This window comes from Siniperca chuatsi, linkage group LG21 (genome assembly GCF_020085105.1).
Source record: "Siniperca chuatsi isolate FFG_IHB_CAS linkage group LG21, ASM2008510v1, whole genome shotgun sequence".
Taxonomy (NCBI): domain Eukaryota; kingdom Metazoa; phylum Chordata; class Actinopteri; order Centrarchiformes; family Sinipercidae; genus Siniperca; species Siniperca chuatsi.
The window spans coordinates 11173820-11284303 of NC_058062.1; the positions used below are offsets into that span (position 1 = coordinate 11173820).

General features: G+C 38.9%; 11 protein-coding genes across 37 annotated transcripts in view; 6 read left to right on the forward strand and 5 right to left on the reverse strand.

The window, feature by feature from the left end:
* Positions 1 to 5169, forward strand: part of LOC122869198 (immunoglobulin lambda-1 light chain-like) — a 15940-nt gene extending 10771 nt beyond the window's left edge. For 2 of the 6 annotated variants that reach the window (XM_044181945.1, XM_044181946.1), the window contains exons 3-4: positions 3831 to 3864; positions 4635 to 5163. In XM_044181945.1, the coding sequence (XP_044037880.1) occupies positions 3831 to 3864; positions 4635 to 4969 (369 nt within the window). In that variant the 3' untranslated portion in view covers positions 4970 to 5163. Of the gene's footprint in view, positions 1 to 329; positions 336 to 841; positions 1008 to 1085; positions 1414 to 3829; positions 3865 to 4634 lie in introns of those variants that run through there. The other 4 variants (XM_044181942.1, XM_044181944.1, XM_044181941.1 and 1 more) reach the window with 4 other exon arrangements.
* A 6816-nt stretch (positions 5170 to 11985) lies between these two features.
* LOC122869333 (voltage-dependent T-type calcium channel subunit alpha-1H-like) lies at positions 11986 to 39078 on the forward strand. 5 transcript variants are annotated; one of them, XM_044182239.1, is made up of 34 exons: positions 11986 to 12141; positions 14557 to 14776; positions 15149 to 15242; positions 15771 to 15907; positions 16104 to 16192; positions 17806 to 17965; positions 18635 to 18959; positions 19645 to 19737; positions 20834 to 20994; positions 21425 to 21479; positions 21566 to 21691; positions 22086 to 22234; positions 22448 to 22633; positions 22807 to 22915; positions 23027 to 23182; positions 23322 to 23411; positions 23618 to 23734; positions 23972 to 24057; positions 25000 to 25123; positions 25480 to 25548; positions 25781 to 25965; positions 26094 to 26220; positions 26463 to 26588; positions 27636 to 27725; positions 28159 to 28348; positions 28863 to 29014; positions 29138 to 29247; positions 29339 to 29472; positions 29624 to 29682; positions 30259 to 30337; positions 31294 to 31415; positions 32419 to 32577; positions 33359 to 33483; positions 38456 to 39078. In XM_044182239.1, exons 2-34 carry the CDS (start codon positions 14580 to 14582, stop codon positions 38496 to 38498), a joined length of 4224 nt encoding a protein of 1407 aa, XP_044038174.1. In that variant the 5' UTR covers positions 11986 to 12141; positions 14557 to 14579; the 3' UTR covers positions 38499 to 39078. The 5 variants fall into 5 exon arrangements, with proteins under 5 accessions (XP_044038174.1, XP_044038177.1, XP_044038176.1 ...); XM_044182242.1 differs by having other exon boundaries at positions 33389 to 33483; XM_044182241.1 differs by lacking the exon at positions 38456 to 39078 and adding an exon at positions 38190 to 38291.
* Positions 35020 to 39822, reverse strand: si:zfos-1056e6.1 (uncharacterized protein LOC107988029 homolog). 3 transcript variants are annotated; one of them, XM_044182246.1, is made up of 10 exons: positions 39681 to 39814; positions 39491 to 39577; positions 38491 to 38558; positions 38255 to 38302; positions 38000 to 38064; positions 37842 to 37879; positions 36726 to 36805; positions 36238 to 36300; positions 35922 to 35972; positions 35020 to 35264 (listed from the first exon to the last, which is right to left on the reverse strand). In XM_044182246.1, the coding sequence occupies exons 3-10, from the start codon at positions 38500 to 38502 to the stop codon at positions 35211 to 35213; spliced, it is 411 nt and encodes a 136-aa protein (XP_044038181.1). In that variant the 5' UTR covers positions 38503 to 38558; positions 39491 to 39577; positions 39681 to 39814; the 3' UTR covers positions 35020 to 35210. The 3 variants fall into 3 exon arrangements, with proteins under 3 accessions (XP_044038181.1, XP_044038180.1, XP_044038182.1); XM_044182245.1 differs by lacking the exon at positions 39491 to 39577 and having other exon boundaries at positions 39681 to 39822; XM_044182247.1 differs by lacking the exon at positions 39491 to 39577 and having other exon boundaries at positions 39667 to 39804.
* A 1593-nt stretch (positions 39823 to 41415) lies between these two features.
* LOC122869172 (immunoglobulin lambda-1 light chain-like) lies at positions 41416 to 48816 on the reverse strand. 4 transcript variants are annotated; one of them, XM_044181891.1, is made up of 5 exons: positions 47288 to 47440; positions 46877 to 47195; positions 46123 to 46128; positions 42702 to 42736; positions 41416 to 41942 (listed from the first exon to the last, which is right to left on the reverse strand). In XM_044181891.1, exons 1-5 carry the CDS (start codon positions 47325 to 47327, stop codon positions 41608 to 41610), a joined length of 735 nt encoding a protein of 244 aa, XP_044037826.1. In that variant the 5' UTR covers positions 47328 to 47440; the 3' UTR covers positions 41416 to 41607. The 4 variants fall into 4 exon arrangements, with proteins under 4 accessions (XP_044037826.1, XP_044037823.1, XP_044037824.1 ...); XM_044181888.1 differs by lacking the exons at positions 46123 to 46128; positions 46877 to 47195; positions 47288 to 47440 and adding exons at positions 48244 to 48569; positions 48662 to 48816 and having other exon boundaries at positions 42702 to 42735; XM_044181889.1 differs by lacking the exon at positions 46123 to 46128 and having other exon boundaries at positions 42702 to 42733; positions 46868 to 47195.
* LOC122869171 (immunoglobulin lambda-1 light chain-like) lies at positions 41416 to 58016 on the reverse strand. Of its 4 annotated transcripts, none has more exons than XR_006376261.1 (5): positions 53605 to 53659; positions 53201 to 53526; positions 51056 to 51089; positions 49843 to 50242; positions 41416 to 41547 (listed from the first exon to the last, which is right to left on the reverse strand). XR_006376261.1 is itself a non-coding variant. In XM_044181886.1 (5 exons), the coding sequence occupies exons 1-5, from the start codon at positions 57899 to 57901 to the stop codon at positions 49911 to 49913; spliced, it is 732 nt and encodes a 243-aa protein (XP_044037821.1). In that variant the 5' UTR covers positions 57902 to 58016; the 3' UTR covers positions 49711 to 49910. The 4 variants fall into 4 exon arrangements, 3 of the variants coding, with proteins under 3 accessions (XP_044037821.1, XP_044037820.1, XP_044037822.1); XM_044181886.1 differs by lacking the exons at positions 41416 to 41547; positions 53201 to 53526; positions 53605 to 53659 and adding exons at positions 55618 to 55857; positions 57684 to 57769; positions 57862 to 58016 and having other exon boundaries at positions 49711 to 50242; XM_044181885.1 differs by lacking the exons at positions 41416 to 41547; positions 53201 to 53526; positions 53605 to 53659 and adding exons at positions 57444 to 57769; positions 57862 to 58016 and having other exon boundaries at positions 49711 to 50242.
* Positions 58017 to 66033: 8017 nt separating this feature from the next.
* LOC122868880 (tetraspanin-10) lies at positions 66034 to 67390 on the forward strand. The gene is made up of 3 exons (XM_044181292.1): positions 66034 to 66232; positions 66396 to 66976; positions 67079 to 67390. Exons 1-3 carry the CDS (start codon positions 66143 to 66145, stop codon positions 67383 to 67385), a joined length of 978 nt encoding a protein of 325 aa, XP_044037227.1. The 5' UTR covers positions 66034 to 66142; the 3' UTR covers positions 67386 to 67390.
* Positions 67391 to 68491: 1101 nt separating this feature from the next.
* Positions 68492 to 74101, reverse strand: LOC122869154 (retinal cone rhodopsin-sensitive cGMP 3',5'-cyclic phosphodiesterase subunit gamma-like). Of its 6 annotated transcripts, none has more exons than XM_044181853.1 (5): positions 73966 to 74101; positions 70792 to 70861; positions 69221 to 69382; positions 69088 to 69128; positions 68492 to 68984 (listed from the first exon to the last, which is right to left on the reverse strand). In XM_044181853.1, the coding sequence occupies exons 2-5, from the start codon at positions 70815 to 70817 to the stop codon at positions 68908 to 68910; spliced, it is 306 nt and encodes a 101-aa protein (XP_044037788.1). In that variant the 5' UTR covers positions 70818 to 70861; positions 73966 to 74101; the 3' UTR covers positions 68492 to 68907. The 6 variants fall into 6 exon arrangements, with proteins under 6 accessions (XP_044037788.1, XP_044037787.1, XP_044037785.1 ...); XM_044181852.1 differs by having other exon boundaries at positions 70792 to 70880; positions 73966 to 74098; XM_044181850.1 differs by having other exon boundaries at positions 70675 to 70880; positions 73966 to 74025.
* On the forward strand, positions 73185 to 76615 carry ccdc137 (coiled-coil domain containing 137). The gene is made up of 6 exons (XM_044181847.1): positions 73185 to 73399; positions 73636 to 73781; positions 73871 to 74096; positions 74649 to 74731; positions 75761 to 75840; positions 75937 to 76615. Exons 1-6 carry the CDS (start codon positions 73329 to 73331, stop codon positions 76135 to 76137), a joined length of 807 nt encoding a protein of 268 aa, XP_044037782.1. The 5' UTR covers positions 73185 to 73328; the 3' UTR covers positions 76138 to 76615.
* A 1954-nt stretch (positions 76616 to 78569) lies between these two features.
* On the reverse strand, positions 78570 to 84730 carry LOC122869151 (G-protein coupled receptor family C group 5 member C-like). 5 transcript variants are annotated; one of them, XM_044181843.1, is made up of 6 exons: positions 84340 to 84730; positions 83838 to 83920; positions 82717 to 82933; positions 81928 to 82641; positions 80386 to 80489; positions 78570 to 80287 (listed from the first exon to the last, which is right to left on the reverse strand). In XM_044181843.1, exons 1-6 carry the CDS (start codon positions 84401 to 84403, stop codon positions 80189 to 80191), a joined length of 1281 nt encoding a protein of 426 aa, XP_044037778.1. In that variant the 5' UTR covers positions 84404 to 84730; the 3' UTR covers positions 78570 to 80188. The 5 variants fall into 5 exon arrangements, with proteins under 5 accessions (XP_044037778.1, XP_044037777.1, XP_044037776.1 ...); XM_044181842.1 differs by having other exon boundaries at positions 78570 to 80045; positions 80163 to 80287; positions 81928 to 82933; positions 84340 to 84729; XM_044181841.1 differs by having other exon boundaries at positions 81928 to 82933; positions 84340 to 84724.
* Positions 84731 to 88310: 3580 nt separating this feature from the next.
* btbd17b (BTB (POZ) domain containing 17b) lies at positions 88311 to 92590 on the forward strand. The gene is made up of 3 exons (XM_044182343.1): positions 88311 to 88605; positions 90122 to 90407; positions 90775 to 92590. The coding sequence occupies exons 1-3, from the start codon at positions 88512 to 88514 to the stop codon at positions 91847 to 91849; spliced, it is 1455 nt and encodes a 484-aa protein (XP_044038278.1). The 5' UTR covers positions 88311 to 88511; the 3' UTR covers positions 91850 to 92590.
* A 159-nt stretch (positions 92591 to 92749) lies between these two features.
* On the forward strand, positions 92750 to 103928 carry LOC122868911 (dual specificity mitogen-activated protein kinase kinase 6-like). The gene is made up of 12 exons (XM_044181339.1): positions 92750 to 93078; positions 96820 to 96892; positions 97605 to 97653; positions 97749 to 97862; positions 98115 to 98234; positions 98338 to 98454; positions 99166 to 99217; positions 99326 to 99453; positions 100002 to 100079; positions 101129 to 101268; positions 101551 to 101596; positions 101915 to 103928. The coding sequence occupies exons 1-12, from the start codon at positions 92982 to 92984 to the stop codon at positions 101990 to 101992; spliced, it is 1092 nt and encodes a 363-aa protein (XP_044037274.1). The 5' UTR covers positions 92750 to 92981; the 3' UTR covers positions 101993 to 103928.
* Positions 103929 to 110484: the final 6556 nt, after the last annotated feature.

The window sequence follows — 110484 nt, forward strand, 5'->3', positions numbered from 1 at the left end:
GGTAAACATTACAGCTTTTAACTGCACATAATAACATGGTGAGAACTTTGTAACACAATTCTTAAGACCAAAGGCAATATATTTATCCTGGTGTATATGATTATTTAAAGATTTAAAAGGTTAACAGATATCACCCTTGCAGTAGATTATACTCACAGAAAAAACATCAGCAGGCTTCTAAACACAATGGAAAGATACATTTTCATGAACAACAATCAGAGATCAGTTGGAAGTGTATAACAGTGTTTACTGAGTTTAACAATAGAGAAGGACTTTGGCAATTAGAGCCATCGACGTGATGCTTCATCATTAAGCACAGGCCCATGAAGAGAGGAGATAAGTAGAATCCCCCAGAGTGTAGATGCTCGTGGTGGAGTAAAGCCAACAGAAGATGAAGTCTCTCTGTTGAATCACCTGGATCATCCTGAAGAACAAGGTGGAGATGGGGAGGTGGTGGACTGCACAATCTTAGGTCTGACAGACAGATTGGCAGAAACACAGTGATATTTAAAGAACAGCATCCGAGGACTGATTGGCTCGAGGAACATGGGCAGAAAGCTCATTGGCCAGATATGGTGATGTCAGAATTGTGAATGAAAGGTATTTTGAATGCGTGGGAAAGTGGAAATTAAATAGCAGTGAGAAAATTGGAGCGAGAAATTAACAGGAATTACAACAGAAAGAAAAGTGAGAAGGAAAAGATCTTCCTTGTTAAACTTCTGTCCAAACGTCACTTAAAATATATGTATATATAATTATGTCTTTTTTGATGAGGAATTATTCACAGTGAAACCACATGATGTAGTTTATTTATGAATGGAAACGGTGTTGAGTGTTGAAACTCCTCCTCCTCCACTTCTCCTCTCCTCAGCGTCTTTATAAGCTTCAGTCTCTCTTCTCCTCACACTCCAACCCTGCTCACCTCTCAGCTGGACAGTAAGGGACGTTTACACCACACACTGACATCATGCTGGGGACCCTCTGCACTCTCATCACTGCTCTAACATGTAAGATTGTCTTCTCTTTCCTTTTACATGTTCACACAGAAACCTTTCACTCATGTATTTTTCTGTGTATGTTGACAGATGTTGATGCAGTGAAAGTGCTGACCCAGACGCCTGCTGTCCACACAGTTTCTACAGGACAAGAGGTTGTTCTCAGCTGCAACATTGAGAGACCTGAAAATTATTATGTCTGCTGGTTTAAACAGGTTCCTGGTGAAGCTCCTCAGTATGTTCTCAAATTTTACCATGAGCACAGTTCACCCAGCTTTGGAACAGGATTCTCCTCAGACCGATTCAACTCTAAATCCTCATCGAACATAGATTACCAGTTCATCATTAAGCGGTCAGAGGCAGGAGACTCTGCTGTCTATTACTGTCAAGCATGGGACAACTCTGCTAAGGAGTACGCATCACAGTGATTTACACTGTGACAAAAACCTCCTCACTAACTACTTCTGCTTTTTGAGTCTCTGACACATCAACTAATGCTCTCTGTAACATACATGGAACTTTAAAAACGACTACAAACCAGTGTCCTCAGCCTATTTTGAAAGATCAATTTCATATAAGTTTACTCACTAATCTCTATCATGGAGAAGTAATTAAACTAAATGTTTGTTGTTTTCTACTTTGTGTTCTTTTCATTTGCACTGCACTGTGAAAAAACACCAATGAGTGATAAACAAAGATAAACATAAAGATTCATTCCTTACATTGGGGACAAATATGTTAATATATGGAGGTAAATTGTGGTAAATATCCGTAACGATCAGTAAGTGGACCTGGAGTGTAGAATATTATATGAAAAGAGATGAGTCCAAAAACACTCCAGTTAATTTTGTACTTTAAAATCATCAGCGAGTAAATCCACAGAATCACAAAGGTGCTGAAAATTCACTATGCTGTCTTTGTGAGTAGAGAATTTAGAGAACTGTAGGCTAACAAAATGCAACAGAGACAAACATTTGTGTTTCTCACTATCAGACAAACACCTTCTCGGCAGGGCAAATGATACGCTGCCGTCTGCCCTTGTCCTTGGCAGTGGCAGCAGAGTACCAGATGGTGATGGAGGAGGTGAGGATGGACTGGCAGAGTAGAAGTGCGCCATCACTGACTTTGGCAGGTTGAACTTCCTCAGCTGCCGCAGGAAGTACATTCTCTGCTGGGCTTTCTTGGTGAGGGAGCTGATGAGACTGCACTCTTCTGGACAGAGACTTCAGACGTTGTACCTGGAATCTGCTGGAGCCACTCTCCCAGTTTGGGGGTCACGGCCCCCAGTGCTGTGATTACCACTGGCACCACTGTTGCTTTTACTCTCCACATCGTTTCTAGCTCCTCTTTAAGCCCTTGGTGTTTTTCAAGCTTCTCGTGTTCCTTCTTCTTGATGTTGCTGTCGCTGTCGCTTGGGATTGCCACATCTATCACCACTGCCTTCTTCTGCTGTTTGTTGATCAACACACTGTCTGGTTGGTTAGCCATCACCAGTTTGTCAGTCTGGATCTGGAAGTCCCACAGGATCTTAGCTCGGTCATTCTCAACTACCTTAGGAGGTGTCTTCCATTTTGACCTTGGGACTTCTAGCCCATACTCATGGCAGATGTTCCTGTACACTATGCCAGCCACTTGGTTATGGCGTTCCATGTGCGCTGTTCCTGCCTGCATCTTATACCCTGCTGTTACATGCTGAACTGTCTCAGGGGCATCTCTGCACCGTTTGCACCTGGGGTCCTGTCTGGTGTGGTAGACCCAAGCCTCTATTGATCTTGTACTGAGTGCCTGTTAGGGCAAGATTAGATTCGGTGCTGTCCTTTGGTGAAGCCTTTTGTTCTCTGTCGGTGGTACATGCCATGCAGGGGCTTGTCTCTCTATGATGGTTCATCCTCCTCCTCATTCTCGGGTTTCTGCTGCCTGAGGTATTCACTTAGCCGTTCATCACTGGGGGACGTCTTCCTGATGTACTCCTGGATCTTTGTTGTTTCGTCCTGGACAGTGGTTCTGACGCTCACTAGTCCTCGGCCTCCCTTGTTCCGCTTAGTGTACAGTCTCAGGGTGCTGGATTTGGGTTGAAACCCTCCATGCCTTGTGAGGAGCTTCCTTGTGTTGATATCAGTGGCTTCTATCTCCTAGTTTTGGTATCTGATGTCTGGCAGGGCGTGTGTGTTGATGGCTCGGATCTTGTTCTTCCCATTCAGCTGACGTTTCAGGACCTGCCTGACTCTGTGTAGGTATTTGGCTGTGGCTGACGTCCTTGCTGCCTCCTCATGGTTTCCGTTTGCCTGCGGGATCCCAAGGTATATGTGGCTGTCCTGATATTTCCTTTACATATACATACACACACACTATATATATATATATATATATATATATATATATATATATATATATATATATTTATATATATATATATATATATATATATATATATATATATATATATATATATATATATATATATATATATATATTTATATATATATAACAAGTTTAATATAAAATTACTCTTATACAATCCCAGCGGTCCCAAGTTTTCCTGCATTGTCTGACTGATGCTCTTTTGAAGGAGAATATTTTCATCATCAACATTAGACGGAAGTTACTGATGATATCTGGACTTTTAACACCTAAACCATGAAAACAAAAGGAGCAACAGAAGATTCAGAATCAGTCCTTAAGTCCAGCAGTGTTTTGGAATATAAGCAGTCTGATGAAGGGACCGAGATGTTGACAGTGAAAGTTGGTCTCAACAGGATGTTTCAGTTCCACTCCCCTCATCAGTGAGAGTCAGGAGGTTTTTGTACAGCCGTGTGTACAAACTGAATCACTGTGGTATTCGGACAAGGCACCAAGCTGATTGTGACAAGTAAGTACTTTTTAACTGATCATAGAACAAGATAGATTTTCAGTTTCTACTCAAATTGACCAGAAAACCTCAATTTATGTGATACTTCTTCATTGAACTTGTTGAATGTTTAAAACATTATTAAAATAGATGTTTTTGTACATCAGCTTTGATACCAGGCTGTGTCTTTGAAGGGAAGGTCTGCAAATGATGACAATATGTGAAATGTTTTCTGCAAATGCTCCATAGTTATTTGATAGTTGAGGCATTTTTATTAGACAGGCAACATCAACAACATTTTCTTCACAACTGAGTTGTTTTAACTCTGCAAAGCCATTCTAGCTATAGATTCTCTGTCAAGAGGAATTTAAATTACAATATCACTACTGAATTGCTGTGTTTGTGTATTTTAATTTACCAATCTTCTAAAGTTTAAGGATAATTCTGAATTCATCATGATTATATATTGGCTGAATTTTCTTTTCTTTGGTGGTTAGATAGAAATCACAGAGGCAAAGTGACTACTGATCTACTGTAATTTCTCAAAGTGACTGAAATAAATATATTAGATCTCAAATACCATGTTGTAAAACACAGAAGGTGTTTTAATCATCTGAAGTTCGTGACTTCGAGAGGTTTACCCAGATTGTTTTACCAAATGTTTTACTTCAGCGTATTTATTGTATTGTCAAAATAACACATTAACACACTGTCCAACCCCGGTACTGTCATGCTTTGTATTAATGATTTGACTCCTAGTTATTTGATGAATGTCCTCTGTGAATTTTCAGGCTGCAGCCTCCCTCCTCCTGTCCTGACTGTCTTCCCTCCGTCCAGTGCTGAGCTCCAGTCCAACAAAGCCTCTCTGGTCTGTCTGTCCATTTTGCCCAGTGAGTCAAAGGGTTTTGCTGATGTGAGCTGGTTGGCTGGTAGGAGTCCAGTGAGCAGTGGGATCTCTACCAGCACCGCTGTTCAGCAACCAGACCAGACTTTCCAAATCAGCAGCTATCTGGCCATCCAGACGTCAGACTGGAACAGGGATAAGGTCTACACATGTAAAGTGTCTATGGGCTCCCAGACTTCAGAGAAAAACATCAACAAGTCAGACTGTCCCACTGAAGAATAGTAGAGGAGCAGAATGACCATTTCAAATCTGCTTCCTTACTGTTTGTTGTTTGCTCATTACGAGGTTTACGTGTTAGAAAAGATGTGTCTGCATGCTTGTAATAAATGTTGTGACAGTTAGGTGGAGGTGTTGTATCAGCTTTGCAATTGCTGCATTTTTCAAGAATCATTCAATAAAAAATTAAAAACTGTGAATAAAAAGTGTTTGTATTTATTTGTACTCATGAAAGCATCATTTAAAACGATAATGTTCTACACAATTTCGTAACCTTCACTAGATTTTATTTTTCTCCTGATGTTCATCTCACTGTTAATTACAGTTAAGGGCACAGAGATAACAGATATATTTCTGTTGAATTCTTACTTGAATATGTATATTTAAATTGAAAAAGCTACATTGTTATTAGGTGTTAATTTGCAATAAAAGCACAACAGAGAGATTAATATTACTTTGCCTGGTTTCAGTTGCTTGCAGACGTTAAGACGTTAGAAAAATCAGATAAAATGAGCAAATGAAACTGAGTTTTCATCCTCCGTCAGTGAAGCGTCACCTCTCTACTCCTCTCTCTCTTCCTTCCCAGGATGCACCTGCAGGCCTCCTCTCCTTATTTATAGCTCCATGTAAATGAAGAGGTCAAGTGTCAACTCTCTGTACAATCAGAGGGAACTGTCTCTGACTGGAAACACACTGATGGTCCAGTGGACTGATCAGTCTGTGTGTTTCTCTTGACTCCATGTCCTCTTGTTGTTTCCAGGTGTGAGTGGTGTGACGGTGCTGACACAGAAGCCTCCTGTTGTGAAGGTGAGGAAAGGAAAGACAGCCACCATGGACTGTGATGTTTCTACAGATGATGTGTCTCGCTGGTATAAACAGAGCCCTGGAGGAGCTTTTAGGTTCATGCTGAGGAATCATTAAAGTTACTCCTCTCTCCAAACTATGGCGCTGGTTTCTCCTCTCCCAAATTCACTTCTAGTCATCTGTCTGGGACAGAGTATCATTTGATCATCAACAATGTGGAGGGAGACTCAGCAGTCTATCACTGTCAAACATGGGATTTCTCTGACATCTCTAAATGTGCATGTAAAGAATTTATTTAATGATATCTTTTTTTTTGCTCAAGCTCTGCTCAACATATATTATTTCTATATTGTGGAAGTTGTGATTTTGAATTTCGGTTGCAGTAAATGTGTTTGGTTTTTTTTGGTTATTAGTAAAGTTACCCAACAGTATACTAAAATAAATTTAAAAAAAATAAATACATAATATCTCCTACTATTGATAAAAATGGTTTAATTACTGTCATTTGGTCAATCAGAGACAGTTTCCCTCTAATGTGAATTATGTTCATGTGTGCAGAGCCAAAGCTTATATCCTGCAATAGATGTTTCTTGTTAAAATGTGAAAAACTTGTATATCAGATATGAAGATGATTTTTTTTAAACTCCAACTAAAGCAAGCAAATATGACAAGCTAATGTAACAACTGAAAAAATGTACACAATTGGATTAGTGAATCCTATTTATTAGGAAGTGAGCAAAGAAACAAATCTATGACAAAAACTGTAGGAAGTCGTTTTTAAACATGCTAATAAATAACAAATTCAATTTGTTACGTCCATCTGCAACAGAACCTCTCAGACTGAGAGAACAAATCTCTAGACCAATCGCATGCCTTGTTCTCATCATCAAGGAGGTAACAATTAGATCCATCCAGACTCCCCTCATTAATGGTCTCACTGTCACAATTTCCTGCGTCAGATTTCTCTGTGATGATGTGAGTGTGATCCAACAGAGTTATTTTACAACTATCTCCATCTCCCTGCAGTCCTTCCCAAGTACAACCCAAATTATTGGTGCTGTTACCACTCTGTCTTCTCACTCTGAGCTTCACACTCAGTTGTATTTTAGCAGCAGGAGTAGGAAGAACAATTAATAATCACACACAGTCACATCACATTCACTTGAGTCACATTTGTGTTTGATCGTTCCTGTTGACACTGTGTTTAGAGCTCCTCTCTGGATCCTCAGGTGCTGCTGAGCCAGCAGATGGTTTTTATGCTCGTCTGGTTTCCAGAAACTCCTTTTTGGGGTAAATCTGTAGCTGTGTCTGCTAGATGTCATACCCAACACCAGGTTTTCTTTTGTAGACTCTGTGGGACATTAGCTGATTCACTCCTCAGGTACTGTTTGACTAGCTTGACTAGCTTCAACTTTATGGTTCTCCAGGCAGTCACTGTCCTGGGTACTGCAGCCTTCCTCCTGCTCTGCTGATGAAGTAACTTGTCCAAGTGATTGTTGCCATGAGGAGTGGGAGTAAGGGTGCAGTCTTGGTACTGTGATCTAGGATGAAAACAGGAGCATATGTGTTCATCCAGTGCCACCACCTGACAAAGGAGATTTACACTGAAAATCTCTGAAACTCGTACACACTGCTGTAACTCGTTGTTAAGTATAAAGATACAAAGCATGTAAAACTAGCCTTGTTTTTACAATATATAGGGAGGATCAAGGGAAGACTTAAAGAGGGATTCAAAAGAGCGTTATAGAACATAAACATGACGTCAGCACAGGCACATTGGACAGTCCATGGCGAGACAGCCTTGTCTCCTGTTTTAACATCTTTTTGATATAACTCAGAAAATAAAGACCTTCAAGTTCATATTCTTTACAATTTCTGTGCCTTGAAACTTTTCTTACAGTTAATTTGTATTTTCTTCCTCTCTGAAAAAAGCAGTTACAAGCTCACTGGTCAAACTAGTAAGAATTTGTGTTGTTTTTACTTAGATTTTGGATTCAGTCAGACTAATTCCCATTAATTTCTAATTTGTTTCTGGCTCCTGTAGTCTGCTATTGAAATAAAATACTGGGAATTATCAGATAGAAAGCAATAGTTATCAGTCGCTTCTTTGCAATGATTGGGAAAGAAGACCTGAAGTAGAAAGTGTGGCATTATTAAAGCTGCTGGCAGGAGAATGACGAGGAATCAGCAGCAGGGTTATTGCTGGGGATCTGGAGGTTTTGCTGGGATCAGTGGATCCCAGCTCATATTCTGCAGCTTTCTTAAGAAGGACCCGATAATAACTGACCACGGTGCAGCCTCCCAGGCCTGTAGCTTTGGGGAGAATCATCTGACTGGCGATAAACTGGACTGCGTCTTTACTGCTGGAGCCATTTTCAACAGGCCCTCCTAACCAGCTGGACTCAGACAAGGGGTATGAAGGTAAAAAAGTTTATTAATAAAGAGGGAAATGATGGGGGATGAAAGCTGGAGTTTGGAATCTATTGCGCAAATGTGCCAAGAGTGCAGACAGTGGCTAACCTAGTTTAGACTATTAGACCATTGGCAATGTGGAAAACTTTTTGTCTTTCAATTACTCAAAGATCATCTTTAATTTATTCCAAAACCAAAGTATATTTATGTCAGTTAATATGGCACCGACATTGGGAAATATTCTAACAGTTATTACACTGTTCTTGAGCATTACTGTAAGGCACAGCTACACAAATAACATAAACCAGGATTAAGCTAATAGTTACTTCTAGCTGTAATTATAATATTGTTGCAACTTCGAGCTGTTTTTGAAACTACAATAAGTTTGAGATTTCAGTGACAATTAAAGAGGTGGGTCTCCTTCAATTAGACTTCAGTTTGCTTAGAGACTAAAAATGACTAAAAAGAATTAAACCGTCTGACAAATGGTCAAACACATTTTAACCCCTAGTGTTCTTTGTCAAGATTTCTTGATGTTTGTTAACATGTTTTACAAATATCTTGGGAATAATACAAAATTATATTTGGAAAATCCACTATCCAATTCCAGCCTGGTATCAAGCTCAGTATTGCTACATGTCTGGCATAACCCATTCCAATACCCAATCATAATTGCATCTTTATACCAAAGATGAAATGTCTGCCAATTAAACAGTCCTCAACAGCCTTCACCAACAATGTGGATCTGGTTGATGCTCTAACTGGTCCCTCCGAGTTCAACCTGCAAAATTACAGACACAACAGACATCCACACTGCTTTTCAATTAACTGGCAAAAAGAGAAGACACCAATGACGAGATGAGCTTTTTAAATGTGTCACACTCAACACTGGTAAAATTAAGCTAACTTGGTTATTCCCTCTGAACAACACAAGGTTTATCACAGTGTTTTATAGCAGAGTTAGGCCACCTCGCCTGAAACAAAAGCTTCCACTAACATCATAATTAATTAAAGTTAATACACTTTCCTAAAATAAAACATTAATCTTCAGGTAAAAGAGCAGAGGTGCTGTTTCACACAGCAAATGCCAGATATTTAATATGTGACACTGTTGTTTAGGCTACCTAACTGATGATACAAGATCAGGTCAAGATCTGTGTGGCTTACTACCTCTGCTTAACCATTTCCTGGAGGAAACCCTGGAAGATATCCTACTGCTTCCAAACCCAGGAGTAATGCTGCGTGTGGACCAGGTCCATCTCATTCTATGTAGGAAGCAATCCACACCGAGACTCGTACAAAAAATGTCAGATAGTAACTGAAGAGGTTATTGAAACTTGAGTATGTACAGTGTTCAATATGCAGTCTAAATGTGCTGCTTCAGATGCAGAGCAACATGATCTGACTGAACTTGTTTAGTGTGTTTAAGATACCTTTACATTTTCTACAATTAAATAAAGCTGAAAGAATTTTGGCTGTGTGCTATTGATAAATAAAAGTGTAAATTCAATCCAAACAAAAAAAAGATGGAATTTGAGTAATAAATTGCAGAAATTTGGAGTTGCTTGAAAGATAATTTTCCATGCACACCTTTGTAAACCACTTGCAAGAATGCCAAAGAATGGGTTCAAGCAGGTTCCAACTAGTATATACATCTCTCCCAGGCCTCCCTCAGTGAGAGACAATATCTGTGATCAACCTGTTCCCTCAGACAGCTGCACACTTGATCTGCATCTGTGGTGGGTAGACAGGGAAGACAGATGAAGGTGTGTCCTTGTGTAAGTGAGTGGGAGGAGTTATATAGAGTTAATTTGCTTTGTAGGTAAAGGTTTTACATTTTCTGGGTAACATCAAGGGAGGAGTTAAGCTAATTCAAATACAGCCTTGACTTAATAAAGTAATGGTATTCATTTCGGTCGGACAATTTTATAGAGTAATTGGTCACAGTAACGTTTTGAAAATACAATCCATGGACCCACTGTTTCCCCTTGAGAACTAAAACAAATCAGTCTTTTGCATTGGTTGTTTGCGTTTTTACCTCGTCGTGTCCTGCTGTTCAACATATCCTTGAGAGGCAGCCTTTACAGCACGGGTAAAACACACAGGCATCTTGAAGAGACAACACAACACAATCCACCAGAGCCCGTCTGACAGTCTGCCAAGAAATTACTCTGAGGCAGGGACACTTGGCTGCTGCTAAATTAGCAGGCTAACAGAAACTTCTCACTAAACGCACAAGACTCTATTAGGGGTTGACCTCTGTGGGGGCTTTTTTGGGCTTTGGAGTGTCTAACTGTGGTTTTAATGAATTTGTATCTTCAATAAAGCCTATTTTTTTGTACCAGATCATCTGTCTGTGTGGTGAATATCCTCTTGCCTGACGCCGGGCCAGGCCGGGTTAACAAAGGTGGTGGCAGACTTGCACTACCTTAAAATCTTTAACAACTAAAGTTTATTACAATAACTTAATTGAAACAGCAGCAACTTCAATACCAACAATTATTAATAAAGATAAAACCAAATGTGGTTCAACGCTAAAAAAACTAAATACTTCAATTTCTAACATCTCTTTAGGCGTCTGAACCAATTCAATTGGAACCTTATACACAATTTACTTCTTCTATGCAACAAAAAATGTTGTGTCCATATCAGGTACACTACTTTATGTTATAAATACCACAATGAAACATTTTGAAAGATGTAATAATTATAATAATTATAACAATTATAAGACCCTACATGGTGCAAAATGATGATGATTCAGAAGTGTCTGAAATCTAAATTCACTGCTCACTATAAACAACTGTTTAATAGGGAGTAGTGAGTAAGTGAATGAGAGGGTTCAGACCAACACTAACTGTGTCTGTATCTGTATATGTCTGTAGGGACATAGTAAAATAGATATTACTCCACAATGAAATGAAAGAACATCTTCATAAACATGTACTGACATTGATTGACCATTACAATTGTTTCTACGCATATAGTACACTCTCCCATCTTATCACATGTGACAACCTTCCCACCTTTCTTTCATTTTTTGGCCTTTGCATATATGTTGAATTCTGGTACACTTTCTGAAACTGCATTTGGCAGTTATCAAAGTACAGGGCAAGAAAAGCTGCACAAATACTGTATTGTATACCAGGCCCAATACTGGCTCTCTACACAGGTACCAGTCCACAGAAGGACCCACTTTTGTATGTCCTTCAAAGCATCCAGTTCCTGAACTGTGACATGTTAACTATCTCTCTACTGCTTCCTACAGATTCTGGTGAACATTAAAGTGTACAGAGACTTGCAGTCGTCCTTAATTTTTGGCGTCAGGGAGGTGCTAGGAAAACATAATAAAGTGATCACAAATACAGAAACTTATAGGGCCCATCCTCTGAAAAAGATTAACATTACATTCCCTAAATGACAACTGTGATTCTCAAAACACTGCAAAGTTTCTCAATGGATTAACACATTGTTTTTTAACAAACCGTATTAAAAAATATAATTACTTTTCAAGATTTATGGAATAAAAATCTTCATTGAAGGACATTTAAGGTTGATAATTTTTTTTTGCTATCAAAATAGATCCCCATTAGTTGTTACCTTGGCAACGACTAACCTACTCTTACTAAGGTTCATATTACAATACAAGAACATCAACATTGCACTGTAGGCCTACATAATACAGTCACAGCAACAATCAAAACCAACATTTGATATAGATATAAATAAATGACCAAATGGTTACCATAACCTTTGCGGTTATTGTTTAATTTCCCACACGAGTTCTAGAATGTGATGGCTGAAACTGTTTATTGTCAAACATGTATCTGCCTTTCTAAATCACTTGTGTTTAAAGTGCATCAACACTTGAGCTTCGCACATCGTTACCTGTTAGCGTTGGCTATGTTTACAAAAAAACAACAACAATGTGACTGCAACCAAGTTATAGACTTTTTTCTCTGGTAAGTGCTTTTGTCCAGTTTGTGATTCTCATGTGGTTAATCACTGTTTTTTCCTCAGATGAGCCTATTTTAAAGGTTACACTGATGATCATGGGGTGATGTTAGGCTAACTAAGTTCACTTAACAATAACTAACTATAGCTAGCTATGCATAAGACTCTACCTAAACACATTTTGATAGCTATCAAGACACAAAATTTACCCCAAAGATACAGAGAGGGTCGTAAATTGTGATAGCGGTGAGAGCAGAAACTGATGTGTTTGGCTAATCTCAGTCCGACTGTAGAGCACTAATACCTACCTGTCAACCTGTCATCCTGTCATCCTTTGGTCTTTTTCATGTTAACGTTAGTTAACGCTAGCTAATCCTCTAACGTTAGTATCACAGATTCTAACAGGTTAACCTACAGATGAGTCTGAAGCTATCAAAATTTGCAAAATCTATGGACGCCCCATGTTTTGTAACATCTAACGTTATACAATTTAAAGTATGGTAAAAACTGGGGGGGGGTCTTATGGGTCTGAACCATTAACGTTAACTTTCATTAAGGATATCCGGAATGCAAAACGGAAAGGAAATCATTGTTTTAATTAATAGTCTGTACAAGGTTTTACAATTGTATAAACACCTTTCCATGAAGATGTCATATGCTATCCAACGTTCGAAAGCAGTTATGTTTTAAACTGCTAGCTAACACGTAGCCAGCTAATGCTAAAGTTAGCCTATTTCAACATTACCAGTTAGCTAACTGACCGGTCGGTGACATTAACCTGAACAAACTTTCATAAGTGGATACATATTTGGGCTGAGTTTCTGATTTTTTCCCTCTGAAGTCCGTTATTCTTGTGTGTCAGGTGACATAACTATAAAAGGCTAACGTTATCGTGTTGCATCCAACTAGCTAACGTTAGCTTATACAGTAGTAGTAAAATCATTGTACATTGTTTGAGTAGCACTTCAACTAGCATGCCTCTAGTCTAGCCTCTGTCGCTAATAATCGGGACATTTTTTTATTTTTAATTTCTTATCTGTAAAACAACTAACGTTAATGATAATAAGGAAAATGCTGCGAAAAACGGGTAAAAGACGTGACCGCCAGCCAAGGGTAGTGGTGTCGTATACCTTGACTTCTGTGTTTTGCTGTTTTACATCCAGTGGTGGAAAGTAACTAAGTAGCCTACACTTACTCAAGTACTGTACTTAACTACAACTTTGAGGTACTTGTACTTTACTTGAGTATTTCCATTTTATGCTACTTTATACTTCTACTCCACTACAGTTCAGAGGAACATATTGTACTTTTTACTGCATTACATTTATTTGACAGCTTTAGTTAGGCTACTAGTTTGGCCTATTTTGCATATTAAGATTTCCCATAAAACACATATGATAAGCTTATAAAATATAATACATTTACAAAGATTAAACCAGTTAAACTATTTGTGGGCCAAAGAGGTAAAAGTATCCAATATTTCGATTATAGAAAAGTCTGGAAAATAATACAAATTTGTGTATCAGAACTTGTTTTTTTCTTCTTTTCTCTCCCATTAATAATCTCATGACCCTTCAGATTTATCTTGTGACCCTTTGGAGGGGCCTGGCCTTGAGGTTTGGAACCAGTTAACTAAACTGTCTAACTGTATAAAGAAGTTATTAGCTCCACCTCAAGCAGCTACAGCACTTAAATGCTGCTTACATATTGATGTATCAGTATTAACAATTAATAATGACACATATCAGTCACAGGGGACATTTTACTGCAGAATGAGTACTTTTACTTTCAATACTTTAAGTACATTTTATTGTTAATACTTATGTACTGTTACTTAAGTAGGATTTTGGATGCAGAACATTTACTTGTAATGAAGTATTTGTACATTGTGGTCTTGGTACTTTTACCTAAGTAATGCATCTGAGTACTTCTTCCGCTACTGTCTGTATGTAAGTAAACACATGGAGTGTGTTTCTATTTCAATGGGAAATATTGTATTTTTCACATCATTACATTTACACACAAAAAACAACTAGGTACTAGGTACAAATTATGAGTTTGCATATGCAAAACATATGATGAGTTTAGAAAATATTATTGATGCACTATTCTTAGATTACACTACACAACACAAAATAGTTAAAATTAATTGCTGAGGCTTTTAGCCAACATTACGTGATAAAATGGAGGTGTATGGAAATGTGTTTGTGGTGTCCATAGCACTGACAAATTGCATTTTAGAAACAAAACAGCAACATGCTTTTGCAGAAACAATGTCCCAGTTACTTAGGGATAATCCACAACCTGTTTCTGTTGTATGTTGTTTTATTTGTGCCTTTTTTCAAGACTTTTTCTGCTCCATGTCTGTGTCTCTCCCTCCATTTTCCTCTCTTCACCTCTGTCTAACCTATTTCTCCCTCCAGTTTATCCATGCTTGAACATCATAATGACTGATTTTGAGGGACAGAAGGAGGAGCAGCCGGAGGTGGCACTCACTATACCAGAACAAGGAGCTCACAACCCAAACTGCGTCTCCACAGAGGAGGAGCAGCTGCCCTATCCGGATCTGGCCCCTGTGGTTTGGCTCTTCTTAAAACAAACAACAAGACCCCGTAACTGGTGTCTGCAAATGACTTGTAGCTCATATCCTTTCTTACTGCTGGAAGTCTAACCTTGTCTGACACCTGGTAAGACCAAATATGTCTAATAATAATAATAATAATACAAACAGTTTTTAAGCTTGACTAGATATCATACACTATGTATATTTCTGAGTGTATCTAAAGGATTAAAACATTTTTTAAAGATTTGAAGGAGCACGTAGACTTACCCCCATTACTTTCTACACGTGTCTTTTTCTCACCTGTCTGGCTGTCGCATATTAAAACTTTACAACACTGTATAAAGTCAGCCCATTAGGTGCTTCTAGTATGTAATCTTCCTTTGTTGATGAATTTTATGAATGAATAAATATGATCTCATCCTATGTGTTTTGGCCTTAACCTCTTCCTCCACGTGGTTGGATAATATATCCATACTGATGGTCCTACTGAACTGTGTGACTATGGGCATGTACAAGCCCTGTGGAGAGATTAGCTCCAACCTACAGGTTAGTGCGACCCCTGTACTCTTATTAGTGGCCACTGGCAGTGAAATGTACATTTACTGTGTCATTAACACTTTGTTTAAATACAATCAAAAAGTGTTTGTTAAACAATGTTTACCTTAGTTTCTATTTTTGCAGTGTGGCTAGATACCTGTGCTGTGATGTGAATCTTTCATTGGCTAAATGGTGTATAGTGGTGTGGGACGTGGTTGTCCAATTTTAAAACAGATTATATTTTTGACTGGATGAGTTCAAGTTCAGTTTAAATTTCACTCCACTGCCTCAGTTTTAGTTGGCCTGGTTGGGTCACAGACAAGATTTATCCTTTTCTGCTCTCAGAACAGGTTGACTGGGCCACATGTTTGACAAAGAAAGTGGCCACCTCACATCACATTTGAGACCAGCTAAATTATAACATAAAAGGCTAACCATAATCAAAATGTCCTTCTGTATTGATGAGTAAACACAATAGTACTTTTGCGTTGTTGTATGTTTAACCGTACATTTTTTTCTTTTATCGTGTACAACCAGGTGTTGGAGGCTTTTATCATTGCATTCTTTATGGTGGAAATGCTCATCAAGATGGTGGCCCTGGGAATCTTTGGCTGTAAAGGAAGTTACCTGAGCAGCAACTGGAACAAGTTTGACTTCCTTATCAACTTGGGAAAGTTAGTATCCCACAATGCCTTTCGCTCATGCCAACAAAACGCTGTGTTTTCTCTTTCGTCTGCAGATGGACAACAGCAGTAACCTTAGGTTTTTGAACTATCAGCCTCTCATGTTTTCATATTCAGTATTAGAATGTGTGTAAATTTAATTATGTAAATCAAAGAACACAAAATAAGATACTGTTCCTGTCTGCAGGGTTTTGGATTATTATCTGGATTCCCTTGGCATCGACTTTCATATCTCTCAGGTGCTCAGGCCAATACGACTGATCGGCAGAGTACCAAGTAAGTCGACTTTTGAACATTTGCAGGACTTGGTGAGAACATGGACGCCAAAGTTATTCATCCTTGGTGGACCATTCACTCTTTTGCCCCATGCTAACTATTAGCACTCTTCAGTGGTCCTCAAAACTTGTTCCCCAGAGCCCTGATGGTTTTCATTTGCCGTCCAATTAAAAATGAATTTGAACTTAAAGTAAATCAAATAAAAGTGTTATTTGGACAATCATTAGCTGGAGTAGGTCTCCAACTAATGATTGTTTTCATAATTGTCTGTCGATCGATTTAGTGATTGATTGTTTCAGCTCTAGTTTAAACAAAATGTTGAAACACCATGAAAAAGGTGTAACAAAGTTATTTGCTCCCCTGTTGTATCTTTCATCATGTGATTATTGATTATGATCACTTCATCTATTAAATATAGGATTATCATTAAAACATAGCTATATCCAGTTCATGCAATTATTATGAAAATAATTATTTTTAAAAAGATGGAAAATGTGAAAATCCATATTTGTGTTTCTAAACATACCTATAGTAACTGCTATATGTAGTCTTGTTAATCTTGGGGATAATTATATTAGCGAAAGATTTCAAGATTTCACTGTGACTCAACGGATGTCGACCGCTGTGATTAACCTCCCACAGCAGTCTTTTTTCTACTTCACCTTCTGGTCTTTGTTACATTTAACATAATATAAGATGTACCTGTATTGATCCCCCATAGGGGAAATTCAATTTGACACAGCAGCACAAGGGAATGTAGTAAAAAAATAAGATAAGATAAAATAAAATAGGAATAGTATATACAATAAATAGTTATGTGTGTATATACATGTGCAATGTTTTTCAAAAATATGTGCAATATCTGTAGTGGTGACAGTTTGAGATATAACAGTAATTCTAAATAAATCAGGTAACTAACCATATGCAAAATGTACTAACTACAAATTACTACTGTAAGAACTACTGTATACTGTACTACACTGTATTATATGTAACAAGAAAGTACACAACCAAATGCATGTGGATTCAACAGACCTTTGTCCTGCAAGGGCACAGCACAATGAGTGTGAAGATAGGTCGGGCAATAATAAAATTTAAACCTAATATAATAACATGTCTAATAGCTTCATTATATAAATGAACAATCTGGTATTGCCAAGAACAATCTGGATATATACACTGAAATACCAAAAGACAGGAATACCTTTACTATCTAATGTAATTCAATACAACAGCCCTGTAAGAAATATTGATTTTACTAAGCTTGTCAAATTCAGTTTTAGTTGAGAGGGTGTCCGAAGGTTGTGGATTCAACAAGACTGTAGTTTGGTATTTTTATTAAGTAGTCCACCCTGATGTATAATACAATCCAATACAACAACATTACAAACTTCAGAGCTAACCCTATATGCATACATTTCAATGATGAGGCTAAACTCAACCTGACAGTTGAGGATGGATGTTGAACATATGTGGTTAGACAAGACTAGCCACAGGGAGTTCAAATACCATTATCATGTGTGCATATCTACTACAGTATATTCTTGTGTGTGTGTGACAAAGTAGTAGTCAAAATAATTTCTGATGGCATCTTTTTGTGTTCATCGGTGTAGGTATGCGAGACTTGGTGTCAGTACTCTCAGAGACCGTGCCCATGCTTGCAAATGTTCTCATCCTCTACATCTTCGTCATCCACATCTTTGCTGTTGTGGGAGTCCAGCTGTGGGCAGGGCAGCTGCTCAACCGCTGCTTCCTGGGAGAGGACATTCGCACGTAAGGAAATTGCTTGGTCTGCTCTTCCACTGTTTGCATTTTCCACTTCCCTCTGGGCTAGAAATTGCACAAATGGCCTCCAGATATTGCTATCGTTTACAGTCCAAAATGTACAATGTAATATGTAATGTGAGATGTAATATGTCACATTACATGAATACTAAGGGAATGCTTGGCATTTTTTCATGAAACAACATACATTCTGTCGATTAACAAATGGATTAATTGACTAATTGTTTCTGCTCTACTATGATTTATTGAATTTACTTATGCTGTGACTGTGAACTCTACAAGATGTCGGGCAAAGCACTTAAGACAATATCATGATCTTATTAAGAATACTTTTATCTGATATTAATATGTAAAAAATGCAGAGCAAGACAATAACTCACAGCATCAAATAAATGCTTAAAAAGCATAAAAAGCTTAAAAATGTCATTTGTAAATGAGTTTGTAAATGCTACATTTTACAACAAATCCTACATCCTTTTTTTCTCTATTTTTGACTCAGTTGTATATCAATGTATCACTAATATGACACACTGTATGTCTTTTTCTCAACACACAGCACAAAAAGCCCTATCATGTGAAATCTAAAAGCTATGTAATAATATCTATAATATATCACTTCTAATCTGTAAAAGCTGTTATCATTCTTTTTCTATCCAGAAAGTACAATGTGTCCTTAAGTCCGTACTATGTGTCCAAGTATGGTGAAAAATACCCATTTATCTGTTCGCCTGACGGCAAGAACGGGATGGTACGCTGCCATGATGTTCCACCTTACAAGAAGGATAGGAAAACCTGCTCATTGGCTGCTCCCCAACATGCTTCAGCTGCAAATGAGTTAGTCCCTATGGGGGCTGGGGCCACTGCTAACACCTGTGTAAACTGGAACCTGTACTACAATGTCTGTCGTGCCGGAGACCGCAACCCTCAAATGGGAGCGATCAGTTTTGATAACATTGCCTTTGCCTGGATAGCCATATTCCAGGTAAGAGTGGTTTTGATATGTGCAGAAATACATTTGGATGTTGACATGTAGAAACAACAACATGGAGAGCAGGGAATTAAGAATATCAGGGAGAGGCCTCTGAAAGTGTAGTTTTACACTTTAGTATGGCAGCATGGGGTATAAGGCTGAATTTTGTGCACTTGTCAGACATGAACTTTATGGTTCTTTGTGGGTTCTGAAGGATGATGTGGTACTGATGTTCATCCTCTATCATCGATCTATCTATCTATGATTTATCATTATAGAGCAGTGGTGGAAGAAGTATTCAGACAGTTTACCCCAAAATCAAAAATACACATTTCCTCTTACCTGTAGTGCTACTTCTCCATCTAAATTTTTTGGTGTGAGTTGCAGAGTTTTGGAAATATCATTTTGGAAATATTGTCTGCTACTGCTTATTTAAGAAGTAGCAGGATTTTCTCAACCCATAAAGGAACACTTAAAAATTTGTAAAAAGAATTTGTACTTAAGTACAGTACTTGAGTACATGTACTTAGCTACATTCCACCACTGTCAAAGAGTCATTGGTAAGTATAGCTTCCCTTTGGCTGGGCTCCCATCATTGTTCACCATTTTGTAAACTACGAGCTTATTTAAATCTTGTTAAAATGTTGCCATATAGTAATATTTTATTTTCATCACTCTCTGTCTCTCTCTCTCCCAGGCGGTGACACTGGAGGGATGGTCGGAGATCATGTTCTATGTCATGGATGCTCATTCCATCTGGAGTTTTCTATTTTTCATACTTGTCACCATTGTAAGTAGCCATTTAGTTAACAAACTTAGTATATGACTGTGTTCCAGGATTTCAAAAAACAACCTCAAAATTATGTTTTGGCTGCGGTTGAGATAATGGTCTTTATAGCTGGTTAAATAACTTCAGTGACATCTATGAAAGTCCGACAGCAGCAGCAAAATACACTGAAATTCAGTGTATTTTGCTGCTGCTTTCATAGATGTCACTGAAGTTGTTTTAACCCAACCTGTGCCCAAACCCCTGCCTTTTGAGCCTTTAATGAGCCTAGAACCAATGAAACACAAATGTATACTATAATGCTGGCTTGCTACAGTTTTTTTGCAGGAGAGAAAGCTACCTGTTACTGTAGATTTGAGTTTTTTGCTATGCTCAACAGCAGATGGGTTAGGTCAGAAGATCAAGATAAATATGCCATAATATTAAAATCTGCCAGGTACTTACATGTTTACATAACAAATATTTAAATAGTTTTACATGCTCTAATTTAGAAAAATAAGAATAAAAGACAGACATAACCACCTTAAACTTATCAACTTGGGTTGGGCCATTCAGTTCCAGGATTAGAACCAAAGCCCTAATTGAAATATACATTTTAATGCTGCTCTCATTTGCACAGTGTGCAGAACTGTGGTTTAAACGCTTATTGTGTTACTACTGAAATAGAGTTATTGTTAACACTTGAATTGCATTTCTGTAAAAACCTTGAAAAAACTTAAATTAACTCAGTTACAGTATTGTGTGAGCTACTTTTATCAATGCCTGTCATTCGATCTAAAAGTGCTGATAATGCATTCAGAGCGAGAGTTAGAGAATATGTGTAAGAAGGGCATGAAAAAGAGGAAGGAAGGAGGATGAAGAGGCAGGGGAAAGGCTTAGTTTTAATTAAAGGAATAAAAGCAAAACAAACAACAACAGCACAAAAAAAGAGAGACATTCTCCTTTAAATGTGGATATGTCTCCTCCTCATAATCTCTGTTAGGCCTAAATTAAACTGAGGGCAGTAATACTAAATATGCTCATGTTGCTGGTGTAATTTACCTGAAGCAGAGTTTTTGAATATTTGCTCTAAATAGCCACTCTATACTTCTCCAAACAGGTGGGCTCCTTTATCATGATAAACGTGTGCGCAGTCGTCATCGCCACCCAGTTCTCTGAGAATATGGGAAGGGACACAGGAGAGCAGCGTGCTGGTGCTGTGTCTCTCACACGGCTCAAGTTAACCTGCTGGCTGCAGCAGATCTCCAGGAGGTGCAGCAGGTCAGTTACTGTATATGTAAGCGTTTAAAAAGCAGCACTTTATGGTCAAACTTGTAGTTTGCAGTAACGTGAGTGTATAACCATGTAAGATTATGTCAGATGCATTATTTCTTTAAACAAATATTATTTTATTATCATACAATATGTATAATTCTCAGGATGAAAGTAGATATAAATGCGTCTGTATGGTGTAGCCTTAATAGTGCTAGTTTAGTTTCAGTTGGAATTTCACCCACGTTGTAAGTTTAAACTTTGGAGCATTTTTAGTGCATTTTTGCAAAACTAAATGTGTTATGTTGATGAGCATGGAATAGTTTAGTTTAGTTAATTGAATTAACTCAGAAAATAAACATGTATGTCTTAATTTAACCTGAAAATAACACCCTCTTAGTCTATTTTCAGTTATTGTTATCTCTCGTCTTTTTACCAGTCATTTCAACAAGGTGCACCCTATTGGCAGAGGCAGCTTGAGAAATTCCTCAGTGGTGAGACTAGTCAACAACTTTCTGCAGTACCACCAGCAGCAGCGCTGTTGTCAAGAGACCACTTAACTGACTCCCCTGTCTTCCAGATTCAAGTCTTGAAACCACTCAAGAGAAAGGTTACGAGGACTGTCAAAAGTAAACTCTTCGACCGAGTGATCATGTTTGCCGTTTTACTCAGTATTCTCACCATGGCCATTGAGCACCACGAGCAGGTGAGGAGCAAAGTGTTTCTGTCTGCTTACTATTTGTCCACTCCAGGCTTCTATACATTTCAGGTGTGTAAGGTGAATGATGACCTGACCAGCTGAAAGGTTCATTTTTCAGGTGTACCACACAAGAAAACTGCATTTTGACTTTTGTTATGCTGGGGATGAAGAAAGAGACTTTACCAATTCTGTCCTGATCTTCCAACATTAAGAACCCCAAAGGGAACACTAGAACGTTAACTACTTTATTTTCCTTTCGTTCCTTCTCACAACTGTTCTTTCTTGCTTATTTTGTACTGATTGCTTGTCTTATCCCTCTTCCCTCCATCTATATCTCTCTTTTCTTCTGTCCTGTCTTGCTTCCTCTTGCTTTATTTCTTTCCATCTTCTCTTCCTACAGCCTAAGAAGTTAACACATATGTTACAGATCAGTAACATAATCTTCACCATTATATTTGTTGTGGAGATGACCTTAAAGCTAATCGCTCTCACGTGGACATACTTCAGGGACCGAAACAACATATTTGACTTCGTCATCGTCATCATCAGGTAATATGATCCCATGCAGTCTGACTTTTGACCTCCGGTTATTGCTTTGTCTTGTAATATGTGCCATCATTGAAATTCGCATTATATCCCTATTTCATAGTTTGGGGTTCGACTCTCATTCGAGCCACCTATTTTGTACATATATGCATGGTTACAGTTGTCAGACATAACTTGCCAACAGTGTATTAAAATGTGGTTGTCTGTGGTTTTTAGTTTGTGGGAAATCAATCATAAAGCTGATGGCAGATTGTCAGTTCTACGCGCATTTCGTTTGCTGCGGTTTGTGAGGCTTGTTCACTTCCTCCCTTACCTGAAGAGACAACTGCTAGTGCTGAAGAGGACCATACAAGAGGCAGCCGCACTCTGCGGGCTACTGCTGTGTGTCATTTTCATTTTTAGGCATGTACACACATGAATACACAAAAATCCTTCCTCCCCAAGTGTGTGTTTGTAGACATCTGTAATGTCATAGGAAATCCCAAATGCTATTTAATTACTACAATATAATGATTATCACCTACGACATGCACACATTAAAATTTTTCTGACTGAATTTTCTTGTTTCTTTACAGTGTACTGGGTATGTACTTGTTCGGTTGTAAATTTAATTTCAGGGCTAAAGGACGCAGTGGCCGAAAACACTTTGACTCCCTACTCTGGTCCATGGTCACAGTGTTCCAGGTAAGTTATTGACTTCCCAATTTGTGCCATTGTCATTGTATTGTATCATCATGCAAGTTGTGCCTCAATCTCTGTCTGTGTTACTCTCTTGTATTAAATCTATCAATCCAGCTTCTGACACAGGAGGACTGGAATCAGGTGCTATACAAGGCCATGGATGCTACATCCCCATGGGCCGCTCTCTACTTTAGTGCGGTCATTGTGTTTGGGAAACATGTTCTTCTAAATGTACTTGTGGGCATAGTGGTTCAGAGCTTCCAGGCCAGGGTAAGGACATCTGTCTAAGTTTTTTCCAAGAGCTAGATGTTTTATACTTTTTATATTGAAAAACATACCCAACATGGCTTTTAAGTACGGGCACTCAAACACTTACATACACACCTATGGCGATTTGCTGTTGTTCCAGCGCACCACAAGTTCCAATCAAGACTGTGGGTCTGATAATTCCACTCCAACCAACCTGACCCATTCACAGACAGATGACAGCAAGACAAATGTAAGTTTCTTAGAGTCACAGATTACAAATTGTGGTTTCAGAATCTACTGAGAGGTCTCTGAGAAAGCGCTTGTGGTGAGCAACTTGGTTATTTCTCCCTTGTTGATATAATAGTTACAGTTTGGAAACCCAAGGTGCTGTACTTGCTCAGACATACCCACGTTCCTACACTCACCTTTGCTCAACTCTTTTTCATGTTGTTCCAGGACCCTTCAAGACCCATCCTACACCACTCCCTCTCTCGCCCTGGGCCCAGCAGATCCACTATGATTAACTCAGCCCCCAAGGAAGACTCTGCACCTACAGATATCAAGGAGGACAACGTAAGTTCCTAAGAGTGATAGTTTTCAAAGTCTGGTTTGGGACTCAACCGAGAGTTAACCCAGGGTGAGGATTTTACAAACCTTTACACACCAATGTGAATAGCTTTGACTTGGTTCTTAGCAATATGTTGCTGGTGTACCACACCTCTTCAGTGTTGCTTGTGGTTCTTTTCAAGTATTTTTGTTCATACTTTGGATAAAGAGAAGTGACTGATGTGTAACTATTCACCCCTGCAGAGATCTGTGAACTTGATCCACAGAGTGCGCCGCTGGTGCAAAGAGCATGAAGAGTCGTCATTCTATGTGTTTTCTCCACAGAACAGGTAAATCTCATTCACACATAAACACACACAATTTCACTATCATTCTCTTAAATTCTGGTTTTATTTGGCTTTCCTGTTGTTACATAGTTGATCGCTTTTGTTTGTTCAGCTCTACAGATGTTTCTTAGCAACCGATTTACACATTAAGAGCGCTTTAGTGATGCAAATGTTGCAGATGTTTCTGTATGTGATTGCAGGCTGTTGGGAGACACGTATAAACTAAAAGCGTGATTGTTTTGACAGTGGATTGTGCACACAGGATGCTGATCAGTCCTTTTGAGAGGAGTTTCAATTAGTACCATCAGCCCTGCAGCAAACACTGTCACTATTGCTAACTACAGTAGCTAGAAAGCAAGTGTCGATTTAGCAAAACCTTAACATAATTAAATCAATTGTTTTTTAATTGGTTAATCCATCCATTAATTTTCTGCCAGTTATCTGGATTCCGGTCACCTTACCTTAATTATTTATATCAATAGAAATTATTGTTATATACTGCTGGGAAGTACTAAAAAACTATGATATAATAACAAGTAATTCTTGGCCATATCATCTGGTTTTCCATCATGCCTTCATACTTATATACATACTTAATACTACAATTTAACTTGGTGAACCCTGCAGAAACCATGTTATATGATGGGTTTTAGCAAATTACATCTGATTGGATACATTTATGTACATGCCCCCGAGTTCAAGATGAATATTGAATAATATTTTAATGTTTTACAGGAAGAGAAAGAGAGGGATTTTCATATAAACCACTCATAAATGTTTCTTTGATGTATATTTGAAATCAAGAGATACAATTAATACAGGGTCATGGTATTAGAACTTCAAAAATGTATTTTTTATTTCACTGTGGCTTTCATTCCCTTGGTTTCCCTTTTATGTTTAACTGACTGTAGCTATTTTAATCAAAGTGTGTGTGTTTGTGTTTAGGTTCCGTATCTGTTGCCAACGTGTGATATCTCACAAGATGTTTGACCACGTGATTCTGCTCTTCATTCTACTAAGCTGTGTCACCATTGCTTTGGAGAGGCCTGGACTAGACCCTGATGGCATGGTGAGACACACACATATGTAAGCTTTACTGTTACTATGGACAGGGATATATAGTAAACCCTCACAGAGTGTCGAGAAACACACAAACCTATCCAATCAGAAACACACAAGCATAGTATGATAAATATAGACAGATGCACATGCGTGTCCACACAGGATAATCATACTACATGTAAGGTGTGATGAGAGATGGCAAATACAGCATCACCGCAGACATACATGCACCGTAATGCACACTTCCACACAGTCAAGCTGGATGTTATGTATTTAATAAAACAAATAATATTTAATATGAGTTTGATTAGAGTTAATACAAAATAGATGCAGGTTAAAAATAAATCGCACTCTGCCCTTTAGGAGCTATGGATCCTGGATATGTCTGGTTACGTATTCTCTGCTGTCTTCCTGGTAGAGATGCTTTTAAAGGTAAAATCAGTTTTGTTTGTTTTCTGTGGTCATTGTGAAATGGCATTAGTATTAACTGAAATGTTATATTCTTGCTGATAAATACAATTACTTCATGGCTTCTGAGTTGTTGAACCCCTGCTGGGTTGAGATCAAATAAATTTTGCAGCTCAGATTTTCAGCAGATTTTCAGTGTTTTGAAAAATCCATAATGTTTTAATTTTAAATTGATGAACTGTTGCTTTAACACCAGGTTTTAGCTCTTGGTTTGCTGTTCGGGAAGGAGAGCTACTGCCGGTCTTCGTGGAATGTCGTGGATGGTTTGTTGGTGATTCTGTCTTTGGTCCACATCTCTGTCTCTCTGGCCAATAAGGGCAAACATAACAAGCTGGGTATCCTGAAAGTATTACGCCTGCTACGCACACTGCGCCCACTGAGGTACATTATTTATATGTGTGTGTTTGTATTTGATATTTGTTTTCATCTTATTTCATATCATGTTTGTGTCTGTAGGTACATGTGCTGCCTTTAACAAACATCTGTTTGTTTATGTTTGCATGTTCCAGGGTGATCAAGCGAGCCCCAAAACTGAAGCTGGCTGTGGAAGCTCTGATGGCCTCAGTTAAACCCATCGGGAACATCGTTTTCATTTCCTGCGCCTTCTTATTTTTTTTTGGCATCTTTGGGGTGCAGGTAAGTTGGCACACACACACACGCACGCACGCACACACACACACGCACGCACGCACACATGCACGCACGCACACACGCACGCATAGCATTCCTTTACCCTGACTGACAATCAAGCAATGAAAATGAACGATGTGACCCCTGGCCAGCTTTTAGCCAAGCACTCATTATAAACACCTCTGTTGACAATGATAAAATAACACTACAGACACTGTCTCTGTCTTTATCGCGCCCAAACACTGTAGTTGTTCAAAGGGAAGTTCTACTACTGTGTGGGTGAGGACACAAGAAACATCATCAACAAGACTGACTGTCTGTCGGCCAACTATCGCTGGTTACGAAAGGAGTACAACTTTGACAACCTGCCTCAGGTATGGACTAACGCATCAAGGATGAGAAAGGCAAAGGAATATGTGTATATATATATGTATATATATTATTTTTTTAGACAATATTGAATCACTGTTTAAGACTGAATATGGATCTACTGACAACCACAGATTATTGTAGAGAGATAATCGCTTGCTAGCATTGCACTAGCCAAAGAGGTGATGTGGTTGGGTCTGTATGGTTGTATGTTAGTTAGTATGAAATCTCAAAAACTACTTAGATTGCAGTGATATTTGATGGTGAACTGTGAGATGTGGAAGCTAAATGTTCCCATATTCCTTGGTTTGAGAAAAATCTTTTAGTAAAGGAAAAGTAAATAGATTTGTCTGCATTTTTAGGCTTTGGTTTCAACACTCCTCCTACAAATGTCATGTAATCTTCACCCAATGTGGTAAATCATGATATATTTAAATTATCCGCAAGACGTTATTACTTTTACTTTTTAATATTCCATACCATTTTCTTGACATAAACTGCCATAACTCTTAAATACAGTTACAACCAAATTTAAAGAGTACATGCACATATCATCTCTGATATGATCTAGCAAAATTGGACTGCATTTCACACAAAGACGGCACCACAGTAACTTGATAAATGAATTGTCCATAATTCAGTGGCCATGACTCTGACTTTTTTGCACATTTTGCACAATTTGTCTTGTACAAAGGCTCAATATTCTAGGAAAAGTCTTAGATATTGTCCTAAACCTCATGGTCAGCCAATCAGTATGATCACATGATCTATCACTATGTATATGTAATGGAGATTTGGATCCAGATGCAGATTAAAAACTTCCAAAGCTCTTCTATTTTCTCTACAGTAACAAATTAAGAGAACTGAGTGGAGCTGGATGAGGTATCTCCCTGAGTGCTTTCTAGTTTCTTTTTAAATTGGTTATACAAAAGAACCATGTTCAACTAACTGTAATGAATTTGTATACTGTTACAAAACGTGGGATCTAATAATATTAGGAATTGTAAAATCGCTGTGTTGACTTAACAGTTATTTCTATGTTTCCCATTCAGGCTCTGATTTCCTTGTTTGTAATGTACTCTAAGGATGGCTGGGTGAACATCATGTATGATGGGCTGGATGCTGTGGGAGTAGACCAACAGGTATTTTTGCTGGCAATATGCCTGATGTTTTTACACTGTTATGTACATGATAAGGGAACAATGGACAATACAAACTTGATGTTCACTGTGATGGATTACACAACTTTTTTCATGGTTCTGCAAATAATAATTTTCTTATGTTAAATGGAAACTATTGGCTGCCTGAAACAGTTGATACTACTGTATTGTTAGAATTTAATTGCTGTGCATATGACAAATATGCTAGTAACCATTTCCATAACACTTCCAACATGACTCAAGTCTGAATTTTTATCAAGTCTGAAGTGAATGCAGATACATTAATGGAAGGGCTGTAGCAAGCACATGTCAGTATGCAGAGAGATATATTAAATGCACGAGTTGTTTTGCCTTATTAAGATAGCAGTGTAATAAATTTGTCTTTGATGTCTTTTCTTTGATTTTCTCCTCTCAGCCTCAGAGGAACCACAACGAATGGATGCTTCTCTATTTCATCTCCTTCATGCTTATGAGCTTCTTGCTCCTCGACATGTTTATCGGCGTAATGGTGGAGACCTTCCACCAGTGTCAGCAGGAGCAAAAAAGAAGAAGAGATGGAGGGTTACTAGAAGAGGGAGGAGAAGTATTGCAAGACCAGTGCAGCAGTAAGGAGAATCGAGGGGCTTGTTGGTGGTCTGTTTTTCTAGCATTGTCTTTCAGAGTCTAAAAAATAAAACAGAAAGACTGGTCAGGCCATGGAAACAGTGGTTGATCATGATGGCGAGGACAATGTCAGTCTGATGTATGTATTAGTACCGGCTGTGTGCAGTGGGTTTAACAGAGCTAAAAACAGCTGCCTGCTGCAGCTGGAAATAACGTTGATGAGACTGGTGATAATGAACCAAAACAGTAAAGTGCAGGCCATAAAACCAAAACAACAAGCTGAAAGACGTTTAATTGTTCTGTAGACCTGCAGAATCGTGTGATAATTCTCTTTGAGTTCTTCACTTTGGGTGAATCCTTTCACATGCATGTAGTCATATGATCCATTGTTGATATAAAAATATTGACTAAAGCAGTTCTAAATGTTTTGAGCATGTGTTAAATATTTGTCTGCCTTCTCTGTCTGTGTACTTCTGAATGCATCTTTGTGTGTGTGTGTGTGTGTGTGTGTTCCAGATCCTGAGCAGATGCCATATTACACACACTACTCGCCCATGCGTCGATCTATCCATACTCTGTGTACCAGCAACTTCCTTGACCTCTTCATGACTGTTGTCATTTTCATCAGTGTCTTGATGATGGCTTTCGAACATTATAATCAACCTTCGGTAAAGCACACACACACACACTATCTGCAGGAGTTGCAAGCTCAGATCTGCCACAAAAAATTATTTGCATGGACACTGTGAGGGGATAAAAATAAAAACCTGTGTGTGTGTGTATCTGCTCAGTATATAGCGAAGCTTACAGCGTATTCCTACTATGTGTTCACTGCCATCCTGATCATCGAAGTCCTGCTGAAGCTCGTGGCGTTTGGCGTACTGAGGTTCATAAAAATCAGGTGAAACACTAGAATGAGCAAGTTAATTTCCCTTAGTTGCGTTTGCCTGTAAGAGCCTAAAGTGTTATATGATGTTTGCGTGTGTGTTTAGTTGGAATCTGCTGGATGTTGCAGTAGTCTTGGTTTCCATCATCAGTATCATTTTCACCGAGATGAAAATTGCATACTCATTTCCTATTAATCCCAGCATCCTGAGAGTCTGCAGAGTACTCAGGCTAGCACAAGGTACACACACACACACACACACACTCGACAAAGTAAAAGCATCTGAAGTTCTAAAGGTATCTGTGGGTGACAAATGACCAGTTAAGGGTGTGTGTGGGTTGTTTATGCACATATATAAGTTATCCATGACAACTCCTGTAACTGTCTTCAGTGCTGAAGGCCAAAAAGATACGAGTTCTGCTGAAAACCATTATCAAGACGCTCTCACAGGTAAACACATACACATATTTTGTCTGATTCATTATAAATGTAAAGTGAGTATGAATTCATTTGTTTTGCATGGGGATAAGCATGTTCCTGCTACATTTGCTCTTGATGTTTGCCAGCTTAACAGTATGCAGATTCTGTCCCTGAGCTATCTCTGTTTGTGCCCTGTTTACATACTAGAAACCCTACGACAGTGTTGTGCCCACCAGTCAGTTTTATTATTAAATCTGCATATTAATAAACACCAAACTTATCAAATAGGGCCTCATTTTTGGCCACCATAAAATTCATAATTTAAACAGCTAGGGTTACCTATACAACTCAACAGATGGAGGAAGTTGCAGCAGCAAATTTCCACAGCAAATGGCAGCAGAAGAGAAAACAAAGATGCTAAAAAGATGACGTGCTTAAAAAACAGTGTTAATTACAAATGCAGGCCTGTCTGTAATGATAGCCTGTCTCCAACAAGAAAGGCTTGCAGTTCCTTTTAGTTGAGGTTCATTAAGGCCTGGTTGAGAATTTTGTATCTACATTGTAGTGTTTGTTGTGCAGGAGATCTAACATGCATTTTGATTCCAGGTTGGAAATATTTGTCTACTCTTCATGTTCTTCTTTTTCATCTATGCTGTGCTGGGAGTGGAGCTGTTTAGCAGGATAGGTCAGTCACACTACTAGCAGAACACACACATACACACAGGCTTACTGAAAAGGATTGTGGTCCCAGAGCTGATCCCAGATTTGCCCAGTATCTACATTGTTGCCAAGGAAAGCCAGAAACCCTTTGGCTAATCTTCAAGGAGTAGTTGGCCTCAGGAGGCAGCGTAGTAAATACCACAGCCAACCCAGAGCATCATTAAGTCATTAGCGAATCCTTCTATAAAATTATAATGGACCATAACATTGCTGAATTTTGGATAAATACTATAGGCTTACTCTCATGGCACACTACCAATATGTTAAAAATATATAGTTTCTCACTCCAAACAAATTCATTGTCAGTATGGAGCACCGTTCTGTTGAATCTGAAGCTGACTCAGAAGCTGACGTTGTTTGCATATTTCATTTTCAGAATCAGAATCAGAAATACTTTATTGATCCCCGAGGGGAAATTATTTTGTTACAGCAGCTCACTATCACGTCAGTGCACACAGGAATAGAAGTACTAAGTAAAAAATATAATACACTATAATACAGGTCAGAAAATAAATTAAGTACCAAGTGGGTATAAGTATAAAATAAGTGTGAAGTACAAAGTGGGTTTACCGGTTGATGACAATAATACGGTATAAGGTAATAGTGCATGTCACTGTCAAGTTAAGTGTAGCTTATTAAGATTATAATGAGACGGAGGATATTGCACAGCAGTAATAGAGGTATGAATAAATATCAATATCAATAAATAGGGAATGTTAAACTGAAAAGAGTATATTGCACAGGAGTATTAAGTATTAATTTTTGGGGATAAATAAACTTTGTGCGCTTGATTTTTAGTTGCTGACTCAAACACATATCTGAAGGTTTTTATTGGTTGAAACCAACATGTCCACAGTGCACTAAAATCAATATCTGTATGTCTGTGTTGTGTGCCTCTGTGTGTTGTGTCGTCTGTGTCAGAATGCAACGACGATCACCCATGTCTGGGTTTAAATCGGCACACCAACTTCAGGCATTTTGGGATGGCCCTGCTCACGCTCTACCAAGTGTGCACTGGGGACAACTGGAGCGGGATTATGAAAGTATACTCTCACTCATACATGCATACATACAAGCTCTATATATACATATATTTCCCCCTAACCACTGAGAAAGCAGTGATGTCCAGTTATGTAAGGGGTAATTACATACAAGCATTGAACGTACAACTTTGAGGGTATTATCCCACTTATGGCCACTTGCCTACACAATGCCATATGTAATCAAATAAAACTTTTTTTTTCAAAGTTTAATATTAGTGCAGTAAATTAGAACTGCAAACAAACAACTTCATCATAGGTGTTTGGTTATACTGTAAGAAGTTAATCTACAACTTCCAGCCAGTGAGAGAGGGATCACTCCAAAGTGTGATTTGATAGGACGACTTTCGGGGTTGTTTAAAAATGTGAGATGTTTTTTACTAGGAGTTTTTATTTAGTGCACAGCATGAGGTAAGTTGATGAATCTGGTCACCCAGAGAAATTTGATGATACGTCAAAGTCCTCATTTCCCCATTTAAGAAACTTTGGTAACCCTTATTTTATGGGTCTGTGATTTTCTAATAATTTTCCATTAATTTTCTGGGAAGTGTCCTGGAAAGAAAGTAGTAGTTTGGTTCTAATTATAGGGAAGATGGAGACAGTGTTGGTACACGTCCAATTAATTAATTTCAGTTAATTTCTAGTGTAACATGGGGAGAGTTTTTGTCACAGCAGGTCAGCTAAACAATTTGTCTACAGGCAGCATACAATTCAACATATATGAAGAATACAGTTCCCTGTAATATATGAATAATGAATTAATTATTATTATTCCATGTAAGATCAGATCTTTCAAGCTCCAGATAAGAATTTTGTATATTTACTACATTTCTAAAATATTTTTGCTGTACTATTAAGTTTCCAATTGTCAGATTATTCTGATTACTGTGGTTACAACACCAAACAAACAAAAAACATATTTTTGAAGTTAGAAAGATTTTGTGATGTTGCCTCCAGTCTGTGCCAGTCCCTCCTTCTTTCTGAATCTTGCTCTGTGTCTCTCAAGGACACATTGAGGGAGTGTCATCCTCATGACGAACACTGTTTGGCGTACCTGCCCTGGGTCTCTCCGATCATCTTTACCAGCTTTGTGGTTATGGCCCAGTTTGTGCTGGTGAACCTGGTTGTGGCAGCGATAATGCAAGCTCTGGACGACAGCCTTGAGGTAAAGCTACAGTACATACAGCCATTCTTTGATTAGAACAACTGTAAAGCTTTATTTTACAGGTCTGTAATCTCCTAATATGTTCTTAACAAATTTGTAAAGAACTATGTAATTTGGTATTAATTATAGGGAAAATAGAGCTATTGTCTTTATTTTATACATAAATTATACATAAAATTAATTCCATTTAATTGTAACTCTAAAATTTTAAATGTATCTATAGTCAAGCATACAATTCAACATATATGAAGAATAAAGTTTCCAATAATTAATGGATAATGAATTAATATTTACTTGGGATTGTATTGAGCCATTCTTTCAAGGAATTTCTTTTGAAAATCAACACTCGCCAACAAGCAAGTAAGTTCAACTAACTGTCTCAAAACTTGGTCTCTATTTTTCTATAATTAGTACCAAATGAAAAAAAATCACTACAATAAAAGAATCGTACTTATTGACCAGATTAACTAACATTAAAGTACAATGCAAATTTCCACATCTGGATTATTTCAAATCAGAGGGTTCAAATTAATTAGTGACTTTCCAGCAAAACAATGTCCTTGCTTGAGAAAATCTTTGTCAGACGGCTGAATCCTAACGGCTAAAATGCTGTGGGAGGAAACATGACAAGAACAAAATAATAATAAAAATAATAATTATAGCAATGATAATAATAATAATAATAATAATAATAATAATAAACAAAGCTTTGATTTCTGACTTTAACATTGAAATACCAGTGTAACTATTAATAATAATGAATAATACTTTCATATTTCAGAACAAACCTACTCACTGCTGTCTCCCCCAGGAGGTTGAACTGCAGGACGCTAAGCGGGCCATGTTGTCTCAAGGGAAGAGTGACAGATCCAGCTCCAGCCACGGAGACGCAGAGGAACCCTCAGAGTAATGCCACACTTGTTTAAGCAGTACCATATTATTTTTTTTCTTTTTTGGTCTCATGATATGTCCTTTATTCCAAAGAGCACCTGTTTTTTGATACCTGCATTTGTGAAGTAGCACTCCTCAGCCAATTGCTTGCCATTTGCTTTCTTTCTTAGATAACAGTTTTAACTTTTTTATCCATTATTTTGTTGTTTTAAATAGTGATATAAACTGGCTTTAATGCAGTATATCAGGGGGTCCATATGGTAGTAGTTGAAGTGTGAACAATGAGATTAACGGTGTTACACAAAGAGTTTTAAAACACCTCTAGAAAGTGCCTCAGCCATTACGTAAAACAGCAGATGGAAACACAAAAAATAACACATTAAGAAAAAGAAATGAAAAGCAATCCTCAAGAAACCGCTTATTTTAATAAATAAATTCTAATGTTATTTAAAAATCTTTGAAGACAGCAGGTGGTGGTCATTGCATCTTTTCCTCCTTCCAGGGGAGACAAGTGTCCCAATTCCATAGTACATACTTATCATATAGCCTGCATTGTCATAGTATACTGTTTTTGCAGTTTACAATAAATCATATACTAACAGGAAATTTTGAAATATCACACTGCGACCTTGGAATGCTACTGCCAAGAAAAAACAAAATGTTTGATGCATTGTGAGACAATGCACATCAACAACACTCTCACAAATTAAGTGTTTGTAATATGCATACTTAATGTTGTCATTCCCCCTACATTATCAAAACCTGCTTAGAATTAGTGTGTAGTATGGAAGAGCACTTTACATACCTTTTAACTATTTGTTCACTCTTAAAATAAAGTAAAATATTTCTCTATAAAAGCTGACCTGTCGTGGATACCCAAAATCATTTCAAAATGCATTAGTGGGATTTTTTTATTTTTTATTTTTGTCTTGTGAAGTCTTGTGTACCTTAGTATTCAGCGCTTTTGCATAATTTCTTAAGAGTTGCAGGGGATTGTCCAACATTTGTTACAGTTGGCCTCCTCTCTCACAACTGATAACTGAAAATGAAAGCAAAGAATTATGCAAACATAAGTGAAAGTCGGTTTTCTGAGTGGCAGGTCCATTTGACCCTGTAGAGATCCAAGATAATAAAGTTATAAATGATGAAGCAAAGACTTTATGTTAGAATACTATGGTATTTGAGGCTGTGTGGTTCACTTCAGCATATTGCTGCCAATCATTAAAAGAGAAGACAATCCCAGTTCTTCTCCTTTATTTCAGTGATTTCATGGTACAGGCAAAGTAAGGTTATACACAGGTCAATCATCATCCACCAGTCAAACCATATGTTGGTTTCCATAGTTAATTTTAGTTGGGCCCGACACAAAAGTGTAACAAACATGTTGTTTCTCAATTACACCAAAGTGACACAACATTTCTCACTACATTTCCAGGCAGAAAAAAATATACAAAAGATTTCTGTATATATACAGAAACATACCTATATGTGTGTATATATATATATATATATATATATATATATATATATATATATATATATATATATATATATATATATATATGTATAGTTGTAATAAAACACTCGTGCACACATGGATCTTTGAAAGTAAATTGTAAAAATGCAGATCATGATCCATCCTCACATGGTGACATGATCAAATCTGCAGTGAATGATGAGTGTGACCTTAGTCCCACAGACGGTTTGTGTCTTCTAAAACAGCCGTAAATGTGGGTGTTGGTTTACCACAGAGGAGCTCTGGTCAGCACTCCCTTCCAGCTGCGAGAATCTGCCACCTGCAACAGAGTAGGAGAGCGTGTCTAAACATGAAACTGAAGAATAACGAGATATGCAAGTATCATAACAGAGACAGATGCCACACAAAGAGCCTTGAACTTTGCACTTAGATTTGCTCTGCTTCTGCTCAAACTGAATGCTTGCACTCAGATATATTGTTGCTTGCACAGATTTCCTGCGCTCCCGCTTGAGCCCTTCTTCTTGCGCTCAGGCTGCTTCTGTGCGCTCGCAGATTTGTCCTCTGCTCTTGGATTTTTTTGTGCAATAACCCTCTCAAAATCCCCCAAATGACCCCTACCTCGTTGGGGGGGCATTCGCTTTACTTCTTAGAGCGTCCCGTACGGGCGGTTGCTCTTTAACCAGGTTCATCCACTCCACATCTTTATTATATACTTTCTTTACAACTTTTGGAATAAAAGTACAGTTGTTACATATACCAGTGCCCATACGTTTTACTATAATAGCTAAATACTGTATAGGGAATGTGAAGGTACGTCACGCCGCGTTGAATTAGGGTAATAAGAGTTAGGGTTGGGGTTACTATGTCTTGTCATTGTAGCAGTATCTGTAATTGTGATTACTTTGCCCCTGTGCATCGATCTAAGATAATCTGAGCAGAAGTAGGATGCTGATTATGTTTGATCAGAATGACTCACCTGCATTCTCTTATGAAGAAACCTCAACTTCTGGCTGAGACATTCAATCTCCTGAGACAGGGCAGAGAGGCCATGGTCAGGTGTATGTAGAGATGCATATGAATGTAAAATACCTCTTTACAAAAGTTTAATCATAACACAAACTATCCCATTCCATCCCATTCATATTGTCGGATTTTCACACAAAATCAAATAACATTTACCATGAGTAATCATAGTAAATGTTATTTGGCCAGGGTTACACTCATAAACATGGCTGTGTTATGGTTAACATTGTGTTCACTGTTGCAAATGGATTAGAGGAAAGTTAAAATACCTCGCTTAGTTTTTCGTCGCGTCTGAGTTTGATCTGAGGCAGAAGCTCCTCCAGTCTCTGAATCTGTAATGAAACATGGAATCTGTTTGGTGTTCATATTATTATTTTTTTTTTATATTGTATTATATTATCCACTCCAAATGCAATGTTTATATGTATTGGATAAAGGCAAATCAAATTCAGCAGTACCACAAAATGATTAACACATGATTACATTTCTCACTTGACTGAAGGAAAAGGACAGACTCAGTGGTGTTCTTCTAGCTCGTCTCCTCATTAACACCTTAAAATATATTACATTGCACTGACAAGTGGTTGTCTGTTGTAAGAGAATTAGAGCTTAACATTTTCTCCTCCAGACGGTAATTTTACTGTGGAACAGCACTGCTGAATAAATGCATCAGTTTTGTATTTTTTAGTGGGAACCATTCATATTGTAACATTACCACTAGTTATTGTATTACCGCTATGTGGTTTCTGTGTCTTACCCTCCTGTCAATAGTCTGTGGCCTGGACTTCATGCTCTTGTTGATCACAGTCATGGGAATGGTTCTGGGCTTGGGACGCACTGGGGACAGAAAAATCACAGCCGTTAATTTGTGTTTCACTTAAGTAATGTGTAAAAAAATGGGCATGGCTAACAATTGATTCAGATACAAAAAAGGGAGTACTATCACATTTCATGTGGTATTACGCAGTTTTGAATACAAAGAAGAATACAGCACACAGTATGAACAATGCCAGGTGTTCATAACATTTTTAGCTAAGGACAGATGTGTAGCAGGAACTATGATTTGCGCTACTGTGTTGCCTTTTCTCATCCTTGGTGAGTCAAAATGTATTTCTGTCCATTTTGGTTATACCAGTACTTTATGAAACCAGGATTTATGTCATAATCTAAAGTGATATTTGCACAGTAAAAACATGTCATCTGCTGTATTAAATTTTCCGTTAGCATATGAAATAGTATTTTAATTGGTAACACTTTACTACACCCCCAATTTAGCACTTGTAGGCAGTATATACAAATTTAATTGATTTAAGTGATTGTGCCACCCACATGTTACCTGTAGGTAGTTTAAAAGAATAGTTTGGCATTTTGGGAAATGCTCATATTTGCTTTATTAGAGTTAGATGAGAAGAATGATACTACTCTCATGTCTGTACAATAAATATGAAGTTACAGTTAGCTTAGCTTAGCACAAAGACTGGATACAGGGAGAAACAGCTAGCCTGACTCTCTCCAAAGGTAATAAAATCCACCTACCACCACCTTTAAAGCTCACAAATTAACACATTATATCCTGTTTGTTTAATCCGTTAATCCTTTTTACATTTTGACTTCTGATCAGTTTCCAGTCCTTATGCTAAGCTAACCAGATGCTGGCTGTAGCTTCATATTTAATACTATTAATATTCATATGTATTGGTATCAACCTTCTCATCAAACTTTTGTCAAGAAAGCATATTTCTCAAAAATCACACTGTTCTATTAACAGTGTGTTGTAATGTAGAAGAACAAATGGCAGGAACCGCGGTTCAGATCTTGACCTGCAGTTTAAGAAAACACTGTCAAAGAGAACAAATGGCGAGTCCGCTCTTACCATGCTGAAAGATCTTGGCTACCTCAAGCACATATGGCCTGTGGTGAAAAATACATGTCACCAGTTTACATCAAGAAGTGCTTGATAAATGGAGTATGCGCTGAATAGATGTATAGAAAACATGAAAGAACTTAATGTCTACAGTCAAGACTGCTTACATGTGCTTGCTGTTAGCAGGGATTGAGTTGTTCAGAGGGATCAGACAACCACGGTGGTTCCTTATCTGCAAACAGACAAAAGCAGAAGCTCGATCTCACTGCATTTTTAAGAATTATGAATTATGGCTATATGATTATAGTTTCAGCTACAACCAGAAACGTTTTCTTTCTTTTTAACCATATTCTGTAGACATACAAACATTCAGAAGTAGGCCTGCATCTCTAACATGATGCCAAAGAAGAGAGTCGTTGTACCTTAAATATGACATCAGAAGAGTTCAGCCCAAAGGTAGTGGCGATAATCTGAAAAGAGATACAAATACTAGCAAATAATTAGTAAGAATTACAACAAACACAATGGTCATTGTCCAACTAAATCTCAACAAATCCTGTGATTGCTGTGAGCACTCTAAACCCTCAGTTCTGACTTCCAGATGTGAAACTCCTTCTGTGCAGGTACAATAAAAAAAGCAGGTGGACCACTTGCACACCTGTCTGATCATGGAGACCTCAGCTGCTGGAGGAATGGACACTTCCCGAAGAGCCACCACTCTGTCATCTGCAACAGATACAACATGAGATGCAACTACTTTCCAATATGTCACCATTTAAAAGGTGTTGTTAATTGCTATAATGTAATGTATGTAATGGCTTTATTAATGACAAATAAATAATTTTCTAATTCTTTATTGTTACCAGGTTTATAGGTTATAACCCATTATTGAGAACAACCTTTAGACCCCTCCAATGGACAATTTGACCCCTGACCTTCTGTAAAGCAGGAAACATTTTGTGTCCAGTATTTTTTCTGATATTGAAAATATGTGTATATTCATTGATTCGGGGGGTTCAATGAGGGAGAAGGAGTAGATGTTATTTTAATAATCTTTAAAAAGGTAATGGAACATGTTGAGTGGAAAAACGTCTAGCCTGAAGTATATGTTTAAGTCTACATCAAGTCTGTAGACTTGATGGATTATTATAAAATACCCTTAATCAATCCCTTTTAAACATTATTTTGTTAAAATCTATTTGACAATTTTATATTATATATTTAAGATTCTTGACCTGCAGTACTAGTATATTTCTATCTTGTTTATTTTTTAGTACCAAAATACCAAAGCAAATTTCTTGTAAGTGTAAACCTACTTGGCAATAAAGCTGATTCTGATTTATATCTGCAGACTATATTAATGACTTGACTCTTAAAAACTCACTTCTTTATTTACCAATAAAAAGCCATCAATTACAACTACAAACACACCAGTTAGCTGGCAGGAATCATGTTGTTTTACAGTAATCCCATATTCAGATTAAATAGGCTTTTCATTCCTCCTTTGAATCAGTGGTTTGCAACCGAGGTAATAACACTCAACAGTCAAATACAGCTGTCGCTTTCCTCTTTGACCATTTATGGATAATAAGCTTCGCTAGCTGCACCCTGTACAGTCTATGGCTACACCTGACCATTTGTAAAAAGAAAACACTTACCGTATGTATAATGTGTGTGTGGTGGATTTATACCATATGGTCTGAGAAAAAGATAATCTCCATTTTGTCTTCAACGGGTTAAAGAGGCTGGTTACCATGGATACAGAGACGCACAGACCGAGAATATCAGTGACTGGCAATTCATTTCTCACTGATCGTAAAGTCGACAAACTTACAGAAACTTACGAACCGTTTTTGTCAAGCCGTCTCAGAGCGATCCAGGTCTTTGATACACGTGGTGGTTTGTCAGAACAGACGTTAGACATTTTAATCCTCACAGCAGCATAATCACAGCAACAGCGGCCAGGCGCGAGACTACCTGCTACATCCGGCCAGGGACTTTCAGAATAAGTCTTTATACATCTACATCAAATTAAATCAATTCAAATACATTGAATTACAATATATTAATTAAATTGAAATATATTTAATTAATTAAAATAAATCAATACAATTAAACAGATTAAATTAAATTACATGAATAAAATACAAATAAATGAAATAAAATCAAATTAAGTTCAATTAAATACATTGAATTAAATTAAATGTACTCATCTAAATGGAAATTAAGGCGCAACGCGCTCAACTCGTGATTAGACCTTGAAGCCTGGGTGCTGGATCCTTCATGATACATAATATACAAGAAAAAGGAAAAACTAGGACAGCACTCCAAGATTGTCAGGACAGGAGGAGGGATCCTGGAGCCTGCAACACAAGTGTGTTCACAATGTGAATGTGTGGAACTTTATTCAAACAGTGGCTAACTTACAATGAAACATATTTTAAGTAACAGATGACAATTAGCATCATTTCTGGCTAGTTTTGCAATATTAAAAGAAACTGACAATAATAAGTGAATTGAACTTTTGCATTTAATTTAAAATTTAAAACTACAAAAAAATTTAAATAATTGCAATCAGTTGCACTTCACAATCATTTATGCACTGAACATGTTAAATATTTTAAGTTTAAGTCAAGTTGTTACTAAATTAATGTAAATTAATTATTTAATAGAATTCTAAATAAAAACAATAAAGTCTAATTTGTTTTATGATCAGTTAAAAAGTACCTGTCACAATACAAAGCATTACAGCGCTGAATGAAGTTATTAGTTGGATTCCCAACATAATAATCTAGTTGAAAAAGTAACATTTTGAAACATAATAAACATCTAGAAATCATCCCCGAAAAATATGAGCAGAATTCATATTTAAAACACAATCCATCAGTCACAATCTTAAAACTATTTTGATTGATTCTGCATAATTTTTTTTGTTGGAAACAAAGTCACCTTATGTCTTAAAATTAATTTTTTGAATATAATATGTCAAAAGTAATTGCTGTCAAAATACAGCAAACCAGTTGTCACTTAATACAAGACAACCTTGCTGGCGTTTAAAATATTATTGGAAGAGTCGTGATGTGGATACATTAATATGGAGATACCTTCTGCTTTAGAAAAAAATAACTATACCAAAAATAGTAAGGTTAACCTTATCATTTACATGAAGCTATAAATAAGGAGAGGAGGCCTGCAGGTGCATCCTGGGAAGGAAGAGAGGGAGGAGTACAGAGGTGACGCTTCACTGACGGAGGATGAAAGCTCAGTTTCATTTGCTCATTTTATCTGATTTTTCTAACGTCTTAATGTCTGCAAGCAACTGAAACCAGGCAAAGCAATATTCTCTCTGTTGTAATTTGACTGCAAATTAACACCTAATAATGTAGTTTTATGAATTTAAATATACATATTCAAGTAAGAATTCAACAGAAATATATCTGTCATCTCTGTGCCCTTAACTGTAATTAACAGTGAGATGAACATCAGGAGAAAAATAAAATCTAATGAAGGTTACAAAATTGTGTAGAACATTATCGTTTTAAATGATGCTTTCATGAGTACAAATAAATACAAACACTTTTTATTCACAGTTTTTAATTTTTTTATTGAATGATTCTTGAAAAATGCAGCAATTGCAAAGCTGATACAACACCTCCACCTAACTGTCACAACATTTATTACAAGCATGCAGACACATCTTTTCTAACACGTAAACCTCGTAATGAGCAAACAAACAGTAAGGAAGCAGATTTGAAATGGTCATTCTGCTCCTCTACTATTCTTCAGTGGGACAGTCTGACTTGTTGATGTTTTTCTCTGAAGTCTGGGAGCCCATAGACACTTTACATGTGTAGACCTTATCCCTGTTCCAGTCTGACGTCTGGATGGCCAGATAGCTGCTGATTTGGAAAGTCTGGTCTGGTTGCTGAACAGCGGTGCTGGTAGAGATCCCACTGCTCACTGGACTCCTACCAGCCAACCAGCTCACATCAGCAAAACCCTTTGACTCACTGGGCAAAATGGACAGACAGACCAGAGAGGCTTTGTTGGACTGGAGCTCAGCACTGGACGGAGGGAAGACAGTCAGGACAGGAGGAGGGAGGCTGGAGCCTGAAAATTCACAGAGGACATTCATCAAATAACTAGGAGTCAAATCATTAATACAAAGCATGACAGTACCTGGGTTGGACAGTGTGTTAATGTGTTATTTTGACAATACAATAAATACGCTGAAGTAAAACATTTGGTAAAACAATCTGGGTAAACCTCTCGAAATCACGAACTTCAGATGATTAAAACACCTTCTGTGTTTTACAACATGGTATTTGAGATCTAATATATTTATTTCAGTCACTTTGAGAAATTACAGTAGATCAGTAGTCATTTTGCCTCTGTGATTTCTATCTAACCACCAAAGAAAAGAAAATTCAGCCAATATATAATCATGATGAATTCAGAATTATCCTTAAACTTTAGAAGATTGGTAAATTAAAATACACAAACACAGCAATTCAGTAGTGATACTGTAATTTAAATTCCTCTTGACAGAGAATCTATAGCTAGAATGGCTTTGCAGAGTTAAAACTCAGTTGTGAAGAAAATGTTGTTGATGTTGCCTGTCTAATAAAAATGCCTCAACTATTAAAAAACTATGGAGCATTTGCAGAAAACATTTCACATATTGTCATCATTTGCAGACCTTCCCTTCAAAGACACAGCCTGGTATCAAAACTGATATACAAAAACATCATCTCTTTTAAACATTCAACAAGTTCAATGAAGAAGTATCACATAAATTGAGGTTTTCTGGTCAATTTGAGTAGAAACTGAAAATCTATCTTGTTCTATGATCAGTTAAAAAGTACTTACTTGTCACAATCAGCTTGGTGCCTTGTCCGAATACCACAGTGATTCAGTTTGTACACACGGCTGTACAAAAACCTCCTGACTCTCACTGATGAGGGGAGTGGAACTGAAACATCCTGTTGAGACCAACTTTCACTGTCAACATCTCGGTCCCTTCATCAGACTGCTTATATTCCAAAACACTGCAGGACTTAAGGACTGATTCTGAATCTTCTGTTGCTCCTTTTGTTTTCATGGTTTAGGTGTTAAAAGTCCAGATATCATCAGTAACTTCCGTCTAATGTTGATGATGAAAATGTTCTCCTTCAAAAGAGCATCAGTCAGATAATGCAGGACAACTTGGGACCGCTGGGATTGTATAAGAGTAATTTTATATTAAACTTGTTATATATATATAAATATATATATGTATATAGGTGTGTGTGTATGTATATGTAAAGGAAATATCAGGACAGCCACATATACCTTGGGATCCCGCAGGCAAACGGAAACCATGAGGAGGCAGCAAGGACGTCAGCCACAGCCAAATACCTACACAGAGTCAGGCAGGTCCTGAAACGTCAGCTGAATGGGAAGAACAAGATCCGAGCCATCAACACACACGCCCTGCCAGTCATCAGATACCAAAGGAGGAGATAGAAGCCACTGATATCAACACAAGGAAGCTCCTCACAAGGCATGGAGGGTTTCAACCCGAATCCAGCACCCTGAGACTGTACACTAAGCGGAACAAGGGAGGCCGAGGACTAGTGAGCGTCAGAACCACTGTCCAGGACGAAACAACAAAGATCCAGGAGTACATCAGGAAGACGTCCCCCAGTGATGAACGGCTAAGTGAATACCTCAGGCAGCAGAAACCCGAGAATGAGGAGGAGGATGAACCATCATAGAGAGACAAGCCCCTGCATGGCATGTACCACCGACAGAGAACAAAAGGCTTCACCAAAGGACAGCACCGAATCTAATCTTGCCCTAACAGGCACTCAGTACAAGATCAATAGAGGCTTGGGTCTACCACACCAGACAGGACCCCAGGTGCAAACGGTGCAGAGATGCCCCTGAGACAGTTCAGCACATAACAGCAGGGTGTAACATGCAGGCAGGAACAGCGCACATGGAACGCCATAACCAAGTGGCTGGCATAGTGTACAGGAACATCTGCCATGAGTATGGGCTAGAAGTCCCAAGGTCAAAATGGAAGACACCTCCTAAGGTAGTTGAGAATGACCGAGCTAAGATCCTGTGGGACTTCCAGATCCAGACTGACAAAATGGTGATGGCTAACCAACCAGACAGTGTGTTGATCAACAAACAGCAGAAGAAGGCAGTGGTGATAGATGTGGCAATCCCAAGCGACAGCGACAGCAACATCAAGAAGAAGGAACACGAGAAGCTTGAAAAATACCAAGGGCTTAAAGAGGAGCTAGAAACGATGTGGAGAATAAAAGCAACAGTGGTGCCAGTGGTAATCGCAGCACTGGGGGCCGTGACCCCCAAACTGGGAGAGTGGCTCCAGCAGATTCCAGGTACAACGTCTGAAGTCTCTGTCCAGAAGAGTGCAGTCTCATCAGCTCCCTCACCAAGAAAGCCCAGCAGAGAATGTACTTCCTGCGGCAGCTGAGGAAGTTCAACCTGCCAAAGTCAGTGATGGCGCACTTCTACTCTGCCAGTCCATCCTCACCTCCTCCATCACCATCTGGTACTCTGCTGCCACTGCCAAGGACAAGGGCAGACGGCAGCGTATCATTTGCCCTGCCGAGAAGGTGTTTGTCTGATAGTGAGAAACACAAATGTTTGTCTCTGTTGCATTTTGTTAGCCTACAGTTCTCTAAATTCTCTACTCACAAAGACAGCATAGTGAATTTTCAGCACCTTTGTGATTCTGTGGATTTACTCGCTGATGATTTTAATGTATAAAATTAACTGGAGTGTTTTTGGACTCATCTCTTTTCATATAATATTCTACACTCCAGGTCCACTTACTGATCGTTACGGATATTTACCACAATTTACCTCCATATATTAACATATTTGTCCCCAATGTAAGGAATGAATCTTTATGTTTATCTTTGTTTATCACTCATTGGTGTTTTTTCACAGTGCAGTGCAAATGAAATGAACACAAAGTAGAAAATGACAAACATTTAGTTTAATTACTTCTCCATGATAGAGATTAGTGAGTAAACTTATATGAAATTGATCTTTCAAAATAGGCTTAGGACACTGGTTTGTAGTCGTTTTTAAAGTTCCATGTATGTTACAGAGAGCATTAGTTGATGTGTCAGAGACTCAAAAAGCAGAAGTAGTTAGTGAGGACGTTTTTGTCACAGTGTAAATCACTGTGATGCGTACTCCTTAGCAGAGTTGTCCCATGTATGACAGTAATAGACAGCAGAGTCTCCTGCCTCTGACCGCTTAATGATGAACTGGTAATCTACGTTCGATGAGGATTTAGAGTTGAATCGGTCTGAGGAGAATCCTGTTGCAAATCTGGGTGAACTGTGACTATGGTAAAATCTCAGAACATACTGAGGAGCTTCACCAGGAACCTGTTTATACCAAACGATATATTGATTATCATCTCTCTCAATGTTGCAGCTGAGAACAACCTCTTGTCCTGTAGAAACTGTGTGGACAGCAGGCGTCTGGGTCAGCACTTTCACTGCATCAACATCTGTCAACATACACAGAAAAATACATGAGTGAAAGGTTTCTGTGTGAACATGTAAAAGGAAAGAGAAGACAATCTTACATGTTAGAGCAGTGATGAGAGTGCAGAGGGTCCCCAGCATGATGTCAGTGTGTGGTGTAAACGTCCCTTACTGTCCAGCTGAGAGGTGAGCAGGGTTGGAGTGTGAGGAGAAGAGAGACTGAAGCTTATAAAGACGCTGAGGAGAGGAGAAGTGGAGGAGGAGGAGTTTCAACACTCAACACCGTTTCCATTCATAAATAAACTACATCATGTGGTTTCACTGTGAATAATTCCTCATCAAAAAAGACATAATTATATATACATATATTTTAAGTGACGTTTTGACAGAAGTTTAACAAGGAAGATCTTTTCCCTCTCACTTTTCTTTCTGTTGTAATTCCTGTTAATTTCTCGCTCCAATTTTCTCACTGCTATTTAATTTCCACTTTCCCACGCATTCAAAATACCTTTCATTCACAATTCTGACATCACCATATCTGGCCAATGAGCTTTCTGCCCATGTTCCTCGAGCCAATCAGTCCTCGGATGCTGTTCTTTAAATATCACTGTGTTTCTGCCAATCTGTCTGTCAGACCTACGATTGTGCAGTCCACCACCTCCCCATCTCCACCTTGTTCCTCAGGATGATCCAGGTGATTCAACAGAGAGACTTCATCTTCTGTTGGCTTTACTCCACCACGAGCATCTACACTCTGGGGGATTCTACTTATCTCCTCTCTTCATGGGCCTGTGCTTAATGATGAAGCATCACGTCGATGGCTCTAATTGCCAAAGTCCTTCTCTATTGTTAAACTCAGTAAACACTGTTATACACTTCCAACTGATCTCTGATTGTTGTTCATGAAAATGTATCTTTCCATTGTGTTTAGAAGCCTGCTGATGTTTTTCTGTGAGTATAATCTACTGCAAGGGTGATATCTGTTAACCTTTTTAAATCTTTAAATAATCATATACACCAGGATAAATATATTGCCTTTGGTCTTAAGAATTGTGTTACAAAGTTCTCACCATGTTATTATGTGCAGTTAAAAGCTGTAATGTTTACCTTTCATCTCAGTATTTTATTCTTCTGAATGTTCATCTCACCAAGCAAATATGTTTCCTATTAATCCAAATTGCTCTGACTGAATAATTAAAGACAAATCAGAATGCTGTGTATCTAAGTGACCTGTTGTCAGGTTCACCTGTTAACTGTTTGTTTCTGTAACAGTTGTGTAGCAGCTTCAGGGCCTGTCTCATGAAACAAGGTTAATGTAGTTATACTATTTTCACAACTTCTGCAAGAAATAGTGAGAATCCATTAAGATGAAGGAAATTATATATTTTCCATTGTATTTGTAGGGAAGTTACAGAAAGCTTTGGTTCATGGCTTCACACTCAGTCCAGATGTGTCAGAGACTCAAAAAGCAGAAGTGTTTAGCTTGGAGGTTTTTGTCACAGTGTAAATCACTGTGATGCGTACTGCTTAGCAGAGTTGTCCCATGTTTTACAGTAATAGACTGCTGAGTCTCCCTCCTCCACATTGTTGATGATCAAACGGTAATCTGATGTTGACTGATGAGTAGATGTGAACTTGGGAGAGGAGAAACCAGAGCCATAGGTTGGAGAGCTCCAGCTGTGATGAAAACGTAATACAAACTGAGGAACTCCTCCTGGAATCTGTTTATACCAGCGAGCAGCGCTGTTAGTAACAGTCCCCAGGTTACAGTCCATGGTGGCTGTCTCTCCTTTCCTCACCGTCACAACAGGAGGCTTCTGTGTCAGCACAGTCACACCACTCACACCTGGAAACAACAAGAGGACATGGAGTCAAGAGAAACACACAGACTGATGAATCCAACCTGAGGTGAAAGCTGCAGTAAGTCAGCCTCCTTACATGTTAGAGCAGTGATGAGAGTGCAGAGGGTCCCCAGCATGATGTCAGTGTGTGGTGTAAACGTCCCTTACTGTCCAGCTGAGAGGTGAGCAGGGTTGGAGTGTGAGGAGAAGAGAGACTGAAGCTTATAAAGACGCTGAGGAGAGGAGAAGTGGAGGAGGAGGAGTTTCATCACTCAACACTGTTTTCAATAGTGAATGAAAAACATTATGTACGTGGTTTAATGTCATGTCCTGAGATCATTTCATATAATCTCATGTTTCGTAATTTATTTTGTTTATGACCATAAATCTTAATTTTATATTTGAAAGTCTGCATATTTTGCTTGCATACATGGAGGAGTGTTATCAGGCATATTTTCTCTTTAAAACTAATCATACAAATGAATATGTGGTTTGGGTTTTAAGATCAAGATATACTAATTTTCTCATATTAAATACACACAATAAACAATGTTTATTGATGAGCAGGGCATAGAAGAAGAAGAAGAAGAAGAAGAAGAAGAAGAAGAAGAAGAAGAAGAAGAAGAAGAAGAAGAAGATGACATACTTTATTAAATCCCTCTTAAAGAGAAATTCAATATTTTCACTCTGTTGTTATTTTCTATACATAGTCTTTTTTTATCAATACTAGGAGATATTATGTATTTCATTTTTTAAAATGTATTTGAGTATACTGTTGGGTAACTTTACTAATAACCAAAAAACAAACAAACACATTTACCACAACTGAAATTAAAAATCACAACTTCCACAATATAGAAATAATATATGTTGAGCAGAGCTTGAGCAAAAAAAACTGTAAGACATCATTAATTAAATTCTTTACATGCACATTTAGAGATGTCAGAGAAATTCCTTGCTAGGAATTTTTCTCACAGCATAATGTATCAGAGCCTCAAAAAGCAGAAGCATGTAGTGACGAGGTTTTTGTCACAGTGTAAATCACTGTGATACCTCCTCTTTAGCAGAGTCGTCCCATGTTTGACAGTAATAGACTGCTGAGTCTCCCTCCTCCACATTGTTGATGATCAAACGGTAATCTGATGTTGACTGATGAGTAGATGTGAACTTGGGAGAGGAGAAACCAGAGCCATAGGTTGGAGAGCTCGAGCTGTGATAAAACCTTAATACAAACTGAGGAACTCCTCCTGGAATCTGTTTATACCAGCGAGCAGCGCTGTTAGTAACAGTCCCCAGGTTACAGTCCATGGTGGCTGTCTCTCCTTTCCTCACCGTCACAACAGGAGGCTTCTGTGTCAGCACCGTCACACCACTCACACCTGGAAACAACAAGAGGACATGGAGTCAAGAGAAACACACAGACTGATGAATCCAACATGAGGTGAAAGCTGCAGTAAGTCAGCCTCCTTACATGTTAGAGCAGTGATGAGAGTGCAGAGGGTCCCCAGCATGCTGTCAGTGTGTGCTGAGAATGGCCTTGTAACTTGGAAAGTGAGTTTACTGCTGACAGATTAGAGGCTTTGGAGGATGAGGAGAGGAGGTGCTGGAGGAGCAATTTAATACAACACTGAAACTGAGAGTGACTGACAGGAGGAGGAGCTCTGGTTGAATCTGCATGGTTTGCATTTGTTGGTCTCTTATCTTCTGTAAAGGGAAAAGTCTTTTCTGTCTCCATTATTGTCAATGTAGGCAATGTCTCCCAAATATTACAACGTCATGATCAGAGAAAGACTTCCTGCAGTTTTATTGTCATAGATAAATAGGATTCACCGATCCAGTTGTGTTTTTGAATTGTTATATTTGCTTGCTTTAGTTGGAGAAAATTCATCTTCATATCTGATATACAACTTTTTCATATTTTAACAAGAAACATCTACTGCAGGATATAAGCTTTGGCTCTGCACACATGAACATGATTCATATTAGGGAAACTGTGACTGACCAAATGACAGTAATTAAACCATCAGTGTGTTTCCAGTCAGAGACAGTTCCCTCTGATTGTACAGAGAGTTGACACTTGACCTCTTCATTTACATGGAGCTATAAATAAGGAGAGGAGGCCTGCAGGTGCATCCTGGGAAGGAAGAGAGAGAGGAGTAGAGAGGTGACGCTTCACTGACGGAGGATGAAAACTCAGTTTCATTTGCTCATTTTATCTGATTTTTCTAACGTCTTAACGTCTGCAAGCAACTGAAACCAGGCAAAGTAATATTAATCTCTCTGTTGTGCTTTTATTGCAAATTAACACCTAATAACAATGTAGCTTTTTCAATTTAAATATACATATTCAAGTAAGAATTCAACAGAAATATAACTGTTATCTCTGTGCCCTTAACTGTAATTAACAGTGAGATGAACATCAGGAGAAAAATAAAATCTAGTGAAGGTTACGAAATTGTGTAGAACATTATCGTTTTAAATGATGCTTTCATGAGTACAAATAAATACAAACACTTTTTATTCACAGTTTTTAATTTTTTTATTGAATGATTCTTGAAAAATGCAGCAATTGCAAAGCTGATACAACACCTCCACCTAACTGTCACAACATTTATTACAAGCATGCAGACACATCTTTTCTAACACGTAAACCTCGTAATGAGCAAACAGCACAAACAGTAAGGAAGCAGATTTGAAATGGTCATTCTGCTCCTCTACTATTATTCAGTGGGACAGTCTGACTTGTTGATGTTTTTCTCTGAAGTCTGGGAGCCCATAGACACTTTACATGTGTAGACCTTATCCCTGTTCCAGTCTGACGTCTGGATGGCCAGATAGCTGCTGATTTGGAAAGTCTGGTCTGGTTGCTGAACAGCGGTGCTGGTAGAGATCCCACTGCTCACTGGACTCCTACCAGCCAACCAGCTCACATCAGCAAAACCCTTTGACTCACTGGGCAAAATGGACAGACAGACCAGAGAGGCTTTGTTGGACTGGAGCTCAGCACTGGACGGAGGGAAGACAGTCAGGACAGGAGGAGGGAGGCTGGAGCCTGAAAATACACAGAGGACATTCATCAAATAACTAGGAGTCAAATCATTAATACAAAGCATGACAGTAACAGATTCATTTATTAGTTGTGTTGACAATATAAGAAAAACACTTTGAAGAAGCGAAAGATTTTCAATCGGCAAAAACATTAAGAAATCATTACTGATGAGCTGATTAGCGTTCCTCTTTAAAATTAAATCCATCAATAACAAAATATTTTGATTACTTCACAATAATTTCGATGCTGGAAACATCTAAATTGAATCCTAATAGAATTATTTTAGTCACTATGACTCTGAATTATGATATATCAGTGGTCACTTTGCTTTTGTGATCTCTATTTAAAGCAAAAAAAGTTTAAACAGCCAAAATGGCATTCATGTAAACTCAGAATGATCCATTAAGACGATTAGTGAATAAACATTACAAACACAATAATTTAACATTGATCACAGTGTAAAATACTCTTGACAGATTTTTTACATACTGTTTTTCCATTTTGCCATCGTCATGTTTTAAAACTTGTCATACATTGTGAAAATAAATAAGCACAATCTTATAAATTTTGCCCAACTGTTGAAAATTCCTCAGACATTAAAAAACTTTAGAATGTTTGTAGAACATAATTATGTGATTAAAATATTGTGATTATTTGCAGAGCTTTACTTCACAGTCTGGTTTGAAAGCAGATGTAAAAAATTATATTATTTACTAAACGTGAAATACTTTAAACAATTAAGTTGATTATATTTTCTTAATTTGAATCAGAAACAGAAAATCTATCTTGTTCTATGATCAGTTAAAAAGTACTTACTTGTCACAATCAGCTTGGTGCCTTGTCCGAATACCACAGTGATTCAGTTTGTACACACGGCTGTACAAAAACCTCCTGACTCTCACTGATGAGGGGAGTGGAACTGAAACATCCTGTTGAGACCAACTTTCACTGTCAACATCTCGGTCCCTTCATCAGACTGCTTATATTCCAAAACACTGCAGGACTTGAGGACTGATTCTGAATCTTCTGTTGCTCCTTTTGTTTTCATGGTTTAGGTGTTAAAAGTCCAGATATCATCAGTAACTTCAGTCTAATGTTGATGATGAAAATATTCTCTTTCAATAGAGCATCAGTCAAACAGTCAGACAATGCTGGGTGTTGTTGACTGCAGGGATGGTATAAGAGTAATTTCATTTTCAACCCACTGCAGCCAAAAGTCATCTTCAAACAATCAAATTTAATCAAACCAGTTTATATAATGTTAAAGAAAGAATTACACAGAAAGATGGCTCATGCTATAGTGAACTCATCAGGCTGCATATTTTGTCCTGTAACAGTGTTAACCCTGTGTTTTGTTGACATTCTTTGAGGATCCGCTGGTCAAATAAATAAACAAATGAGCCCAAAATAAAAATAATATTAGCTGCACAATATGACTTTTTTTTTTCTTTAAACATTTTTCATTTCTCATGACCTCATTAAAACCCAATATGTAGAACAGTGTTGAAGTGGAAATCCTTCCCTTTGCCACAAACTGGGCTTAAACATTTGATGATGGCTATAAAATACAGAAATGACCATAAATCTTTGTTATCACACCAAATAAAGAAATATGTCATGTTTTATATGTCATATAAAAAAGACGTACATGAACAGCTTTATAGAATATAGGCAAAGAAATGTACATTTTTTTCTGCCACATAGTGACATTTCTTATGTTTGAGGTCAGTTAAAGCTCAGAGAGCATTAACTCCCTATTACACCTCTTATGAACAAACTGTAATAAAACTCCAATAACATAAACATATGTAGACTCATTTAGTATTTGGGAGGAGTCGTGCTGCATAAACAGTGCTGACAACACCAATCACACTTACAGAGTTGTTTAAAATCCATTGTATTTAATCATGTTTTACAGACGGGGTCTCTGAGACCCCAAACAGAAGTAATGAGTCATTTTCTGTAGTGAATTTCTGGACTATATCATCAGTTCAAAATCATGTTTATCAGCAATGTTCATTAAAATAGGAAAAGACATGAAATACCAAGCCGATAGAACAATGTTAAATCTGTTCTATGAGCTGTTAATGAGACCTGGGTCTCCAACATTACTGTTACATTATATCCAAGGCAGAGTGTGAACACAAATGTTGATCTCTTGTTACATTTTATTATAGTTCTCTGAATTCTCTACTCACAAAGACAGCACAGTGAATTTTAATCCAAATTAATTTAGATTTTGTAACCTTTGTGATTCTGTGGATTTACTTAAAGGTCCAGTGTGTAACATTTAGGAGGAGCTATTGGCAGAGTGGAATATTATATTTATAAGTATGTTTTCATTAGTGTATAATCAAATGAAAATAAGAATTGTTGTGTTTTCATTACCATATTGCACCGCCATGTTTCTCCAGTAGACTAGAACTGACAAACCAAACACTGGCTCTAGAGAGAGCCTTTTGCGTTTTTCGCAAGTTATACGGACACCGTAGTTTCTCCTACACGCTTGGAAAGGGGAGGGTCTGTATTCAAATGGTTGCAAACTGCAAATTCACCGCTAGATGCAGCAAAATCCTACATACTGGAGCTTTAATGATGATTATGCATAGAAAATCAGGAGATGACGTGTTTTTGGATTAATCTTTGTTTATATGTGTTTAATATTATTAATATACAAATTTTTACCACAAATGTTTGTCCCCCAGGTCAAATAAAAATCTCGGTGTTTTTCACTGTGCTGTCCAGTGCAAATGAAAAGAACAAAAAGTAGAAAACAATAAATATTTATTTTAATTACTTCTTCATGTTCTCTGTGGTGAGAGAGATAAGTGAGTAAACTTTTTTATGCAATTGATCTTTTAAGAATAGAGTTATAGAGAGCATTAGTTGATGTGTCAGAGACTCAAAAAGCTGAAGTAGTTAGTGAGGACGTTTTTGTCACAGTGTAAATCACTGTGATACAGCTGCAGAAGCAGAGTCGTCCCATGTATGACAGTAATAGACAGCAGAGTCTCCTGCCTCTGACCGCTTAATGATGAACTGGTAATCTATGTTCGATGAGGATTTAGAGTTGAATCGGTCTGAGGAGAATCCTGTTCCAAAGCTGGGTGAACTGTGACTATGGTAAAATCTCAGAACATACTGAGGAGCTTCACCAGGAACCTGTTTATACCAGCTGACATACTTTCCATCATCTCTCTCAATGTTGCAGCTGAGAACAACCTCTTGTCCTGTAGAAACTGTGTGGACAGCAGGCGTCTGGGTCAGCACTTTCACTGCATCAACATCTGTCAACATACACAGAAAAATACATGAGTGAAAGGTTTCTGTGTGAACATGTAAAAGGAAAGAGAAGACAATCTTACATGTTAGAGCAGTGATGAGAGTGCAGAGGGTCCCCAGCATGATGTCAGTGTGTGGTGTAAACGTCCCTTACTGTCCAGCTGAGAGGTGAGCAGGGTTGGAGTGTGAGGAGAAGAGAGACTGAAGCTTATAAAGACGCTGAGGAGAGGAGAAGTGGAGGAGGAGGAGTTTCAACACTATTTTCATTCACAGATAAACTACGTCATGTTTGTGGGTTTCACATCACATCTGCAAGTCATTTCATACAAAAAACTTTTACTGTTTTAGTTCATGAGGATATATTTTACTTTACATAAAAACGGATTGAGATTAAATATGTTTTATGTTACCGTTAAATATCTCACGTTTGACTAAACAGAAATGAACACTAACTGACTCAGTCAGTTATCATTGATTAGCCCCAGAAATATCTGCAGTTAAAAGAGGTTTAAGAAATGTTTACAAACATCATAAATGTAATAGTGTGAAACCTGAACCATAAAAATCTAAGCAATGATCAATAATCAAATGGTGTCAAATGAGATAGAACATGGATGTTAAATTACATGCAGAAATCAACAAAATTAAGTCTTGCTAGAAGTAACATATAACAATATTTTAGCAATATATTATATTTTATTTATTTATTGAACCATATTGACTCATTTATTAATCTCATAAGCATATTTATTTATTTATTTAATATTGAATAAAATGGCATTCCACATATGTTGACCTAATGTTAGCAGATGTGTTTTCTTGTTGGAAATCTGGATCAAACAGTCATAACGTGCAAATACATATATTCTCATGTTCGTGGTAATAGCAAAGGTATGTCTTTGTTAACCTTCAACGTTTCTTGTAACCGAATAATCACAATTGTGGCTTAATCATGACATTTAAATTATTATAGGCAATAACGTTACTGTAAGAGGCCCATTGATTCGGATATTTATAAGTGTTTAGTAGGCCTATGTCTAATGTCCTTGTTTATATTTGGAAACTAGACTGTAATTAACATGATTTAGGGATGGGTTAGGCCTATATATAAAATAAAGAAATGATCTCTTTTTCAATCATCCTTATGACTCCGCATTATTTTACCTGCTCTGTGCCAACCAATCCAGACCAGTTTAAAAGTCTTTAAAGTGGCAATAGGCCTGCAACCCATAAAATGCAGTTTTGCACTTGCCAGAAAGTGATTGCAGCATCTACCCTGTGACTGAACGGTTGTTCATGCCTCAAAATGACTTGATTTAATTCATGAGGGTTATATTTGACAGATTATAGCTCAACCAGTCCTTTTTACCTGTTGAAATACATTTGAAGGGCCAATACAAACTATAAAATGCACTTTTGCCCTTGCCGAAAAGTGACTGCATCATCCACCTTGCGACTGAAAGGTCGTTTCTGCCTCAAAATGACTTGATTTCACTCGCCAAAAAGTCATTGCAGTTCCTACCTGTGCACATATTTTGATATTGCCTTGTATTTTATCATTGCCATTTGTTGTTGTTATTGTGCCTTTTCACTACTGATGTCATTTTACTCACTATTGTTGTGTCATTAACTTTAATTGGTACAGCACTTTGGCCAACTCTGGTTGTTTTAAATATGCTATTTAAATAACCTCGACATGCATTTTTTAATAATTGTGCTTAATTCAGTTAGTTAAAAAGACCATCATCATCTAATTTACAAGTTTTTCTTGAGTCAACAACTGGCATCTATTGCAGGACATAAGCTTTGGCTCTGCATACATGTACATACTGGAAATCACACACGAGAGGTAAACTGTCTCTGACTGACAGAGACTGATTAAAACATCAGTGTGTTTCCAGTCAGACAGTTCCCTCTGATTTTACAGAGACCTGACACATGACCAAGCAGATTTGTAAGTCTATGTTGAATGTACAGGTGGAGGTTACAGAGATCAGTGCCCAGTTGCTTCATTCTGTATTGAGATGTGTCAGAGACCCAAAAAGCAGAAGTGTTTAGTGAGGAGGTTTTTGTCACAGTGTAAATCACTGTGATATGCCCTCATCAACGGCGCTGTCCCATGTTTGACAGAAAAAGACTGCTGAGTCTCCCTCCTCCACGCTGTTGATGATCAAACGGTAATCTGATGTTGACTGATGAGTAGATGTGAACTTGGGAGAGGAGAAACCAGAGCCATAGCTTGGAGAGCTCCAGCTGTGATAAAAACTTAATACAAACTGAGGAACTCCTCCTGGAATCTGTTTATACCAGCGAGCAGCATCATTAGTAACAGTCCCCTGACAGATTAGAGGCACAACAGGAGGCTTCTGTGGAGGACTGACCTGGAAACAAGAGGAGGTGCTGGAGGAGCAATTTAATACAACACTGAAACTGAGAGTGACTGACAGGAGGAGGAGCTCTGGTTGAATCTGCATGGTTTGTCACATTTGTCACGAAGTAATTTCTGTCTCCATTATTGTCAGTGTAGCTACAATAGTGTCATGATGTCAAAAACATAGCAATTTATATGGGTTTCTTACTATTTTCAGCTTCTAGTGGATGAATCCATGAAAGTTTAGCATTTTGAAACATTTTTCTTGCTTTGTCAGTTAAAAAGACCATCATCATCTAATTTAGTCAACAACCAACATCTGTTGCAGGAAGCTTTGGCTTTGCACACATGTGCATACTGTAATTTAAACACATTAGAGGGAAACTGTCTCTGACTGACCAAATGACAGTAATTAAACCATCAGTGTGTTTCCAGTCAGAGACAGTTCCCTCTGATTGTACAGAGAGTTGACACTTGACCTCTTCATTTACATGGAGCTATAAATAAGGAGAGGAGGCCTGCAGGTGCATCCTGGGAAGGAAGAGAGGAAGGAGAGCTTCTCTGGCGAACGATGAAAACTCAGTTTCAGTTGTTTATCTGATTTTTCTAATGTCCTGACTATTGCAAGTGACTCAAACCAGATAAAGAAATATTGATCAAGTTTAATAACAAAAACCTTTATTAACAATGTTGTTTCTTCATTTGCATTAATACCTTTTCTGAAATTGTGTATGCAAATATAGTAAAGAATAAAATTGAAAGGTAGACAGTAGGAACAATCCAGAAATATGTCTGTTATCTCTGTATTTTTCTGAATTAACTGAGAAACATTAAAATCACAATAGAAGTTGGTGTAAAAATATTGCAGTTAAAATATTGATTTAACTGTCGTGAGTACAAATCAATACATTCTTGTTTTGAACACAGTGGTTTTTTTTGTTGAATGAGTTTCTTCAGTGGCGAGAGAGAACAGCATTTTTTTAACTTATACAAAATGTCATAGGCCACAAATTCATTTTTTTCGTCCCGCGATCCACGACTTAAACCTCCTCCTTCCATCACAAGACACAAGAGTCTAATTTGCAGTCTTGCACCACGTAGACTGTGAGAAAATCTCTTCTGGTTGAAAAGATTTGTCCTTGTTTTATTCTTATATGGAATCTCCAGTTCATCTTTTAAAGCAGTCCTGGTTACTGCTACATTGTTGGTCATCTTGCAGTGAGTAGTTTTACATGGAGGCTAACACTTATGCACCAATTTGTGTATGTCTGTGTGTGTGTGTGTGTGTGTGTGTGTGTGTGTGTGTGTGTGTGTGTGTGTGTGTGTGTCTTGAAAAAATATATATGTAAACAAGCATATTGATATCAGAAGCTGAGTCAATACATTTTAATGATATCAAGTAGATTTGTAAGTTTATGTTGAATGTACAAGTGGGGAAGCAACAGAAAACATTGGCAGATGGCTTCACTCCCAGTCCAGATGTGTCAGAGACTCAAAAAGCAGAAGTGTTTAGTGACGAGGTTTTTGTCACAGTGTAAATCACTGTGATACCCACTCATTAACAGAGCCGTCCCATGTTTGACAGTGATAGACTGCTGAGTCTCCCTCCTCCACATTGTTGATGATCAAATAATAATCCACTTCATTGCGATAATTACATGAGTGTTTTGAAGAGGAGAAACCAGATCCATAAGTTACAGACCACCACTCACGATAGTAAACCAGCACAAACTGAGGAACTCCTCCTGGAATCTGTTTATACCAGCGAGCAGGACTCCTAGTAACGGTCCCCAGGTTACAGTCCATGGTGGCTGTCTCTCCTTTCCTCACCGTCACAACAGGAGGCTTCTGTGTCAGCACCGTCACACCACTCACACCTGGAAACAACAAGAGGACATGGAGTCAAGAGAAACACACAGACTGATGAATCCAACCTGAGGTGAAAGCTGCAGTAAGTCAGCCTCCTTACATGTTAGAGCAGTGATGAGAGTGCAGAGGGTCCCCAGCATGCTGTCAGTGTGTGCTGAGAATGGCCTTGTAACTTGGAAAGTGAGTTTACTGCTGACAGATTAGAGGCTTTGGAGGATGAGGAGAGGAGGTGCTGGAGGAGCAATTTAATACAACACTGAAACTGAGAGTGACTGACAGGAGGAGGAGCTCTGGTTGAATCTGCATGGTTTGTCACATTTGTTGGTCTCTTATCTTCTGTAGAGAGAGTCTTATTTGTCTCCTTTATCGTCAGTGTAGGCAAAAACTTTTATTTATACAGTGTGACAATGTCTAGTTTATTGCATTTGTTACTTTGTTACTGTATTGATAACCTCCAGGGTAAAACCACTGGCTTTCGTCTTATCAACCCATCATGATAGTTTTTGTTAGTAACTACATCTCAGTGCTCATTGTATTGAATGAATCCTGCAGCTGTCCCAAATAACATAAAATTAAATATGTTGTAGAAATTGCCTGAACTTGGAGAACAGTGTTACGCAAATAGTTTTTGCTCTCCAAAATACATCAACTACTGAATAGATAGGCTAATCAGGCTATTACAGACAGGGGGGGGGAAAGCATAAATCTGCACTTTTGTAAACCAATTTATTATAGATGCATTGTAAAAGAATATAAAATGAAAGAAAGAAAAGAGTTGAAAAACTTGTATAAATATTTTATTTAACATGTAGCCTAGCATATAGCATATCATTAATCACAGGGTTGGTGAGTAGCACAATGTAAAGCACTTTGTCCTCCTAAGGTTGAAAAATGCTAAATAAGTGTATTCCATTTACCAAATGTTGATTAATATAAGTTGCAAATTAATCTATTTTTAATAATTATTTGGGGAAAAAACTCAAATTATTAATATTATTAAAAATACAGTGTTGATTAATGTCAAAAAATATATATGGTATATTATATCACAATTCTGGATTACCTTTTCAGTCATTATTTTACTTTATGTCCAGCTACTAATACACAGAGCAGCAGGAAGACAGTCGAGATAATTTGATAAATGCTGCCACCTTGTGGTTAAAAGTGACTTTGTACAGAAAGGTGAAGATAAATACATTTTTGCAAAGATGAAAAAAGTTCCATCATCTTTTCTACCCCATGCATCACTAAGTCAGTCTTATTTATGTGACCTATTCTCACATCACACTCATCAATAAAATTATATAAACTATCATCTTCTGAAAAATATATAAACATATCAACTCTTGTTTGACACATCAGCATTGATACAAGACATAAGCCAGGAGACAACAGGTCTAAGGTCTCTGTGGCCCCCTCCTCCTCGCTCTGATCAGTGTTGGCCCCTTGATAATCCCCCTGTCAGGAGCCCTCATCTGTGCTCGCAGTGGAGACCTCAGACCAACACTGGGGGGAATCCTCTGCACGGGCCGCTGAGGCCGAGTGAACCTGCCGTCCTTGAGGTCGTCCACAAAAGCCTCCACACTGTCAAACTTTGTGGTGAGCCTCCCCAGCTCGTCTTTTAGAGTGTTAAACTGCCTGTAGAGGTCTCTCAGAGCGTCTGACAGAGGCTGGATCCTGGACACGTGGAGAAAGCACAAATGAAGTAAATTATGTCAGTATTTGAATGACCAGTCAAAGAGCTCTGGCACTGTAATGTTCCACAAGCTCGCATTAAAATAGGAACATTGTTTATTGGCAAAAAATAACCAAGAGGAGAACCAATTCAAATTGGCAACATGAACATAAAAGTCACGACATGCTATTAAGCAGGAACAGCCCCATCATCTGCAGGAAACATCAGGATAACAGACACAAAGGAAGTCCCTTTAAAAAGATGAAAGTATAAAAAAACAAACAGATTTTTGGCCCAAATTTAAGAAAGGACACTTGAAGTCCACCTGAAATGGTTACTCAGGAATGTTCACATTACACTTAGCTGTTGGTATCATGGTCCTGATCCTAATCTCCAAAGGAAAGGGTCAGTGACTTGCAGTAATATCTGCCAGAAACACTCAAGGCTGAAACATTTCCCGTATTCTTTTGGCACAGTCTCCCCTAGTGAGGTCATTTACAAAGCAGAGTCGGCCTTGTGTCGACCAGAGCAATCACGGATCACATTACTGGCTCTGACAGGTCAGTGGTCATGTGCAGAGCAATGGAAGTTACATAATTCCTAATTTCGTACCACTTTGAGTGAACAATAAAATTTTCACTGACATCACCGACTGTTGTTATTCTCGCACGTTTCACCTCTCTCTTACTCAACATTTCGACTTTCTGTTTTCTCTTCTTGTTCTTCTTGTTCTTTGTCTCCCATCACTGCAATTTACAGTTAGTCCAGTCAGAAGCCAGTATGACCCACCTGTTGTATTCAGGTAGGACAGAGGCATGGTCATTGATGAGCAGGTCTTTCACTTGGGTTACAATTGCAAATTTCCAGTTGTCCAGTACCTGAGTCAGGTTGGAACAAGTCATACCGTTGTTGTGTTCTGCTGAAGACAGACATTTATATTAGGAGTATGTATCCCAGTATTTACCCTGAACTGTGCACACAAAATCTTGATTTAAGTGCTTTTGGAATGAAACCTGTTTGATAAGCATTTACAGATTGTGGAAAATCGAGAGTGACAACACATTGTCCCTGACCTTTAGGGTCCCAACGAGAGGTTTCCTGTTTCCATTTCTGAGCTCCGCATGTTAAGATCATGCAGAGCAGGACCAGAATCCCCTTCGCCCTCATCTTGCTTACTAGCAAAAACAGAAATATAAGATGTGGGTATTACTGAAAAACAAGTGTACAGGAAAGTGATGCCAGGCAAACTTGGACGTTTAGTAAGTAAGCACACATACTTCACACACTTTCACTTGAAGAAAACCTCTTACACCTGATGACCAAGTTAGAATTCTGCTAAATAATATTTAGCTGAATCTGCAAATGATTAATCTATTTTTTGATTTAAGATAATTGGAAACCAAGATGATAACATAGATTGCCATTGGGTTTTACTATACCTTTCTGTGAAGTAATGCTAGGGGTGTTTCCAGGTCACAGCAGCAGAGCACACTGCTGCGGTACGATCCTTCAACAGTGACACACTGAGAAAACATGACCAGGGCTGCATTCTCTTATAACTGCCTCCCTAATCTCTCTGAGCCATTCCCCCACCTGCTCCCACCCACTTCAGTGATGCAGGGCTGTGACACATTCTGTTCATTTATAGCATGCATATACAGACACATAACATGGCAGTCAAAGGCAAAGCTCCCCAAACACATGCACATACACACCCACATTGCTTTCCATTTCAGTCTCTGATGTGTCTTGCAGACTGTGCATCTACTACAATGATAAATAACCCACAGAGCCTGAATGGGAGGTCCTGATAATGCTGTCTATGCTCCATCTACTGCACTCCCTATGGGCTCTAATCCAGAGGAGGTGTTTGATGTAGCCGTGTGGCTTCAGCATAGCATTCTTACTGCCTACTGTAATACAATCTGCTTAACATCTGGGCTACGACAGACCCAGCCAACAATGGTCCCTGTCAGGGGTGATGAAGCTGAAAATAAGGGACACACTTTGTTTGGTATTAATCATTTTAATAAAATATACTATTTTAATGAATATCTAGAGTTTTCCTCACTCTGGGGCTGCAGCAGACCGGCTTAGTTATTAAGATCTTACAGTCAATTTTAAAACAGCTGTTATATGATAATGAGAAAAATGTACAGCCCCCAAGAGATTACCTCTCCTGTAAACTGCCGACATCCCAATCTCAAATAAGCTGCTGTCTGATTTACTCCATTAGTTCACTCATCTTGACATTAATCGATGAGTCTACATAATTTATGTGGAAATAATCTTACTTCTGATGGAGGGTGAAGCAACACATTTGTCTATAGTTTCATTCCTAAAACTGATTTTGTCAATCTATAATCTAGACAGTTTTGGGCAGGCAAATGCAGCGGGACCCAAAAGAAGTAGAGAAATATATATCACCGAAGCACATTTTCCTTCATTTTTAAATACCGGGCAAAAGGAGTGCCTTTCCTTGTCAGCTCTGAAATGAAATACCTTTTGTTGCAAGAAATTCCTGCTCTGATCCATTCCAGATCAGAGCTCCTTATTCCATTTGAAAGACTATTCATGCTGCTGCATCCTGTGCTGATGTCTGCAGACAGTACTGATATATGACATGAGGTTTTCATCACTGCTGAAAAGGAATCTGACTGGGCAACAGTCCCTGCCATCTGCACCAACTTTAAATCCATAGAGGCAACATTCTGTACTGCAAGCTGTAAGTGGGATGAACATCATGCCATCTGTACCATACATCTTCAGTGCTGACAACGCTACACATTGAGTTGGATTCCATTCAAACAGTGCTCTTTGAATCCCCCCAAAAGATTTATAAACAGGGAAACAGTGGGATTTGTGAGATTTGTTCAAGAAAAACTATCTGACATCTAACTGATAATCCAGTCTGTCAGCAACCAGTCACAGTAAATTAGTTGGTTTGTAAATCTGGAATGATCTTATTAGATGTTAACCCCATTTTCTTAGATTCAAAATTGACATTTAAGTATAATTTTATTTTGGTGGTGGTTTATCTTTTGATCATCACTGACTGAAGTTCATTGTTTCCCCATCTTATTATTTTCCACCACATCAATGGAAATGTGCAGTAGCAGCAGAGCAGTGAGAGAAGGTATGTGTTTTATGTGCAGTGGAAGAAGTACTGAGCAAAATCTCCAGATAAAAATACTCCACTACAAGTACAAGTCATGCATTCTTAACTTTACCAAAGTACAAATACAAAAATATCAGCAAGTAAAAGTACTCATTATGCAGGAGAATGGCCACTGTAATATTCTAGTAAAGAACAAGTACCTCAAATAAATGTCCATAGTTGCTTTCCACCGTTGCTTACTGTGTATCTTTATAGAGCAGTGAATACAGGTACTTGCTAAGATTGTATCCATCTGGCACACCACCACACATTAATCTGCAATGTCAAGAAGAAAAAACTCTTGAAAACTGCTAGTGAGACAACTATTACGAACCACTGACACAAAGTTACCTGGGAGGTCAGTGATGAGTGGGACAAATTACAATTTGTTTTTCTGTTAATACACATTAATATGGAAACAGATTTATGGAAGCACTAATGAGCTTTATAGCCCCATCTGGAGTCCACCACCAGTCAGTCTCAGGCTCTGTCTGCAACAGTAGACCGACATCCTTCCAGTTCCCTGCAGCTCAGTCCAGCACAGCCAGAGGAAAGAATGACAGCAGCTGACCTGCAGAGCCAGAGAGTGAGATAACCAGGCCTCTCTCTCTCTCTGTTTTTTAACTCACAGTCACATTTGCTCTCTTGTTATTGACTCACAGCAGCACATCACTTCACGATGACTTTATCAGAGCATTATTAAGAGGACGGGTAAACTGAAATAAATCAGCTCTTATATTTAACGACTGACACCAAACAGAAGGTGCACCATAAGGATTCTCATGTTTCCTACTGAGTCACATGACTGTCAATGTGTATTGCTATAGTCAGTTCTTGCCTCCTTTGACATTTAGCAATTATATAAAAAGCCTGACAGGAGAGATGTAATCATTTAAAGTCAGTTTCACCCTTTAAAAGAGCTGCTACAACCCTGATCATCATTGACTGAGGTTGACATGTTTTCTTAGTTTAGGTCCTGTCCACATAGTGAATTTACTCTGAACAAAACCAAGGTGTGTTTTGAATGTATGGATGGCTAGCTGCTAGCTTACAAAATGCAACAAATACATGACTAAAACCATAGTGGAGCTGTTGGAATGTGTTTTTTCTCATATGTTGCTGGCTGGCAGTTTCCTCCAGTGTTTGAGCTAAGCAAGGCTAAACACGTCCTGGAGCAACTGCTCTACTGAACGCTGTAGAAATTTGCATCAAAAATGTTCATGAAATAATCACGTTTATTTTCTGTGAGTAGTCTACAAACACATGTTCTTCAGAAGAAATTATCCTGATATTTATACATAATTATATTTAAAATATTTAGAGTTATTGATAAGGGTATTCATCGTCATGTTGTTAATAGTGTCTGTATTAATGATATACACATTATTATTAAACAATATGCCCTGCTGTCCAATAAACAACCCTGCAACAAAAACTACCTTGGCATTAGACAGATTATTAGAAACACTGTCAACACGTAGTTGACAGTTGGCCTGAGTTATTTAGAATCATTAATGTTCAGGGTGCCATCTAGTGGTCACATAGAGAAACTGCAACACTACATTCCATTTGTTTCTAATACAGTGTCATTATCAGTATAAATGTTGTTATTATTATCATCATGTACAGTTAATTATAAGTATGATTACTACAAATAACCACATTAACATCAGTACTGGCAACAACTGAATAAAGAGCTGCTTTAATAACAGTTTTCTGGTGAGACCTGTCAACCTGACACGTTCATACCAGCTTCAAGGCAGACATGATAGGCATACTAAAACTTCTGGTGAACGATTTCAAAATACAGTGACCAAACAAGTAATCAGAAATGAGTTAACAAAAATGATTGTGTTGAATGAGTTTGTTCTGAGTTGTGGCTCCATATGGCTAAATAGCAGAATAGGGGAACACAGAAGAGTAGGAAAATAACAACACTATGTGGGAGAGTGTTGCGTGGTGATTTTTGTTTCTGCTATAACACAGTGATAGCCAAGCAGGAGCCTGTAACATGCAACATTAACAAGCCTGGATCACCTTCTCTCTCTTCCATAAAAGAAAGGTGCTGTTTATGATCAAAGCTACAGCCATGAGATGGATGGAACATGAAGATTAGCTCAGTGTGTTCAGAAGTGTTAAATTGTTTAAGGTTTCTGTGCATGCACCTCTCTCATTATAGCATATTTATGTTTTATGTGCATTATCATTACATATCATCAGTTTTTCTGCTGTATTTCAGGGATTATGCCCTCTGCATGTACGCCAGAACAGCCTGGGCTTTCTTAACTCTGTTACTCTCTGGTGGAAACTTTACACTTTGATTGATCTTCTTATATTCCAACTGGCAAAATAAACTCCAGTCGATAATACCAGAGCCAGCGGATCTGTCCTTCTTAGCCAAACAGCCGTAACTGTGTGAGCAATGAAACTGAGAACAACAAGACTGAATAGCTCACATGATAAGAGTCAGAAATATATTTTTTCTGATGTTATTTTTTCTGATAGTAATAAATGTCGGTTGTCCACCACCATGAGGTTCACATTATGGTTTGGAGTGACACGTCTTGACAACATTTGGAAAGATTGCCATGACATTTGGCACATTAATGTCACCCTCAGGATGAAATACCATAACTTAAAGCCCCTGACTTTTCCTCGCCACCATCGCGTCAAAATTTCAGTTTGTCCAATACTTTGGTTTATGGCAATATACTTGCAAAACTCATGACATTCACATCATCCTCAGCTGTACTTTGTGTTTATTGCTAATTAGCAAATGTTAGTATGCTAACGCACTAAACTAAAATGATGAACATGGTCAACATTATACCTACTAAACATCAGCATGTTAGCATTGTCATTGTGAGCATGTTAGTATGCTGACATCAACATTTACCTTGAAGCACTGCTCTGCCAATAGCCTCACAGAGCCGCTAGCATGGCTAGACCCCTTGTAGGGGCCTCAACCCCCAAGTTGGGAACCACTGCAATAATTATTCAGGAAACTGAGGTCCAAACAGATATTACCTAAACTGGTACCAGGTACTCAATCATGAACTAAAATATCAGATATGCACATACAAAAATTACAAGTTGTTTTTCCTGACTCGATGATCAACAATGTCTTGTTTTGTTTCCTTATTTGCTTTCATTTACAGTCAACGGGGCGAAACACATACCGTTTTCTCTTTAACTATCCACTTAATCTTTTCCAAGTGCAATCAAATTATTACATAGCACCCTGACATCTTAGATGTCTATGTGAGTAAACCTCACATCGAAAGTCTTTTGTTCTAGTCAGAGTCCTACTTATGTGTGTGAGTCTCTCATACATGCTCTGATAGCCGTAATCCCACTGTGACTCTCACATGATGAAGAAATCTCACGCCTCACAACAGCCAGAGGCTAAACACTGCATGGTTTCTCCACCTCTGCTCACATGCTCCTCTGTTCATACTGTAGCGAATGCTCCCCCTATGTTCCACTTTAGCTTGTGTCATTCTGACCAGCTAAAAGCACAGGAAGAATCGTCTCCCAGTGGTTGACAACATGAGGAGATATTTGGTGATAAAAAGGCTTCCTTTGCTGTGGTTGAGGAGGGACACTACGCAGAATGAGTCCAGTCCGCTCATACCAAAGGTAGGTTTTGTTACGTTAAGTTGGTAAGGGGTCACTTTGGAACTGCTGTTTTATTACGTTATGTTCCCATCTGAATTTGGAGTACCTATCTGTAGTTAGGTGTTTGAGGTGGCATTAGTTCTCAAGAACTATGGTATTTAGTTGCATTCCTGTGTGTCCAAAGGCTGCAAAAGAGGATTCTGCGGAGCTTGGCCATGTCACCACTGAATTTCACCAAGAGGGGCAAAACAATGGACAGGACAACAACAGCCCTGTATTCCAACCCCACTACGGTTATTCTTTGATGGACTATTTCCTAAAATACTTCCTGTTCCTATGCAATCTGGTGTTCACAGTTCTGGGCCTGGTGGTTCTTGGACTGGGCATGTGGGGCCTCATCAGCAAGGAATCGTTTGCTCAGGAGAAAATAGGCAGTATTGGCACTGACCCAATGCTGATATTTGTGACTCTGGGCTTTGTGCTGACTATGCTCTGCCTGTCAGGCTGTGTAGGAGTTTTAAGAGAGAACTGCTCCTTACTGAAGGTGTTCACTGCCGCGTTGCTGACATTCATCACAGCCCAGGTGCTGGCCGCCATTATGGCCTACAGTCTACAAGATCAGATTGGAGGCTACCTGCGGTCAGGGATGTTAGCTGCAATGGTGCGCTACCAGGATGATCTGGATCTGAGGTTCATCACGGACGAGATTCAGTCAAATCTGCAGTGCTGTGGGGCAGATAACTATCGTGACTGGGAGATCAACATGTGAGTAGAGGGTGACTAACTTGGATTTATTTATTAAAAAAGTGCCTTGAAAAAATGAATGTGCTGCTGAGAGTGTTATTGGATATTTTTTCCTTCCCTCAGATATTACAACTGCTCAGCTCCAGGAGTGCTGTCCTGTGGCGTCCCTGCGACATGCTGTGTGGACCCTTTGGAGAACGGCACAGTGTGGAACTCTCAGTGTGGTTTGGGAGCCCAGCTGCTGGATGAGTTTACTGCTCAGAGTGTGATCTTCCTGGGCGGTTGCCTGGGAGGAATCTCTCGTTGGATCGAGCATCACAAGGGCCTGATTGGGACAGTTGGAATCGTTGTACTGGGGGTCCAGATTCTGGCTCTGTTTATCACTACGCGACTGTTGGAACGCATCCAGTGGCATAAAGTTTACATGTAACATGATGTGATGAATATATTGTATGCTGATATTTAATGAGTACTAATTGCTTTTGGATCTCCACCTTGTTTGTCACCTGTGGTAAAAATATAAGAAAAATAACTACTAATTTTAAGAACGCAAATTCCAACATAAATTGTCATGGTGACAGACTAAAGTGCATTATTCGGCTGGCAAAAATCCATATTTTGATTCAGAAAGACATTCTATCAAAAGAATCTAAGACATTTAAAGTTTCAAAGCCCAGGAAGAGCTAGTTAACATTTAGTTACAAAACCAGCGATGCCTTGCCTAACTCTAAATATACCGTATGCGCCTTATATATTGTTGTGCTGTGAAAACCTTGACTTGTCCGGGACATCATGTTGTACCTTTTTACTTCAGCAAAATGCCAACAAATGAGGACACTCAAAATCAGGCACACTTTCCAAAAAGGTTTATCTGAAAACAAGCTAGCCAAGCTAGCCTAAAAATCTTATTTTAATTCTCAATTCTCCTCATAAGCTCTTGATGAAAACGCAAATAGTTCAACATTTTGGGAAATACATTCTAACACAAGCTAGATGAAAAGACTGATACCACTCCCATGAGTCTACGGTAAATATGAATGAATATAAATATGGCTCCTCAGTGCCTGGAGTCTTGTTGTCAAACAAAATATAACATGTTAATTAGTGAGCTTTAGAGGTGCTGGTAGGTATATTTTGTTACCTTTGAACAGAGCCACGCTAGCGGTTTATCTTTTGTGCTAAGCTAAGCTAATTGGCTGCTAGCTGTAGCTTAATTTTTACCATATAGACATGAGAGTGGTATCATGCTTCTCATCTAACCCTCAGCAAGAAAGTAAAGAAGGGTACTTCCCAAAATGTCAAACTATTCCTTTAAGTATTTGTAAATTGCGCATGACATAGCATGCTAAATGCATGGGAACAGACTGAGACTGAGACTGTTTAACTGATCCTGAATTACTTATTATTTTGTGGTTTGCATATACTACTCTTTTTTGAAAAGGGACAAATAAAGCATTATAATGGGAATTATGTAGTCTTTCAAAACACATTAGCATAGTTTAATAACACGCTAAATTTGGCAAAATCAAGAAATGATTGAAATTGTTAAAAAAATTCCAAGCTTTATTCTGAGTTTGATTAAACATGATGCTGTTGATTGTGATGAAACTCCGTCTTTGAAGCCGTAAGCAAGCTTCCAGTTACAGCTCCCACTGCAACCTCAGGCAATGACACAAGGACACATTCAGCATTAGTGGGTGGTGGACGTTAAAATGGCAGCTTGAGAGTCTTATGAAAATAGATTTAATGTATAAAACAACATAGGCAAAGAACAGAATCCATAATATGCAGACATCTGTTTACATGTTAGTTAACCATAAACTAAAAGAACTATTTAAAAAAAAAAAAAAAGCCAATACTGATGATCTAGATTGTTGGGATTGGTTGAAATTCCAGTTGCTGAACATCAGTTCCCTTTAGTAGATATAAAACTAATTTCTCAGCAAAGAGCCTCAGATGATACCATACTGAGCCAGTTCGTGTAGCTCAAGATGGCTATACGCTTCCCATGGGCAGATTACGGTAAAGTCTGAAAAAGAAAGAACAAATAGCGAGTAGCAGAAAGAAAAAGTTGTGTGGTTTGTGTGTAGTTTTTCATAGTGTGGTGGCCTAAATGTGGTACTTCTGCTTACCAGTGCCAAGCCATTCCATTCCTGGGATCTCCTCTCCAAAGCTGAGGAAGACAGAAAATCACAAGCTTTATTGAGGGTACATTTTTAAAAGACAAACTTTCTTGATGACACTTGTGAAAAGGGCAAGGCCTACCCAATGACGCCCCTCTTGGGAGGCTTGCTCTTGAACTGGCGGCTGTTCCTCTGTTTGAACTTGGGTGGGCCGGATCCAGGGCCGGTGGCTCTGAGGGGAGCTTTGTTGCCAGTCTTCGCTTCAGGTTTGGCCACATCCACATTCATACTTCTGTTGTTTGAACTGTAATGGGACGGTCAATGTGTCATAAAAAGTGATATAATGCATAAAAATATTAAGATATATTGTCTGTTTTGTGGCCAAATTTAAATACATTGCATTCAAGACAAATATCCATTTCCACTACTCTGTATTTTACTATTACACTAGACCATCTGAAATTAACTGTCCTACTGCGATTACAAAGGCTTCTAAATAACCTCTGAAAAAATACAGACTTGTGTAAAGACAATGAGGGCTCCTGTAATCTCACGCTCACATTACTAATTAACCCTCCACGATGCCTTTGAGCCACAGCACCTTTATAATCAGATTACTGTGAGGACATGCTGAATTTGCTTGTGGTCCTAACCTGACAACAGCTCATTAATTACTCAGTCAGATTGAAAGGAGTTTTGGAAGGAAACTTTACAAAACTGCAACATTATTACAAGGAAAATTGGTACCCAGGTGGAAGAAAATAACTATTAAATAACCAGTAATTAGTAATTATTATTTAAAGAAATTCAAAGCAGATTTTAGTAAATACTTCTGTGCACATAATTTAATTACAAGTAAACTTTAAATTGTTATATGTTTATTCTAAAAATTGCTAAGAAGGACTCACTGTGCAAAAATATACTCAGTGACCACTTTATTAGGTACACCTGTACAATCTAATGCAATCAACACAACAGCTCTGCCATAAATTTGACCATTACTAATGTTAGAATGTTCAGGTGTTTTTTTACATTATCATAAATGTGTAAATTCAATGTTTATTATTGAGATCATAGTTTAAAGTGGTGTTAAACTGAACTACATTATATTGAGAGGTGTTTCAATTTTGTTTTCAATACAATGCAGTCCACTACAACACCACCACTAAATATGACCTCTATGTTAAAAGATATAATTTAATTGACTATAAAACTGAACATTATAGGCATCATAAAAGTAGATTTTATGGCAGAACAGTTGTATTGGATTGCATTAGACTGTACAAGTGTACCTAATAAAGTGACCACTATTATTGGACACATGGTTTCCCAATTTCCAAACACATTTTAACCTGTGAATTACATATTTTAATACAATAAACTGAGCAAGCACTTTCTCATAATAATAAAATAAAATAACATCTTAAGTCGTAAGCACAGAAAAATGGAAATAAACAATGTAAGAGAAATTGTTATATATGATTTAACAATATTAATATTATATATGATAACCTGACAATGTGTCCAAAAATTCACATGTGCACTGAAATCCGTTTGCAGCTCAAAAACCTGATCTAAGTGGTTGCTAAGACTCACCAGTTGTTTTGCTGTGTATTTTTGTTGGTCATGTTGTAGAGATCAGGGCATGTTGCATGATGTGTTCAGTGAAGCCCTCTTATACACCTCAGACTCTGAGAAGATTATGACGCTTACCAGTCAATAAACTGCAGGGCCCTCATCACTTGTTGGATTTGTCCTATGATCCTCAGTATCTCCCCATCACCTGCAATATTACGCAACGACTGCAGACAAGAACATACTTGCATGAACAGTGGCAGCATTCTCCTTTCATCAGCAATCTCTCAGATTGAGTTGTATTATGTCCTCACTGGTAATACCCACAACCCCACACACACACACACACACACCTCCCACACACCTAAACACACGCTGCTTCTGCTGCTGGAAACATGAATGGCACACTGTTTGTCACATGTCTGATACATGCCCTGGGGGCAAAATGCTGAATGAGCTACGGTGCCCACAGCTGATTGCAGGGCTGCAACTAATGATCGTGTTCATTGTTGGTAAACCTGCAGATTTTTTTTTTTGATGAAAAGATTAATCATTCGATCTATGAAATGTCAAAATAATACTAAAAATACTAAAAATGACATTCACAATTTCTGAAAACCAAAGGTGACATCTTCAAAGGTTTTGTTTTGCTGTGGTGGGAAGTACATTTACTCAAGTACTGTACTTATACTTTACTTTAGTGTTTCCATTTTATGCTATTTCAGATAAAATAGTGTACTTTCACTATTAATCTGACAACTTTAGTTACTAGTTCCTCTGCAGATTAACACTTTTACAATCAAAATATATCATCAGATAATAGGATACATTGCTATGGATGATATGACCCAACAATGTATTAAGAAATTAACTCCTCTTCAATATTAAAATGCTGCTTACGTGTAAATACATTAGTAACAATGATCCTACAAAATAATATAATATATATAGAATATTTTGAACTCTTATATAATGAATAACTTGTACTTTTCTCTTTCACTTTTGATATTTTATGTACATTTTGATCATGATACTTCCATATACTTAAGAGATGTTTTGAATGCAGGATTTGTACTTGGAGCAGAGTATTTTTACATTGTGGTATTAATACATTTACTTTAGTAAATGATCTGAGTACTTCTTCCTCCACTGTTGTTTTGTCAAACCCCCAGTTCAAACCTCAAAGGCATACAACATACAATGATTTAAAACAGAAAAGCAAATCATCCCATTTGAGAAGATGGAATTAGCAAATAGTTGACATATTTGTCTGATTAAACAACAACACAATTGATCAATTATTAAAATTGTTGCTGATTTTAATTTTATGTCAATAAACAAACTGATTAATCAACTTGTGTTAGATCTAGCAATGATTGTCTATCAGTTTGTGAGGCTGTGAGTATTGACTGTGACTCAGTCTTACTCCTTTTAAGACCCTCTTACATCATCAAAACTATTTCTTATATGAAAACTACATGGTATTACCATTTTCAAAATAAAGATTTAGTGCACAATTTTTATTTTTCAAATAAGAGTATTACCTTTGTCTGACTTCTGTTTTGATTTGGAATCAACAATTAAAACAAGTGCTTGTTTTGGTTTGAGGAAGTCCAGCTATTTCAGGATAGTTCCAGTGACAAGGAGGAGGTGTGTTTATCATTTGATAAACTTCTGATCTGCAGGACAAAGCTGAATAGCACAAATTTCTTCTAAATGGATCAGTGGAAGACCTACTCTCTCTGATAGGTTTGTAAATAACATAAATAATACCACAAGCAATTGAATAGTAGCCTAACAATAAAGTCTGGCTTTATTAATACAGTAATTTACTATATTTATTTTTTATTTGTTAGTTTATTTGTTTGTAGATGATTGTGGTTAATATTTTATTTATTTTTTGTGTGTGTTCAAGAAACTCCAATGTGTGTTGTGCATAATCAGACTATCTTATTATAGGCAGAATAAAACACTGTCTGGGTGGTCAAATACCAAATAAACTCCACTGTATCTGTACTTCAAATTCAACATCTCTGTAGTGTTGGGTAAACAAACTGAACCAACGACGCCATCTAGTGGTGACAGATAGAAGCACCAGCAGTCATTTTAGCCAATTAGGATAATATTGTTAGGATGACGTCTCCAGCAAAGATCGTCTGTCCCATCAGTGTATCACTCTGGGATAAAATGATTCCGCCAGACGGAATTTCTGTTTTATCTGTGAAATAGGTGTAAAAAGTACGTATACGTCAACATAGTGTCATGATTAAGTTAACTATATCAAAGAAATTTTCAAGTATACACAGGCCACTTAAAACTACAGGTAAACCAGTATAAGAGAAGAGCAAGGTGCAAGAGCCTCAACATGTCGACACTTAGTGGGGTCTTTGAAATAGGTAATTACACGGGAGGGGAACTGGGACATGTTTTTCTTTGATAGATTTTCTCCATGCCTCTGTGAGCTCGAGGAGAAGTGAGTTAGAACTCTTGAAGACACCACGAGGAGTCGAAACCACCACGGTACCCAAAAACAGCCACAGAGTGAGAGCTCTTCACTTCCGCCCTCCCTGTCACTTGAGGTAGAGGTTCGTGGGTTAAAGGTTATACATGCTGCTCCACATGTGTTATTGTTGTGTTAAGCTAATTTGTAATGCATTGAAATAAACTACAGTAACATGGGGAAGAATAAGAAGAACAGAACTAACCAGTCAGGAAAGCAAGCGGACAAGGCCGGACAACGTCCAAGGTAACGTAAGGAAGCTAATGTGTAGCTAACAGGAAAAACTGTTAGCTAGCTAGCTACAGCAGCTAGCTGTTTTTAGCTGTCTACGTTAGTTGTGAACTATCATAATGCGATTCAACTTGATAATATCATCCTTGTATTAAACTGAGGACACGTACCTGCATTATACATGTCTTTCAAAACGGGTGTTTATTCCTCTTTTTCCTACATGTTCTCTGGGCTGTAATGTGTCTAAACAGTGATAAGCTCAAACGAGATGGTAACGTTAAACCCCAAAAAGCCAAACCAGACCACCTCAAAGACATCCCCTTTAGGCTCCGAGAGATAATGAAGAGCAAGGAGAGAATGAAAACGGGACCCTTGAGGGCCAAAAAACTAAAAAAGGGTGAGTAGAAAAGCTTCTTTATACTTTGGTTATGCATACAGTCATGGATTTGTTCATAACCAGTGAGGAATTTGCTTCTGTCTCTTTAGCCATCTCCCCTAAAGGTAAACCAGAGGATTCCCAGTGTGGAGACATACCGGTCCCACATTTCAGGAGGGGAAAGGAGGAAAGTGAAAAAGCATACCTGCGGCGCATGGAGAATGAGACAAAACACATCCTCTTCCTCACCAGGAATCAAGTAGAGAGAAAGCCTGAACTGGATGCAGACAAACAAGAGAGGCCAGCAGACAAGAGCAAGTCTGAGAAAAAGAAGGAGTGAGTACACTTTGACTTGTAATCATCTTAACTGATATGTTTGTGCTGATATGGGATGTCAATGAAGGGTGGGGCCTACTGAGTCAGTTCAACCCCATCCTCCTGCATAGGGTACTAACTGTATGCCATGTATGGGTAGGTAATAACTTCTTTGTTGGTTTTTGGCTAAGTGCAACAAAAATGCCCTACTGGGACAATGAAGACATTCAAATGTAATCTGTTGTGGATTTATGTACTGTAGCACTTTATCGTCTTTGGTTACAGTCAAAGATTGAATTTAACAAAAAGTTGCATTATTTTTCTTGGAGACCTGTAGGTGAATTAAAAACAGCAATATCAAACTTTGTTTATGGACCGTCTCAAAAAGATAACTTTGAAAAGTGCTTTCCATTCCAAGTAAAAATGGTAAAACCAAACGTGCAGTTAAATGACTTGGATAACAGTAAATAACAATAGAAAATAGACCACAGTAAAACACAGAAATGTAAAAGTGATTATCATTCCTGGATGATACATGTCTTAATTTATTTGATCTTTGCTGTCTTGCTACAGGTATGATAAAGTCAGATTACAGAGGCTACATCAGAAAAAGTTGGACAGACAAGAGGCCAAGATGGAAAAAGAGATGTTTATAGGTAATGAAAGCACGTTTTCAGTTATTTCCTCTATAATTTAGTACAAGCATGCACTGGCCAAATTTGAGGTGCGTTTAAGGTCATCAGGAGGTAGGTTCCATCAATGCAGCTGACTGTTCTTCAAGTTTATCAGAAAGGTATTTTGTCCCCAAGCTTTTCAGTAATTTATATACTTGCAGGGGATAAAGGATATGTTCTATAACTAATTGGAAGTCAGTGTAATTTGGGGAAAGTCAAACTAGACCTGCAAAAGTCCTCTCTGCTGGAGCAGAAGGCATGATTTTTTTCAAAATCTTGCATGGACTTGAAACCTGTAATTCTTGCTATTTGTTTCAGGTGAAATAATTCTACAGCAGCTCCTGCTGCTAACTTTACCTTAATGTAGCTACTGATTTTTGTTCATGTTTAGTGTCTGGTCCTGAAATGAAACGGATGAGAAGTAACTAGCTGAATATTTCTGGGACAGGTTTATTTAAAACAGAGATATTTTATATAAACAATGAATCATATGACTACATGTAATGTGAGGGGGTTGTTTATAGTGAGGAACCTACAGACAATTGCCACTCAACACTGTGGTTCCCCTCACTGTACTGAGCTTTTTTAGTCTATTCTATTTTGGATTATTGTTTTAGTTTTCAGCCCACAATTCTGCTCACACCAACCTTGTGTTCAGCAAAAAAAGCTCTGACAAACCCACTGTATGCTACCTGCACTGCAGAGTGTTAAAATTAGCAACTAGCTGGTGAACATAGTGGAGCATTTATTAGCTAAGGTGCCAGGTATTTACATAAGAACTTGGTTGAGGCCAGTTTGGTTTGCTAACACATTTGCCATAACAACTTAATAAGGTGATAGAAGTGTTGTGATTACCACTTCTAATACTGCCTCATATATATATATATATATATATATATATACACACACATATATGTATGTATGAATGAATGAATGAATGATACAATTGTCAAAGCAGAATAAGATATAAAACTTGTTTGTATACTGATGTGATGGGTTTGTGTTTTGTAGATAATGTTCCCTTTGGTGAAGTTTCAATGGCCCCGCCGTCTTTGAGCACCAAACCCAAGAAAGCTCCCGTCAAATCTCAGGTAACCTGCTATGCAGTTATCACATGTTATGTTGGTGATTTTAATGGTTGAGTAAGAGGTTAACTTTGTTTTTTCCCCTCTACCGCTGTCATCCAGAAGGCATCAAGGGACCTGCTTCTCAACTCTCTCCTGGGCCACACTGAGGCCTCCACAACCAAGCCCTCCATGGCCAGACAGAGAATCGTGGAGGAAGAGAGGGAGCGAGCAGTGGAGGCCTACCGTTATCTTAAGAAACAGAAACAGCTGCAACACGAGGCCAGGGCTGCCAGTCTGGAAAAACTCAAGAACCTTCAGTGATGTTTCATGTCAAAGAATTATAAGTCCCCGACTTCAGTCCCCAGTGAAGTCCAGAAACTGACTCAGATTGTAAGATAACCATCAGCCGACTGTATTATGTAACTCTGGAACTGATAGGCCAGCGGCGGAGCTTACCACAAAGTAGCTAATTGTCAGGGAAAGAAGCAAACATTTGCATCCACAGGCCACAGTTTGAGGTAAGTAGTTATCAACATTCACCTGCCAATTTCAGTATCATATTTAGCAAAAAATAAAACAGGACATTCAGATTGTTAATGCCTGTTTAAATGTCTTATAAACAAGACAAACTGATCACCCCTAACTAAATACATCCAGACATGTGACTTTCTCACCCTTGTAACTGTGTTGGTGCTCATTTGTATTTACACTGTTTTCATATTTGTATCTTTAGGTAAGCACTATGACATCATTTGTGTTATGGTAGACAATAAAATCATTAAGGTTTTCTCAAGGAAAAGACAAGCCTCTGAGTGTTTGCTGTGGTTCCACTAGATGGCAGTCCTGCTGTAGAATGCTGTTTTCATATTGTTCGAATGGAGAGCTGACAGAAGATGCAGGCTGAATTTAGGACCTTTTTTAAAGTAAAAATGTATTTTTGGTGGCACACTGTGCCATAATATATATGTGAATTTATGGCTGTAGTATTTTACCATATTTCTGTCTTTTATATATTATATATTATATCTAAAATGTAAAGAATTATGTTAAGAAAAAATCGCACTGTGGGGTCTATTTAGTAGCTGTTATGGAGCTTTCGGTCATATCACATGATTTTCATCAGCAGATGGCATTTGACCAATTGTCACAGAATTGTAGGTGTTCAAATTCCCATTTTTTCCTGAGCACTTTAAAGAGACGCTTCCCCCCCTATAATCAAAAATGCATACTTTCCTTGTACCTGTAGTGCTATTTATCCATCTAGATTGTTTTGGTGTGAGTTGCCGAGGGACTTCTTGTCCATATTGACTCATCTTTGCAGATATATCTTTCTCAGGTGCGATTTCCAAGGTCAAGAATTAACTTTAACCTCAGTTATAAGAATACATTTATAAAAATATTGGGGCACTGAATACAAAAACTGTTCATACTTTGTTTCCCTTTGTACCTCTCAGAGAGCCTGAATCACTTTAGCCTTTTTAAATGTGGAGCACTTATTAGAGCCTGGCACAGCTATTTACTTTTGTAATCCTTAAAAGGTTTAACCTCATGAAAAAGGCCTTTGTTTAAATTTTGGCTTCTGGTACAAACTGTACAAATTCAGAGATGTTTTGTTTGACAACTTCATCTTTCAAACCATCCTAGATCTAAAAGCAAACATTATACTGATAATTTTTGTGCAAGAGTGATTTGCTGACTAATATCACCAGCTGGTATTACCTATTAATACTGAATCCCTGTTGTCTGGTCTGTAGGTTCAGTCATTTCTGTTTGATCTGCTTTTTTTTTTTCATCTGTGTTTGTCCACTGATGGTTGTCACAGTGACATGGAAATGCATTAAGTGGGGACAGCTGCTTGTGATTGGTAGTGCTGACTCCTTTGAGCTGAGCTGAACCACCATTGGTCATGTAACCACCCATGTCCATGTGCACAAGACATCTATTCATATTGATAGGGGATTAACAGTTGCTGCCTGTCAGAGAAAGATGCTGTTTTTGATTTCAGCTCAAGTCACTGATCAAGATTCATGTCTAATACACTTAAAATAAATGCCATGGCAAGGTTTCATGTGTTTATATTGTGGGATCCCTCTTCTGCAGTGACACTTTAGCAGTTACCTCTTTATGAGATGGATGGGTAAAATCTAAGGCTCCTTTGGGACAGCCTATAGTGTTGCCCATTAATCTAGAGCTAACCAGGTCAGTGATGTTGGACAGTAACTAAGTAAACAGGCAGATGTTGGAAATGCAAAAAGAACATTGTATTAAATGTCTGAATGCTGTGTATTGTTTAAATTTAGATCAATTTTTCCTGTTGTGTGTTCACCTTTGATTGTTTGTCAAGACTGTGCTGCCTATCTGCATGTTTTTTGCAGCTATTTGCATCCATTTTTATTTCCACACGCAGGGGATCAAAGGATGCAGGCACGAGGCATTGCAGAGTTAAATCTCAACATCTTCTGTTGTACATTTCTGATCTGTCTGATTTCCAGTGTGTGAGCAATTTCCTCTCTGAGCAAGTATTCATGGGTGCTGACAGTACAGGATGGTGGGAGTAATTGGGAGAGAGCCTACTCAGCCTGCTGCTAGGCAGCCACAGCTCACTCTGAAGCTCTTAGTGTGTGTGTGTGTGTGTGTGTGTGTGTGTGTGTGTGTGTGTGACAAATTATATGTGAATAATTGTACCTCTCCCTGTAGAGAAAAGGAAGAACTCATAAGTCAGTAGCAGTCCATGCTAATTTGTCCCCTCAGAATAATGTTTTGAATATAGAGTATGTTTATTTCAAAACCATATACCAGTACCATATATCAGTAGCATTTTAAAACTGTTTAAATAATGATCACTTTCAGTCACTGTGTGTGTGATGGTGCTCATTTGCAACCCACTCAGCTTCCTATGTAACAAACATGAATGCAGAGAAGGTTCGGCAGCCTTTTACTGCTGCTGCTGCTCTCAGACAGTGCACTTTTTTAATCAGGTACTCAAATCTCACTCAATGCTCCAAACTCAAACTGTAAGTGCATCCACTCTGTTGCTCTAAGACTCTTACAGTCCTGAATCCAAACTAGAAAAGAGCATTACATGGATTTATTGTCGGAATTTACTGGTTGGATAGTGTAACATTCCCATTCTCAGGGTCACCTAAAATAGTTTACAGCCTTGTTCAGCAGTGTAAGCCCACGCACCACAATACGAGAGCCAATCCCTGCACAGGGCCCCAGGTAAACCTGTTAAATCGCATCACGCCAATATATGTAAATAACTAGGCAGTGTACATGATAATCCTTTCGACACTTCCTCTTGCATTATCCCACATCTGCGTCCTTGTGAGTTGTGTACCTGTTACCAGATCCAACAGCCACACAGGATTAAAGTAACCTTTACAGGTTTAATAAATTAGAATTTAAACCTTTACATAAATTTACATTTTTATAAATCTAAGACACTACAAAATGGCTACACTATGGCTTTCAGAGGAAGTCTGAATCAGAACATAATTTCACAAGTGAACAAAGTATGTTTTACAACAGCCAACAGATTAACAGTCATCAGAAACAAGAAATTATATTGGTGAGAACACAATAACAGCTTTCAATGTTTGTGAATAAAAACTAAAATGTAACCGTTAAATCATAGACATGCCTTTGCTTTAAACTCTCCGTATCTAATCCTTGTCTACTGTTTCTCCACCATCAACCTACAGAGGGTTGGTTGTTACCTGACAATTTTATACATTGTTCCTCTTTGGGATTTAGATTTTTTAGAAATGTAAAAAGTAGAGACAGAACAGTTTTTGGTCTTTCTCTTAGCTACAAGGTAAAGTAAATACTTTCAGAGATACATACATTTCTCTTGGATTATTGACTTTTTTGGGAGTCCAATGAGTACAAGCTACAAGTGAGCAAAGCTGGTTTATAGTTGACAGTAAAAGGTTTAGGCCACTAGTTGCCATAAAGGGAGAATGGAAATGGAAGAGAGAAGCTGAGGCATAACCTTTCCATATGAAAATCATTTGCTGTATAAGCTGTCCTATCTCTGATATTGTCAGCTTTTTTTATAATATTTGATTTATGACACTTAGCCCTTGTGCATACAGAACAGACAAGCAGTGCACATCAGAGGAAATGAAGTATAAGACAAAATGAAGTGTTTGTATGAGAGGAGCTAGTTCATATTACTGCATATTGCTGGAGATTCACCACAGTGTGTTGTTATTTAAAGCATCTTTCTAAGGAAGAGAAAGAGGGAGCATTAGATTTGAAACTAGGAACTCTCAGGATAGAACAAACCCCTGGTGGAGATTTATTTCATAGCTGTAACAACCAAGCATGTAAGTGACTCTTGCCTCACACTGCAGTTGCGTGACAGTCCTTAAGAAGGCAAGGACTCGACCAAGCGAGGCAGGGAGCTGCCACTTCCTGGATTCAAATACGGGGGTGTGGCTCGAGGGATCATCGCTTCTTGGTTCATCTGTAGAAACACACAGACACGTGATTATTTCAGATGTGACAGAAGAGGCGATTTTTTTATTTTTTTTTTGCGGTGTGAAATATTGTGTACACACTCACCTTAGTCAGACCTTTGGCAATCAGGGCTATTTCAGTGGGCTGGTACACACAACTTCGTAGCTGACCATTATAAGCACCATATGGAGACACTGGCTTTGTGGGTACTGGTAAAGAAAAGGTAGAAGAGGATGGAAAAGAATAAGAGTTTGTTGTGATGATCATTGTCCAGGCTGTTACTTTGAATTTTTTTGTTTTAGGTCAGACTTAGCACAAGTTTGAAGACATTTTTAAACACAAAACACACTTTTAAGACATCTGCCATTGTTTAAAGAGGACTCTTGGACAACAGTCTCTGTAGCAACAGACATTTACTCAAACTGACTAGTTAAGTGAATCAATATATTTGTTGCATCTTTCAGGAAAAATCAGACACCTTCGCACAAGTTGGACATTGTAAAACTTTAAAAACACACTGCAGTATATCCTATTTTAAATATGTGAAAAGGGGCATGGTTCCTGAATGATACATATTTAGTTTTAGTTAAGTAGATTACCTTGGGCGCTGTCAGACACTAATACATGTGGACAAAAAAGCAATTCATTGTCGGCAGGTCTGACATCTCAGGCATGTAAGCATGAAAGAGAATGTGTTAGTTATGTGTGTTACAATACAGCTTATCTTACCTGCTTAATTTTCCCAGACAGGAATGAGCATCCCACAGAACATTTTTGCATGGCAGGCGCCACTCAGTTCAACACATTGAACAGGCAGAGCTACAGTAGTACACAGAGCCCATAAAAAGTATTGACACACAAAAATCCCCTCTCCCTCTCCTCAGACACTGAAAAGTTGACACTGAATATCAGTGGATGCTGTTTAAACTTCTCAGAGATTTAAGCAGTTTTGAATAGGAAGAAAAGAGGAAGTCCATTGTTTTTCACTTCGGTGTTACATGGCTGACTTGAAGAATATAAAAGGTTTCTTGGTAACTTTTTGTCAATGCACCTGGACTAATCACACTTGAAGCTAAAAGAGACGGATTCAAAATAATCCTCAGTTTTGATGACAAAAAAACTGCAGGTAAAAGGTTTTACTGCCCCACCTCTTTATGTGTGTGAGGGGATGTGAACAATGATGATTATACTGACAGATCATTACAGTGAACATTTTGACATGCCTGCAAGTTGTTATTCTCATGTATTTCATTATTGTACTTGTTGACAAGATCTGCGTTCGCAGAGACTAACAAATGGAACATAAGAGCAAAATTGTGCTGCTTTTTGGTGTTTTTTCAAAAATAGAAATAGTAATTTTCCAATTATTTCACAATCGTTTCCTTTGGCGCTAGAGGCAACAGCAGATTATTGGTACCTTTCATTAGCTACATTGTTGCGTTTCATTATGGCATAGAGCTCACCTGTGCTTGGTTGTAACACTGTTGCCAGTTTGCACACTGAAGAAGGGCGTCTGCCCAAAGCGCATGTCCTGCTGATTCAATTTGATTTTATGGATTCAGCACACATCTATACATGATGTAGTTGAGCGCAAAGAGATAATGTTATTTTAAGATTAATGTGTGACTGTAATTTGTCACACTGTACCTGTAGGAGGCTCGTCCATAGAGAAGGCTTTATTCTCCATATACACGTTCTGTTGGGGTGGCTCTGGCTCCTTCAGGATGTTGTCATAAACCAGGCTCCTAGCAGGATAAACATGATCTCCATCATGTGGCTGCTCCTGGTCTGGGTCCTCCTGGGTCAGTAAGCAGATTTCTGGGATGGTGTAGAGGAAGAGGAACACCCAGGCATTTGACACCACAGCTACAGCCAGAGTAGGATCGTCCCAGCTGGGATTCCCGGTCACTCTGTTCCCATGGATGTACATGACAATCCAAGCTACCCAGATAGCCATGGTACAGAGCCCCGTGACCAGGATGAAAGCTCCATCTCTGCGCCACTGCTTGTGCTTGTGTGTCAGTGAGGGCACAGGCATCAGCAGCACAGCTAGAAGCAGAACCATCACATAGATCAGAGCCATTACAAAGTCCTGGTTAGCAATGCTGCAGGGCAGGTCAGGGACAATGACACCAGTGGGTGGGCTCCTGACCACAGTGACGATGAGCCACTCAGTGTTGATGATCACCTCGACCAGCCACAGACCCAGGGCTCCCAGGCATAGCATCCAGCTCCTGGGCCCCCGGCCTCGCCGCTCCAGCAGGGCGAGCCACAACCCATGCATCACCAGGCAGGCTAGACAGCCTGAGAACAGCACTCCAAAGAGGAACCTCCGTGCAGCACAGCTGGTGGAGTACCGACCTACGATGAAGGCAAAACTGAGTCCAAAAAGTCCGAGAGTGAAGATTAGAATTCCCGCCTGCAAGGCCACCATACCCTTTCTCTTCTTGTCTGTCACAAACGGTAAGCAGGCCATGAGGATGATGAAGAGCACAAAGGAAGTCACCACACCAGCAACAGCAACGGCCTCCACCACGACCCCCCACACTGTAGTCAGGTCACACAGGTTGTAGTATATAGAGTTGATACTGGAACCACATCCTTTTGGAGCACTGGTCGGTCCCATGGCTTCACTGCAGGTTTTTAAAAAATGCTGCAATAAAAATCCTCCAGTTATTTAAACATGGAGGCAAATACTAAAGTTGCAAACTATATTCTTTGCATCTCTTATTAAAACAGGAATGCAAATACAAACTACTGACTTAACATGCATCTGAAAAAGATGCATCCATAGACTATTACTGTGCTACTGCACAGTAAATCCACATTGCCCGCTGTAGAGTTTCACAACAAACTGATCTCAGCTGTGTGGAGTCTTACTGTCTTGTACTAAAATTGCTGCCCATTGAAATAAATTCATTCGAGTCTCTGAAGAATCCGGTTTACAACAAATTGTCTCCCCTGTCTTTAATTACAACATGTTATAATCACCGCTCAGTGTAGCTGTGCTTGCTACACCTTCTAATCTGCAGAGGCTTCATTTTAACATTTTAACAGGAGACATAATGAGTGTTCCTCAACCAGCATCTCATTCGGTGGTCAAATACAGTTTGATTGTTTTGTATTCAGCTCTAATTCCAATAATGTCCAAGTGTCAATTTAATGATATGTTCCTCTTGCAAGATCCAAAAATCTACAGTTATCAATTTAGCCTAAAAATGATCGAAGGACATTGTCACATTATCAGTGAAAACCACTTATCTCCAAATTTGTCTTGAGGCAAACTGAAATGTCAGGTGTTGAGAAAATAAATTCATTCTTAAGATAAATATACCATTTAAAAATCAATTGGAGTATCTTTCGCAAAGCTCAAAACAGGCCTTTTTTATTTAGCTCATGAAAAATTGACATTTTGGTCAATGTTAATCTAATTAAAAAATCTAAAAATATAGCACATTAAAAGGTCCCCGGTTAAAATCTTTAGGCTATCATTTACACAAGTGCACCATTAAGTATGAATGCATTTAGTATTTGAGTAATATAACAAGCCATCTTACCTGGACTGATGGACTGAACGCAGTTACGGCCACCGCTCCAACAGGTGACTCAGGTGGATTTACTCCGGTGAGGATACCCAGCTCTGCAAAACAAAAACGTTGCCTTGCCCGAAATATATATATATTTTCTCGACTATTATATATATTTCAGGCTCCTGACAGATGGTTCGACCAATTTCTTCGTTCAAATGTTCGCTAAATGGATCCGCGGGTTTTTCGAGAGGGAGGGGGGATTCATGGAAACTCCTCCATCTGCCCACTCCTTCTCTGCTGCTATTGAACCATGTTTTAACGGACTCACCGGCTGTCGCATCAAAGTAGTTGTCCTGTACAGTTATTATTATTCTGTGAATGTAATACTTTCTTTAACGACTCAGCTCAAACCTCTCACTCTCCTTATCCAACCTGTCTGGTGTTTGCAGCTTTGCATATTCTGCGAGATTAACCTCCAGTTTACTTATTTGTTTCAGGCGGCTTACATCCAAACAAAGGGGCCACTCACCTCTCAAGTGAGACGTTTCCACTTTTATATACACACGTGGTCTGAGCTGTGACCTGTTTGACATGCAGAGACTTTGATTATAAACACATTGATGATTGATGATTAATGGCTTTTACAGGTTTAGTGATGAGGTCAGTATGGATAGAACATGGGTGTGTGTGTGTGGGGGGGATTCCACCCATGTACACGCCCCCCAGGAGAAGAGGAAGAGACATACCGCAACGTTTCAATTTGATGTTCCAGTATTAGTAAAATGGACATTTAGCACTTTTGTGATAATTATTGAATTACACTGATGTCATGTTTTATAACAGTTAATATTTTTCATTTGGTTCATTATAATGATATGATATATGATACCGTAATTTACTCCTACGGGTGGAAGAAGTATTCACATCCTTTAAACGTTGCAGTGCCACACTGTAAAAGTGCCCTGCATTCAAAACCTTACTTAAGTAAAAGTATCTAAATATTATCAGTTACATTTACTTAAAGTAAAAGTACTCATTCTGCAGAAAAATAGTCCCTGTCAGTTTTTTAATATTATATATGATGTTTTTGGGTTAATAGGCTATTACTGCATTCATGTTACATTTTACAAGATTGTACTAATTTTAACTACATTATATACTGTTGGGTAGTTTAATCTACAGCAATGCATACTTTTCTATAAGATCATTTTTGTAGTGTTGCTGTCCTGCTGTCCAAACCATCCCCAAATCCCCAAATTTAGAAAAACATGGTTTTCACTGTACAGGAAGGGTGCAATATTTTGCAAACAGTATTTGCCACTGAGATGTAGTGGAGTAGAAGTATAATGTTGCATAAAATTTAAATACTCAAGTAAAGTACAAATACCTCAAATTTGTACTTAAGTACAGTACTAGAGTAAATGTACTTAGTTACATTCCACCACTAGTTTTATGATTAGTCATTAAAGGTGGTTCCTTATGAGCTTACTTTTTGAGTTGGCCTACTTCAGTTTTAAAGAGGAAAGGCCCACATACAGTTGCTCTTTTTAAGAATAATTCAACTCTAATGTATGCCGTTTAGTGCACTGTTCAATAATTAGATTAATACTTTATAAACAATAGGCATCTGAGAAATGTAATAATAGTTGAGTCTACTTTCCCTCTTCATCAGAGGGGACACATGTGCATCCAGTTTGCAGAGCCACCTGGTGGAAAATGTTGTTACAAGAGAGATGGACTCCTGTGTTACATAATCAAATCAGATTACACAATGAAATAGATCTTGTTATTGATCTGTTGTAGGCATAACACTTAACAATAATTTGATAAATAGGAATATTGACAGATGGCATTGATTTTGAAGCTTTTAAATTGTCTCTACTTCTAATTGCACATCTGAAATTTGCTGAAATACTGTAATGAGTATGAAACTATAACAGTCCATCAAAACCTATCTTTGTTATTGTGCCTAAAAAGATCAATTAAATGTCATGGGTTCTGTTAACTGCTTGTAGCAGTGACAAATTATGATATACAGCAGTTTGCTGTCAGATCAGAGAATATTAGAATACAGTAAAAGAGCAGAATTTAGTCTCCTAAGGCAAACCAAGATATTTATTTTCCACAGATTTCTTTGATCTGTCTCTCTCTGTTTGCTTGTTTGCCTGGACTTTGTGAAAATTAAAGGTCATAAAATGTCTCTCATCATCTCTCTTCCTCATTTATAAACTTGTAGTTGGGAAAAAGACAGTGTCACAAAGAAATCAGATAGGCCTAATTATAGAATTGCTAAACTGAATATATTGCCTAAGTAGTTCAATTTGGCAGACACATTAAGATGCTTGGAAATATCAGTGTCAACAGAATGCAGTTTTTCTACATAGTTGTAGCTTATTTATTTTATATATATTTTATTTCTTTTTTGTTCTGTTTATTCAGTGGACACTTGATGCATTCAAAGTATAAAATGTGTGTTTCTATCAAAAGCCATTTGTGTCATGTTTTGGAGACCTGATTAGCTTGTGCGTCCCCTCCAGGTTCAGCACAAGAGTAAGGTCATCCAGGACAGCTAGCTGAAGCTAACTCTGGCATTCGGTCTGTACTAAACGTACTGTTTATACTGCGTGATGGAGCCCCCTGTGGTGCATCGATTCCCTCAATGGATCTCGTGCTCTCACGAACCCTGCAGCTTGCCAATCCATCCCATCCTGCTAACAGGACCAATGTGCTCCTGTTAGCAGATTCTTAATAGGACCTGATCTCAAAGGAGAAAGCAATGTGACCTTAATGAAGGCCATGCCCTTTTAAGATGCACACATAAAGAGGGCTTTGGTTTTATTTATGTTTCCATTATGTTGCTGAACAACAGTTGCCTGAATTGTGTTTTAGTACGCAGCTATACTTTGAGCTGTACCAATCTAAGCCCAATATATATGTATATAGAATACAGTTTTGTAATGCCAGGTAGGCCAATATGTTAACATAAATCTCATTATTTGAATCCATAGTACATTGCATTCATATAAAGCTCATGAATCGTATTTGTGTGCATCTGTATCCACCTCCAGAAAGTAAAACAAATAGAAGATGCTACCACCTACAATATGATGCTGTGCCTCGTCTGTGTTGTCTAGTCCAGTTTGTTGCAGCAGGCTTCATTAGGGCACCTCAGCAGCACCGCTCTCCTCTGAGAATCTGTCAGGTTATTCATAGCAGTGGCTCAGGTTGGGGTCTCGCAGGACTCTCTTCTGCATTTTTACTGCAGCCTGGCAGCCCTCAGGGCTTCACCACAACCCAATTCCCTCTGAAATGATGTCTCTCCTTGTCTGTATCTCGGTAGTGGCCATGGTAGATTTGGAGCTATTTTAAACACATTTGTCACATTGCAGCATGTTAGTATAAATATTGTGTTTGGACTAATGGCCTAGTCGGACACAATGATTTAAAAACAAACTTCAGATCCATACTGAGCTTCTCTTTTTGAGATTTTAACTGGGATCTCAATATTGACTAACACAACTCAGAGTGACAGAGCGATGCTGACAGAGGGATAAATAAAAGCTTGTAGCCCTGAGGTCATGACCAGAGGCGTTATGTATTAGTTGTCATTGCTGTCATTTCACATTGAAACGTACTTCTGTTGTATCCCAGTTGCTGTAAGTTATTCTAGGATGTGTGATTCTCTCATGTCATGTGGTTGTTGAGTCGTTACAGCATTTCGTATTGATTATCATAGCTTGGAGGTTAGTAAGTTCCCCGCGGCAGACCATTAACTCCATATCCAGCTGGAATTTGTATCACACACATTCATTAAACCCTCTGTAAGGATCGAACGGCTGCACCTGAAAATAGTTGGATATGCACAGTGACATTTACAAAAGCTTATTTTACACAGATAAGAAGAAATAAATTTATTTCAATATCAGTAATGTGACTACAATACAATCCTGATTGGCAGTTGAGTTTGGTAAATAGAGCTTGCCTTAAATTGATGAACAGACCCAGCACCAATGAAATTATCCTCCCATTAGTGAGATTAACTTGCCATCAGAGAAATAATTGCTCTCAGTTGAAAAAACTGTCTTACAAAATAGATTATGAAATTTGATTGACTGCAGTTGGTCACACATATTAGAACCTCAATTACTTTTGGCAAATAGTCTCAGTGGCAACCTACTGTAATTAATTGACTAATTATATGGCACTAATTGTACTTAACTTAGATATCATGAACAAAATTTTACAGTCCAGAGATTTGCTGCAGTCTGAGTGCCATTAAAACATGAAACTGTGTTAATATTGATTGTTAATAGTGCCTAACCCCCCCTGACTTTTTAAACAAAAAAACCCCAAAACCATTAAGCCGAGTCCTTGGCTGGCCCGGTGCCGCTGATCAATGCCATGTAACATCCAAAAGGGAGACATTCAAAATCAAAGCTGTCGCTATAGCAACGCCCCTGCCAGATTCCACCAATCAATGGAGTCCGTGGGGTTGTGAGATGCGCCAGGGAAAGGCCAGCGTCCTACATAAAGAGTGCGGGACAGGGAGCCGGGCGGCACACACGGGGCAACACACCTTTCTGCACGCACACACGACAGAAGGCACAGCAGCAAGAAGAAGAGTCAGGAGAACAGTGGCACAGAGTAAGGAAGAGAGGGGGAAAGGACAAAGGAAGAGAGGCAGGGAATAACTGAGAAGATATGGTACGCTCATGTGAACAAGGGATCCCTGCCTGGGTCTATGTGGGCACCCTGCTCCTCTTAATCCACTTCCACTCTGTCACAGTTAGAGGAGGTAAGATGACAAATGGTATCAGTAGTTTAAACTGTTTTCTTCTAAAGAGTCATATCACTTTTGCATTTTCTTTTTTTTTTTTGATATCCTACATTGTAAGATAAGCTGTATTGTTCTATTTCAGTCCAGCTTCCACCATACCATCAGCGGGTAGTAGGGCACAGCATTAATGTGTGGTTTGCGCTCAGCCTCAGGGTAGGGGATGGCTATTTATCTATTCTACTCATCCTGTCCTCATCTATCAGTCTGCTGGGCGCAGAGAAAGACTTCCAAGTCCATTTGCTGCCTGGCTTTGTGCTGTCTCAATAATACAGTACAGTACAAGCAACGAGGGAAAGCTTATGTTAAGATCTGACTGTTTAAGACCAAAGCTACTGAAGGCCACATTCCTGTGATGTCAGATTAGCTTTCATTTGAAATTCCTCCTGAGCACAGACTCATCTAATCCTATATTTAGGGACTGTGTATAAAATGTTTTATTTAATGTTTTTAGCTCTTCTCAGTTTAAGTGGAAGAGACACTAAGACATTCTTTATTCATAACTTTGTTTTGTCTACTTTGAATTGAAGAATTTGAATTGTTTCGTTTTTCTTACAGAATAAGAAGAAAAGTAAATGATGTAACAGATACTGTTTCCCCAGCTTTAATGAATTTGGTGATTTTTCAGTTGGCTACACTGTGCCAGAATCATTTGACAAAACACACCCCCACATGCTCCACCATGCTCAGCTGGCTCAGGGTGCTGGCTGGCTAATTGGAAAAAGGTTACTTTGAAGTGGGGGGCGCTTGATTCTGATAGAGATATGAAGACTGTGAGGCATTCCAGGGAGCCAAGTGAGCTCCCCCTGTGTCTCATTAAACCCCCAGTAATAGGCCAACAAGGCTGCTGATGGCTGTGGCAGAGCAGAATGGAAACAGTAGCTTGTCACGCTGAGTCTTTCATGTGTGATTCCCCAGAATGTGCCACTTGTACTTACGCACAAGAGGGCCCATAGAAGCAGCCATCTGCAATGGCGCTGCAAACTCAGGATTCTTTTCTGAGCACCTGGTAACGGAGGTTTTCTGAGTCAGCCACCTGGCTTGTTGCTCTCTTTCTTTCTTAATTGAAACTAGAAGAATAGAAGGATGTGCAGATCTGCTTCTTCCCTGACACATATTCATCAGTTGTGGTTTAGCCGAAAGAGTTAGGGAGTACTTTTCCACCTCTTGCTGTGTCAAATCTGATTTAAGCTGTAGAACAAATGCACATGAATTCTGCTGTGAAATCTTGGATGGCAGAGTCAGGTTGATGCTAAAATAAGAAATAATGTGTGACACTATCCGAATACATGAGTGACAATTTCTGAAAAAAGCTGAAACTGTAGTTAGACGGTGTAGTCCCTCATTCGTCCAGGAGTCTTCTACGATACTGTAGTTAATTGCAATTTCAAGGAAAATTTCTTCTGCATTTAAATAGTGATGATTGTGTTTCTGTTAAACACTGCTAATCCACCACCTTGCACTATTTCTTCCACAGCTGCCCTCAAGCAAGAGGTAGCATTGGACAATGGGGCCACGGTGCTGAATCACTCCATGAGTTTGGTGCAGCGTATGGAGACCCTGCTGGCCATGGGGAACGGCAGTGATGTCACTCTCCGGGTGCAGACCGTCAACACGGATGAGGTGAAGGTGATCCAGGCCCACAGCCTGGTTCTCTCAATGCAGAGTGACGTGTTTGAGGAACTACTGCTCAGCCGCAATAACAGTGCTGTGGTTTTGAGGGAGACGCCCGAATGTGCAGCTGTCTTTGACAAGTTTGTCAGGTGAGGGTGACTGCGGTTGTAATCTTTTGTTTAGAGTTAATCAGGTTCAATCAGATGTAGCCATTCAAGAAACTGTGGAGCTACTTGTAGATGCTATTTTCCACAAGTGTAAAGTTATAGAGCTTCACTCACCATTTTGCCTTTCTCTTTTGGAGAAGTGAGATGCTCCATCTTGTGAAATATTCTAAAATTACATCAGCTGTTTGAGGCTCACAGTTGAAAAATCGGACAGTGTGGGTTTATTCAGTGACTCAGATGTGAGGAGAGAAAACAAGCTTCAAAACATGATATGCTTGACTGAAAGATTGTTTTTACTCTATTTTTTTTTTTCTTTAGATGACTATTCCAGCTTTTTTTTCTCTTGCAGGTATCTGTACTGCGGTGACATCTCAGTGCGGCTAGATCAGGTCATTTCTCTGCACAAGCTGGCCAGCAAGTACCATGTGTGGGGCTTGCAACAGGGTCTGACCCAATATATGACCCAACATCTGTCTAGTGATTCGCCCACAGGCCATGTGATTGGCTGGTACAATTATGCACTACAAATTGGGGACATGGCCCTGCGGGACAGCTGCCTGCAGTACTTATCCTGGAACCTGTCTTCTGTGCTGCAGAGCGGAGAATGGGGCTCCATCAGTGAAGACCTGCTCCTCTCCTTGCTCCAGCGCTCTGACCTCATTCTGCAGAGTGAGCTGGAGCTCTACGAGGCCCTGGAGGCCTGGATTGGCCAGAACCAGCCTGTCAGTGCGACAGTGGAAAGTGCCCTAAAGGCTGTTCGATACGGCATGATCCCCCCTCAGCACCTCTTCCGTCTTCAGAAGCAATCCCCCCTCATGCAGAAGTATTACGAGTCTATCCGTGATCTTCTCTATCTAGCTTTCCAATTTCACTCCGCCTCACCTATCCAACTGGCCAAGTACTTTGATGTCAACTGCAGTATTTTCACTCCCCGTAACTACCTGTCCTCCTCCTGGGGTTCTCCTTGGGTCATCAATAACCCCACCCGTGATGACCGCAGTTTCAGCTTCCAGACCCAACTTGGGCCCAGCGGCCATGACTCCAGTAAGAGAGTGACCTGGAACGCCCTGTTCTCCCCTCGCTGGCTCCCACTCAGTGCCAGGTCAACCTATACTGAGCTGGGTGCCATGCAGCCTACACGCACAGACGGAGGTCGACCTCGCATCATTGTAACACCAGCCACTTCTAGCCCAGATTTTGCCGGTGTGAGTTTCCAGAAGACGGTGATTGTGATGGCAAGACAGCAAGGAAAAGTGGTGGTTCGCCACGTCTACAACTTTCACCAAAGCACGGAGGAGGCCGGGGATTTCCTGGCGGATGCTGACCTGCAGCGCCGTGCATCAGAGTACTTAATTGACAGCTCCCTTTATCTGCACATTGTAATAAAACCTCTCTACCATACCCTCCTTGTTGCCAAGAAGTAAAGGCAGGAATTAAGTGTGGCCTCACCATCAGTCACCCACCCTCCGCCCACACAATCACATGCACATATTCCAAAGTAAACTCATATCACAGCACATGCTTATGCGTCAGGTCTGTGACATCTCTATTGTTGAGTAGTTTGTGCATTTTGTTGTCTTCCAACTATTTAGCAAGGAGGTGTCTGGTACAATAAAGGACTCACAATTTAACAGCTCAGCAGTGATTATCACAATAATGATGGTGGGTTTGGCAGTATTTCAGGCATACTAAGAAAAAAAAACACTTCACTGTACTGTATTTGTTCAGGTATTTTATAGTCTGGCAGTTTGTTCCTTGATTTTATTAAATCTATGTGATAGGTAATGTTGTTTGCATAGAAGTTTTGCTTTAAAATAAAATACTATTGCTATTAATTTTATGCATTTCACTATTCAGCAGTCAAATATAGATTTTTAGCTCATGGTACTTATTTCCTGTGACATACACTTATATACTTGTTTGTTGTTTACATACCAAAATGTGTAAATTAAAGTGCAATCCCATTATCTGTGTTCCTTTGTATGCTGTAGTTGACTTGCAAGACAGTGATGACTGCAATTGCAGCTCTTTGATATTTAGTTTTTTTCTTAGGCAATTTATTGTTACACATGCATTTATCTAGCTTTAGGAAACTACACCAGTATGTGATTTTCATCCTGAAACAAAAAAATATGAATAAAAGACAACAACAACAACAACAAAAAGTCTGTCTGTTGTGGCAAAATGAATGTATGATCTTACTGTAGTTTCGTATTTTTGATTAGTTTCAGTTGGAAAAGAATCTCGTTTTTTTTTAAGAAAAAAGCGCTCACGCAATACAAACTACACATCCCATGATGCGTAGCATGAGGCAGGAAATACGTTATTACGTCGTTGGAACCTTCAGCTGTCAGACTTTGGCCACCCTAAAAGTGCAGGGGGTTTTTTTTAAGCAAACTAACTCGAACTATACAACCCGCGCCGAGGTTATTTAAAGTTGTGCATTCATCTGCTAATCGATCTTTGAACGTGTGAGCTGGCGATTGCACGAAGACGAACTATTTAGTTTTAAATCGCTGCTAGTTTTTGCATAAGATTAAGCGGGTGTAAGGCTAGATGCAGGGAGGTAGGGAGGGAGTAAAAAAAGGCAAAAGTCTTTGTGCTTCCCTTCCCCCTCATCAAAGCAAAGGGGAAATGTCTCTGTCTAAAGGAGGTAAGTGTTTTTTTTCCCTCCACTCTTCTTTTTAAAACAACCGTGCATATATCTTAAATATCGAGGTACAGTTTGCGTGGAGGTAATTTAGCTAGCTACGTTAGGGAAACGTAACCTTGCCAGGTGGAAAGCTGCATGTATGAGAGCAGTAAAAAAGAAGCTAGCCAGCATGTCTTTCCTGCTTTCTATCATTATGCGATGTCTCTAAACACACTGGTGCCTGAAGGTATTCATTATAGACCTACTGATGGTGTGCTAAATGATAGTTTTTATTGTTCATATTTTAGCTAAATGGCTCGTTTTAGTCCCCCGTGTTGTGGTTAGCTAACACAATTTTTCACGACAATAAAGGACTTTTGCCAAGCTGTAATTATCAGCCAACTCGCCCCTCAGCTGGAAATCGCTGGGATTAATTTCTCCCTTTCGGTAAAGCACATCGGGACCACAGGTGTTTGTATTTTTCGGCCTCCTGACTCATGACTGATCGATTGTGTTGGGTCCTTTTGGATTGGCCAGTGTGTTAGCGCAAACATATTTTTTAGCGCAGCGTCCGTGAAAATGCATTTCTCCCCCCCAGCGGTGGAAACTCCTTTTATTTTTAAAACACGGCGGCGATGCCAAGGAACCAGGGCGCTATCACACACTTGGCTTCCGCCTGTCACTCAGTCATCCAGGGAGTCTGAGCTGTGTAATTTGTGCACACTGTTGAAGAAAAACACACACCTAGGAAAAATCAAGGTCCTTCCTCTGCGTCACACACACACACACACACACACAGAGCATGATGGTGATGTCAATTTACATTTCAAGTTCACCGCTTGTGCTGTTATACAATCATACTAGCGTTACCATGGTCAGGAGTACACACTGTTTTGAGAGGGCTGTGTAGATTGGCTGGGTGCTGCTCAGGCGATCACAGCCTTTGGCCTACCATGGCATGTTTTGACTTGCAGCACCAATACCTACTGCAGCCTCTCTTTGTTGACAGTTCACTGGCTGCAAGCAGATACTCTATAGCTGCTACACAGGTTCTGTGCTGTAATTATTGTGTGCACCAAAGCAGGCCTGAGGTGTCTTTGTGAAAGTGTTGTTTTGTTTTGTTTTCCTCTCCGGCCACTATAAGGAGTTGTGCCTTCCTTGGTCAGGGGTGAAGTGGGCTTAAGTGCAGTGCAGTGCTGTTCATGGTATTGCTGAGGCATGTTTGGAGATTGGGTTCTCCCTAACTGCGCTGATAGGGAGGTGTGGAAGATTATCTGTGCATGAGTCATCCTTTTCTGTATATGGACCCACTCTGAGGCTGGAGCTTCCTGACAGTGACTCGCCACACAGCAATTGACATTTTGATCTCATGCACAATCCAGAAATTCTTGTTCACATTACGTATGTATTATGGCACACCACTGGATATTTTCCACTGAACATATTTGTTTTTCATTTCCTGTAAAAGTGCACTAGTTCACTGCTACTGGCTGTAGTAGCTGATACAGACCCTAACAAGGCATCAGCAAAAATATTGGTTTTATTAAGATATTATGATAAGTAGGCTACTTAAAATGAAACATGCTTTAGGTTAATGAACCTTTTCCCACGTGAGGAAAAATGTCTGCATTGTGGTGATTGCTTTATAAAAATGCAGAATGAAACTTGTGCTTCTTTGGATATAAAACAAGGTTTCTGTGCACACATTGATAGAAATGGTTAATTTCATGATATACCACTGACAATGGCATGAATTACAACTACAGGGAGCTCTGGGATTGCTACTCTGCATCACCCACTTCCCTTGAAATGCTTACTAAGTTCCTTTCAGAGAAAATGGTATCTATGTACATGTATTTTTCCTGTGCTGCCTCGATGTACTTTGAGTACAGCTGAGGCTGATGTCATGGTACTATTGTGTCCTATCGGGCTCAGTTCGAGGACCAGGCAGGACTTGCAGCAGAAAGCTGTGGTGAAGCTGGCCTCAGTTGGCCCTAACAGGGACAGCGAGCAGCAAGCGGAGTGAAGTGACATCATAGTTCCCAAAGGGTCCCTGACAGTTGTTGTGTTTTTAAGAGGATGTGTCCAGTCTGACTGTGAGTCATATCCCACCCTACTGTCCCGGCTACAGGGACACACACTGCTACCTGAGAGGGGCTAGTATTTCCTTAAGTCAGACTTAATTTAAACTCTTATGTACAGTGTTATAAACTGCGTGAGTATAATATAATTTTGGCAGTTTTCTTGTCACAGTAAAGCATTATTAGATATCTCTAACCACTTAAAAACAGCTTTGGCATGTCAGATGTTTTTGTACTGCACCACCATGGTCGCGTGCTACCCAAATTTTGTTGCACGAACCAGTTTTACCAACGTCTTATTTGTCAGGTCATCGGAAGGCTTTGAGTGCTCATACTTTATCCCACGCAGAGGAAACACAAAATCTATTTTTGACTGAGCATGTGTGAGTAAATCACACTTCAATCTCTCCCTACCACATGAGACTGCCGTAGTCTGTCCAGACACTGTAGGCCTATTTTAGGGCTGCAGCACAAAATGGACCTGTCTGACGTTTCAGTGGTAGGCCACAGAATCTAAAATCTTGGTAAAACTTCACTTCCCCTCCAGCTTGATCTACTATAGCAAGGAGGAATTTACCCAATCGTACTTCCTCTACACTGGAGTGGTTTGACTTACTCAATGGCAAATACAACCCAAATACAATGAATAATGATGTTAAAATCATACTAATAAACTGACCCGTTTCTAACTTTTGCTAGTTTTATTAAGAGCTATTGCATTTGTTCCAAAGTGAAAGGTGACTTGCTTGTGCATTAGACCAGTTTCTCTTAAGTGGGGTAAAATAATAAGACAGCCTGGCTCAAGCCTGTACGCTGCAGGACAAGAACAGGAAATAACCAGCCAGGTCTAAACTGTTTTTCATCATATCCCAGTGGGCGAAATTGTTGGCCAAGTCCTAGCACACACAGATAAAGGTCAAGAAAAGTGTTCTGTTTTTCCTGTCGGCCTTGCAACAAGAGCGAACATGCTGAACATGAATGTCCGTGTCAAGAAAAGTTTAGTTGTTTTTCCTGTGTTGTTGCTCGTAGGCCCGGTAGCTATGTCATTCTGGCAGGGACTCGCAGCCCCTTGTGGGAAGTCCCAGAGGCTGCTGGAAAACTGTGTTTATGAATGGACTGCTGTCAGTGATTTTACACAGAAAGGTCCCAGAGCTGCACAGTTTACCGCACCATACTCAAAAAAAAAAAATGTAGAAGATCCTAAACTTGAGATTAAAAGAAAAGGAGACAAAACAAAAAAAACATGACAGGAAGGAAAACTTGATTCCCTTGAACACCCCCCCCCCTCTCCATTTGAGTCATCATACCAATGTCGGTTACTCATTTAGTCCACTTTCCCTGTCTTGGACTAAGCTTTGACTGCACCTAATCTCCATTTAGTTAACAGAATATTTTCTATAGTTTGTTTGTAGTTTCAATAGGCCGATGCGGATATATGAAAACAAGCAAAGCCCATTTAGTTTGCACTTAATGGTTTAAATTAGAACGTGGGATCTCTTTTGTGGCAAACCTCTGCTCTAAACTCAGAGTAATGTGGCAGATGAGTCTGTAGAAGTCAATTTGCTACAAAACATTGCTAATCATACTAGCTTGTGGTTGCTGCTAAGTACAGCTTTATTGATCACTGTGTATCTATCATGGAGCTGAGATGGTAATGGTTTTCTAATTTCTTGTCTCTAAGGGAAGAAGAAGAACCCTGGGCTGAAACTAGCCAAAGATGTGTTTGCGCAGCCCACACCACCAGCAGCAGCAGCGTAAGGCTCCTTTTTACAATGGGGTAGTGACAGCAGCCATACCATCCCAAGAGGGTCTCAATATTAGAGCCAGTACGCTAAAATGGCTGGGACAATGTATTTGGCCCAGTATTAGCTTATTGCAGATATATCTGTATCGACGTATGTCAGCCAATAAGTAACAATAAATTGCAGCACAGAAGTGCCAAAGATGTGTTTGAGGCATTTTAGAAGCTGTGTCTCTATTATGTAGTTTATCCACCAGAGAGCACTGACATGTTTGTTTTTTCAACTGTAAAATGCACTCTTCAGTACAAATCATGGCCACAAACACTTGTAAAATAAAACGTTTTGGGATCCTAATCAAAAATGTTTTCTTATGATGGAGTGGCCAAAAATTTGGAGATACCCTAATTGACATTTAGATGAGAACTGCATTGGCTTTTCACGTAAGCAACGTCAACGAGAATGCACAGGCTCTGCACTCTATTTAGAGCTCCACTGCCTGGTGCAATTGTTAATTACAAGCATCAGTTATATGGGTTGAGAGAGAGAGTGAGTCCTTGTATGGATCACTTGAATTTATAATTGGTTTTAGCACTGACTTTTATCAATGTTTGCTTCAGATGAATCTTATACATTGCTCTAATAAACATGCACAATTTCTCTTAGAGTATGAATATTCCATTACTGAGCACTGTGGCATTAAAACTGATTAAAACTCTTCCTGCAGGCCCCCTCGAGATCTTGACTCGAAAGCTTGCGTCACAATTGGAGATCAGGTAAAGTTGGCTCCGTATTCCTCTGAACCATGCCGTTCTATTTTTTGCTGAGCTGAATAAACATAATATTGTTAACGTCTGTCTCCTCTGTCTAGAACTTTGTGGTGAAGGCCGATGACTTGGAGCAGATTGAAGAGCTGGGCAGGGGAGCGTACGGGGTGGTGGATAAGATGAAACATGTGCCCAGTGGTGTTATTATGGCTGTCAAGGTATGCTGAGAAGCTGCTACTCAGGTTACCTGATTTGGCATCGCTGTAAATGCATCATGCTTTTAAAATAGTACCATGACTCATAGATGTATTCATCATATGAGCTCAACTTGTAAACATTTGGGCGAGATCTATCGGATCTATGACATGTTGTATTGCTGTGGGTTAAGGGTCACTGGACACCATTTGATTTAAGCTATATCTGCCTGCTGAAGACTCTGGCAGCCCAATCTGTGATGTTTGTGTCCCCAGAGGATTCGTGCCACAGTCAACACTCTGGAGCAGAAGAGGCTTCTGATGGACCTGGACATTTCCATGAGGACAGTGGACTGCTTCTTCACTGTGACCTTCTATGGCGCCCTCTTCAGAGAGGTAAATAAACTATGACACTAATGACCGGTATGAACTCTGGCCTGTGTTTTGTTGAGTGTGTGATCTTCTCGTTTCTTATTTTCGGGTGACATCTTTTTTTCAGGGAGACGTTTGGATCTGTATGGAGCTGATGGACACGTCTTTGGATAAGTTCTACAAGAAGGTTATTGAGAAAGGCAAAACCATCCCCGAGGACATCTTGGGCAAGATCACAGTAGCAGTACGTCCCGTCCCATACTTAACACTAGAATTGTCACTAAGATGTCAAGTGTGTTTACATGTACATTAAAGGAAGAGTTCAAAATTTTTGGGAAAATACACTGTGTGCCCAAGAGCAAGATGAGAAGAACAACAATTTGTGGGGAGGGTTAACATGTTGAAATTATTAGTTGGCTAACCAGGCGCAGTGACTTTCTGGAGTCTTGTCATCCTGGTGAGGTTGCCAGGCAACCAGCAATGTAATCGGAAATGCTCTGGATGAAGGGCTGGACCGATGGATAAACTACTGTTTAACTCTCCCTAAAACCACAAATTGTCATTTTTACATTTCTGTTTGTGTATGGATTAAAAAGAAATGAGAAACAACACATTAATAAGCTTCAAAGGTGCTTCGCATTGAAAAATCAGTAGCCTTTTTTTTTTTTTGTTTCTACTTGGAAATGGTTCTGTTGGCTGAGGTTGTGTTCACTAGTTACTAAGATATGTGTTGTTTCATAAAATGTGTGACTCCAGAGACGTAACATCACCAAACCCAACAATAAGCAGATTATAAAACAAATGATTAATTTCGTTGAGATTTCTACACATATTGTTTTTTTTAATGTGCATGTAAAACACTCATTGTAATCACTGAGCTATCATCTGCAGCTAAATTTCTCGGGAATTATTGGAGAATTGAACCTTTACCTAATTTTCTCTATTCACTCCACAGATTGTCAAGGCATTAGAGCATCTGCACAGTAACCTGTCAGTGATACACAGAGGTAATCAGAAGATCTGTGTATACTGTATTCAGTTTTCTTGTTGATGTTTCCCTATTGTTGGTTTGCTATGACCTCTCTCATCATTTTTCCAACAATGTCCCTCCTCAGATGTGAAGCCCTCCAATGTTCTGATCAACACTCAGGGCCAAGTGAAAATGTGCGACTTCGGCATCAGTGGCCACCTGGTGGACTCTGTGGCCAAAACAATGGATGCAGGCTGCAAGCCCTACATGGCGGTGAGTGGGGACCCTTGGTACCGGCTAGCTGAGATTTATGAAAAGGATTCTCTAGAGATTTACTGAAGGATTGTCCGTGTCAGTGTCGGACGTCTACCAGCCCCTCATTAGTTGGAGTAAAACCAGAAATTCACAGGCCAGGAGCTCCAGCATAACTATTTTGAAATCTAGGCTCAAGACTGAGTAAAGCAGTAATCAGGCCTCTACCTTCTTGTTCTGAAACAACTTGCCTGGAATGTAGGCTCACAAAACCTGCGCATTATTTTAAATCCTTTCGAAAAACACATTTCAGCTGACAGATTTGTTCTTCACCCAATGACACTTATTCTCATCTTTACATGCCTTTTTTAATTCCTGAGGGAGTTTAATTCATGCCTGATATTGAAACAGCTTTCATCAGTTTTATTTATCATTATAATTCCTTTAGATTTAAAAAAACAAACAAAAAAAAACTTTGTAAAGCAAACCTTGTATTATTATAGTTTATATTTTTTGTTATTTTCATATATTGGTGGTACTCAATCTGTTAATAATCATTTCCATTTCAGCCTGAGCGGATCAACCCTGACCTCAACCAGAAAGGCTACAGTGTAAAGTCAGACATTTGGAGTCTTGGTATCACGATGGTGAGTAGGGTTGGAGATTTAAAATGCAGCTCTTTGTTCTTCTCACAGTTAGAACAATGCTGCCGAGCGCAGAAATGCCATTTGTGATATGTTTTAGGGAAATGAATAAATCACTGCAGAAATCCATGTTGTTGCTTCTCACTTCCACTAACTTTTACTGTTCGTTTATTTAATTTTAATTGTAAAAATGTTGCTACTATGAGCAGATTTCAGATATTGATTATAACAGTTATTATATGATGATGATAAAATAATAAACATTTACTTACATAGCAATTTTCTTGACAAAGTCTCAAGAAATGAAAACATAGAAATATTTCCGACCAGTAAAAGTTGAGCTTCTTCCATTCTGTCTGCTCTCAGCTCTGGCTGCGATGAGCACCTTGTTTTGTTTGACATTCATAATGCTCCAGTTATATACAACTCCTTGTCAGTCTGCCTTTCCAACAAACATATATTTTGTCAGATGGTACACATGGTTATGATAATTACCACATTTACTAAACAGTGTCAAAAGAGATCCCATTACAGGTAACTCATATTTTCTGAGTCATGGTGACCTCTGACAATTTTGATACCTGTGCCATGTTGATGCCAGATCATTAGTAGTCCATGCTGTCCTCAGTTATTATATAACAGGGCTGACAGATTGACAGACTTTATTTTTATTCATTTTACTTTGAGGATGCAAAAGAAGCTATTCATGTCTTATTTATCTCCATTTGCTCTCACATGAAGGAAGAATTTGACACTTTTGAAGCCGGAGAAAGCTGTGAAAACTCGGAATTATCCAAAAATTATTTCATGAAATACAAATAAACATAAATTGTTCAATAGTATAAAATTCCAAACATTTGTGGAACTTTATACAAAGGAGTAAATAATTCCAGAATTGTCAAAATAGTTTGAGTTGTACTTGATAGTCAGTATTACTCACCTAGCGTTTGCAAACATTGCACTGAGCCGTGACCAAAATCATAACATGCCGTCATGAAATTTAGCTCCAACATGTACCATCCTTGTTAAATCGGCCTTTCTCTTTCTCCTAGATCGAGCTGGCCATTTTGAAATTCCCCTACGACTCATGGGGCACCCCGTTCCAGCAGCTCAAACAGGTGGTGGATGAGCCATCTCCACAGTTGCCTGCCGACTGTTTCTCCCCAGAGTTTGTAGACTTCATCTCCCAGTGGTGAGTCTTGCACTCAAGGACAAATGTGTGGACTTTCCTCAACGTTACGCTCCTCATTCACTTTGCTGTAAAAGACACTGAGGCCCAGCAGGGGTCAGTTTGCTCTGTGTTTACTGAAAGAGGTGGTAAAAGTACAGTATCTGTGGAGCTCCAACTTGACGTTAGATGACCTTTATGTCACTTGGCTATTGTTAGAGGTGGTTTTACATGAAGTTATAATACATTAAAACTGTGGTATTTGCTTTTTGTTTCACTTTTGCATTTATCTCTTTGTTTTTATAGCTTAAGAAAGAAGCCAAATGAGAGACCAGCTTATACAGAATTAATGGTTAGTAGTTTTTACATTTTTTTTCCCTTATGCAAAAAACACAAACAAGTATTATTATGCATTATGCTACTTTGTCTACTTTGCCACTATCAACAAATCTGCTGTAATGTTCAGTGTGCTCGAGTTCTTGCTTTTGTCCACAAGAGGCCAGGCTTACCTAATTAACCCACCACTAAGATGATGTCTATTTCACAAGTAAATAACAAACCAGGAATCATTTTAAATAATTATTTGTCATTCAAGAACATATTTCCAACTGTGTTTTTTTTTTTTTTTTTTTTTTTTTTTTTTTTTTTTTCCTCCCATCTTTTGATGCAGGAACATCTGTTTTTCACCCTGCATGACTCCAAAGAGACAGACGTGGCCAGTTTTGTCAAGGTCATCCTGGATGACTGATGGGCTCCCTCCGGGCTCCACCCCGTCAGGGTAGGCAGGACCTCTCAGCAAAATGAACCAATGGCGCTACCTTAATTTTCTTTTTCTTTTTTTTTTCTTTTTTTTTAAACTCACTGGAATGACAGACTCTCATTCACCCACACACAACGTGGGGGTGACCCAAAGACTGACAGCAGCCCAGCAGCACTGGAGTGGGAGAGTGGTGGTAATATGAACTTGTATGTACGGTCAAAAACCAACTGGAGAGGTTTAATTCACTCCTCCAAGCTTCCTGTGTGTTTGCGCAATTATTCAACATGACAAATACGAACTGAACCGGATTTGCTGTTTTTTTGTTTTGTTCTTTTGTTTTTGCCCCACTACCCCTTCTCTCTCCTCAGAACGGACAGAGCCAGCCATTATTTCTTTGTGACACATATTGTATGAATACTTTGAGTTTCATCTGCAAAACCAACAGTTAATGTGTATGTTGTTGTGTATTGAAAGCTATATTTGCATATGCGTTTGTATGTTTTCTCATTATACTGAGTTTTGATACTGTATATCAACAAGTGTGAATTTTACCGGACTAGGGCCTTATTTGTCAGATCGCATCAGGTGAACAGTTCGACCTGGTTCTGCCCTGAGGTGATTGGTCAGTGCAAGGGCTGCAGTTGTCAAGGGCCGGGCCGTGGGAAGCTCCAAAGCTGAGACAAAACATGTAAGAAATGTCAAAAGGTAACATTCTGGATGGGAGGAGTTGCAAGTCATTTCAATGTAAAGCGTCCGGTATCATCTGAACCGATATTGATCCAAGCTGAGGCCCTTCATGCAGTGTACCCGCCGTACTCTAATTCTTTCTCGGGTATTAACAAGTCGGCTTCAGTGCTGCCATTGTTACTATCTGGAAGTATTCAGGGGTTGCCTAATCAAGCTCACAGCTTTATCTCTTTCCATGTGCCATGTTGCAAATCGTTCTCATGAATTCCTGCTTTAATTGTGTGTTTCTCTTTTTTTCGGACTTCTGCATTTTGATTTTTTTTCTGCAGCATTTAAACTTATTTTTTTCTTCTTTGGTCTACCTTTCTCAATTCTGCAGTCAGCATAGTTTTTTTTCCCCCCCAGAGACCATATTATGCATTACACAGACAGTATGTTAGGGAAATAATTTATGTGTTGAAGATGTAAATACTATCTCCTTTTTTTTTTAATGTAACATGGCACTGTCCTAACCTGGCAGTGCCAATGAGTGGTTGGTATTAGATAGTTTTAATCCAGTGTGACATGCATACGCAAACACTTGTACTCGCAGGGCCAGCTGACTGTCGTACACTTATTTTGGACTGATGTGCTGTCAGGCTCCACCGCTCAGGTTTCGGCCCCATCTATTTTTCTCTAGGTCGTACTCTCCTTGAGTGCTGGTCCGAGAGCCTCTTTTTCAGTCCACGGTGGGCAGCCACTATCTCTTCTGTCTGACCATACTATGCAGAGCCCCTTCGCCTTGGACACACAACAAGAGGCCCTTGCCATGTGGCACTTTCCCCACTCCAAGTGTTCAGAGACTGTGATGATGATGGTGGTGGTGGTGATGATGGTGAAGATAGTGATGACTGCCATGCCTCTCTTCATGGCTAGCACTCATCGCCCCTCCGGTTTACACTGTAGTGCAACCTTTATCAAAAGTCAGTGAGTTATTAGTATTTATGATTGTGAATAATAAGGGAAGCTAGCAACACCACAAAGAAGCTGCTGTTGTTTTTTTTTATTTTTTTAGTCGGCCTTCTTTGGATGGCCATTCCCTTGGTGTGTAAAAGTGAGTTTTTACGCTGATCACAATGAGAATGGAACACTTGCTCTACCTCTTACTCCTTCACTCTATTTGCCACCTTTTCATTGGGTGGGACTGACAAACTTGAACTATGGAAAGACAAAAAAATAAAGGCTTTATTGTTCAGTATGTCCGTCTTTTATAGCTTCCCTTTCATGTTTAGCAATTAGATGAGTAGGTTCTGTTCATGTGGGTAATGGCAGTCCATCCTATAGTTGGCAAAACATTTCACTCAAAACCAAAACATGTCAACCTCATGGTGGTGCTAGAGGAAAAGCCAGGGGACCAACAAAGTAATTTGGAGACATCACCTCTGGAACATGAATGTCTGTACAAACTTTCGTGGCAATCCAATAGTTTATGAGGTATGGACCAAAGTGGTGGACCCACGATCCACATTGCCATGGCTAAAGCCACAGCATCATTAGTCAGTTACTGTGGTTGCTCAGTTGTTAGCAAACATGTCTTTGGTATCGAAACAAAAATAGCACTAAACTTAAATGTCCAGTGTGTAGGATTTAGTGGCATCTAAAACATTTGAATACCACTCGCCTCACCCTCCCTTTCCAAGTGTGTAGGGGAAACTACGGTGGCTGCCAAAAACCATGAACTGCCCTATCTAGAGCCAGTGTTTGGTTTGTCCATTCTGGGCTACTGCAGAAACATGGAGGTGCAACATGGCGACCTCCGTGGAAGGGGACTTCTTGTAGATGGACATCCTTATTTATTTTAATAAATCTTATCAAGTCACTTATTGCACTGACATCTAAATTTTCTTGTACAAAAGAAAGCTCTAAGATGTTTTAACTAAAATTTGATAGGGCATTTTTGCAGTGTAACGTCAGCCTCATTTCTTTCTAAAGGGTCTCTTTCTACATGCATCTTGTTGTATATGGTCAAATTGCATTTCAGGCTGCTCCTCAACCCACTTAATTCCTACTTCCATGTCACTACCAGTTCCACTTAAGACTCTTCCTATTCCTACAACCGCACACTCTAATCAAGACAAGAGATACTGGAGCTGACTAATCTAGCTGATAAAAGGAAGCCAAAGTCTTTGGGTTTCTATCCGCAGCAGTCTCCATTTGCACACTTTTTCATCCTCTCGCATGTGATACTGTAAAGAAGGTATAATGTGATTGAAGCAAGAGATGGAAATGCTATATGTCAGCACATGAGCACAGTAACTTAACCCCACCCTCTGCAGTTATAAGCATGAACTTGAGTAATCCCATCACCTCCACTTCTCTTGGAGACAATTGTTTGCAAATTATAATTAACATGGGTTAAAGGTCTAACAGTTTCCAGTGCAGTCAGTTTTAGAATCCAATTATTACAATTAATTAGCTTTTCTTTCGCAGTATGCCTGTTGACAGTAATATCACAGTTTCTATTTGTGTAAACATCCTTATGTAAGTGTACTGAAGTGAACGCACACTTCTTGGCAAGTCGTGATTCTTCTGGATGTGTGATGAATAGAAAGAAGAATCTAATTTTGATGGCTCTTTGAGTGCTTTTTTTGCTGTGAATGTTAACAACAGAGGTTGCAACAAAAGCTCATTTTGAGCACACTACCCTGCTTTGAGTGTGTCCGTCAAAGGCCAAGGACTTCATGCCAGGATGAGAAAACTCAATGCCAGTAGACTGCAGGCAGTGGCCCAGCATTGTGCAGAGAGGGTGGTTTGCCAGCCAAACCAAAGACACTCTTTTAAGGAAAGAAGTCCTTTTATGAGGACTTACATAATGCTGCTCAAAAGATAGTCGTGTGTGAGGGAAAATAGGCAACATCCACTTCTATTACTGTCCCAGCTCGATTCAATGTGGACTGTGATGCAGAAATGAATAACATCTCTGAACTGCAAATGAGCATTTTAGGAACTCAGCGGGGTAGCAGTGACAGTGCATGGTTGGGTAATTGTGGGTATTTGTACATGATAAATTGTCAGAAATGCAAGACATTAGAAAAGTAGTTGAATGTAACTAAGGACATTTACTCAAATACTCTACTTAAGTACAAATTAGAGGTACTTAAATTTAAGGCACTTTTACTTTACTTGCCTATTTCTATCTTACGCTAATTCCACTCCAATACAGTTCAGAGGGAAATATGGTACTTTTTACACACTACAATTATCTGACAGCTATAGTTACTAGTAACTTTACACACTAATCTCTACACATACACGCAAACATGCACCTATTGTATCGAAAATGTGTCAGAACCCTATTCAGAGCATACTGTCAAACTTTCATTTCTGCAAATGGGAAAAGAAAAATATTTCATGCAAATTGCTATGACATTAGGCCTACTATTTCAATTATATATTGCACCTCAAAATCAGTTTGCATAACTTGGCCCAACGATGATCACCAAAACTTTTCATTATATTTTTGTCACTGCAGAGAGCATCGTGGAATTAGATTCAGTGAGCCAGACATTACATCACCATGGAATTTTTGCGAGGGGGTCTAGAGAAAAGTGAGTTTTGTTTCTATTGTGAGACGTTATGATAGCAGATAGCACTACCATCTTCCCATTTGGTTAATTTTTGATTACTACAATAGTGGATGAGATTCTGTAGATTTGATCTGGAAAATTTGTCTGAAATTGATAGAAATGGACATAAAATGAAACTGAAAATAAAACAGTTTTACAAAGTAGCATCATTCTGAGATAAAGAACATAAAAGTTTATCAATCCCTTCAGTAATTTAGGTGATTGCTTATAATTTCTGCAACCAGTTAACGTAATACAATGCTAATGCTATAATGCTAATGCTAAACCTGAAGTGTATTTCTGCAATGTTGGTCGTAAACTTCCCTCCTTCTATCAAAAGGCTTCAGGGCAGTGCTGTGCTCTCTGGATTCAAAGGATTGGGTGACAAAGCAGACGTTAGTCCATGAATAAATTGGCAGGAAAGAAAATGTCTCAGAGGGCCTTGGATACAGGATTTGCAATTACATAATTACATTTTGGTGAGATCTTTGGGAATACAAAAGGGCCGGTGACTTGGGAATGTCTACTGCTGTATTTTTTTCAAGCTTCTCAGACTTCTTAACAGTGGCGGCAGGCCAATAAAGGACACTAGGGCACCACCCTCCCTGAGCTCTTGAGCCACAAAAAAAAACCAATTACTAATATTAATAGTAATAATATTTTTTTATTTCAATATTTGTGTGTTTGAAATATGTTAGTGCACCCATTAATATATGTCAAATATGATAGAAAATCATCTGCGCAACATATATGCTTTTCCTACACGTCCCCTCCGCCTGTCTGCATTTCTCGGCAGCTCTGGGGCGATAGAGAAATCACCCACAGGAGGCTGGTCTGTGTAGCAGTTTAGTCAAAGATATGAACATATGACATGAAATTTAGCCAATCAGCGTCCTCAAATCGCCCAGATCAACCTGAACTCGAAATTCGACAGCAGGTAGCTGGTACACCAGAAAGGCCTGCTTAGCTGGATGCAGTCATGCTAGTGCCTTATTTTGCTTTCCGTGCTTGCTTTTTTAAACAACGGGGACAGATCCAGCATGGACAGTTACGGGAGTGAGGGATGAGAACACCAGGGCACACATGAGTAATTCTGTCAAGCTAACTTTAGCCACATTAAGCAGAGTGAACATCGCTACGTAGCTGGACGAAGGCGACAGGATCACGGTGAGGAAACGGTGAGGAGGTAGATAAAAACAGGCACATTTTATCCAAAATAATCAATTGTGTGAAGTTTTGTGCTAACTTACTGTTTTTAAAGGCGTGTCAAAGACAGTACAAAACGAGCTGTTAGACTGCATACTGTCAGTGCTAAAGATTATTTTCTGGAGGAAGCTGATTTTATCGGCATTCAAGCAGACGAGACAACTGCTCGTGCTGAAATTGATTGGATGTGGCACAGCCCTACCTAGAAAATAGGTGGCCCACTGCTTCTTAACCCAGTTGACAGCAAGGATTACAGATAAGATGCAGCTCTTACATGAAGTCAGGTACGAGGTCACAGCACTGCATATCAAATATAGGGCCAAAGATGGTTTAAGCATTGAACAGAAGCTGTAAAGAGCTTGAGCGATATTTCTTAAACTTGGTAACTTGAGAGGACGATATGCTTCAATCTAATATCCCCAAACTCTTACTGTCTTTTGTAAACAGAGTTCAAAGTAGTCTGAACTCACTTGGAATACAGCACTCTAGTATTACACCCGCAATCCAGTACAGCAGCTTAACTACACTAGTGTGTGCTGAAACAATCCATCCGTAGACGTTAGTTCTTCTCTCTTGTGTTGAAGGTGATACCTGGACAGATTTAATAGTCAAGCCTGGATTAAACCGTGTCATAATTAAATTAAACCCAGAAGCACCAGTGGCAGGCATCCATCACAAATCACAATGCTGAAGGAAAGCCTGAGAGGAGATCTGTCTGCCCCCCGTGCTGTTTCACATGTGCAGACTGATGAAGCACGCGCGTGTGTGTGAATAAGCAAATGTCACCATATTAAAGCAAATATTTGTGTATGCATTTAAAACCTTCCTGATTTTAGTTATGTTTAGTCAAGTGATCAAGTGATGACTCCTCGTGGGAAATACGCATACATAAGCCACTATATACAGTGTGAAACATTAATGGAGACCATAAATAGATATCTGTAATAGCCAGTATGATTGCTGGCTGCTATGAAGGATTACAGTTTCAACATACTGCAGGCTGAACAAGGAGGATGTGTGTTGTTTACTGCATGATTCGGAACATTTGGACTATTTTAAAACGCAGGACAGCCAAAGAAGGTGAAATGTAATATCTCCACATTCACTGCTGGAGAAGAAGTGCCGTGGGCCGATGTCAACAAGTGGAACAGCTGCAGCGAGGCAAGGCACCCTCTTCTGTCAAACCACAGCTGAAGGCAGAGCCCACACCATCCAAGTCTGGTCAAATATTGTCATCGATGAATTTTTACTCAGGACAAGTCACTTAGTTTGTTGCTCACACACTGGAATTTTATTCACACCTATATTATGCCCCAGGGTTTTGTTTTCTGACAGATCTAAAGAAGGCGAAAATGATTTTTTCTTTTTGACCTCACGTCTCCCATTTGCCTGATTACATAAATGTGTTTCCGTGTTTCCATTGATGACCTCCAGCATTACTGACAAGCATCTATTGATCTACCAGTTTTATTGTGGTAGGCAGCCAGGCAAATGAGCAGAGAGACTGCTCACACCACTCAGACTACTACTCCAACTACTAGAATATTGTCAAACAACACAAATGAAGAATTTTTGGAGCCTGCGGCAAGACTATGGCCTGCACATAGACACACACACATACACACTTTTTACTTTTTTTTAGGCACACTAGCAGTGTTGCTCTAGGGACAAGAATGTCTGTTAGTCTGTCTGTCGATCCACCACTTAAATTCAGATTGAAATATCAACAACTATTGGATGGATTGCCATGAAATTCGGTACAGATATGTCCACCTCAGGATGCATTTTAATGACTTATGATCCCTTAACTTGATCTAGTGCTATCTAAAGTTCTCCAATACTTTAATACTTGGTTTAAGACCAAATACCTGTACCTACCTGTACTGTGTGTTAAAACATGACCATATGATAAACAATATACCTGCTAAACATCAAAATGCTAGCATTAACTGTCTCAGCTGTACTTTGTTTTAGGGCTAACACATGTTAGCATCCTAATATGCTAAAACTAAAATAATGATACCCAAAACTAAATGTAGCCTCACAGACTGTTGCCTAATGTCTTGTCTTAGTATCACTTTTTATGAGTCACATTTTGTAACAAGGAGTATGTGAGACTCTGTCTTTTAACATTCCAGTGAAAGAGACTCCTGCGGACCTGTTAAGTATTTGTCTCTGTTCTGTACATGTATGTACTAATAAAGAAGTCACCTGAGACAACTGAGACACTTTGAAGCTCAAGCTGAGTTTCTGAATTTCTACAACAACAACAAAAAAACAATCCACCAGACTAATGTGGGGATCAAACTACTCCTGCAGGGGCCAAAACATACAGGTGCTCAGATTTCTGGAAATGGGTTTCAGCCACAGATTATACTGTAGTGGATCTGCTCTAATTAGCTGCAGTTGGCTATCTTCATATTTAAATGAAAGCATCCTTCCCCAGGACAGATTACATGAAGTCTTAACAGAGTTTCTTCAGCCCCTTTACACCTGTTACTGTTGACACTGGAGTGAGGTCATCATCAAATGAGTGTTTTCTTTGTTGCCATCACACAGCTCCTGGTTTCTCATAGTGGGGAGTGAAGCTGGCAGCAGGGAGATAGGAGAAGCAAAGAGTGGTGCCCCCCCTAACCCAGGCTGTTTTCCTGAAGGAGAGCTGATGCATTTAGAACCCAGCTGGTCTAAAGGAAGCTTGCTCGTCCCCAGTGAGAATGAGTGGAGAGAGATGCTTCTTATCAAGGCTGCCTCGCTGCACGTCTGTGCTTGTTAATGCAAAACAACCAAGACAAAAAAGGCACCAGACCGCTGACACTTCATTTTATATATAAACCTCTTCTACTCTTCTGAATGTGATGAAGCCTGATCTGATCATGCATAAGTGTGTCTAAGGTTGACTATAGAGTGTCGCAGTGATGGGGGCAGGTGTACAGTATGATGAGGATTAAGTTCCACACTGGAAACGTGGAAAGTCTTTCTTTC

Coding starts and splice junctions, on each gene's coding strand:
- LOC122869151 (XM_044181842.1), bottom strand. CDS start 84,403: ATGTCAAACAGGTCACAGCTCAGACCACGTGTGTATATAAAAGTGGAA. Junction 82,934..83,837: donor CGTTCAGTCCATCAGTCCAG/GTAAGATGGCTT, acceptor TTTTTATTGCAG/CATTTTTTAAAAACCTGCAG. Junction 80,288..80,385: donor TTGCCAAAGGTCTGACTAAG/GTGAGTGTGTAC, acceptor GTGTTTCTACAG/ATGAACCAAGAAGCGATGAT.
- ccdc137 (XM_044181847.1), top strand. CDS start 73,329: ATGGGGAAGAATAAGAAGAACAGAACTAACCAGTCAGGAAAGCAAGCG. Junction 73,400..73,635: donor AAGGCCGGACAACGTCCAAG/GTAACGTAAGGA, acceptor GTGTCTAAACAG/TGATAAGCTCAAACGAGATG. Junction 75,841..75,936: donor AAGCTCCCGTCAAATCTCAG/GTAACCTGCTAT, acceptor GCTGTCATCCAG/AAGGCATCAAGGGACCTGCT.
- LOC122868911 (XM_044181339.1), top strand. CDS start 92,982: ATGCAGGGAGGTAGGGAGGGAGTAAAAAAAGGCAAAAGTCTTTGTGCT. Junction 96,893..97,604: donor ACACCACCAGCAGCAGCAGC/GTAAGGCTCCTT, acceptor CTCTTCCTGCAG/GCCCCCTCGAGATCTTGACT. Junction 98,235..98,337: donor ATGGCGCCCTCTTCAGAGAG/GTAAATAAACTA, acceptor TCTTTTTTTCAG/GGAGACGTTTGGATCTGTAT.
- si:zfos-1056e6.1 (XM_044182245.1), bottom strand. CDS start 39,756: ATGTCTAACGTCTGTTCTGACAAACCACCACGTGTATCAAAGACCTGG. Junction 36,806..37,841: donor AGCCAAGATCTTTCAGCATG/GTAAGAGCGGAC, acceptor TTCTGTCCCCAG/TGCGTCCCAAGCCCAGAACC. Junction 36,301..36,725: donor CACAGACTATTGACAGGAGG/GTAAGACACAGA, acceptor GTTTCATTACAG/ATTCAGAGACTGGAGGAGCT.
- LOC122869171 (XM_044181886.1), bottom strand. CDS start 57,901: ATGCTGGGGACCCTCTGCACTCTCATCACTGCTCTAACAT. Junction 55,858..57,683: donor CCACCATGGACTGTAACCTG/GGGACCGTTACT, acceptor CTAATCTGTCAG/GGGACTGTTACTAATGATGC. Junction 51,090..55,617: donor ACAGCGCCGTTGATGAGGGC/ATATCACAGTGA, acceptor TGAATCACTGTG/GTATTCGGACAAGGCACCAA.
- btbd17b (XM_044182343.1), top strand. CDS start 88,512: ATGGTACGCTCATGTGAACAAGGGATCCCTGCCTGGGTCTATGTGGGC. Junction 88,606..90,121: donor CTCTGTCACAGTTAGAGGAG/GTAAGATGACAA, acceptor TTTCTTCCACAG/CTGCCCTCAAGCAAGAGGTA. Junction 90,408..90,774: donor GTCTTTGACAAGTTTGTCAG/GTGAGGGTGACT, acceptor TTTCTCTTGCAG/GTATCTGTACTGCGGTGACA.
- LOC122869154 (XM_044181848.1), bottom strand. Junction 69,383..70,791: donor GCCCTGCAGTTTATTGACTG/GTAAGCGTCATA, acceptor GTCCCATTACAG/TTCAAACAACAGAAGTATGA. Junction 68,985..69,087: donor AATGGAATGGCTTGGCACTG/GTAAGCAGAAGT, acceptor TTTCTTTTTCAG/ACTTTACCGTAATCTGCCCA.
- LOC122868880 (XM_044181292.1), top strand. CDS start 66,143: ATGAGGAGATATTTGGTGATAAAAAGGCTTCCTTTGCTGTGGTTGAGG. Junction 66,233..66,395: donor CCAGTCCGCTCATACCAAAG/GTAGGTTTTGTT, acceptor GTGTGTCCAAAG/GCTGCAAAAGAGGATTCTGC. Junction 66,977..67,078: donor CGTGACTGGGAGATCAACAT/GTGAGTAGAGGG, acceptor TCCTTCCCTCAG/ATATTACAACTGCTCAGCTC.
- LOC122869172 (XM_044181888.1), bottom strand. CDS start 48,701: ATGCTGGGGACCCTCTGCACTCTCATCACTGCTCTAACAT. Junction 42,736..48,243: donor ACGACTCTGCTAAAGAGGAG/GTATCACAGTGA, acceptor TGAATCACTGTG/GTATTCGGACAAGGCACCAA. Junction 41,943..42,701: donor CACCAAGCTGATTGTGACAA/GTAAGTACTTTT, acceptor GTGAATTTTCAG/GCTCCAGCCTCCCTCCTCCT.
- LOC122869333 (XM_044182239.1), top strand. CDS start 14,580: ATGACTGATTTTGAGGGACAGAAGGAGGAGCAGCCGGAGGTGGCACTC. Junction 19,738..20,833: donor TTTTCATACTTGTCACCATT/GTAAGTAGCCAT, acceptor TTCTCCAAACAG/GTGGGCTCCTTTATCATGAT. Junction 23,735..23,971: donor CAGATATCAAGGAGGACAAC/GTAAGTTCCTAA, acceptor TCACCCCTGCAG/AGATCTGTGAACTTGATCCA.